Here is a 144179-nt window from a genome sequence, read left to right on the forward strand (position 1 = left end):
GTCAGTACGTTTACAGCGGTACCACATTTGTATCATTTTTCTATGTTTTGGCGCTTATACACAATAAAAGCTATTTTATAGAAAAAAATATTTTTTAGCATCGCTTTATTCTGAGAGCTATAACTTTTTTATTTTTCGGCTGATGGAGATGTATGGCGGCTTGTTTTTTGCGGGACGAGATGACGTTTTCAGCGGTATCATTTTTATTTATATGCGTCTTTTTGATTGCGTGTTATTCCACTTTTTGTTTGGCGGTATGGTAATAAAGCATTGTTTTTTGCTTCGTTTTTTTTTTTTTTTTTTACCGTGTTCACTGAAGGGGTTAACTAGTGGGACAGTTTTATAGGTCAGGTTGTTCCGGACGCGGCGATACCAAATATGTGTACTTTTATTTTTTTTTTTTTTTTTTTTATAATAATATTTATTGATGGGTACATTATATTTTTATTTTTGGTGTATTATTTTTTTTATTTTTTTATAATATTTTTGCACATTTTTTTTTTTTTTCCACTTTCACACAGTTTATACACTTTATTACTTTGTCCCACTCTGGGACTTTCACTTTTTTTTTTCTGATCGCCTGCATGGCACAGGAATGAAGCACCATCCCTATGCCATGAAGGCTGTCAGAAGTGCACAGTGTGAAGATTGCTTGGAGATGCACTGCGCATGCCCAAGCAATCTTCCTGCTCTCTGGTGACCCGGATGTTGTCATGACGACATCGGGTCGTCATGGCAACACCCGGGAAGCCTTTGCAGACTGCGCTGGAAGCCGGAAGAGGAGGTGAGTATCGCCGATCACCTCCTCTTGCCCCCGCAATGCCGCGATCGACTTCGATCGCAGCATCGCGGGGGTTAATGTGCTGGGAGCGGTGCAGGACCGCTCCCTGCACATAGTACCGGGTGTCAGCTGTGACAATCAGCTGACACCCGGCGGCGATCGCGCCCGCACAGCCTGTGTGCGCGCGCGATCGCCATGACGTACTAATACGGGTCTGGCTCTTAAGTCCCAGGGCACAGACGCGTATTAGTACGTCAGATGTTATTAAGGGGTTAAAAGTCTTCAGAAATTTACTTAGATAAAAATCATCATAAAAAAAGATACATAGAACAACGCGTTTCGGCTATATATTGGTACAGAATAGCCTTCCTCAGGTCTGTACCAATATATAGCCGAAACGCGTTGTTCTATGTATCTTTTTTTATAGTATCCAGACTATAGCTGCACACCAAGGAGTCAAGGCATCTCAGTCAGACCTAAGAGGTCGATACGCTATGCCACAAGCTACATCAAAGGTGAGCAAATTAGCTTCTGAAAAATAGCTGAACCTAATAATCTGCACTTAGATCTGCGCCTGTGTTTTCTGTCTTTTCCCCTCTCCTAGACCCTATAGCCTTGGGGTCATATACCTCTGACCACTTCCTATAATGTGTGAAGTTGAGAAGGGCACCTCATACCTCCTATACTGTGTTGAGCTGATTAGTATATATGTAGCTTACCACGGGCCTAGGTGGTCTGGAGTTGGGACCCGGTCCTATTTGTCTACCCTTTTATATGCATTACTTCAACTTTGATATACAGTAAGGTTTTTAATATAGGCAGTATAGGTACCGTCCCAATTTAGGGTCACCTTGCCGCTGGTGGGACGGCTTGTATACTTTTTTTGATCAAAAATAGTTCACTAAGTACCCTATATTTATTATGCAACTTTGCTTTACATTTATATATAATGATGGTAGGGTATGAGATATATTTTTGTCTTTTGTAGGTTTTGCTTCTTTTTGCTAGTGTGAACATGCTCCTATTTCTTGCATGTCTACCATCTTAGACCTCAGTTCACATTGCTTGGTTTTTTGTCTTGTTTGCATTCTGTGCAATTTAAGGGTGTGGCATCCCCTTTGTTGAGCTGATTAGTATATATGTAGCTTACCACGGGCCTAGGTGGTCTGGAGTTGGGACCCGGTCCTATTTGTCTACCCTTTTATATGCATTACTTCAACTTTGATATACAGTAAGGTTTTTAATATAGGCAGTATAGGTACCGTCCCAATTTAGGGTCACCTTGCTGCTGGTGGGACGGCTTGTATACTTTTTTTGATCAAAAATAGTTCACTAAGTACCCTATATTTATTATGCAACTTTGCTTTACATTTATATATAATGATGGTAGGGTATGAGATATATTTTTGTCTTTTGTAGGTTTTGCTCCTATACTGTGTGCAGTCAAGGAGGGCACCTCACACCTACTATACTGTGTGCAGGAGAGGCCGGCACCTCATACCTTCTGTACTGTGTGCAGGAGAGAAGGGCACCTCATACCTCCTATACTGTGTGCAGGAGAGAATGGCACCTTATACCTCCTATAGTGTGTGCAGGAGAGAAGGGCACCTCTAATACTGTGTGCAGGAAAGAAGGGCACCACATACCTCACACCTCCTATACTGTTCAGGAGGGAAAGGCACCTCTTACCTCCTATATTGTGTACAGGAAAGGAGGGCACCTCACACCTATACTGTGTGCAGGAGAGAAGGGCACCTCATACCTCCTATATTGTGTGCAGTAAAGCAGGGCACCTCATACCTCCTATACTGTGTGCAGGAGAGAAAGAAGGCTCATACCTCCTATATTGTGTGCAGGAAAAAAGGGCACCTCATACCTCCTATTCTGTGTGCAGGAGAGGCCGGCACCTCATACCTTCTGTACTGTGTGCAGGAGAGAAAGGAGCCTCACACCTCTTATACTGTGTGCAGGAAAGAAGGGCACCTCATACCTCACACCTCCTATACTGTGCAGGAGAGAAAGGCACCTCTTACCTCCTATATTGTGTGCAGGAAAGGAGGGCACTTCACACCTATACTGTGTGCAGGAGAGAAGGGCACCTCATACCTCCTATATTGTGTGCAGGAGAGCAGGGCACCTCATACCTCCTATACTGTGTGCAGGAGAGAAAGGATTCTCATACCTCCTATACTGTGTGCAGGAGATAAGGACACTTCATACCTCCTATACTGTGTGCAGGAGAGAAGGGCACCTCATACTTCCTATAATGTGTGAAGTTGAGAAGGGCACCTCATACCTCCTATACTGTGTGCAGTCAAGGAGGGCACCTCACACCTACTATACTGTGTGCAGGAAAGGAGAGCACCTCACACCTCCTATACTGTGAGCAGGAGAGAACGGAGCCTCACACTTCCTATACTGTGTGCAGGAGAGAAGGGCACCTCATACCTCCTATATTGTGTGCAGGAGAGCAGGGCACCTCACACCTCCAATACTGTGTGCAGGAGAGAAGGGCACCTCATACCTCCTATACTGTGTGCAGAAGAGAACGTCACCTCATACCTCCTGTATTGTGTGCAGGAGAGAAGGGCACCTCATACCTCCTATAATTTCTGCTGGAGAGAGGAGCACCTCATGCCTTCTACACTGTGTGCATGAGAGAGGGGCACCTCACACCTCCTATACTGTGTGCAGGAGAGTAGGGCACCTGACACCTCCTATACTGTGTGCAGGATAGGAGGGCACCTCATACCTCCTATACTGTGTGCAGGAAATGAGAGCACCTCACAGCTACTTTACTGTGAGCAGGAGAGAAGGGCACCTCATTCCTCCTATACTGTGTGCAGGAGAGAACGTCACCTCATACCTCCTATACTGTGTGCAGTAGAGAAGGGCACCTCACACCTCCAGTACTGTGTGCAGGAGAGAAGGGCACCTCATACCTCCTATACTATGCAGGATAGAAGGGCACCTCATACCTCCTATACTGTGTGAAGGAGAGAGGGGCACCTCATACCTCCTATACTGTGTGCAGGAGAGAAGGGCACCTAACACCTCCTATACTGTGTTCAGGAGAGAAGGGCACCTCATTCCTCCTATACTGTGTGCAGGAGAGAACGTCACCTCATACCTCCTATACTGTGTGCAGTAGAGAAGGGCATCTCACACCTCCAATACTGTGTGCAGGAGAGAAGGGCACCTCACACCTCCTATACTATGCAGGATAGAAGGGCACCTCACACCTCCTATACTGCGAGCAGGATAGAAGGGCACCTCATACCTCCTATACTGTCTGCAGGAGCGAAGGGCACCTCATACCTCCTATAATGTGTTCAGGAAAGGAGATCACCTCACAACTCCTATACTGTGTGCAGGAAAGGAGGGCACCTCACACCTCCTATACTGTGTGCAGTAAAGTACGGCACCTCACACCTCTAATACTGTGTGCAGGAGGGAAAGGCACCCCACACCTCCTATACTGTGAGCAGGAGAGAAAGGCATCTCACACCTCCTATACAGTGTGCAGGAGAGAAGGGCACATCAAACCTCCTATACCGTGTGCGGGAAAGAAATACACCTCACACCTCCTATACTGTGCAGGAAAGAAATGCTCCTCAGACCTGCCATACTGTATGCAGGAAAGAAGGGCACCTCATACCTCCTATACTGTGTGCAGGAGCACAGGGCACCTCATATCTCATGTACTGTGTGCAGGAGAGAAAGGAGCCTCATACCTCCTGTGCAGGAGAGAAGGGCACCTCACACCTCCTATACTGTGAGCAGGAGAGAAGGGCACCTCATACCTCCTATACTGTGTGCAGGAGAGAAGGGCACCTCATACCTCCTATACTGTGAGCAGGAGAGAAGGGCACCTTATACCTCCTATACTGTGTGCAGGAGAGAAGGGCACCTCTTATACTGTGTGCAGGAAAGAAGGGTACCAAATATCTCACACCTCCTATACTGTGCAGGAGGTAAAGGCACCTCTTACCTCCTATATTGTGTACAGGAAAGGAGGGCACCTCACACCTATACTGTGTGCAGGAGGGAAGGGCACCTCATACCTCCTATACTGTGTGCAGGAGAGAAAGGAGTCTCATACCTCCTTTATTGTGTGCAGGAAAAAAGGGCATTACATGCCTCAGATACTGTGTGCAGGAGAGGCCGGCACCTCATACCTTCTGTACTGTGTGCAGGAGAAAAGGGCACCTCATACATCCTATACTGTGTGCAGGAGAGAAGGGCACCTCATACCTCCTATAATGTGTGCAGGAGAGAAGGGAACCTCATACCTCCATACTGTGTGCAGGAAAGGAGGGTACCTCACACCCACTATACTGTGTGCAGGAGAGAAAGGAGTCTCATACCTCCTATACTGTGTGCAGGAGAGAAGGGCACCTCATACCTCACACCTCCTATACTGTGCAGGAGAGAAAGGCACCTCTTATCTCCTATATTGTGTGCAGGAAAGGAGGGCACCTCACACCTATACTGTGTGCAGGAGAGAAGGGCACCTCATACCTCCTATATTTTGTGCAGGAGAGCAGGGCACCTCATACCTCCTATACTGTGTGCAGGTGAGAAAGGAGTCTCATACCTCCTATACTGTGTGCAGGAGAGAAGGGCACCTCATACCTCCTATACTGTGTGCAGTAGAGAAGGGCACCTCATAATTCCTATAATGTGTGAAGGAGAGATGGGCACCTCATACCTCCTATACTGTGTGCAGTCAAGGAGGGCACCTCACACCTACTATACTGTGTGCAGGAAAGGAGAGCACCTCACACCTCCTATACTGTGAGCAGGAGAGAAAGGAGCCTCATACCTCCTATACTGTGCTGGAGAGAATGGCACCTCCACCTCCTGAAGTGTGCAGATGACAAGGGCAACTCCCACATCCTATACTGTGAGCAGGAGATAAAGGCACCTCATACCTCCTATACTGTGTGCAGGAGCGAAGGGCATCTCACACACCTATCCTGTGTGCAGGAGAGAAGGGCACCTCATACTTCCTGTATTGTGTGCAGGAGAGAAAGGCACCTCGAGCCTCATACCTTCTATAATGTGCAGGAGAGAATGGCACCTCACACCTCCTATACTGTGAGCAGGAGAGAAAGGCACCTCATACCTCCTATACTGTGCTGGAGAGAATGGCACCTCACACCTCCTGAAGTGTGCAGATGACAAGGGCAACTCACACATCCTATACTGTGAGCAGGAGATAAAGGCACCTCATGCCTCCTATACTGTGTGCAGGAGCGAAGGGCATCTCACACACCTATCCTGTGTGCAGGAGAGAAGGGCACCTCATACTTCCTGTATTGTGTGCAGGAGAGAAGGGCACCTCATACCTCCTATAATTTCTGCTGGAAAGAGGAGCACCTCATGCCTTCTACACTGTGTGCATGAGAGAGGGGCACCTCACACCTCCTATACTGTGTGCAGGAGAGTAGGGCACCTGACACCTCCTATACTGTGTGCAGGAGAGAAGGGCACCTCATACCTCCTATACTGTGTGCAGGATAGGAGGGCACCTCACACCTCCTATACTGTGTGCAGGAAATGAGAGCACCTCACAGCTCCTTTACTGTGAGCAGGAGAGAAGGGCACCTCATTCCTCCTATACTGTGTGCAGGAGAGAACGTCACCTCATACCTCATATACTGTGTGCAGTAGAGAAGGGCACCTCACACCTCCAGTACTGTGTGCAGGAGAGAAGGGCACCTCATACCTCCTATACTATGCAGGATAGAAGGGCACCTCATACCTCCTATACTGTGTGAAGGAGAGAGGGGCACCTCATACCTCCTATACTGTGTGCAGGAGAGAAGGGCACCTCATACCTCCTATACTGTGTGCAGTAGAGAAGGGCATCTCACACCTCCTATACTATGCAGGATAGAAGGGCACCTCACACCTCCTATACTGTGAGCAGGATAGAAGGGCACCTCATACCTCCTATACTGTCTGCAGGAGAGAATGGCACCTCATACCTCCTATAATGTGTTCAGGAAAGGAGATCACCTCACAACTCCTATACTGTGTGCAGGAAAGGAGGGCACCTCACACCTCCTATACTGTGTGCAGTAAAGTAGGGCACCTCACACCTCCAATACTGTGTGCAGGAGAGAAAGGCACCCCACACCTCCTATACTGTGTGCAGGAGAGAAGGGCACCTCATACCTCCTATAATGTGTGAAGGAGAGAAAGGGACCTCATACCTCCAATACTGTGCAGGAAAGGAGGGCACCTCACACTTCCTATACTGTGCAGGAAAGGAGGGCTCCTCACACCTCCTATTCAGTATGCAAGAAAGGAGGGCACCTCACACCTCCTATTCTGCATGCAGGAAAGGAGGGCACCTCACCTCCTATACTGTGTGCAGGAACGGATGGCACCTCATACCTCCAATACTGTGTGCTGGAGAGAAGGGCACCTCATACCTCACTTTTATACTGTGCAGGAAAGGAGAGCACCTCACACCTCCTACACTGTGTGCAGGAGAGTTCAATTCCTTTTACCTCCTATATTGGGTGCAGGAGAGAAGGGCACCTCACACTTACTATACTGTGTGCTAGAGAGGTCGGCGCCTCATACCTCACACCTCCTATACTGTGAGCAGGAGAGGAGGGAACCTCATCCCTCATGTACTGTGCAGGAGAGAAGGGCACCTCATACCTCCTATACTGCGCAGGAGAGAAGGGCACCTCATAACTCCTATACTGTGTGCAGGAAAGGAGCGCACCTCACACCTCCTATACTGTGTGCAGGAGAAAAGAGCACCTCACACCTCCTATACTGTGTGCAGGAGAAAAGAGCACCTCACGCCTCCTATACTGTGAGCAGGAGAGAAAGGCATCTCACACCTCCTATACAGTGTGCAGGAGAGAAGGGCACATCAAACCTCCTATACCGTGTGCGGGAAAGAAATACACCTCACACCTCCTATACTGTGAAGGAAAGAAATGCTCCTCAGACCTGCCATACTGTATGCAGGAAAGAAGGGCACCTCATACCTCCTATACTGTGTGCAGGAGCACAGGGCACCTCATATCTCCTGTACTGTGTGCAGGAGAGAAAGGAGCCTCATACCTCCTGTGCAGGAGAGAAGGGCACCTCATACCTCCTATACTGTGAGCAGGAGAGAAGGGCACCTTATACCTCCTATACTGTGTGCAGGAGAGAAGGGCACCTCTTATACTGTGTGCAGGAAAGAAGGGTACCAAATACCTCACACCTCCTATACTGTGCAGGAGGTAAAGGCACCTCTTACCTCCTATATTGTGTACAGGAAAGGAGGGCACCTCACACCTATACTGTGTGCAGGAGGGAAGGGCACCTCATACCTCCTATACTGTGTGCAGGAGAGAAAGGAGTCTCATACCTCCTATATTGTGTGCAGGAAAAAAGGGCACCACATGCCTCAGATACTGTGTGCAGGAGAGGCCGGCACCTCATACCTTCTGTACTGTGTGCAGGAGAAAAGGGCACCTCATACATCCTATACTGTGTGCAGGAGAGAAGGGCACCTCATACCTCCTATAATGTGTGCAGGAGAGAAGGGAACCTCATACCTCCATACTGTGTGCAGGAAAGGAGGGTACCTCACACCCACTATACTGTGTGCAGGAGAGAAAGGAGTCTCATACCTCCTATACTGTGTGCAGGAGAGAAGGGCACCTCATACCTCACAACTCCTATATTTTGTGCAGGAGAGCAGGGCACCTCATACCTCCTATACTGTGTGCAGGAGAGAAAGGAGTCTCATACCTCCTATACTGTGTGAAGGAGAGAAGGGCACCTCATACCTCCTATACTGTGTGCAGTAGAGAAGGGCACCTCATAATTCCTATAATGTGTGAAGGAGAGAAGGGCACCTCATACCTCCTATACTGTGTGCAGTCAAGGAGGGCACCTCACACCTACTATACTGTGTGCAGGAAAGGAGAGCACCTCACACCTCCTATACTGTGAGCAGGAGAGAAAGGAGCCTCATACCTCCTATACTGTGTGCAGGAGAGAAAGGCACCTCGAGCCTCATACCTCCTATAATGTGCAGGAGAGAATGGCACCTCACACCTCCTATACTGTGAGCAGGAGAGAAAGGCACCTCATACCTCCTATACTGTGCTGGAGAGAATGGCACCTCACACCTCCTGAAGTGTGCAGATGACAAGGGCAACTCACACATCCTATACTGTGAGCAGGAGATAAAGGCACCTCATACCTCCTATACTGTGTGCAGGAGCGAAGGGCATCTCACACACCTATCCTGTGTGCAGGAGAGAAGGGCACCTCATACTTCCTCTACTCTGTGCAGGAGAGTACGGCACCTCATACCTCCTATACTGTGTGCAGGAGAGAAAGGAGTCTCATACCTCCTATACTGTGTGCAGGAGAGAAGGGCACCTCATACCTCCTATACTGTGTGCTGGAGAGAAGGGCACCTCATACCTCCTATACTGTGTGCTGGAGAGAAAAGAGCCTTATACCTCCTATACTGTGCCGGAGAGAATGTCACCTCACACCTCCTACAGTGTGCAGGACAGAAGGGCACCTCACACCTCCTATCCTGTGTGCAGGAGAGATGGGCACCTCATACCTCCTATACTGTGTGCAGGAGAGCAGGGCACCTCATACCTCCTATAATGTGTGAAGGAGAGAAGGGCACCTCATACCTCCTATACTGTGTGCTGGAGAGGAGGGCACCTCATACCTCCTTTAATGTGAGCAGGAGAGAACGTCACCTCATACCTCCTATACTGTGTGCCGGAGAGAAGGGCACCTCATACCTCCTATACTGTGTGCAGGAGAGAAGGGCACCTCATACCTCCTATACTGTGCAGGAAAGCAGGTTTTTCACACCTTCTATACTGTGCAGGAAAGGAGGGCTCCTTACACCTCCTATACTGTATGCAGGAAAGGAGGGCACCTCACACCTCCTATACTGTGTCAGGAAAGAAGGGCACCTCACCTTCTATACTGTGTGCAGGAAAGGAGGGCATCTCATACCTCCTATACTGTGTGCAGGAGAGAAGGGCACCTCATACCTCACTCCTATACTGTGCAGGAAATTAGAGCACCCCACACCTCCTATACTGTGTGCAGGAAAGAAGGGCACCTCTCTCTTACTATACCGTGTGCAGGAAAGAAGGACACCTCACACCTCCTATACTGTGTGCAGGAAAGAAAGTCACCTCATACCTCCTATACTGTGTACAGGAAATAAAGTCACCTCACACCTCTTATGCTGTGTGAAGAAGAGGTCTGCGCCTCACACCTCACACCTCCTATACTGTGTGCAGGAGAGAAGGGCACCTCACACCTCCTATACTGTGTGCTGAAGGAGGGGCACCTCATACCTCCTATTCTGTGAACAGGAGAGAAGGGCAACTCATACCTCCTATACTGTGTGCAGGAGAGAAGGGCACCTCACACCTCCTATACTGTGTGCAGGAGAGAAGGGCACCTCATACCTCCTATACTGTGTGCAGGAGAGAACGTCACCTTATACCTCCTATACTGTGTGCAGGAGAGAAGGGCACCTCATACCTCCTATACTGTGTGCAGGAGAGAGGGGCACCTAATGCCTCCTATACTGTGTGCAGGAGACAGGGGCACCTCACACCTCCAATACTGTGTGCAGGAGAGAAGGGCACCTCATACCTCCTATATTGTGTGTAGGAAAGGAGGGCACCTCATACCTCCTATACTGTGTGCAGGAATGGCCGGCACCTCATACTTCCTATAGTGTGTGCAGGAGAGAAGGGCACCTCATACCTCCTATACTGTGTGCAGGAGAGAAGGGCACCTCATACCTCCTATAATATGTGAAGGAGAGAAGGGCATCTCATACCTCCTATACTGTGTGCAGGAAAGGAGGGCACCTCACACCTACTATACTGTGTGCAGGAAAGGAGAGCACCTCACACCTCCTATACTGTAAGCAGGAGAGAAGGGCACCTCATACCTCCTATACTGTGTACAGGAGAGAGGGGCACCTCATGCCTCCTATATTGCGTGCAGTAGAGAGGGGCACCTCACACCTCCAATACTGTGTGCAGGAGAGAAGGGCACCTCATACCTCCTATATTGTGTGCAGGAAAGGAGGGCACCTCATACCTCCTATACTGTGTGCAGGAGAGGCCGGCACCTCATACTTCCTATAGTGTGTGCAGGAGAGAAGGGCACCTCATACCTCCTATACTGTGTGCAGGAGAGAAGGGCACCTCATACCTCCTATAATGTGTGAAGGAGAGAAGGGCATCTCATACCTCCTATACTGTGTGCGAGAGTGAAGGGCACCTCATACCTCCTATACTGTGCAGGAAAGCAGGTTTTTCACACCTTCTATACTGTGCAGGAAAGGAGGGCTCCTTACACCTCCTATACTGTATGCAGGAAAGGAGGGCACCTCACACCTCCTATACTGTGTCAGGAAAGAAGGGCACCTCACCTTCTATACTGTGTGCAGGAAAGGAGGGCATCTCATACCTCCTATACTGTGTGCAGGAGAGAAGGGCACCTCATACCTCCCTCCTATACTGTGCAGGAAATTAGAGCACCCCACACCTCCTATACTGTGTGCAGGAAAGAAGGGCACCTCACTCTTACTATACCGTGTGCAGGAAAGAAGGACACCTCACACCTCCTATACTGTGTGCAGGAAAGAAAGTCACCTCATACCTCCTATACTGTGTACAGGAAATAAAGTCACCTCACACCTCTTATACTGTGTGAAGGAGAGGTCTGCGCCTCACACGCCACACCTCCTATACTGTGTGCAGGAGAGAAGGGCACCTCACACCTCCTATACTGTGTGCTGAAGGAGGGGCACCTCATACCTCCTATTCTGTGTACAGGAGAGAAGGGCAACTCATACCTCCTATACTGTGTGCAGGAGAGAAGGGCACCTCACACCTCCTATACTGTGTGCAGGAGAGAAGGGCACCTCATACCTCCTATACTGTGTGCAGGAGAGAACGTCACCTTATACCTCCTATACTGTGTGCAGGAGAGAAGGGCACCTCATACCTCCTATACTGTGTGCAGGAGAGAGGGGCACCTAATGCCTCCTATACTGTGAGCAGGAGAGAGGGGCACCTCACACCTCCAATACTGTGTGCAGGAGAGAAAGGCACCTCATACCTCCTATATTGTGTGTAGGAAAGGAGGGCACCTCATACCTCCTATACTGTGTGCAGGAGAGGCCGGCACCTCATACTTCCTATAGTGTGTGCAGGAGAGAAGGGCACCTCATACCTCCTATACTGTGTGCAGGAGAGAAGGGCACCTCATACCTCCTATAATGTGTGAAGGAGAGAAGGGCATCTCATACCTCCTATACTGTGTGCAGGAAAGGAGGGCACCTCACACCTACTATACTGTGTGCAGGAAAGGAGAGCACCTCACACCTCCTATACTGTAAGCAGGAGAGAAGGGCACCTCATACCTCTTATACTGTGTGCAGGAGTGAAGGGCACCTCACACCTCCTATACTGTGTGCTGGAAAAGAGGGCACCTCACACCTCATATATTGTATGAAGGAAAGGAGGGCACCTCATACCTCCTATTTTGTGTGCAGGAGAGAATGGCACCTCACACCTCCTTTACTGTGTGCAGGAGAGAAGGGCACCTCATACCTCATATACTGTGTGCAGGAGAGAATGTCACCTCATACCTCCTATGCTGTGTGCAGAAGAGAAGGGCATCTCATACCTCCTATACTGTGTGCAAGAGTGAAGGGCACCTCATACCTCCTATACTGTGCAGGAAAGCAGGGTTTTCACACCTTCTATACTGTGCAGTAAAGGAGGGCTCCTCACACCTTCTATACTGTATGCAGGAAAGGAGGGCACCTCACACCTCCTATACTGTGTGCAGGAAAGGAGGGCACCTCACCTTCTATACTGTGTGCAGGAAAGGAGGGCATCTCATACCTCCTATACTGTGTGCAGGAGAGAAGGGAACCTCATACCTCACTCCTATACTGTGCAGGAAATGATAGCACCCCACACCTCCTATACTGTGTGCAGCAGAGGTCGGTTCCTCATACCTCCTATATTGTGTGCAGGAGAGAAGGACACCTCACAAGTCCTATACTGTGTGCAGGAAAGAAGGGCACCTCACTCTTACTATACTGTGTGCAGGAAAGATGGGCACCTCACACCTCCTATACTGTGTGCAGGAAAGAAAGTCTCCTCACACCTCCTTTACTGTGTGCAGGAAAGAAAGTCACCTCACACCTCTTATACCGTGTGCAGGAGAGAAGGGCATATCACACCTCCTATTCTGTGTGAAGAAATGGAGGGCACCTCACATCTCCGATACTGTGTGCAGAAGAGAAGGGCACCTCGCACCTCCTATACTGTGGGCAGAAGAGAAGGGCACCTCACACCTCCTATACTGTGTGCTGGATAGGAGGGCACCTCACACCTCCTATACTGTGTGCAGGAAAGGAGGGCACCTCACACCTCCTATACTATGTGCAGGAGAGAAGCGCACCTCATATCTCCTATACTGTATGCAGGAAAAGAGGGCACCTCACACCATCTATACTGTGCAGAAGAGAAGGGCACCTCATACCTCCTACACTGTGTTCAGGAGAGGTCGGTGCCTCTTACCTTACACCTCCTATACTATGCAGGAGAGAAAGGCACCTCGTACCTCCTATACTGTGTGCAGGAAAGGAGAGCACCTCATGCCTCTTATACTGTGTGCAGGAAAGGAGGGCACCTCACACCTCCTATACCATGTGCAGGAGAGAAGGGCCCCTCACACCTCCTATACTGTGTGCAGGAAAGGAGCTTACCTTATACCTCCTATACTGTGTGCAGGAGAGAAGGGCATATTATACCTTCTATACTGTGTGCAAGAGAGATTGGCAGCTGATACCTCCTATACTGTGCAGGAAAGGAGGGCACCTCCCACCTCCTATACTGTGTGCACCTGATACATCACATACTGTGTGAATGAGAGGAAGGCACCTAATGCGTCCAAGATTATGTGCAAGGAGGTAGGATAAAAGGTACAGTGTGTAGGAGTTAGCAACATTAATGCTGCTATTTTTCTGCTGCATTTTTGTTTCACAGAAATTCTGCTGCATTTATCTGTCCATGCAAAGTGGATGTGACTTCATGAAATCTCCTAACCGCTGTGCATATAATGGCACTGTTAAACTGCAGTTTTGGTGTTTTTTTCTCTATAGGCGCCTATGGGGAGCCTTTAAAAAAATCATGTAAAAAAACAGTGACAAATTAATGCTTTTCTGTACTAAAAAAAAGTACATTATAAAGGCTGCTTCAAATGTACAACAAAGCACATCAAATAATGGCATTAAAAAATGCAGCAAGGCCTTACAGACACACAAAAAAGCAAGACCTTATATTGTGAAGCTTACGTAAAAATAAAAAAGTTATGGCTATTACAGCTATGAATGCATGAATTAACAAAAAAATAATCCATAGGTCCCAAGCATCCCAGATACAGTAGGATGGTATTGTCCCTGGCATCTGCTTAATGTCCCACATTGCCACCGCCTTTTCTGACATCTTTTGCTAAAGTAGAAAGAAATGGTATATGGCTGTGGCTTGGGGATGTGGCTACGGGTGTGTCCAAAAATTTGACAAGGCACACTGCACATTTTTCATAATTTATCCCTCATTCTATTCTGTAAAACTTTGGGAGGTTTGTTAACCCCTTTCCGGCGCGGGCAACTTCCGTGTTTTTGCTTTTTACTCCTTTTCTTTGAAGAGCCATAACTTTTTTATGTTTTCGTCCACCTAGCCGTATGAGGGCTTGTTTTTTTGTGGGACAAATTGTACTTTTTTTGTACCATTCATTTTATCATGAAAAAAAATTAAAGAAATGAACTGGAATATAAGTCAATGTGCATTTAGCATGTAAGTGCATGTTCACACTGGCCACTAAACAGAAAAAACAAAGATAGAAACATAATAAGCAAATGCCCTGCAGTAAATACATAAACAGCAATAGTGCATGAAAATAATACAGGATATTTAGTTAACATAATTGCAAGGGTTAATCATAGTTTACTGTATTGTTATAGATTTTGATGTAATATGCAGTATGATTTTGCCAGTAGAGGGCAGCGGCACGAGGTCTGAGTTAGAGCACAGGGTTTTTGGCAGTTTGTTGAGCGGTTGGAGTAAGGCATAGAAGAGACCTGATGGAAGTGAAGGTGGGAAAAGTCTTGATAGAGCGGTGCGACTCTGGATCTGTTGTTGATGACTTTGGGACGTGTTGTTTGGCTTGACATGAGCTGACTTGGTGAGGACAACCAAGTACACAGCATCTTGTGCAAGGCCATGTGAGGTCTCATCTTTAAGAATTTAGTGAGGCTCTGCGCTGGAGAGATCAGCATTCCATAAGAGATTCAAGATGGCGTTTCTGATTATTCGAGACTCAGCCCAGCAAGGACCCTTCTACTTCAGTCTCAGGACGTACTGAAACTATCTTACATCTGAATATATATGCGCATATATAATTAGTTATAGATGTCTAGTTAGTTAGGAGAAAAGGCCTCTTTTGTAAGAGACATTTCAAAAACTGCTCTGAATAGGCGATTACTAGAGTATTGGCACAACACTGTCGTTTTATTGATTTGTGCATAGAAAGTGTTAATCACAATCTTTGTGCATGTCTGCTGATTGCTACTGCACCACTTGTCCTGTGGTCATTCCTCATCCACGTTTCATAATTTTGATTTAAAAAAATGCAAAAGCCATCCCACCACTTCATGTTGACCCTAATAGGGATGGTCCTAACTGTAATATTAAAACCTTACTGTTTGTCAAGTGACATGCATGTGGATAATGGCTGAGAAGGACTGAACCCGGCTAGTAGACACACAGCCACCGGGAACCACATCAATTTGATGTCCAGCTCAAAGCAAAGTAGTAGTAAATAACCTCGGCACTCAAAATATATGAATAGATGTCAAAATTTATTACAATCATAGTCCAATCCCAAAAAGTAGTAGACGTTTTGGCCAATCTATGGCCTTCATCAATACAATCTATAATTATAGATGGACACAATAGATTATAATATGCAAGTACAAAGTGAAACAAAAGATAAAATTACATAACGATCTAGCGTCGGCATTGCAAATATATATCACATAGCATAATAACAAAGAGGAAAAACCTCAAAGGTGACACATACCAAGTGCGGATTGGAATAAGTCCAGGAGAATAAGCAAGTGTCTCTGGAAGTAGAGGTCAGTCCTATAGAGGAATGTGAGTCAGAAAGTGAGTAACAAGGATCACAGTAATGGTTAGGGGTGCGTGCCGCATATGGTCCTGTTGGGATGTACCTGTGCGTCCTGGAAATGGTCCTATGGTTCCAACGCGGAGTCCACCGCTAGTTGTGGAAGGAGTGACCTCATGGGTTCATAAATGCCGCTATTTGTATGACCTTATGGGGTTGGGGGGCGTGATCTATGTCGCTAGTGCGGTAATAAGTGTAAGTGGAACGCACCCAGCAGCGTTGCAGTATGTGTGTGCGTTCCACGAAGCACAGGGAGTGACGTTTCCGGAAGTGACGTCACCAGATACGCGCAAAACCGGAAGTCGAGTGCGTTCCACAAATAGGAAGGCATGCGTTCCACCAGGGAAAAGAACCGAGGAGAGTTCAGGAAGCCGTTTTTTTTGAAGAAGGAGGGCAGATCACATAGACAGGGTGCATCGTGCTTGTACAGTCCTATGTCCAGGTGGCAGATCATATAGACAGGGTGCGTCGTGCTTGTACAGTCCTATGTCCAGGTGTCAAAATGAGTCATGTGGAGGTGACACCAATAGAGATACAGTAGAAAAACTTATCTGAAACAAAATATCATTACAAAGTTGTTAGAAAAACATCAATAGTATATAGCATAGGATAAATGATATATTCAATTACCAAATTTCAAATAAAGGACAATAAATCATAGTCTCTATTGAGACCTCTGGGGGTAAGGGACTGTAACTCATGTATCCAGAATGCCTCCCTCTGCTTGAGGAGGCGTACACGATCTCAACCCCTACGTGGTGTCAAAACCTGCTATAATATCTGGAATTTAAGTTGTGCGATGCGATGACCTGCTGAATGAAAGTGGAATGGAATAGGTAATAACAAGTTCTTACAGTGAATGGTGGATTTATGTTTAGAGATACGATCTCTAATGGGTTGTGTGGTTTCCCCAACGTAAACGAGACCACAAGGACATTTAATTAGGTAGACCACGAAAGACGTGTCGCATGTAAAGTAATCTTTGATCTTATACCTCTTTCCAGAAAGTGGGTGATGAATAGTGTCGCCTCGTAACACATTGTTGCACTGTCTACATTGTAGGCAGGGAAAGGTGCCAGTTCTGGGATTTTGGAGGAACCTTTGCCTCGGACCTAAATTTTGGCTCCCTATGTCCTCCCGTATCAGACCGTCTCTCAAGTTTGGGGGTCGTTTGAAGCATGGTAAAAATGGTGTCTGGAAAGAGGAGATATCTGGATAGCCTGTACTCAAACTGCCCCAATATCTTCTGATAGCCTTATGGATCATATATGCATATGGATGATAAGTGTATATGAAAGGGATGCGGTCTCTCGTAGGTAGATTAGGACGCCTAGATCCTTGGTGGTTAGAATCCCAAATGGATGTAGGATACCCCCTTTGGGTGAACTTAACCTTCATCTCCTGTAATCTTGTCTGTCTGAGATGTTCGTCAGTGACGATTCTTTCGACCCTTCTGAATTGAGACTGAGGAATAGAGCGTTTCATAGCCATGGGGTGATTGCTAGTGAAATGCAATAGACTGTTACGGTTGGTAGATTTAGAAAACAGATCTGTAGTGAAGTTGCCGTGTTGATCTTTCATGATTTTGGTGTCCAGAAAACTTACATGGTCCGGGTTATTGGTCAATGTGAAGTGGAGGTTATTGTTCAACAATTTTCCATCTTTTGGAAAAGGTATATAGACGACATTTTTTGCATATGGGTGGGCCCACAAGACTCCCTAATGACATTTTTTTCAGACATTAACACAGCCTGGCCTAACTTCCACTTCACATTGACCAATGACCCGGACCATGTAAGTTACAATTATTACCGCACTAGCGACATAGATCACGCCCCCCCAACCCCATAAGGTCATACAAATAGCAGCATTTATGAACCCATGAGGTCACTCCTTCCACAACTAGCGGTGGACTATTTCCAGGACGCACAGGTACATCCCAACAGGACCATATGCGGCACCCCTAACCATTACTGTGATCCTTGTTACTCACTTTCTGACTCACATTCCTCTATAGGACTGACCTCTACTTCCAGAGACTCTTGCTTATTCTCCTGGACTTATTCCAATCCGCACTTGGTATGTGTCACCTTTGAGGTTTTTCCTCTTTGTTATTATGCTATGTGATATATATTTGCAATGCCGACGCTAGATCGTTATGTAATTTTATCTTTTGTTTCACTTTGTACTTGCATATCATAATCTATTGTGTCCATCTATAATTATAGATTGTATTGATGAAGGCCATAGATTGGCCAAAACGTCTATTACTTTTTGGGATTGGACTATGATTGTAATAAATTTTCACATCTATTCATATATTTTGAGTGCCGAGGTTATTTACTATATTTCGGGTTAGGCCCTTACTCGAGCACCTCCTTCTGGCGGTAGTGCGGTGATACATTCCTCAGCTCAAAGCAAAGGCAGGCCACACCTTTATATGCACAGCGTTTTTTCAGTTTGGTTGAGGGGAAGTGAGTAGAATCCTTTATTTCCTTTATGTGTGCAGCGTGATGGGGATGCAGGTGCCATGCATACCAGCATGAGGCTGGAGGTGCCATGCATACCAGGATGGGGATCGGGGTGCCATGCATACCAGGATGGGGGTGCCATGCATTTCAGGATGGGGACAGGGGTGTCATGCATACCGGGATGGGGATGGGAGTGCCATGCATACTAGGATGGGGGTGCCATGCATACCAGGATGGGGATGGGGGTGTCATGCGTACCAGGATGTGGATGGGGGTGCCATGCATACCAGGATGGGGATGGGGGTGGCATGCATACCAGGATGGGGATGGGGGTGTCATGCATACCAGGATGTGGATGGGGGTGCCATGCATACTAGAATGGGGGCGCCATGCATACCAGGATGGGGGTGTCATGCATACCAGGATGGGGGACCTTGTATACCAGGATGGGGGTGGGGGTGTCTTGCATACCAGGATGGGGATGGGAGTGCCATGCATACTAGGATGGGGATGCCATGCATACCAGGATGGGGGTTGGGGTGTCATGCATACCAGGATGGGGATGCTGGTGTCATGCATACCAGGATGGGGATGGGGGTGTCATGCATACCAGGATGGGGGACCATGTATACCAGGATGGGAATGGGGACCACGTACAGTACAAATCAAAAGTTTGGACACACCTTCTCATTTAAAGATTTTTCTGTATTTTCATGACTTTGAAAATTGTACATTCACACTGAAGGCATCAAAACTATGAATTAACACATGTGGAGTTATATACTTAACAAAAAAAGTGTGAAACAACTGAAAATATGTCTTATATTCTAGGTTCTTCAGAGTAGCCACCTTTTGCTTTGATGACTGCTTTGCACACACTTGGCATTCTCTTGATGAGCTTCACTAACACTTTCCACATGTCTACTTTACATAAGCATAATTTTTTAAACATATTTATTTTCTTAGAAATGTAGACGGGTTAAAAGTTTAGCAGCACTTTTTCATTTTACCTCCAAAATGTATGAAACCTATTTTATTAGGGACCATTTCACATTTACAGTGACTTTTAGGGGCTTATATGTTAGAAAACACCCAAAAGTTACTCCATGATAAAAACTGCACCCCTCAAATAATTCAACCACATTTAGAAAGTTTGTAACATAATATGTGCTTCACAGGAATTAAAATAAAGTGGAAGCAAATAATGAAAAATTCGTTATTTTTCACAAAAATGTTGCTGTAGCCCATGTTTATAATTTTCACAAGGGTAACGGGAGAACATTGACCATATAATTTGTTTTGCAATTTTTCCAGTGAACACCCATACCCCATATGAGGCCAGAAACTACTGTTTGGGCACACGGCAGGACTAGAAAAAGAAGGAAAGCTATTTGCATTTTGCAGCATAATTTTGGCTGGAATAGGTTGAAAATCTTGCTTTAGCCCCATATTTCTCATGTTTACAAGAATAAAAGGGAAAAATGGTCTCCACAATTTGTTATGCAATTTCTCCTGAGCATGTTGATAGCCCATATGTGGTCTGAATCTACTGTTTGGATACACAGCAGGGCTCTGAAGGGAAGGAGCAGTATTTGACTTTTGGAGCCCAATTTTTGCTAGAATAAATTGCCGACACTATTTCAAAATTGGAGAGCCTTTGAGATGCCGAAACAGAAGAAACCCTCCCATAAATGACCCCATTTCAGAAATTATATCTCTCGGCAAATGTATCTAGAGGTGTAATGAGCATTTTAAACCCACACGTGATTCACAGTATTGTATAACATTGGACTATGAAACTTAAATCTTACAATTTCTTTCACTAAAATGTTTTAGCCCCAATTTTTTTTCAAAAGGCTATTTGGAGAAAACGGACCACATAATTTATTGTGCAATTTTTTCCTAAGTACACTAGTACCCCATATATGGTCAGAAACTACTTTTCAGGCACAGTGGAAAACTCAGAAGGGAAGGAGCGCCATATTGGAGTGTAGATTTTGATGGAATGATTTACGGGTGTTATGTCAAATTAGCAGAGCCCCTGAGGTGCCAGAATTGCAGAACACCCCCTAAGTGACCTCATTTTACAAACTACACCCTTCAATGAATTCATCTAGGGGAGCAATGAGTATATTAATACCACAAGTGTGTCACAGAATTGTATATCATTGGGCGGTGAAGAAAAAATTATTACATTTTTACCACTAAAATGTAGTATTAGCTCCAGATTTTACAGTTTTACATTTTCACAAGGGTTAATAGGTAAGAATGGCCGCACAATTTGTCGCACAATTTTTCCTGTTTTTGACAATACCCCATATGTAGCTGTACAGTACTTTTTGGCCACACGGTGAGACTCAGGAGGGAAAGAATGCCATTTGACTTTTCAAGTCGCTTGTGGTCTCCATTTGCAGAGCCCCTAAGTGCCTGGATAAACTCCCATTAAGTGACCCAATTTTGAAAATTACACCCCTCTGGGAATTCATCTATGGGTGTAACAATGATTTTGACTTCATGGGTGTTTTCTATTAACAAGTGTAGGGGATGTTGCAGAGTGAAATTTGCAAATATGCCATTGTAGTGCCCAATACATTGTAGTGCTCAGTACAATGTATTGCCCATACATCGTGCCCAGATTGTGCCTCTGGAGACACGCACCCCATAAATTAGGTGGGCTCTCTTCGCTACACTAATGCCAAATATGTGGACACTATGTGCGGTTTACGCACGCTGTTGTTTTCAGAAAGGAGAGGGGCATTTGAATTTGGGAGCACAGATTTTGCTGGATTTCTTTTTGGGAAGAGCCATGATGCTTTTCCATAATCTTTGAGCTACTCGTAACGTGGAAACCCCTATATTTCCGTTAGTAGGTGACAGACCTGAGTCGACAATGTCTGTCTTTTCAGTGGTGCACAAAACTGTGGTCGACCGTGCTTTTGTACATGCCTAGAAAGATGGACTCCACCGGATCATGAGCCAGACAAAGTCGAGAGTAACTCTGCCTTCTTCAGTATGGTGAAAGGATCTGTCAGGGTTTTATCTGAATCACTTTTTTCAGAGATTTTCCATGGAAACCCCAGTGTAAGCGCTTAGCGTAGAGCGCAGGATAAATGCGAACCAAGCCTTACTACGATCTTTGGGAGGCAGAATGAACAAAGCAACAGCAGCTCAAGAATTGGTTGTATTTAATTCTTACACTGTTCACCATGTGGTATAAGTGATATGAATATTTTATTCCTCAAGTCGGTATGGTTACAGCTAAACCAGATTTAGTTTTTTTAGGCTATCACACACTAAAAAATGCTTTTTTTAATAAAAAAAAAAGTTTTTGCATCACCTTATTTTGAGAGCTATAATTTTTCTATTTTCTACAGAGTCAAGTGAGCGCTTATTTATTGTGGTATTAGTTGAAGTTTTTATTGGTAGCATTTTGGAGTACATGACATTTTTTGATCGCTTTCTGTTCTGAATTTTTGGAGGTAGAATGAACAAAAAAACAAATTCAGAAAATTTTTTTTTATGTCGTTCACAGTTTGGTAAAAGTGATAAGACAGCTCTACTCTTTGGGTCAGTACGATTACAGTGATACCACACTTATATTTTTTATGTTTTGCCACTTTTACATAATAAAAACAATTTTATAGAAAATAAAATAGTTTTTGTATCGCCATATTAAAGAGCTATAACTTTTTTATTTTTGCACTGACAGAGCTGAGTGAGGGCTTGTTTTTTTTTGTGGGACTAGTTAACATTTTCTGAGATACCAATTTTATGTACATATGACTTTTTGATCATGTTTTATTCCACTTTTTTATGTTCGGCAGTATGATGAAAAACAATAGTTTTTGCAATTTTTTTTTTTGCGGTCTTCATTGAAAGGGTTAAATAGTGTGACAGTTTTATAGATCAGGTTGTTTCAGACACAGCAATACCAAATATGTGTACTTTTTTGTTTATTTTTTTTATTATATAAATATGTGTATCGGCATAATATTTTTTGCAATTTTTTTGTTCTTTATTTTCTGTGGTTTTTTCCCAATATTTTTAATTTTTTTTTTACTTTTTTAAGAAATTTTATGGGACTTTAACCAGCATTTATTTGATCACTGGTCTAATGCATTGCAATGCCAGGCCTCAGGTGGCAATTGTGTGGGCACAGCTCCTGTGGCAACATAATCGCCATTTGCACAATGCACTACAAAATAGGACGTACTAGTACATCCAATGTCGGGATCGGTTAAAAAATATATTTTTTTAGTTGTCATATTGCAAGAGCCTTTTCTTTTTTCTGATTACAGAGCTGTATGAGTCTTGTTTTTTGCAAAAAAAAAGCTGCAATATTATTAGTGCCACTTTGGGATACATACAATTTTTTATCACTTTTTATTTAATGTTTTTGTGAGGCAGAGTTTTTCATTTTTTTTTTCATCATTTACCACAATAAATGGCTAGGTATTTTTATAGTGTGGGTTGTTACAAACATGTCTCTACCAAATTTGTGTTGTTTTTGTGGGAGCTTTTTTTTATTATTGAACCATTTTTTTTTTATTAAAACTGTTTTTTTTTTTAGATTTATATGTATTTTTTTCCACTTTTTTTTAACACTGCAGTTACAATTCACATGTGTGGCTTTACTGTAGTGGGGAGAACCCACTTAACAATTCATGGTGTGCATGTCTCTAGAAGCACAAGCTAGGCACAAGGGATTGGGTATCACGACATCTGCTGTACATGTATGGCACAAGTCGGAAGCGGGTGTATGGATCGGGCTCATGGGGTAAGTACGCCACATACTGTTTGTTACAGCCAAGACCTGCCTCTAACAATCGCAGGTGGAGTGAAACAAACTACTGTTCTGTGCATGCGCAGGGAAAGGCCAAAGAGCGCATGCGCATAGCAGTACTTAGCCCTTGGCAGGACAGAGAGAAGTATTCCTGCCCAGGAGCACAAACGGAAAAACTGTGTGGATGACATAGATGCATCATCCACACGAAGCAGAGAATGACGGTGGCATCGGAAGAAGAGAGGGGGCATAGGATGAAGATCAACTGCACCCTTTGGACCAGAACTACCCTTAGGTAAGTGGTTTTTTTTGCCTTACAGGGTGAATTGGAGTCATATATACAGCATTTTAGAATTCTGTCACATGGAGCTGAAAATTGGTGGCTGTAGGTTATATGGGAAAAACCTAGTGACAGTTATAAGGGTTAATCAGAGTTTACTGTATTGTGCGCGAGGCCTTATTTGGAGCATGGGGTTTTGGCAGTTGGTGAGCAATTGGGAGGAGGTAACGAAGAGACAAGGGGGAAGTGAAGGTGCTGATCCCTGGGGAAAGTCTGTATAGAGAGTTGTGACTCTGGATCTGTTGATGGTGACTTTGGGGTGCGTTGTTCGGCTTGACATGAGCCGACTTGATGAAGATTACCAAGTGCACAGCATCTTGGGCTAGGCCACGTGAGGCCTCATCTCTAAGGACTTAGGGAAGCCCTGCGTTGGAGAGATCGGCATTCCTTAAGAGATTCAAGATGGCGTTTCTGATTATTCGGGACTCAGCCCAGCAAGGAACCTTCTACTTCAGTCTCAGGACGTACCGGTACCATCTTACATCTGAATATATATGCACATACTGTATATAAATAGCCTTATAGAGGTCTAGTTAGTGCCTCTCCTGTAAGACATTTCGAAAACTGGTCCGAATAGGCTATTACTAACGTACTGGCACAACACTGTCGTTTTATTGATTTATGCTTAGAAAGGGTTAATCGCTTTGTATTTTACTCGCATATAACTCTTGTCAAAGATCACAGCCTGGGAGATCATGCAGATCCACCCGCTGATACCTTTTTGTCACAAACAGCTCTCTGCTGCCTCCTATCATCCAGACAATTATGCGATTGACCGACGATTACCGGAGGAGATCGCAAGCCGTTTCCTCTAGGCCGGTTATTGGGAAACTAAAAGTTAGCGTATGGTATGTACACCTCCAATTCCAACGCATGAAATATATATATACCCCCGGTACGGTCACTGCTAACTCCACAATAACCCAAGAAAGATTATTGGCTGTCACCACCAGTCATTTTTATATAGGCTGACTGAACGCCTGATTTCTGGTAGCATATGGCTTCGCAGTGCGGTTTACAGAACAAAAAGAACAGAACTAATAAATTTTATGTTTAATCCAGAACGATAGTCAGCGTTTATAAAAAAAATATACAAAAGATTTTACAAAGGGGACAAAACAATACCGCATGTACAATTACATAAAATAAAACAGGATTAACAAAAGAACTTACTACGCCGATCACAGAGATGATTCAGCTTAGCAAAGAGAGCACTTTGATTAGAGACGTTCAGCAAATGGGACAAATGCATACACCGATGTGTATCTCTCTACAGGAACACATATAATTCTCCCTGACCTTTTATCAGCACCTAAGTTACATCCACACATCTCCCCTTGATGATCTCACGTGGGCCGGGTTGTGGGATGTTCTCAGCCCTTCATGATTTTATGAAATTCCCAGCTTATGAGATATCTCCATTCCTGACGATCACAGAAGTTCGAGATCGCCGCCAGATTTTTATTGGGGTTTTACCTTTCCATAGATAGTAAACATAGCATGGCTATTGTCAGTTATCTGGTCACTATTAATTTGAGGCTTATAGGCAGGTGTCACAGTTATGAAAAAATATGCAGATTCTTCCCCTATTAGTGCTGAAGTTAAAAATGTATATCTCATCAATCAGAGGTATACAAACCCCAATATTCATAATTTTCCACCGGTGCCCTAGTGGCTACCAAAGATGTTTTGATGGAAAGAAGCTCATCCTGGAGACACAATAGCTATCTCTAATAGGTGTTAGATATTTGCTTCTCTTCCTTTTGAGACTCAAGAGGACTTTCCTGGGGACGACAAAGACTCTTCCACTTCTCTATCTATGCGTAAACACATGCCCCTTTTGTTATCTGAACTTGATAAAAGATCTTTCCAGTCTAATTACATGTCCAGTCTATAAATCTCAGTCTTTAACCTTAGACATCTTCTTTTAGTCACCTGGGCACTGCCAGGAGTCTGGGCTTCAAACTGAATTTTAATTAGATTTGTCACTTTCTATGTCCACTGCGCAATTCTACATCAAGGAGGCTTAGAATGTCAGCTGTTTTTCCTACTGCAATTCTGTGTGAGAGGAGGGGTCATTGTCTTGTTGGAAGTTGAACCTCTGTCTTAGTCTCAAATCACAAACAGACTGAAAGAGGTTTTGCTCAAGATTATCTCTGTATTTATCATAGACTTAACATGAGTCAACAGTGTGATGCAGCAGCAAAAAAGGCAAATACAATTCTGGGATGTATTAACAGCACTTTACTCCTCTTTGGTCAGACCTCATCTGGAATACTGTGTCCAGTTTTGGGCATCACATTTTAAAAAAAGACATTGACAAACTGGAGCAAGTTCAGAGAAGAGGGACCAGAATGGTGAACGGTCGTCAAACCATGTCCTATGAGGAACGGTTACAGGATTTGGGAATGTTTAGCTTGCAAAAAAGAAGACTGAGAGGAGACTTAATAGCTGTCTACAAATATCTCAAGGGCTGTCACATTGTAGAAGGATCATCTTTATTCTCATTTGCACAAGGAAAGACTAGAAGCAATGGGATGAAACTGAATGGGAGGAGACACAGATTAGATATTAGGAAAACTTTTTGACAGGGTGATCAATGAGTGGAACAGACTGCCACGAGAGGTGGTGTGTTCCCCATCAATGGGCATCTTCAAACAGAGGCTGGGCAGACATCTGTCTGAGATAATTTAGTGAATCCTACTTTGAGCAGGGGGTTGGACCAGATGACCCAGGAGGTCCCTTCCAACTCTACCATTCTATGATTCTATGATTTCACAGCATCCATCATCCCCTCGACTCAGACCATTTTCCCTGTCCCTGCTGCCGAAAAACATCCCCACCATGTTTCACTGTGGGGATAGTGTTCTTGGGGTGATGAGCTGTGTTGGGTTGGTGCCAGACATAGCGTTTACCTTGGTGGCCACAAAGTTATATTTTGGTGTCATCTGACCACAGCACCTTCCTCCATACATTTGGAGAGTCTCCCACATGTCGTTTGGCAAAATCAAAATGAGCCTTACTAATTTTGTGTGTAAATAAAGGCTTTTTTCTGCCTACTCTTCCATAAAGGCCACCTCTATGGAGTGTATGGCTTATTGTGGTCGTATGGACAGATACTCCAGTCTCTGCTTGGGAACTCTGCAGCTCCTTCAGGGTTACCTTTGGTTTCTGTGCTGACTATCTGAATAGTGCCCTCCTTGCCTGGGCTGAGAGTTTTGGTGGGTGGACCACTCTTGGCAGGTTTGTTGTGGTACCATGTTCTTTCCATTTGATGATATCAGATTTGATGGTGCTCCGGGGGATCATCAAAGAGTGGGATATTTTTTGATAACCCAACCCTGACTTGTACTGCTCAACAACTTTGCACCTGACTTGTTTGGCGATCTCCTTCGTCTTCATGGTGTTGTTTGGTTAGTGGAGACTCTGTATATACTGACAGACCATATGGCACTTAGATTGCACACAGGTGGACTTTCTTTCACTAAGCATGTGACTTATGAAGGTAATTGCTTGTACCAGACATTTTTGGGGGCTTCATAGCAAAAGGGGTGAATTCATATGCACATGCCAATTTTTAGTTATTTGATCCCATCAATTTAATTTATGTATTTTCTCACTTCATTTCACCAACTTAGACTATTTAGTGCTGATGCATCACACACAAATCGGATTGATAAAATATTTAAACACAGGTTGTAATGTAAGAAAATAGGTAAAAAGTCAAGGGAGTGAATACTTTCGCAAGCCACTGTGTATTGGTATTAAGACTCTTTGTTTTCCTGTGTACTGTCTACCTGCAGCTTCCAGTGCTTATAGTACCTGCTCCATACCTGTTTTCCGGGGTCCCATCTGCCTGTGGCCTCCAGTACTTCTAGTCCCTGTTTCCCAGGTGCCTTACTTGCCTGCCAAATTAATGCCTAAGATCCGTGTGCCCACCCAGACCTGGGCTTAGAGAATCCACCTCACAAGGTGAGCCCTTAACAAATAAATTTAGGACATCTGTTCTACTGCACATCTTTTTGAATCAAAAGGAGTATCCATATCTGAAGAAAGGAGCATCTGTATCCGAACTCACCCCTACTACCTATGCATCTGTTGCTAGGTGGTGTTGCACTTTCATTGCAGTTGACAGAAGGTGACACATACCTCAAGAGTAGTTCTGTTAAAGAAGCACTCCTATCAAAGTTTTTATCCTCTTAATATAAAACATAATATTATATAGCACTGTATAGTGTAGTTACAATTGCTCATTTTGCCCTTCCACCCAGGTAATTCTTCTCTTTTCCATTAGGTCTATGTCACGTCAAAACTGACTTGCTGAATCCTTCAAAGCCTTTTGTAGAAACAGGAGGACATTTTTCTTTGCAGAAGTCATGAGTCACTGCAAAAGTCTATGGTATGGGGAGGAGCGAAGCAGGTGGGTCTGGAGTTGAAGAGGGGGATGATAAATGCAGGAACTAGAGACTTCCTGTTTCTACATGCAGAAGAGAAAAGAGAAGAATTAGCTGGGTAGAAAGGCAAAATTAGCAATTATAAGTACACAGTGCTATATAATATGATGATTGCAATATACTAAGAAGATAAATACTTTGATGAGAGTGCTTTTTTAAGTGACTCGTGTAGTTGTCTAGGTAGCGAACCTATGGGTTATTGTAATACACACGCCCGGGCTGAGCGGCGTGTGCGTGTGATTCCACTGAACTGTGCCGGAGAGTGAATGCCTGGAGGGGCGTAACTAGGTATTCACCCGATCCGACCAGGGTCGCACGACGGCATACGACGCCAGTGCACCAAGGAGGAACCGAGCAGAGGGACCAGGTGCTACTCCAGGACAGACCCCGGACACGGCTGTTGACCCACACAGGGGAATACAGGAACAGACAGGTTAGGCTGGCACACAGACTGGTGGGTATAGGCAGGCACGACTGGTATGCAGGCAGGCGGGTATGCAGGCAGGGGGGTACAGGCAAGCACGGCTAGAGTGCAGACAGGGAGGCACTAGCAGGTAGGAACACAGGCGGGATAGGACCCAGTACACACTGGGACTCAGGAACAGAACCACAGATGTGTCGGACAAACACAGCAGAGTAAGGCCGCCCAGAGTGGTGAGCGAGAGCAGGGCAAGACGAGACCGCCTAGAGCGGTGAGCGAGAGTAGAGCAGGACGAGGCCGCCTGGAGCGGTGAGCGAGAGTAGAGCAGGACGAGGCCACCTGGAGCGGTGAGCAAGAGTGGAGCAGGACGAGGCCGCCTGGAGCGGTGAGCGAGAGTAGAGCAGGCCGAGGCCGTCTGGAGCAGTGAGCAAGAGTAGAGCAGGACGAGGCCGCCTGGAGCGGTGAGCAAGAGTAGAGCAGGATAAGGCCGCCTGGAGCGGTGAGCAAGAGTAGAGCAGGACGAGGCCGCCTGGAGCGGTGAGCAAAGGGTCAGAGCTGAGCGAGACTGCCGGAGCAGTGAGCAAGGAGTCAGAGCAGAGCGAGACTGCCGGAGCAGTGAGCACAGGAGTCAGAGCAGAGCGAGACTGCCGGAGCAGTGAGCAAGGGAGTCAGAGCAGAGTGAGACTGCCGGAGCAGTGAGCAAAGGAGTCAGAGCAGAGCGAGACTGCCGGAGCAGTGAGCAAAGGGTCAGAGCAGAGCGAGACTGCCGGAGCAGTGAGCAAAGGGTCAGAGCAGAGCGAGACTGCCGGAGCAGTGAGCAAAGGGTCAGAGCGGAGCGAGACTGCCGGAGCAGTGAGCAAAGGGTCAGAGCGGAGCGAGACTGCCGGAGCAGTGAGCAAAGGGTCAGAGCGGAGTGAGACTGCCGGAGCAGTGAGCAAAGGGTCAGAGCGGAGCGAGACTGCCGGAGCAGTGAGCAAAGGGTCAGAGCGGAGTGAGACTGCCAGAGCAGTGAGCAAAGGGTCAGAGCGGAGCGAGACTGCCGGAGCAGTGAGCAAAGGGTCAGAGCGGAGCGAGACTGCCGGAGCAGTGAGCAAAGGGTCAGAGCGGAGCGAGACTGCCGGAGCAGTGAGCAAAGGGTCAGAGCGGAGCGAGACTGCCGGAGCAGTGAGCAAAGGGTCAGAGTAGGCCAGAACCGCCGGAGCGGTCAGCAAAGGCAGAGCAGGCTAGAACCGCCGGAGCGGTGAGCAAGGCAGAGCAGGCTAGAACCGCCGGAGTGGTGAGCAAGGCAGAGCAGGCTTGAACCACCGGAGCGGTGAGCAAGGCAGAGCAGGCTAGAACCGCCGGAGCGGTGAGCAAGGCAGAGCAGGCTAGAACCGCCGGAGCGGTGAGCAAGGCAGAGCAGGCTAGAACCGCCGGAGCGGTGAGCAAGGCAGAGCAGGCTAGAACCGCCGGAGCGGTGAGCAAGGCAGAGCAGGGGCGACAGGGCTCTGTACACACGGAACAGGCAGGAAGGGAAAGGCAGAACCAGATACCCACAGGGTACTTGCAGTGAAGTAGCGAGTGGACCACTAACTCACAAACGGAAGTACAGTGACAACGAGCAGGAGTTAGGTACGAGTTCAGACTCTGCAGAAAAAGGAAAGGTACGGACGTAGAGAAACACAGGAAACAGGCTAGAAGAGTATACAGACAAGAACAGACACAGTAGCAAGATACAGGAGCGGGTCTAGGTATGCAGCCCCTAGAAGGCGGGAGGAACAGGCTAGGAGCGTGTTCAGACAGGGCAAACAAGATACAGGAGCGGGTCTAGGTATGCGGCCCCTAGAAGGCGGAACGAACAGGCAAGGAGCGTGTTCAGACAGGCCTGGAAATACAGCCTCCAGGAAGGGCAGGCAAGCAAACACTGAAGGGGACCTGGCACATTCAGAGTGAGAGAGCACACTGAATGAAACACAGTACTCAGGCAGGGATTCATTGGAGCAGCTGGGTTAAATACCAGGTGACAGACAGCAATAGGCTGAGGACGCACAAGGGGTGTGCCCGCAGCAGGTACAAGAAACAGGAAGTGATCGGGCGCCGCCCTTAAGCAGCAGAAGCAGAGGCCTGGAGCGGTGAGCGAGAGTAGAGCAGGACGAGGCCACCTGGAGCGGTGAGCAAGAGTGGAGCAGGACGAGGCCGCCTGGAGCGGTGAGCGAGAGTAGAGCAGGCCGAGGCCGTCTGGAGCAGTGAGCAAGAGTAGAGCAGGACGAGGCCGCCTGGAGCGGTGAGCAAGAGTAGAGCAGGATAAGGCCGCCTGGAGCGGTGAGCAAGAGTAGAGCAGGACGAGGCCGCCTGGAGCGGTGAGCAAAGGGTCAGAGCTGAGCGAGACTGCCGGAGCAGTGAGCAAGGAGTCAGAGCAGAGCGAGACTGCCGGAGCAGTGAGCACAGGAGTCAGAGCAGAGCGAGACTGCCGGAGCAGTGAGCAAAGGAGTCAGAGCAGAGTGAGACTGCCGGAGCAGTGAGCAAAGGAGTCAGAGCAGAGCGAGACTGCCGGAGCAGTGAGCAAAGGGTCAGAGCAGAGCGAGACTGCCGGAGCAGTGAGCAAAGGGTCAGAGCGGAGTGAGACTGCCGGAGCAGTGAGCAAAGGGTCAGAGCGGAGCGAGACTGCCGGAGCAGTGAGCAAAGGGTCAGAGCGGAGTGAGACTGCCAGAGCAGTGAGCAAAGGGTCAGAGCGGAGCGAGACTGCCGGAGCAGTGAGCAAAGGGTCAGAGCGGAGCGAGACTGCCGGAGCAGTGAGCAAAGGGTCAGAGCGGAGCGAGACTGCCGGAGCAGTGAGCAAAGGGTCAGAGCGGAGCGAGACTGCCGGAGCAGTGAGCAAAGGGTCAGAGTAGGCCAGAACCGCCGGAGCGGTCAGCAAAGGCAGAGCAGGCTAGAACCGCCGGAGCGGTGAGCAAGGCAGAGCAGGCTAGAACCGCCGGAGTGGTGAGCAAGGCAGAGCAGGCTTGAACCACCGGAGCGGTGAGCAAGGCAGAGCAGGCTAGAACCGCCGGAGCGGTGAGCAAGGCAGAGCAGGCTAGAACCGCCGGAGCGGTGAGCAAGGCAGAGCAGGCTAGAACCGCCGGAGCGGTGAGCAAGGCAGAGCAGGCTAGAACCGCCGGAGCGGTGAGCAAGGCAGAGCAGGGGCGACAGGGCTCTGTACACACGGAACAGGCAGGAAGGGAAAGGCAGAACCAGATACCCACAGGGTACTTGCAGTGAAGTAGCGAGTGGACCACTAACTCACAAACGGAAGTACAGTGACAATGAGCAGGAGTTAGGTACGAGTTCAGACTCTGCAGAAAAAGGAAAGGTACGGACGTAGAGAAACACAGGAAACAGGCTAGAAGAGTATACAGACAAGAACAGACACAGTAGCAAGATACAGGAGCGGGTCTAGGTATGCAGCCCCTAGAAGGCGGGAGGAACAGGCTAGGAGCGTGTTCAGACAGGGCAAACAAGATACAGGAGCGGGTCTAGGTATGCGGCCCCTAGAAGGCGGAACGAACAGGCAAGGAGCGTGTTCAGACAGGCCTGGAAATACAGCCTCCAGGAAGGGCAGGCAAGCAAACACCGAAGGGGACCTGGCACATTCAGAGTGAGAGAGCACACTGAATGAAACACAGTGCTCAGGCAGGGATTCATTGGAGCAGCTGGGTTAAATACCAGGTGACAGACAGCAATAGGCTGAGGACGCACAAGGGGTGTGCCCGCAGCAGGTACAAGAAACAGGAAGTGATCGGGCGCCGCCCTTAAGCAGCAGAAGCAGAGGCAAACAGACAGCATGGAGGGAAGCCAGGCTAGCAGACTGGACTGGAGATCAAGTGCGCGCTCTTGCACAGTGGGAGATGGACCACTATGCAAGGACGCCGCCAGGTATGTTACAGTTATTACCTTAACATTATATATCTTATTAGTTCCTGGCTGTGAGCTTTAGTTGGTGCCACATTCTAATTAAACCTCCTGCAGCCTAGCAGTGTTGCCAGTACTTCCTCTGGTCTACTGCTCGGTTTTGCTCTTGCTTCTTTGTACATTCAGGTTTTTGGTTCCTGACCTTGGTTTGTATTTTGACTACCCAGGTAAGGCAAAGGATGAAAAAATAATTGATGATGACCTTTTTAATTATCTTTTGGTTGAAAACTGTATCACCCCGGTAATATACATATTACTAGAGATCCATAAATCTTTAATAAATCCCCCAGGTCGTCCCATAATTTCAGGGTGTGACTCCATTTTTAGCAATATATTAAAGGGGTTGTCCACTACTTTAGACTACCCCCCCTCCCAATGTATCCCCCCGGGGCCCCTAAGACTTTTTGTAAATACCTTCCGTTGCAGATAATGCCTGTGAGCGGCGCTATCAGTGGCAGCCGATAGCGCCACTCACAGGCATTATCTGCAATGGAAGGTATTTACAAAAAGTTTTAGGGGCCCCGGGGGGATACATTGGGGGGTAGTCTAAAGTAGTGCACAACTTCTTTAATTTTCCTTGACAAAATTTTGGGTCTATTTGCTGGAAAAGCCTCTTCATACATAAGAGATGCAACAGATTTTGTATGTAAACTGCAAAATGTTAAAGTTAACAACAATATAATATTGGCATCTTTTGATGTAGTATCATTGCATTCTTCTATCCAAGTATACACAAACATACACAAAAAAGTATTGAGTTTATTGTTGAACTACTAGAGATGGTACTTAATAATAATTATTTTCTTTTTGGTGATGATTATTATGTTCAGTGTCGTGGAACAGCAATGTGTACCAATGTGGCACCTGTTTATGCAAGCCTGATGATGTATATATATGTTGGAGGAGGTCCTTATCTATGTGTCGCCCCACTATGCCCATGTGCTTAGGTGGTGGCGATACATAGATAACGTCTTCCTCCTCGGGACTTGCACAAGTCATCAATTAAATATTTTTCATTAATTTCTGAACCAAATTCACAATGATATAAAATTTAGTCTAGTTCAATCAGAGTGTGAAATTTAATTTCTGGATGTGTTGGTCAAATTTAGAGATGGGAAATTTTTAACTACTCTGTACACAAAACTGACAGATAAAAATAACGTACTAAAATATGAGAGTCATCACCCCAAAAATAATTATTGAATCTTTGCCATATAGTCAGTTCCTTCGAACAAAGAGGATAGTTAGTGATGAAGTATTGTTGAGCCAAAATTATGGTATCATGACTGAGAAATTTATCCAAAGAAACTACCCAAAAAAACTCCTCAAAAAATGGGAAGACAAGGTTGATAACCTTGATCGAGCTAATCTCTTGATGCCTACATCAGATAATAACAAAGCACAAATTAGGATACCTGTAGTTATAACTTATTGTGAAGAGAGCAGTTCAATTACTGGGATAATAAAAACAACATTGGCCAATGTTAGGCAGATGTATGCCTGAAATAATACAATATAGTAATCCTCCACAATTTTCTTACAAACATGCTAGGAACTTTAAACATAGACTGGTGCATGCGGATATAGGTTCCTTTAAAACCCACACGCAATCATCATTGACAAGAACTAAGAGGACGGGTGTTACCCATGTTTAAATTGTATAAACTGTACTAATCTGTGAAAAGGTAACTCCTTTTCACATCCATCAACCGGTGAAAAATTTACGATTAACCATTTACAATTATCATATGATTCTGAATTTGTTATATACCTTCTACAATGTCCCTACAATTTGTTGTATGTGGGGGAAACGACCTGGGATTCAAAAACAAGACTGAATCACCATAGATATACTATTATAAAGAAAAAAATGGATTTGCCTGTTCCTAAGCACTTTGTTGAGTATGGTCATAAAGGAAAAAAAAGTTTAGAATTATAGACCACATACCTCCTCTAAGGCGAGGTGTGGATTGTGTGAAATTATTAAAAAATTACAATGGATTCATAGACTTGATACACTTTGCACCCTAAGGGACTTAATGTTGAATATAAAATGAATTTAACTGTTTAATTATGTTGCTCATCTCTTGTTGTGCTTCGGAGTTCTCTCCTTATCTAATACAGTATAGTTTGTATTTTTTTAACCTGATTATTATTATTTTTTTTTTCGTTTTTTCTTCTTTTCTAGATATTGGAAATATGGACCTGCATTTGTGGCACATCTCATCTCAGTATCATCATTTAATGAAATATAAAGATGTTTATTAAAAATACACATGTCACTATAGTTATATTCTAATAATGTATTGGGGCTCTTTATCATTGATACAGAACCAGCACAAAAAGTGTCTATATATTGCAAGAATTTAAATATGGGGCTCCTGGTTGCATTATGGGCTTTGATTCCATTTGTGAGGTGGGTTTAATAGGGTGCCCTTAACGGGGCACACGGCTCCCCTATATCCCTATGGACATGGGTTTACCAAGCCCAGTTAATGGGGAGTGTTACCCAGTCCAAGTAGGATATGCCTTTCCAGGTGCCCTTTAAAAAACTAAATATAGCCTTATATTTGGGCTATTTTGAAATGGTGCTTTTCTTGAACGCTTTTGCTTTAAATATGAGGATGGCGCTGAGTGTATTTACTTACCAAAAGCATTGTGTTATATTAAGCACTTTGAGCATGCGCAATATCAACTGAGGCGCTGACCTCATCTAAGATGGCGCGAAGGATGTATGACGCGCTTGGAGTCTGCGCAATGGCGCAGATGACACAGAGATGCATAATGCGCTTGCCCAGCTTTTCTACTGTATTAACACTCTGACATGTGTAGTTTGATACTCTGAACGCCGTGTTTTGACGCTATTCTTTGATGATTTAAATGGGGTGAGTTGTGCCATATAAATATACACACCTATGATTTATGCCAATTAATATGTTTTTAACGCATTGTATGTACAGTGATCATGTCCTAACAATGATATGCACTTGATTGTATTATAGTTCGATAATTGTATAAATTATTAGCCATAATGGTTTTGCACAGCACTTATGCACTTTATTTTTATAATTAATTTGTAAATGATTATGCCTACAAAAAACTAGACTATTCACTCTTTTCACTACTTGAGAAAGGCTCACATTTGGAGCCGAAACGTCACATAAAAGCCCTTATGGGCTATTAGATAACTAATTATTTTTCTAAAGATGAGTGCCGTCTTCATTTTTTTTTTCATTTTACATAAAACAACAAATATACAGCAGTCAAAAAATACAGTAAATATAATTGATCAAAACATTCAGTTTGCCTTTTAGAGTGGGCAAAATATAGCAAAGATAAAAGTTATTACAATCTGAATTAGATATTAACTGGCTTCATTTATAACACTATTACGTTTTGACATTGAAAAACAAATGTGGCATTTTTTTCAGGTGATTGCATTAAAGAGGATTCAATAGATAAAAAATAATTCAATTTCATAAAATTTTTATGCTTCATGAGTTTAAAAATGACAAGAGAGCGTACACGGATATGGGCACATACTGGAACTAAGTGTATCTATTTTAGGATTTTTCTCACCCCTTGACTCTTTGCAAATTACTTCTTATGTTTCTGTGCTTATTATTTACTGACTTAGAATGAACATTACTCCAAAAAGTGTCTTAGGTTCAGACTGTTTTTAAGGGCATTTTTTTTTAGATAGTACTGTGTTACTGTCTGTCTGTCTAGCTTTTCTCTATAATAGTGGAGTTGAAAAGTCTGATCTCATATTGAAAATCTCAATAAAAGGGCTCCTTCAGCTTTCCGTTTTTCGCATATGAGTTCTATCCATGTTTTTCACAGATAGAACGCGTTCTTAGTATAGTCTATGGGGCAGTTCAGGTCACATATCTGATTTTTTTTTCCGCACAGAGTAGTCCACACAAAATCAAGGTGACATATCTGATATTGTTTCGAGAGTCGGATCAATATTGGCAATGCAAGTCTATGGATCCATGAAGAAAATTGGACAGCACTTGGATGCAGCATTAATAATAATAATCTTTATTTATATTGCGCCAACATATTCCGCAGCGCTTTACAGAGGTTCAAATACAACAGTCATAAGTAACATAGTTAATACAATAATTAAAGAGAAAATAATGACGACCCTGTTCGTAAAAGCTTACAATCTACAATGAAGTGGGGATGACACAAAGTACATGGCTTATTTACAATGATGGTCCAGCCATCTTGAGGAAATGGGAAATAGATAAATGCTGCATGAGCTAGTCACCAGCCAGTATTTGTAGTGCTTTTGGGTGCGGTGGAGTGAGATGGAGAATTATGTTCAGAGAAATAGTGAATGGGCTATATATAAAAAGGACTTTGATTAGGGAACGTGATAGGCCGCCCTAAACAGATGTGTTTTTAGGGAGCGCCTAAAACTGTGTAGGTTGTGGTTGGTCCTAATTTCTTGTGGTAGAGCATTCCAAAGAATTGGTGCAACTCGGGAGAAGTCTTGGAGCCGGGAGTGGGAGGTACGGATTAGTTTGGATATTAGTCAAAAGTAGCTTGTGGAGCATAGAGAATGGGTAAGCCAATAAACAGAAATGAGTGAGAAGATGTAGGGAGGTGCCGAACTGTGGACAGCTTTGTGGTTGAGAACAAGCAATTTAAATTGGATCCTATAATGTATGGGCAGCCAGTCCAATGACTGGCACAGAGCTGAAGTGTCCGAGTAACGATTAGCCAGATAGATGACCCTGGCTGCAGCATTAAGGATGGACTGGAAAGGGGAAAGTCGAGTGAGGGGGAGGCCAATTAATAGAGAGTTACAGTAGGCAAGGCAGGAGTGGATCACTGCAATAGTGAGGGTTTTTGTTGTTTCCATGGTGAGAAAGGGGCGGATTCTAGAGATGTTCTTCAGGTGCAAGCAACAAGAGTGGGCAAGAGATTGTATATGGGAGATGAAGGAAAGATTGGTGTCAAACATAACGCCCAGGCATCGCACCTGCTGCCTAGGCATTATTGTTGTGCCACACACGGAGAGGGAGATGTCAGATTTAGGGAGGTAAGTAGACGTGAGAGCAGAAGAAGTTCAGTTTTGAAAAGGTTGCTTTTCAGATAGAGAGTGTACATTATGTTGGAAACTGGGGACCGACAGTCACTGGTGTTCTGTAGTACAGCGGGGGTAAGGTCAGGGGATGAAGTGTATAGTTGTGTGTTATCGCATAAAGATGGTACTGAAAGCCAAATTTGCTGATGGACTGTCCAACTGATGCCGTGTATAGAGAGAAAACAAGAGGACCAAGGACTGAACTCTGAGGGACCCCAATAGTGAGAGGAAGAGGAGAAGTGGAGTGAGTGAACGATAACACTGAAGGAGCGGTCAGAAAGATAGGAAGAGAACCAAGAGAGAGCAGTGTCTTTTATGCCGATTGAGTGGAGCATAGAGAGTAGGAAATGGTGGTCAACAGTGTCGAAAGCTGCAGAGAGGTCAAGAAGAATGAGCAGAGAGTTGTCACCATTACATTTTGCTGTCAAAAGGTCATTGGTCACTTTGATGAGTGCAGTTTCTGTAGAATGTAGGGGGAGGAAACCAGGCTGTGATGAATCTAGCAGAGAGTGAGTGGAGGTGTAACGGGTAAGGTGGGAGTAGACCAGGCGCTCCAAGAGTTTAGACTTGAAGGGGAGATTGGAGACTGGTCTGTAGTTATTTGTGCAGGATGGGTGAAGGGAGGGTTTTTTTTAATAATGGAGTAATGATAGAGTGTTTGAAGGAGGAGGGGAAGATACCAGAAGAGAGGGAGAGAATGAAGATTTTAGTTAGGTGGGTAGTGACGACTGGAGAGAGGGAGACTGGAGTAGGTGTAAGGGAATGGGGTTAGTAGAGCATGTAGTAGGACAGGAAGATAGGAGCCTGGAGACTTCTTCTGTGACTAGGTCAAATGTGAAATTATAGTGCAAATCTTCCCATCAGACACATAGAGCCCAGCATTGATTTCTGAGATGGTGTTTAAGCTTTAAAGCGAACCGGTAAGCAGGATTTTGCAAATTAAACTACAGACACTATCAGGTTGGCGATGTTACACTGATTAAAATGATATTTTGGTTGATGAAATCCGCCCTGTGGTTCTTGTTTAATCTTTATTTGCAGTTTGGAGATAATGAGATTTTGGTGCTTCGGGGCAGCCTGTGGGGGGGCTTTATGTGGTGCTCTGCTTATATATTCATCTGTATGCACTTATGACAGACTCCTATTTTACATAATGCATATACTATTGTGGGATTAGAAAAAAAAAAGTACATCCAACAAAATGGGACCCGCACAGGCGCAGTAGCTTCTATCATTTGCTGACAGATGCTACTGCGCAAGCGCCGCGGCCATTTTGTTGGAGGAAAAAAAAATTGTCTCCAGCAAAGTGGCCACGGCGCGTGCGCAGTAGCATCTATTGGCAAGCAATGCTCTTATTCTGCGCAAGCCCCGCCCACTGGTGGGCAGCGCTTGCACAGATCAAGAGCATCGCTTGCCAGTAGATAGTACAGCGCATATGTGGCACCCCAGGGGTCCGGTTGCCACAGTGGCATTGCCTCCCTCACAAGAGGTGATACCATGCCTGGAAGCAAGCAGGGGTCCCCTAATCAGGTTTTGCTAAGCATGCAACACTGTGCTGGCTCCAGACCAGCAAGGGGAGCACCTCCCCTTGGCAACTAGGATCTGGGGGCGGGGTTAGTTAGACTTAGTGTGAGGAGTTGAAGTGAGGACGTCGACGAGAGAGGAGCTGGGGAGTGGAGCTGCGCGGCAGTTCACCCCAGAAGGAACCAACACAGAGTAACCAGACACGGGAGTCCGAGGCTGTGGGGCACTGAAGGCCCAGCAGCAGAAACCGGAGGGCAGGAGACTGCAGGTCTCCTGGCCCCATCAGACGCCCGGAGGCTCAGCAGCACCGCAGGGCCCAGCACCACCACGTGGGAGCGACGCATCAGCAAGGCCCGAGCTGCATGCCATACGGGTGAGCACAAAGACGATGCACTCAGGGACGAGGGCCACCGCACAGCTACAAGCAGCAGGGCCAAAGAGATTAGTGGAAAGGGAAGGCCTCCAACTTCAACTGGTGAGGAGGATTCCTTACTTGCTTCCAGGCTGCCCGGACTTCCACTTCTAGCCAGTACCCTAGTCCCTGTTTGCCTAATCACCACCAGTAAAGATAAGAGGAAACCGCCAATTATTATTGCTGTGCCATCAAACCCTGCACTACAATGCCCAGCATCACCTATAACATCTACACTGCTCTGGAGCTAAGCTCTACTTGTGGAGAGCCATACCAGCTTTGCTGCACTAACATCAGCTCCAGAGGACCTGCTCCGCAGCAGCGGCTCCCTTTAGCGGCATTCCACAGGTGGCGTCACTAACTTTGTACATAAAAACTATAAAATCCCCTTTTTACTGATCGCCCTGGGTCACGGGCCAGGTCACCGCCACTGTGACATCTCCCCTAGCAACGACCGGCCCGGCACCGAGTACCCCACGGCCCAGGGGGCGCGTCAACTTGGCGTCACGAACAGGATTCACGAAGCCCGATATAACCGGGTCTTGTGTGCCATAGACTTTACTAAACGGTGTTATCACGTGGTTTGCCGCCCTCTGAGGAAAAGCAAGAGACCCGATCCGGAACCGCCGGGTAAGAGATCCCTCCACCTGCAGAGCAGCATACTGGTACGTCAGCAGATGCCCAGGACCTGCCTGAGGTTCACTAGGGGGGGGGAAGATGCCCAACCAGGGGGAGGATCCAGCCGCAGGCGCGGCCGCCGCCACTGTAATGCCGTTATCAATGCCGTACATACCGGGGGCGGAGTGGTTGCCCGAGTACTCAGGGGAGTCGCACACCCTGAACGACTTTGAGGAGAGACTGCGCAGTTTGTTTAAAATGTACCCCCTGTCTGAGGAACAAAAAGTCAGCATCCTCATAGGCCAGCCAATCAATGCAGCCCAGAGAGAGGTGAAGTCCTGGCCGGGCAGAGACAAAGGCACTGTAAAAGAAATACTGGCCCGATTGAAGGATACCTTTGACACCCGCACAGCAGCAGAAATAAAGATGAAGTTCTACGGGTGCAAACAAAGGGTGCAGGACAGTGTACGGGACTATGCTCTAAACCTGCAGGAGGCACTGCGGGCCATTAAACAGGTAGACCCCGACAGTGTGCGAGATGAGGACAGATTGCTAACTGAGCAGTTTATTGAGGGGCTCCTGTCTGGCGCTCACAGTACACAGCTGCGCATTATGCCTCTGCAAAACCCTGATCTGGACTTTGCACAATTTAAAGACAGAGCCATCCGGGTGCTGCGAGAAGCAATCCCAAGTGGCACTGCATCCCTCCGGCGTCCAGCTATCACATACCACCAGGAAGTGGCGTCCTTTCCCCCAGCACCTGTGGAGGCTGACGCGCAGACCCTAGATAATGATTCATCTGCAGACCTACGCCTTCAGGTCCAGGAGCTGACCAAAATGTGGCTATACTAACTAAAACCGTGCAGGCCATGCAAGTGTCTTCAAAGGAAAAGATCCAGCTGGTTTCCAGTCCAGATGACGTCCCATGGCGACGACAGAGAATTCCACCGACCAGAGGTAGGAACAGCGATCGCTACGACCAGGACGGACAACCCATCTGCCGCCGCTGTCAAAAGGCGGGGCACTACGCAAGATTCTGTAATTTAAACGAGCAACCCCTGGGGCAGAGGGCCAACCCCCAGGAGTAAGACGACTAGGCCCACAAAGCTGGGGAGACAAGTACGTGGGAGGACGACCGGTCCTACCTGTCGTGCATGATGGCATCCCAATGAACGCGTTGCTGGACACTGGGTCCCAGGTGACCACGATGCCTTTATAAACAATACTGGACTGATTCAGACATTACCCACAGTCCAGATGAACATCTTAACATCTATGCCAGCAATGGTCAGCCCTTGCCTCAAGTGGGGTATAAAGAGGTGACCATAAAGTTGGCAAAGTAGAATTGCTATCACAAGGAATGATTATTGTTGATATTGATCGCCGAGAAAGTCATCCCATGATAACCTTAGGCACCAATGTGATAGAAAATTGTCTTGGAGAAATTATTGTTTTGTTGCAACAGGTCGCAGAGACTGCCAGTTCCAGTCAGCAGCGAGTTCTGCAAAAGGAGATCAGAGCCCTGATGAAAAGACAACAGGTAGAGCTGTCTGGAGGGGAAATTGGCAGTGTCAGGATGAGTGATCCATTCCCCACTGCAATGCCCCCTAGGAGCGAAATGTTAATATGGTGTCGGGCAGTAATTGGTCTCAGGGGTCAAGATTATCAGGCTCTGGTAGAACCCATATACTCTGACAGTACGCCTACCATCTTGACAGCCAGGGGGGTAGTCGATGTCCGCAAAGGGAGAGTACCGATGCGCATCCTGAATTATGGGAAGAAAGAGGTCCACTTACCCCGGTATGCTACCCTTGCTAAGCTGTTCACTGTCAGTAACAATGCAATAAAGGCAGTGGAACCCTTGCCTCCATCCAAACCGGCGGAGGATAACGGCACCAAGGGGCAGATGGAGGATTGGTGTCAGAAGCTACAAGTGAGCACTGACTTCACCCCTTTGCACCAAAAGCATGGAGTATACCGGGTGGTCCAAGAATATGAGTGAGTCTTCAACAAACACTCACTAGACTTTGGGCAGGTAAAAGGGGTCCAACATCATATCCCCACAGGAGATCATCCGCCCATTAAAGAGAGGTACCGGCCTGTACCCCCAGCTCACTATCAATGTACCAAAGGAATGCTATGGGAGATGAAGGAGGCTGCGGTGATCAGAGATAGTTGTAGCCCCTGGGCAGCTCCATTAGTTCTCGCTAGAATGAAAGATGGTACAATGAGGATGTGTGTTGATTACAGGCAGATTAACCGCATTACACATAAGGACGCCTACCCATTACCCAGAATTGAGGAATCATTAGCAGCACTGAGATCAGCTAACTATTTCTCCACTTTGGATCTCACCAGTGGGTACTGGCAGGTTCCTGTGGCAGAGGCGGACAAGGAAAAGACCGCGTTTACAACACCAATAGGCCTCAGCGAGTTCAACTGAATGCCATTTGGGCTCTGTAATGCCCCAGGAACCTTCCAGCGGTTAATGGAGTGCTGCCTAGGACACAAAAACGTTGAAACCGTCCTGCTGTACCGAGATGATGTAATTGACTACTCAAAGACATATGAAGACCACCTGGAGCACCTGGCCGAGGTGTTCGAAGCCCTATCTGGTTTTGGCCTGAAGGTAAAGCCGTCCAAGTGCTACCTGCTGAAGCCCAAGGTGCAGTACCTAGGTCATGTGGTAAGCGCCGAAGGTGTAGCACCAGACCCTGAAAAAGTCACCGTGATTAAAGACTGGCCAAGATTCTCCACTATTAAGGAAGTGCGGCAGTTCCTCGGGCTGGTAGGCTACTACAGGAGATTTATCAGGGGTTTCACCAAGATAGCGGCACCAATGCAGGACCTCCTAGTGGGCCAGTCCAAGAAGGCCAAGAACCAGAAACCTCCGTTCAAATTGGGTAAACCGGAAGACAAATCCTTCACTCGACTGAAAATGGCTCTCACCGGAGACGAAGTCCTGGCCTACCCCGACTATGGCCAACCCTTTATACTTCATACAGATGCCAGCAACGTGGGATTGGGAGTGGTGCTGTCCCGGGTACAGCAAGGCAGAGAGAGAGTGATTGCCTTCACCAGCAGGAAGCTCCGTCCTACGGAAAGGAACCCCGACAACTACAGTTCCTTCAAGTTGGAGTTTCTCGCCATAGTCTGGGCTGTAACAGAGCGCTTCAAACATTACCTCGCCTCCTCCAGATTTACAGTCTTCACAGATAACAACCCGCTGACTCACCTGGAGACTGCGAAGCTTGGTGCCCTAGAACAACCATGGATGGCCCGACTGTCTAACTATGAGTTTACCATCAAGTATTGGGCGGGGCATAAAAATGCAAATGCTGATGCGCTGTCCAGGATGCCCAACTTGCCAGATGGGGGAGAAGACACGGAAGAGCTGGAGGAGATAGAGCTACCCGCTTTCCATCGTTACGGGGTGACCCAGTGCTCCCACTGTGTGAGGAACAAGCGCTCCGCCAACAGAGAGGCCACGTTCAACCCATTGCCCCACCATGGATGGGCAGAGATGCAGGATAGCGACCCGGCTGTCCGCCTGGTAAAGGAGTTGCTGACGCAAACTGACTCGCACCCTGATCCAGATGCTCCACAGGAGACCCAACAGTTGTGGAAGGAGAAGGGCAAACTGTTCATCTACAAGGGAAAGCTGTGTCGAAGAAGTATCAACTCCCGGACACACGAACTGGTCTGGCAGTTGGTAGTCCCGAGGCGGGATGCGCCAATGGTCTTAGAAGTGTACCACGATGGAGCAGGACACTTCGGGTGGAAGAAGTTAGAAGTCTTGCTACGTGAGCGATTCTACTGGGTTGGCATGAGGAAGGCAATCGAGAGATGGTGTCGAGAATGTGGTCCATGCAACCTGAGACGGAAAGACCATGACAGGCAGATGGCTCCCCTGCAGCCCATCATCACCAAACAACCACTTGAACTGGTAGCCTTGGACCACGTGAAGCTAGCCCCAAGCCGGTCAGGCTATGTCTACGCTCTCACCATAGTAGACCACTACTCCAGGTTCTTGGTAGTAGTGCCAGTGAAAGACCAGACGGAACAGACGGCAGCCAAAGCGTTCTAACAGCACTTTTGTCGCCCGCACGGTTAACCTGAACGGGTGCTTACCGACCAAGGTCCAGCCTTTGAAACAGAGGTGTTCCAGGAATTCTGTAACTTGTACGGCTGCAAGAAAATAAGGATGACGCCGTATCATCCCCAGACCAACGGGTTGTGTGAGAAGATGAACCAGGTGGTAATAGACCTGTTGAAGACGTTGCCCCTTGAAGAACGTAGCCTGTGGCCAGAGTAGTTACCAGATTTGGTGGACCTATATAACCACATCCCGGTGAACTCCACCAACTGTACACCTGCTTACCTGATGAGAGCAAGACCTGGTAAGCTACCCATCGACTTAGACATGGGAGTTTTAACACCAGAGACGACATCACCAGATGCGGATTGGGATACAGAGCGGCAGCAACAATGCCGCAAGGTGCAAGAGTGTGTTGAGAAAAGTTTGTCCCAGGCGAGACAGAAGCAAGAGAAAACTTATAATCAGCACGCACCTGCCGTTCCCTTATCACCTGGAGAACAGGTACTTAAGAGGAAAAGACGAGTCCACAAGTTAGATGACCAGTGGGACGTTGAGCCATAAACCGTCCTACCCTCGAATTACGACAACACTAAAGTGTGCCTCATCAGCAAAGATGGAGGGGAAACTTCAGCGGCAGTCTCAAGAGACCACTTGAAGATATGTCCTGAACAGTTGAAACACACAGAAGAAGATCAAGACAGCCCTCGGCCCACAGAAAAAGTGGAGGAAACGGTACAGACAGTCCTCGGAGAATTTCGTCAGTCTTGGACGCAGGTGAGCAAAGCGATTGTGGTACCAGTCCTGACCTTTCTCTAAGTGGCCTCACCGGAAACTGCAGAGGCTCCAGAACATCTGGAAGACCAGCCGACCCCAGAGACAGATGTTTCATCAGCAGCAGATCAGGGGAATCTACCCTCTGCTACCAGTGAACCTGTCAGTCCCATGGTGGGTTTAGGAGTCCGGAGAAGGCAGTCCGGTATACCAGTACGGAGTAGGTCCAAGAGAAATGTAGAGGATAGTGAACCCACTACACCAGGGATAGACAATAGGGACCAGGGTAGGACAGTGACAACAAATGTACTACGTAGGTTGACCCGGAGTACAAAAGGTCAGCTTCCTGCCCGCTGGAAGAACTAAAGTATAGGAGAATTAAAGTGTATGTTATTTAGTTGTACCCATTAAATAGTCTTGGAAAAGTATATTTGTTAAATTTATGGACAATTGGGCCACAGGACTAGGTGTGGTCAGGACAATATTGAAAATAGTTACTTATCGGCCTAGAAAATAAACCGCAGGCGTGGCTGAAGACCAGGCCCAACGAAAGAGTGCCCTGAAGCCACGCCCAGGGACGATGCACAAAGTGGGTTGATGCTTTTCCCACCAGCCAAATTACAGTTACCCAAATTGTGGTGTACAGACTAAGCGCCGCAATGACTGTTTCCAATACTAGTTTGGTTTTTGTAATTTTTGACTTTGTAACCTGTTTGTAATGTGAATTGTTATTTGTTGATTTAAAAAAAGGTATCCTCAGTCCGGGAGTACTGAAGTTAACTAGGGGGGAATGTGGCACCCCAGGCGTCCGGTTGCCACAGTGGCATTGCCTCACTCACAAGAGGTGATGCCATGCCTGGAAGCAAGCAGGATGCCCTAATCAGGTTTTGCTAAGCATGCAACACTGTCCTGGCTCCAGACCATCAAGAGGAACACCTCCCCTTGGCAACTGGGATCTGGGGGCGGGGTTTGTTAGACTTAGTGTGAGGAATTGAAGTGAGGACGTCGACGAGAGAGGAGCTGGGGAGTGGAGTTGCGCGGCAGTTCACCCCAGAAGGAACCAACATAGAGGAACCGGACACGGGAGTCCGAGGCTGTGGGGCACTGAAGGCCCAGCAGCAGAAACCGGAGGGCAGGAGACTGCAGGTCTCCTGGCCCCATCAGACGCCCGGAGGCTCAGCTGCACCGCAGGGCCCAGCACCGCCACGTGGGAGCGACGCATCAGCAAGGCCCGAGCTGCCTGCCATACGGGTGAGCACAAAGACGTTGCACTCAGGGACGAGGGCCACCGCACAGCTACAAGCAGCAGGGCCAAAGAGATTAGTGGAAAGGGAAGGCCTCCAACTTCACCTGGTGAGGAGGATTCCTTACTTGCTTCCAGGCTGCCCGGACTTCCACTTCTAGCCAGTACCCTAGTCCCGGTTTGCCTAATCACCACCAGTAAAGATAAGAGGAAACCGCCATTAAGTTGTGGACTGATTATTGCTGCGCCATCAAACCCTGCACTACAACGCCCAGCATCACCTATAACATCTACACTGCCCTGGAGCTAAGCTTTACCTGTGGAGAGCCACACCAGCTTTGCTGCACTAAGATCAGCTCCAGAGGACCTGCTCTGCAGCGGCGGCTCCCTTTAGCGGCATACCACAGGTGGCGTCACGAACTTTGTGCATAAAAGCTATAAAATCCCCTTTTTACTGACCGCCCTGGGTCACGGACCAGGTCACCGCCACTGTGACATCTTCCCTAGCAATGACTGGCCCAGCACCGAGTACCCCACGGCCCAGGGGGCGTGTCACATGCGCCGTGGCCATTTTGTTGGAGCAAAAAAAATCTGGCCCCAGCAAAATGCCCGTGGCGTGTGCGCAGTTGCATAGATGCTACTGCGCACACGCCGCGGCCATTTGGCTGGAGACAAATGTTTTTTTTGCTCCAAGAAAATGGCAAGCGACAGATGCTACTGCGCCTGCACAGGTGCCGGCACCATTTTGCTGGATGTAATTTTTTTTTTCTAACCCCACATTAGTATATGCATTTGTAAAATAGGAATCAGGTCCCTGAAGGCACAGTAACCTGTCATAAGCGCATACAGATGAATATGTAAGCAGAGCACAATATAGAGCCCCACACGCCCCACAAGCACGAGCATATCATTATCTCCAAACTGCAAATAAAGATTACACAAGAACCACAGGATGGATTTCATCAACCAAGGTATCATATTAATCAGTGTAAAGGCGCCCACCTGACAGTGTATGTAGTTTACTTAGCACAGTCCTGATGACAGGTGCGCTTTAATGACTCCTAAATTGTAAAAACACTTATGTTAAGATCTATATTTGGTGTCAATGAGAAAAAGCATTCTTGAGAAACAGAACTCCAAAATGTTGTACATGATTCCTGTCAGCTCTTTCGGTTTTTCCCTTTTTGTTAAGCTGTACTTCACTAGGGTAGCATAGGAGACCTATCTTAGAGGTCTACCTAAGACCTCTCTAAGAATATGTTTATATGTTAGGCATATTCTGTGCACCAGAAAAATATGCCCAACATACACTCAACATTGAATTTACAACACCAAGAAAGAGAAGTGGTGGAATTATGGAAATTACAGTATTGATAGACTAGTTAATGATAATCAAATGATGAAAAAGTGAAAACAAAATTTTCAAAACATCTCGATTAACTCAGTATTGAGTATCAGCATCACATGGAGAAATACACGCACTTACACGCCTTGGCATGTTATCAATGAGGTTAGTAAAGAAGCACTCCTCTAATCAAAGTTTTTATCCTCTTAATATATTGCTGTCATCCTATTATATAGCACTGTGTACTTACAATTGCTCATTTTGCCTTTGTAATCAGCTAGTTCTTCTCTTTTCTCTGCTCTATGTAGAAACATGAAGTGCCTTGTCCCTGCAGGAATCATCCCCCTCATCAACTCCTGACCCAGCTGCTCTGCCCCTCCCATACCCCCAGCCCCCCCAAGACCCTCCCCCCCATTGATTTTTGCAGTGATTATGAGTCATACAGGGAAAATAGACTTCCTGTTTCTGCATAAATCTTAGAAGCTAGGCAGTTTTTAATCATGTGATGTCATAGACCTAAAGGAAAAGAGAAGAATTAGCTGGGTAGAAGGACAAAATGAGAAATTGTAAGTACACAGTGCAATATAATATGATGATTGCAATATATTAAGAGGATATACACTACCGTTCAAAAGTTTGGGGTCACTCAGACAATTTTGTGTTTTCCATGAAAGCTCATACTTTTATTTATCAAATGAGTTGCAAAATGAATAGAAAATATAGTCCAGACATTGACAAGGTTAGAAATAATGATTTTTATTTGAAAGAATAAATTTTTTCCTTCAAACTTTGCTTTCGTCAAAGAATGCTCCCTTTGCAGCAATTCCAGCATTGCAGACCTTTGGCTTCTAGCTGTTAATTTGCTGAGGTAATCTTGAGAAATTTCCCCCCATGCTTCGTGAAGCCCCTCCCACAAGTTGGATTGGCTTGATGGGCACTTTTTGCTTACCATACGGTCAAGCTTCTCCCACAACAGCTCAATGGGGTTGAGATCTGGTGACTGCGCTGGCCACTCCATTACAGATAGAATACCAGCTGCCTGCTTCTTCCCTAAATAGTTCATGCATAATTTGGAGGTGTGCTTTGGGTCCTGTTGTAGGATGAAATTGGCTCCAATCAAGCGCTGTCCACAGGAAAGGGAATGGCGTTGCAAAATGGAGTGATAGCCTTCCTTATTCAAAATCCCATTTACCTTGTACAAATCTCCCACTTTACCAGCACCAAAGCAACCCCAGACCATCACATTACCTCCACCATGCTTGACAGATGGCGTCAGGCACTCTTCCAGCATCTTTTCAATTGTTCTGCGTCTCACAAATGTTCTTCTGTGTGATCCAAACACCTCAAACTTTGATTCGTCTGTCCATAAAACTTTTTTCCAATCTTCCTCTGTCCAATGTCTGTGTTCTTTTGCCCATATTAATCTTTTCCTTTTATTAGCCAGTCTCAGATATGGCTTTTTCTTTGCCACTTTGCCCTGAAGGCCAGCATCCCAGAGTCGCCTCTTCACTGTAGACGTTGATATTGGCGTTTTGCGTGTACTATTTAATGAAGCTGCCAGTTGAGGAGCTGAGAGGCATCTGTTTCTCAAACTAGAGACTCTAATGTACTTGTCTTGTTGCTCAGTTGTGCAGCGGGGCCTCCCACTTCTCTTTCTACTCTGGTTAGAGCCTGTTTGTGCTCTCCTCTGAAGGGAGTAGTACACACCGTTGTAGGAAATCTTCAGTTTCTTGGCAATTTCTTGCATGGAATAGCCTTCATTTCTAAGAACAAGAATAGACTGTCGAGTTTCACATGAAAGTTCTCTTTTCTGGCCATTTTGAGAGTTTCATAGAACAAACAAATGTAATGCTCCAGATTCTCAACTAGCTCAAAGGAAGGTCAATTTTGCAGCGTATCAAATCAGCCAAACCGTTTTCAGCTGGGCTAACATACTTGTGCAAGGGTTTTCTAGGGTTTTCTAAACATCCATTAGCCTTCTTACACAGTTAGCAAACACAATGTACCCTTAAAACACTGGAGTGGTGGTTGTTGGAAATGGGCCTCTATACACCTATATAGATATTGCAATAAAAACAAGATGTTTGCAGCTAGAATAGTCATTTATCACATTAACAATATATATAGAGTGTATTTCTGATTCATTTAATGTTAGCTTCATTGAAAAAAAATTTGCTTTTCTTTCAAAAATAATGAAATTTCTAAATGACGCCAAACTTTTGAACGGTAGTGTACATTCTTTATGGGAGTGTTTCCTTAACTCCTTTATGACATAGTACGTAATAGCAACTCGTCATAACCCCCTGTCCAGCGCTGCCTCCGGCGCTGAGCCCGCGCTAAACCGGGCACTTGACAGCTGATCTATATAGCTGACATGTGCTCGCAACAGCCGCGGGTGGAATCGCAATCCACCCACGGCTGTTAACTAGTTAAATGCCGCTGTCACTCTCTGACAGCGGCATTTAACTCACACAAACCGGATGCACGTCACTTACCCCGCCCATCGGCGCCCATGTCACATGACCGTGGGTCACCGATGGGTTGGCATGACAACTCGGGGTCTGCAGGAGACCCCTGTGGTTGTCACTGCCAGATTGCTACGAGCGCCCAGTGGTCGGCGCTCATATCAAGTGAGCATTAAGCTGCATTCAGGCGATCTGCTCATCGCCTGTGTGTAACAGAGGCGATCGGATAAGTGCTTTTGTTTTTTTTTTTAAATATATATAAAAGTTTAAATCACCCCCCTTTCTCCCCATTCAAAATAAAACAATAAAAAAAAAAACACATACACATATTTGGTATTGCCGCGTTCAGAATCGCCCGATCTATCTATTTTTTTGGTCACTGCAACATTGCAATAATGGGCGATCAAAACATCGGATCTACCCCAAAATGGTATCAATGAAAACTTTAGCTTGGCGCGCAAAAAATAAGCCCTCACCCGGCCCCAGATTCCTAAAAATGGAGACGCTACGGGTCTCGGAAATGGCGCCATTTATTTATTTATTTTTTTAGCAAAATTTGGATTCTTTTTTTTCACCACTTAAATTAAAAGAACCTATACATGTTTGGTATCTACGAACTCGTAATGACCTGGAGAAAAATAATGGCAGGTCAGTTTTAGCATTCAGTGAACAGAGTTAAAAAAAAAAAAAAGAACTGTGGAATTGCACTTTTTTTGTAATTTCACCGCACTTGGAATTTTTTTCCAGTTTTCCAGTACACGATATGGTAAAACCAGAGATGTCATTCAAAAGTACAACTTGTTCCACAGAAAATAAGCCATCACATGGCCATATTGACTGAAAAATAAAAAAAGTTATGACTCTGGGAACAAGGGGAGCAAAAAACAAAAATGCAAAAACGGAAAATGCTCCCTCATGATGGGGTTAATGGTGGTCTAAGGAAAGTTTTGCCACTCTTAATTCACTTAATTCAGCGGCGGATCTGAAAATCATCAAGATCCGCCGCTGGCAACTCCCTTTGCAATTGACCAATGACGTCCCAGATGTGCACGATGGGAGACAATTCTGGATATGATGCAGGCCATGGTAGCACTTTTAGGCCACATAGACTGCTTACAGTAGCATGAGCAACATGCGACCTTATGCTGTCATGTTGAAAATTCTTTGGAAAAATGGCAGTAACACTGATTCCATGACCAAATCAACTAACAGCTGAGCTGTTAGTGTACCTGGAAAGAAGACTGGAGGGGTCCAACTACTGTACATTATGCCACACTACAACCCTGGGAGTAGGACAAGAGTGACGTTCCCTGAAGGTCTCTTTAGGGTGTTGCCTACATAGTATCCCGACCAATCTCTGGCTATTATGGCATCAAAGACAAAAGTGGGACTCATTGCTGAAAAGGATAGTCCTCTATTCCAGCCTCCATTGCCATCTTGCTTTGTGCTATAATAGCCTTTGAGAGCGGAGACGTGAACATTTGCAGAACTTTACAAAATGCATCAATCTTGGAACCAGTGGTATGGCCATTTCTCCAAAGTGTTACAGGAGCCGGTTTTCAACACAACATCACCAGCCCGCATGTTGTTTATGCTATTGTAAGTAGCTTGCATGTCTTAAACGTGCTACCATGGCCTGCGACATCTCCGGACCTGTCTCCAATCAAGCACATCGAGTCGGCAAATGTAAAGGGAGCTGCCAGCAGCAAATTTTGATGATTTACGTGCCCAAGTGCATTTAGAGTGGCAGAACATTCCTAAACCATTAATAACCTCATTGATAGCATGCAAAGGCATGTAAGTGTATGTATTTTTACGTGTGGCATTCATACTTAATGCTGAAAAAAATCAAGATGTTGTGAACATTTTGTTTCCATTTTTATATTAATTGCATATCATTAACATGTCTATGACATGCCTGTGATTGCCTGTGATTTTCATAATCATTGATCATTTTTCTTTCATTGATCACATGATATGCCTGTGATTTTCATAATCTACAACTTTTTTCTTTTTGATGTTGAAATTTCAATGTTGACGAGTGTACATACTAGAGATGATCAAATCTTTTGAAATACAAATTTTCCAGACTTGTTGAATTTTTTAAAAAATTTGATTTGCAGCAAATCGTTTTGCTGCAAATCTCAATACTTCAAAGCCTTTAATTTGCCCTGAGAAGACATGTGAAACACTCTACAGTCTGCTAGTACTGTATACAAACCCTTTAAAGCTCTGTTACACAAGCGCAGCCTTAGTAATGTTAAAGTGTCCTCACCATACAAATGTAAAGTAACCGGTAGTAACCATTTAATAAGCACACAAATTAAAAAATAGTCCAAAAATTATCCCTCCTAGTCATTTGTTTTCAGACAAACCGTTCTTTGCAGAACACTGACTCAAATTGACTGTATCGCTGTCAGAGGTATCATCATCTTGCTGTGACCGAGATGAGTCATGTGCCATATATTTCAAGTCTCATATCTAGACCTTGCTGTTTAAAAGGAAAAAAGCCACAAAAAATTGCAATGTTTGTGACACTGTAGGTAAGGGCACCCTCAAAGGGGTTTTGTTTTCAACATGTACACTGGGCCACAGCTGACCAGTAGACTTAACTGTCAGCAGCAAATGTGGCTCTTGCGGATACTGCAGCTCAGCCTTTTCAAGTGAGTGGGAACTAGCTTTGGTAAGTTTCAGTGCCAAGTGCATCCATATTCATAAGGACATTGCTATGCCAGGTACTACTGTAGAGGGGTCACATTACCCCAAAGCCATTTCTTGTTTGTTCTGTTGATTACAGGGATCCAGTAGATCTTGAAGCCTCACCAGTTACACATTACTGGCCAGCTATCGCATTTTTTATAATACCACCGAATAAAAATCCCAGTTAAAAAATACATCTGTATATTTTTTAAATAATGTATGTATGATATATAAAATCCATATACTAAAATGTAAGCAGAGACTCAACCAGACACAACAGGATATAGAAAGGAGAAGCAATTTATGTATATATTTCACAGTCCTATTAAGGTTGAGTGCTAGTCACAGCCAGGGTCTAGTTCTTTATATTTATGCAAGTGCCACGTGCCTGTGTAAAGAAGTCATCACTGAAGTGACCTATAATTATAGAATGAATTGACTTCAAAACGTCAGATTGCATAATACCCCATTCCATTTTTCCTCATGGATTCTTGTAATGCGTATATTGCTGGCTGCAAACTCTAGTAGAGGGGACATGAACCCCAACCTTAATTGTTCACAAAATATTCAGCGCTTCCTCCCATTTACAGGACAGTCACCAGAACAACATCCCTTGGCTCACAATTCAGGATGCAGGCACGCTATTGTTCTTCTTGTGAAATGTTTGACCCTATATTTTAGGTAAAGGCTGCTTGGCTTGTCACAGGAATTTTATGTAGTTAAAAAGGTGTTTTGAGACTATGAGTTTTAACCATTGAATTGCAAGAGGCAAACCATTTTTTATTGCCAGTTTATACTACATTCATACTGTAAATAATATTTTATTCTATTGATTATAATATATGTAATGCTGAATAATTAAAAATGTAAAAGTTAAGCAAAATTGTTTGCTTTTTGGACAATTTAGGCTGAGCTCACTCTTGCGTTCAGAGTACAATTTTTTTGTCCTATTATTGGAACAGAAAAATAATTCATGAAAGACACAGATCTGTCCAGTGTCAGACACAAACAGTGCCAGATGAACCCCATTGACTATAATGCTCACAGAAGGCTTAGTAACAAACTGCTGCAAATCAGGCACTACCCGAAGGAATATTGTCATGGAGGAGCATCTATACATACTAGGCAAAATTATAGACCATATAAAACAGCGCGTTTCAGAGCAGACTTTCCACCTTCATGGCCTTCTTGAAAAGGAACCTGATGAGGCACAAAGCTGCAGCGAAACGCATTGTTCTTTTCCTTCAATAAAGTCACCATTCATGTAAAGAGGCTCCTTTGTGACGATCTATCTTCTACCAGTGCCTTATTTCCAGCAGTTTCAAAGTTTGGATGTCTCCCCTACCTTAAACCAACAGCTTTTGTATGATTACTGCACAGTCTACACCAGCAGTGTTCATCTTTAGAGTTCTGCCTAGTCTATCACCACTCAACATGGTTAGCTGCCTTTTTAGGAACTTTTCATTTCTTAGTACAGACGTAATATGCAAGAGAGCGCCCCGTTGTGGTTTGCTTTTTAAATTGACTATAATGGATTCCGATTTGTTTCCATTAAGTTGTCCATCATTATAACAGGTATTAAAGGCAGCATGCTGAAATTATGCTTATAAAACCAAGAAAACTGCAACAAAACCATCAACTATGAAGGCAGTCTTGATCATTGACGATTCTTTTTCAGCTCAATACCTGATTATCATAGTCAGTAAGTTGTGTAAGTAGCTTAGTACTTTTCTTAACCCCTTTACAGCCTGTGATGTATTAGTACCGCCGAAGCCCTCACTGAACCGAGCACATGTCAGCTGATTATTACAGCTGACATGTGCCCGCAACAGCCGCGGGTGGAATCGCGATCCACCCGCGGCTGTTAACATGTTAAATGCCGCTGTCAATCTCCGGCAGCGGCATTTAACGCGCTCTTCTGGGAAGCGCGTCCTAAGACCCGCCCATCGGCGACCCCGTCACGTGATCGCGGGTCACCGATGGGTGGGCATGACAACCCAGGGTCTGCAGCAGACGCCTGCGGTTGTCATAAGCTGGTCGCTATGAGCGCCAACTAGTGGTCGGCGCTCATAGCACAGGACCATTTCTGCTGCATACAGGGGATCTGCTGATCCCCTGTATGTAGCAGAGGCGATCGGACAGTTGCTGCTTCTAGTCTCCTATGGAGACTATAGAAGCATGCAAAAAATGAAAAAAAAAAGTTTTTAAAAATATAAAAAAATTAAAAAAATATAAAAGTTTAAATCACCCCCCTTTCGCCCCATTCAAAAAAAAATAATAAAAAAAAACCCCTACATAGACATATTTGGTATCGCCGCGTTCAGAATCGCCCGATCTATCAATATAAAAAAAGAATTAATCCGATCTGTAAACGGCGTAATGAGAAAAAATTCTAAACGCCAGAATTACGTTTTTTGGCCTCCGCAAAATTGCAATAAAATGCAATAACGGGCGATCAAAACATCGGATCTACCCCAAAATGTTATCAATAAAAACGTCAGCCCGGCACACAAAAAATAAGCCCTCACCCAGCCCCAGATCCTGAAAAATGGAGACACTACAGGTCTCAGAAAATGGCGCTATTTTTTTTTTTTTTTAATCAAATTTTGGAATTTTTTTTCACCACTTAAATAAAAAATAACCTATACATGTTTGGTGTCTACGAACTCGTAATGACCTGGAGAATAAGAATAACAGGTCAGTTTTAGCATTCAGTGAATGTGGTAAAAAATAAAAATAAAAAACAACTGTGGTATTGCGCTTTTTTTGCAATTTCACCGCACTTGGAATTTTTTTCCCGTTTTCCCGTACACTATATGGTAAAACTAGTAATGGCGTTGAAAATTACAACTAGTCCCGCAAAAAATAAGCCCTCACATGGCCATATTGACCAAAAAATAAAAACGCTATGGCTCTGGGAACAAGGGAAGCAAAAAACGAAAATGCAAAAACGAAAAATCCCAAGGTTGCGAAAGGGTTAATGTCCTCACCACTTGCTTTGTCAACAGTTTGTTTCTGCCCGCCATCAGACAACATGCTCAGGCTGCATGCACAATGGTGCCATATGTAATGATTACAAAAGATTAATGCTTTTGTCACTCACCAGATGAACACATATTCTTTTTTTCATTCCAACATATAGAAAGTATAGTTGTATAGAAAGAACATGTGGTCCATTAGCAGTCTTCAGTCCCATGATGTTCCACAGATTTTACTTTTAAAAGAGGATTTTTTCTCATTAATCCACAGGAAATGTGACATGCAGCATTGGATGTTTTTATATAGAGGTTTTCTATGCAAGTAAAGCATCTGTATTGGGTACAGTTGTCTCCTCCGCCATGGTTAGTGCCTTCATACCTCTCTATATACTTTTGACTCAGATTGCTTCCCTTTTGTTGTGTAAATGTATCAACTAAATGTCCAGAGAAAAAAAACATTAATTATTTAATCTATTGCTCCAGAAGTGTGTCTTTCTGATTTCAAATGAAATATTAGACACCAAATGATATATCATGATTTGATGCAATTTGGACACTGATGATCTGTTTTTATTCCTATTGACTTCCGCTTGGTTAAAAAAGCCCTGCTCCAGCAACACAACTTCTCCGCTGGTTTGGTCTTTGTTGACAGGCTGCAGATGAATCATCAAGACCACAGCACAAGTAATCGATGAAGACAATCAGAGGCTTGTGACATCTACATCGGCTTCATAGCTGAATCCAGTGATCGGCTGCAGCAGTCAGATGTGTTGCCTGTCAACATAGATTAGAGCAGCAGTTGAGGCACATCGCTGGAGCAGGGGTGGGCGAGTAACAGTGCAAGACAATAGAAATAAAAAACTTTCCTCCAAAAGTCCTTCAAATGGGATGTCCAGCTGCAAGAAGAAAATAAAAATGTTATGCAAATTGCCAATATAGCTCCGGTCTGTAAGGTGCCGCGAACTGGCAGATAATCTTCCACTTTACAGTGCTGTGTGTAAGGGGGTCTGTCTGGCAGCTCATTTCAGTAGCTAAGTTTTTCATCTATAGTGTAGTACTTCTGCTGGAGTTGCTGTTGCTGGAACTACACTGGCAGACATTCTGCGTGTCCCGTCCTATTGCTCTACCATGCGGCTTCTGCCACTGTCACTACAACTGCACAGCCACTCCAGCCACACATTTATTGTCTTCCTGCCTACTGTTTTATAGTGCAAGACTGTATTGGTGCTGCTGTTGCTGGCCCTGCACTGCCAAACATCTCTGTGATTGCCTCATCCTAATTCTCTACCATGTGGCTTCTACAACTACCACTGCATAACCACACATCTCTTAGCTGCCCTCTGTGTTTTATAGTGATAGACTATGCTGCTGATGCTCATAAAATAGGGTTCATTTTTTAAAAGACTTGTTGACAACAAGCCATTGTATCTTCACTTTCAAAACAGCTTGCCTGTTCCTTAAAAAAGTATCATTTTTGGAAGGCTTGATGAAAAGCCTTTGTGATTGTTTACTTGTTTTGGGAATAGCAAACCTGTTGTGGATCCCAAAAAAGGATAATTTTTTCACCTGTTCTTTGCTCTCTAAATAAAAGGATAATTTTAGAAGCCTCGTGAAAAAGCGTTTGCTTTTTCATTTAGCAAGAAAAATGCTCTCAAAACACTCCAAACTAAGATAATTTTTGCACTACCCTGTTGGAAAAAGCCATAGCTTCTTCTATTTGCACCACCTGTGTTTAAACACCAACAAGGCAAGCATCTGTCTGCAAAAAAGGATAATCTTTTGACCACTTCTACAATGTAAGTAGCCTAACAAGTCTAATACTGCTGTACCTTGTTAAATTACTTGTTGTGTACTACCAATTACCATTTGTATTCACGTAGCCATATAAGTTGAGGTTGGACATTAATAAAGCTGTGCTTGTATTAAAAAGCTCAAAAGGGGTTCAATACACTCCTAAGAGACATCCAAATTTTTTATAGCAATTGAGAAGGGGTTGTCTGAGTAGTGGACAATCCCTTTAAAGTCTTTTGATATTTCTTACTAAAGTATAAAGTAGATGAAAAGAAAAGAAAAACATAAAATGTCTAGGTTTCTTTCAATTAGAGAGAGTAAATGCGGCTGCTAAAAGATTTTAGTGTTTGAGACTTTTCTGTTTGATGCCAATGGCTAGTCACAGTAGCCAACCCACACATTTTATTTCATTGGTCATTTGCTCTCAGATATTAGCAGTATAGTATTACTAAAATAGAATAACTTTATATATCAAATACATAACATAACCAACTATGGATGTTATTGATCATGAGTCAGCTGGTCAGTACTTTACTTGTAGATGTGCTGTGATATAAACCTTATAACTAGAGTAAGGGCAAATAGGTTTGAACGTCCCATTCCAACAGCCAAGTGGTCTGTAGCGAAGCACAGGACCGGGAGTACCAGCTTTTACCTGCTCACTCTTCTACTGATTAGCTGCGTTGGCATGATCTCACATGTGCGACACGCCAACAATGGCCTCAAGCCAGCTAATCAAAATAAGAGCAGCGGATGCTGGCAGATAAAAGGTGGGACTCCCTTGCACATGCAGCAGTCATAGACCACTGTTGTGGCCAATGGAATGGGACATGCGAATAGATTTGCACCAACTCTACTTACAACTCATGCCAATGAATTCCTCTGGACTGAAACCATTTTTTATGGCAGCGACATTTGGCTCTTCCAGGCTTAAAGACCACAAGGTTTGTCCAGTGCAGACAGACTGGAAGATTGATTAGGTAAAAGTGAGTTATGCTTAGGACATGTGTGAAAAGAAATTACTTAAAGTTCTTTTCAAGTCTAAGTGAATAACAGTGGGGATTGCCAAGTGCTGACATTCGGGAAGAGCCAACGACCTAGATGTTCCCAGCTGTTGGCAGCCACCATTACTTCATGATTTAGAATTCATTTTGCCCAGGTACTGTACATTCTTGTGTAACTGACATAAAATACTCATTAATTTTTACAGTCTCGAAGACTTGGTTTCCCCCAGTTGTGCCATGGCTCAGATTCAGGTTTTATTATAATACTTTTTAAACATTATTTTTTCCTAATTATTTATTATTTTTTTTTATTTTGAAGCACAATTCCTTCCTAGACACTGTAGTTCTGAAAAGGATTTAGGCGCATAAGATAAAATATAGCATGTCCTGACACAGTGAATGACAGCCGTCTCTGCACAGATGTGCTGCAGAGATGGCTGTCAGTCAATGTACCAGGGTGTGCTTACAGTCGCCATTGACTGTATACTAAACAGATAAAATCCAAGCCAAAAACAAAATGAGCATATAAATGAAAACCTACATAGAAAAGAAATAGCAAAAATGTAAACATTTTATGACAGCCTAGAAATACCATTAATAATATAAATCCTACAAAAAATGTATTCAAAACAGGGCAATATAATATAATAACTTTATTAATGAAAAAATCAATAACATGATAATGATTAAAAAACCTATATTACACAACAGACAAGATAAAAGAAATAAGAATAAAAATGAGGAGGAAGGATGTGCCAGAATATATAAATATGTTAATACATCATATGTAAACCCATGAAAAAATATTAATTTTATAAAGTGTACATCATCAGTAAACCCTATATATAAAGAGGACTGTGCAAGGAATATACAAGGTATCCAATGAAAATTAATAACATGAATATATAAATATATAATGACCAAAGTAAATAGTACTTCATCAGTGAACCATATACAGTATATGAAGCGCACTGTGCATGACACATACAAAATGTCCAATATAAATAAATATATACAGTCATGGCCAAAAGTATTGAGAATGAGACAAATAGTAATTTTTCCAAAGTTTACTGCTTCATTTTTTGTAATGGCAATTTGCATATACTCCTGAATGTCAAAGAGTGATCAGCTTAACAGCAATTACTGTACTTGCAAAGTCAATATTTGCCCAGAAAATGAACTTTAACCCCCAAAACACATTTCAACATCATTGCAGTCCTGCCTTAAAAGGAGCAGCTAACATCGTTTTAGTGATTGATCCATTAATACAGGTGTGGGTGTTGATGAGGACAGGGCTGGCGATCAATCAGTCATGATTAAGTAAGAATGACATCACTGGACACTTTAAAAGGAGGCTGGTTCTTGGTATCATTGTTTCTCTTCAGTTAACCATGGTTATCTCTAAAGAAACACGTGCAGCCATCATTGCACTGCACAAAAATGGCCTAACAGGGAAGAGTATCGCAGCTACAAAGATTGCACCTCAGTCAACAATCTATCGCATCATCAAGAACTTAAAGGAGAGAGCTTCCATTGTTGTCAAAAAGGCTCCAGGGCGCCCAAGAAAGACCAGCAAGCGCCAGAACCGTATCTTAAAACTGTTTCAGCTGCGGGATCGGACTACCAGCAGTGCCGAGCTTGCTCAAGAATGGCAGCAGGCTGGTGTGAGTGCTTCTGCACGCACTGTGAGGCGGAGACTCTTTGAGCAAGGGCTGGTTTCAAGGAGGCTCCAGGGCGCCCAAGAAAGACCAGCAAGCGCCAGAACCGTATCTTAAAACTGTTTCAGCTGCGGGATCGGACTACCAGCAGTGCCGAGCTTGCTCAAGAATGGCAGCAGGCTGGTGTGAGTGCTTCTGCATGCAGTGTGAGACGGAGACTCTTTGAGCAAGGGCTGGTTTCAAGGAGGGCAGCAAAGAAGCCACTTCTCTACAGAAAAAAACATCAGGGACCGACTGATATTCTGCAAAAGGTACAGGGAGTGGACTGCTGAGGACTGGGGCAAAGTCATTTTCTCTGATGAATCCCCTTTTCGATTGTTTGGGACATCTGGAAAACAGCTTATTCGGAGAAGAAGAGGTGAGCGCTACCACCAGTCTTGTCTCAAGCCAACTGTAAAGCATCCTGAAACCATTCATGTGTGGGGTTGCTTCTCAGCCAAGGGAATCGGCTCACTCACAGTCTTGCCTAAAAGCACAGCCATGAATAAAGAATGGTTCCAGAATGTCCTCCAAGAGCAACTTCTCCCAACCGTCCAAGAGCAGTTTGGCGCCCAACAATGCCTTTTCCAGCATGATGGAGCACCTTGCCATAAAGCAAAGGTGATAACTAAATGGCTCATGGAACAAAACATAGAGATTTTGGGTCCATGGCCTGGAAACTCCCCAGATCTTAATCCCATTGAGAACTTGTGGTCAATCATCAAGAGACGGGTGGACAAACAAAAAACAACAAATTCTGGCAAAATGCAAGCATTGATTATGCAAGAATGGACTGCTATCAGTCAGGATTTGGTCCAAAAGTTGATTGAGAGCATGCCAGGCAGAATTACAGAGGTCTTGAAGAAGAAGGGGCAACACTGCAAATATTGACTTGCTGCATTAACTCATTCTAACTGTCAATATAACCGATTGGTACTCATAATATGATTGCAATTATATTTTTGTATGTGATATAAACATCAGACAAACACTAATAAAAACCAGAGGCCAGCAGATCATGTGAAAATATAATTTTGGTGTCATTCTCAAAACTTTTGGCCATGACTGTAATGTCTAGTGACCAAAGAAACAACGATAATGAATCCTTGAGGATATAATGTTATTTAAACAGTGCAAACCAAATCACTAGTGTTGAGCGAGCATGCTCGACACTGCTCGGTACTCGCCCGAGCATCTCACTACTCGGGATGTTCGGCGAGCACCGAGCATATTCGGGTGACTCGGGCGGGAGCTCGGGTCTCCGCCCTGCTCGTTTGGCGCTCTCTACAGAGCCAATGAACATGCAGGGATTGCCAGCCAGTCACTGTAATGCCGCAGTCATGTTGGTTGTGGGCATTGCAGTGATTGGCTGGCCACACAGCATCACCTCGAGTATTTAAAACTGGGCGCCGCCATCTTGGACACAGTCGCTCAGGATCAGACGGTGTAGGGAGAGTGCTGCTGAGCTAGGGAGAGATTTATACTGCGAAATAGGTAGTGTAGGGTCTCTAAAGCCTGCAAAATCAAACAAACAGTCCTTCTAAGGACTAATATCTATCCCAGATATCAGGCAGGCAGGCAGGCTGTATAGGAGACGCAGTGGTTATACCAACAAACACTGCATTACAGTCCTGTGTACTGCTTCTCACATTGCTAGACTTAGCCCCAGGTCTCAGGGGCCAGGAAAAATTCTTTTTTTTTTCATCTAAATCCTCTTTTTTTTTCCTCAGTCAGAATGTACAAATACCCGTCTTATTAACCTTCCACCCCCCCCCCAAAAAAAAATTTAGTGTGTCTGTGAGTGTTCAGACACAAATATATCTGTTTAAAAGAGTCTGGTGTAGGCCAGAGAAATAGAACTGTGGTTTTGCAGTTCCATGGTTCAAATCTCTGTATTATCCACTTTTTTTGCCTTTTTTCCATAAAAAAAAAACTGTTTGAGTGTCTCACTGACTGTTCAGACACAAATATATCTGTTTAAAAGATTCTGGTGTAGGCCAGAGAACTAGAACTGTGGTTTTCCTCTTCCACGGTTCAAATCTGGGTGTAATCCACCTTTTTGCATGAAAAAAAAAAATTTCAGTGTCTCGCTGACTGTTCAGACACAAATATATCTGTTTAAAAGATTCTGGTGTAGGCCAGAGAACTAGAACTGTGGTTTTCCTCTTCCACGGTTCAAATCTGGGTGTAATCCACCTGTTTGCCTTTTTCACATAAAAAAAAACAGTTTGAGTGTCTCGCTGACTGTTCAGACACAAATATATCTGTTTAAAAGATTCTGGTGTAGGCCAGAGAAATAGAACTGTGATTTTCCTCTTCCACTGTTCTAATCTCCTTTTTATTACCCTTTTGCCATTGATAGTGCGAGTGTCAGCTATTTTACTTTATTTACAATGGGCAAAGCGCGTGGCAAGGGACGTGGAACTGGACGTTCTGGTGATGGTGCGTGCAGAGGATGGGGCCGTGGCCAAGGTGAAAATGTGCCACAACCAACAGCCACATCTTCTCGCTCCCAGTTCTTGACCGAATTACTAGAGAAGCACACAACACTACTATTGCAAACTGATCAGTGTGAACAGGTTATTATTTGATAGAAGATAATACTTCCAGTCACCTGGGCACCACCACCTCCGGTCTGTCTTCCACATGGTCAAGGGTTAGTAGCCATGAGTCTCGACTGCATACTCCTCCTCACCCTGATGCTCCTTCCTCCCACCATGCCGAGTGTCGTCAGACAGCAACTGATCCCACAGTTGGACACTCTGAAGAGCTGTTCACTGGTCAATTTCCATATTTGGGCCCCTCATCTGTTCCGCTTGAAGCGGTGGAAGAGGAGATCCCATGTAGCGATGGCCAAATATTTGAACAGCCACGGTCACAGGAAGGCAACGCTGGCAATTTGTCACAAGAGGTGGACGATGACGAGACACAATTACCAGGAAGTGAGGAGGAGGATCGTGGTGCGTAAGTGGAAGAGGAGGAGGTGGTGGATGATCTAGTAACTGACCCAACGTGGCAGGAGGACACGCAGAGCGAGGCCAGCAGCACACAGGGGGAGGGAGGCAGAGTATCCCAACAGGCAGGAAGATGCAGTGTGGTGGCCGCAGACAGAAGGCGGGCAACCGTTCCCTGTAACACCAACACGAGGGACGTTGCCAGTACAACCGGTAGGTCTTCCAGAGTCTGGAATTTTTTTAAGACTCTGCTGATAACCCCAAAAAGGCCATTTGTACCACCTGCCAGGCCAGCATCAGCAAGGGTGACAAAACTACCAGCCTGACCACCACCAGCATTATCAGACACATGTCAGCAAAGCACCCGACTTTGTGGGGTGAACCCCAGGGTCCACGACCAGTGTCAGCGGCTGTCACCATTGCTTCTTCTGCTGTTGTGCGTGTAAGAGAACCCCCTGTTGTGCGTGCAAGGCAGTCCCCTGTCCATACTGCATGCAAAGATGCCCCCTCCTCTCAGTCTTCACTTGTTATGGCAGTTTCTCAAGAAACAGCATCAACGTCCACGTCCCACCGCAGCGTTCAATTGTCCATATGCCAGACCTTTGAATGAAAGCGCAAATTCGCAGCCAATGCTCCACAGGCCACAGTCCTAAATTCGCACATTTCACGACTTCTTGCATTGGAAATGCTGCCTTTTAGGCTGGTGGAGACAGAATCCTTCCGCAACCTTATGGCGGTGACTGTCCCTCGGTACTCGGTCCCCAGCCGACACTATTTTGCCCGGTGTGCCATCCCCGCACTACACAAGCACGTGTCCCAAAACATCTGCCGTGCCCTCAACAACGCAGTTACTGGGAGAGTCCACCTGACAACGGACACGTGGACAAGTGCTTGTGGCCAGGGACAGTACATCTCCCTGACGGCACACTGGGTAAACATAGTGGAAGAGGGGGACCCAGTCGTACCTTGGGACGGAACACATCCTCCCCACTCTGAGGATTGCGGGCCCTATGTCAGTCAGAGTTGCCCCCACAGTGTACAGCTCCTGCGCATCATTCTCCTCCTCCTCCTCATGTTCAGCCTCCATCTCAGATATCACCACATCAGTTACAAGCTGGAAGCACTGCAGTACTGCCTCAGCCAAGCGGCAACAGGCTGTGCTGAAACTCATAACCTTAGGTGATAAACCTCACACTGCTTGCGAGTTGTGGACAGCTGTGAAAGAGCAGGCAGATCTGTGGCTGAGACCACTAAACCTACATCCAGGCATGGTCGTGTGTGACGATGGCCGTAACCTGGTGGCGGCTCTGAGGCAAGGCGAGATCACACACATACCATGCCTGGCTCATGTGCTTAACCTCGTAGTTCAGCGGTTTCTTAAATCGTTCCCCGAGTTGCCAGATCTGCTCATCAAAGTACGCCGCCTGTCAGCTCATTTTCCGAAGTCGGCTACAGTTTCCGCCGCCCTTGCTGTGTTGCAGCAGCGTTTGCAGCTTTCGGCACACCGACTGGTGTGTGATGTCCCCACTAGTGTTGAGCGATACCTTCCGATATCAGGAAATATCGTATCGGATTGGATCGGACCGATACTCAAAAAGTATCGGATATCGCCGATTCCGATACCGGAAACCAATGCAAGTCAATGGGACACTAATATCGGAATGAAAATAAACCCTTTCTTTCCTTGTAGGTTAATTCTACATGAAGTAAAACAACTAAGAATAATGTAGAATGTATGCGAAAAGCCGGCAATTCATCAGCGCATACACCGGTACCCGACAATTTACAACAGAAAGAATAGAGCTTCACACATAGATTAGATAGATAGAAACATGTCAGTCACATATATAATAAGTACAGTGACAGTGTTGCTTACTGTACTTGTCATTTAGTGTAAAGGATTTATTTAAAAAAATAATAGTGTTTTCATGCACCGTCTCTTTAAAAAAGCCGGCCGGCAATTCATCAGCGGTACCCGACAATTTATAACAGAAAGAATAGAGCATCACACATAGATTAGATAGATAGAAACATGTCAGTCACATATATAATAAGTACAGTGACAGTGTTTCTTACTGTACTTGTCATTTAGTGTAAAGGATTTATTTAAAAAAATAATAGTGTTTTCATGCACCGTCTCTTTAAAAAAGCCGGCCGGCAATTCAGCAGCGGTACCCGACAATTTATAACAGACAGAATAGAGAATCACACATAGATTAGATAGATAGAAACATGTCAGTCACATATATATGAAGTACAGTGACAGTGTTGGTTACTGTACTTGTCATTTAGTGTAAAGGATTTATATAAAAAAATAATAGTGTTTTCATGCACCGTCTCTTTAAGAAAGCCGGCCGGCAATTCAGCCGCGGTACCCGACAATTTAGAATAGAAGGAATAGAGAATCATACATAGATTAGATAGATAGAAACATGTCAGTCACATATATATGAAGTACAGTGATAGTGTTGATTACTGTACTTGTCATTTAGTGTTAAAATAAAGGATTTATTTTTAAAAAAATTGGCGTGGGGTTCCCCTTAATTTTAGTCTCTAGCGGAGGTTAAGCAGACAGCTGGGGCAGATGTTTGAAGCCTGGGAAGGGGGTAATACCCACGGAGCTTCCCAGGCTACTAATATCAGCCCCCAGCTGAATACCTAGCCTTTACTAGCTATTAAAAGGGGGGACCCCCACAAAAAAATGACTTGGGGTCCCCCCTATTTTAATAGCTAGCAAAGGCTAGGCAGACATCTGGGGGCTGATATTAATAGCCCAGGAAGGGAGCCATGAATATTGGCCCCCTCCCAGGCTAGAAACACCAGCCGTCAGCCGCCCCAGAAATGGCGCATCCATAGGATGCGCCAATTCTGGCACTTAGCCTCGCTCTTCCCACTGCCCTGTAGCGGTGGCAGTGGGGTAATAGGGTTGGGGTTGATGTCAGCTTATAATGCCAGCTGACATCAAGCCCAGGTTAGTAATGGAGAGGCGTCTATAAGACACCCCCATTACTAACCCCATAGTGAAAGTTAAAAAAAAAACACAAACACCCAGAATAAAGTCCTTTAATTGAAATAAACACACAATTCTTTATTGTTCTAAATTAAACCATACTTACCATCACGCCCACTCCAGCTGAAGCCAACGATCTCCTGCAATAAAAGAAAAATAATAAAGCAACCTCATCCTTACCTTTCCATGGTTCCCACGACGGCTCCAGCTCTGCTACATCGAGATGACAGGCTGGACCGCAGCAGAACGCTGCCATCCAGCCTGTCATCCCGCAGACACTGAGAAGCGCAGGCTTGCTTGCGCTCCTCAGTGTCTCTCTGTGACGGCATCCAGATCAGCCGACAATGAACTCGGCTCACCTCATGCACGTCACTGACAGCGTGGGAGAATTCTCACGCTGAAGCGCTGAGTGCAGGAGAATTTTCCCACGCTGTCAGTGACGTGCATGAGGTGAGCTCAGTTCATTGGACATGAACTCGGCTCATCTTTATGCCGTCACAGAGAGACACTGAGGAGCGCAAGCATGCCTGCGCTTCTCAGTGTCTGCGGGATGACAGGCTGGATGGCAGCGTTCTGCTGCGGTCCAGCCTGTCATCTCGATGTAGCAGAGCTGAAGCTGTCGTGGGATCCATGGGAAGGTAAGGATGAGGTTGGTTTATTATTTTTCTTTTATTGCAGGAGATCATTGGCTTCAGCTGGAATGGGCGTGATGGTAAGTATGGTTTAATTTAGAACAATAAAGAATTGTGTCTTTATTTCAATTAAAGGACTTTATTCTGGGTGTTGTGTTTTTTTTAAATACTTTACTAGAAATTCATGGTGGTCATGTCTAATATTGGCATGACCCCATGAATTTCAGGCTTAGGGCCAGCTGATAATGCCAAGCTGGCCTTAACCCCTTTATTACCCAGTGAGCCACCGCACCAGGGCCCTGGATGAGTTGGGTACAGCGCCAGAAGATGGCGCTTCTATGAACGCGCCATTTTCCGGGGCGGCTGCGGACTGCAATTTGCAGCGGGTGGGGCCCAGAAAGCTTGGGCCTCCCTGCGCTGCAGATTCCAGCCCCCAGCTGCCTAGTTGTACCTGGCTGGACACAAAAATAGGGCGAAGCCCCACGTATTTTTTTTTTTAATTATTTCATGAAATTCATGAAATAATTAAGAAAAAAAGGGCTTCCCTATATTGTTGTGTCTGCCTGCTGTACCTGGCTGGACCCAAATATAGTGCGAAGCGCCACGTCAATTTTTTTTAAATTATTTCATGAAATTATTTTTTAAAAAAAGGGCTTCCCTATATTGTTGTGTCCGGCCAGGTACAAATAGGCAGCTGGTGGTTGGGGGCAGCCCGTTCCTGCCTGCTGTACCTGACTGGACACAAATATAGGACGCAGCCCCACATCAATTTTTTTTTAATTATTTCATGAATTTCATGAAATAATAAAAAAAAAAAAAATACGTGGAGCTTCACCCTATTTTTGTGTCCAGCCAGGTACAACTAGGCAGCTGGGGGCTGGGATCTGCAGCGCAGGGAGACCCAAGCTTTCTGGGCCCCCCCCCCGCTGCAAATTGCAGTCCGCAGCCACCCCGGAAAATGGCGCGTTCATAGAAGCTGGATGCTGTACCTGGCTGGCTTACAAAAATATAGCAAAGCCCACGTCAAAATTTTGGGGAAAAATTAATTAAAAAATAAATAATAATTTAGGGACTGCATCTTTATTAACTCCTCAAATGTCATTTAGTGTTAAAATAAAGGATTTATTTAAAAAAAAAATTGGCGTGGGATCCCTCATAATTTTAGTCTCTAGCGGAGGTTAAGCAGACGGCTGGGGAAGATGTTTGAAGCCTGGGAAGGGGGTAATACCCACGGAGCTTCCCAGGCTACTAATATCAGCCCCCAGCTGAATACCTAGCCTTTACTAGCTATTAAAATGGGGAACCCCCCCAAAAAAATGAAGTGGGGTCCCCCCTATTTTAATAGCTAGCAAAGGCTAGGCAGACAGCTGGGGGCTGATATTAATAGCCCAGGAAGGGTGCCATGAATATTGGCCCCCTCCCAGGCTAGAAACACCAGCCGTCAGCCGCCCCAGAAATGGCGCATCCATAGGATACGCCAATTCTGGCACTTAGCCTCGCTCTTCCACGCTGCCCTGGTGCGGTGGCAGGGGGTAATAGGGCCGGGGTTCATGTCAGCGCCAGCTGCCATGAAGCCCAGGTTAGTAATGATGGGCGTCTATAAGACACCCCCATTACTAACCTACAAAGTGTTAAAAAGAAAAAACACACTACACCCAGAAAAAAATAATTTATTTGAAATAAAACACACAATTTTATTAAATTCTTAGTTTACTAAAAAAAATAGTTACCTGTCCACGTTCCTGCGCTGATCTCCCATTCACAGCTGTCACATCTGGAAATGGTGACAGCTGTGCATGGCTGCTGTAAGCTCACACTGCCGGGAACACGTCCGCTCCCGGCAGCGGGAGCCACTGACTGAGGTCACCGGAGTGCATTCAGTCAGCGCAGCTCCGGAGACCTCCTTTACGGCACTGCTGTACCGTGGGAATTTCTCACGATACAGCAGGGCCGTAAAGGAGTTGACCGGAGCAGCGCTGCCTGAACTCCGGTGAACCCGCTTATGCAATGACGGGGCTGCTTTATGGCCCCATCATTCTAGCGGCGGCAGCGGTTCAGAGCGGTCACATTCTATGTGGCTGCTCTGAACTGGAGATCTTCGTGGGACACTCGTGGACTACTACGGAGGGGTAAGGATAAGGTTGTGGTTTATTATTTTATATTTTATTACAGGAGATTGATGGCTTCGGGGAATTGGGTGTCTAGGTGAGTATAGGTGTAGTTTTTTATTTTTTACTTTATTTTAGGTGGCGATCGGCGGGGACAGGTAATGTATGAACTAATTTATTGTAGGTAACCACTGGCCACCAATGACATGTATTTAACATTTATTGGGGACACAGTAGGGCAATTTAAATAGCAGGATCAGGCTGATGGGAACTACTGCTCCCATCAAGCTGATCCTGCTGGCACGAGTGGACGGGGGACAGACATAGGCCGATGGGAGTAGTAGTGTCACATCAGCCTATGTCTGCCTGCACGCACACACCCGCACACATCACACAGACACCGTGCACATCGCACAGACACCGCACACACTCGCAGACATCGCACAGACACCGCACACACCCGCACACATCGCACAGACACCGCACACACCCGCACACATCACACAGACACCGTGCACATCGCACAGACACCGCACACACTCGCAGACATCGCACAGACACCGCGCACACCCGCACACATCGCACAGACACCGCACACACCCGCAGACATCGCACAGACACCGCGCACACCCGCACACATCGCACAGACACCGCGCACACCCGCACACATCGCACAGACACCCACACACACCAATCATGACGGGTCTGGGAGGTGAGGCTGACCTGTGCGACCGTGGGAAAGTTCATGTGAGTTCATGCAATGCAGTCAAGCATGAACTCACATGAACCCTCTGAGGGCACCGCGGCGACTTCAAATGAACAGCTGATCAGCATCACCTGATACCGCAGCTGTTCATTTGAAATAACCGGCGGGAAAGTGCAGCACAGAACGGGAAAGCCGGCTGTGAAGTCTTTTCACTGCCGGCTTCCCCGCCCGGGTCCTTCGCTCCCCGCTCCTTGGTGCTGCGCTCCCCGCCCGGTCCTAACTTACGATCGGGATGGGAGGTGGCGAGGGGACCGGAGGATCGGGGTGGGAGGCTGCGGGGAAGCAGTATGGGGCAGTGTGATTGTTTAAAAGCCGGCGGCTTTTTACCGCGCGCCGGCTTTTAAACAATCAGGAGAATTCTCTCACACTGGGATGGCATTCTGATGACAGGCTGGATCTCAGCTGAGCGCTGCCATCCAGCTTGTCATACTTCAGAGACACTGCAGAGCGCAGGCATTATGGGAACTTCCGATTCCGGTATTCGATATTGTAAAAGTATCGGAATTAAGTATCGGAATTCCGATACCGCGAATATCAGCCGATACCCGATATTTCAGTATCGGAATGCTCAACACTAGTCCCCACACGTTGGAACTCTACCCTCCACATGTTGCAAAGGATTTGTGAGCAGAAGAGAGCAGTTGTGGAGTACCAGCTGCAACAAGGCCGTCAATATTCAGGTCAGACTCCACACATAAGACCTCAGGAGTGGACTTGGATGTCTGACATATGTACCATCCTGACAAACTTTGAGGAGTCCACCAAGATGGTGAGTGGCGATGACTCCATCATTAGCGTCAGCATCCCACTTGTCTGTCTTTTGCAACGCTCTCTGCAGAGAATTAAAGAGGAGGCATTGCAGCCAGAGTATGATGAGATGGATCAACAAGCCGTAGCGGGCAATTACACACAGCCCAGCCTTATCTCATCCCTACGTGCATTGGGGGACAATGAGGGAGAGGAGGAGGAGGAGGAGGAAGAAGAGGAGCTGGTATCATGCGCTGTGCAATCACAGGTAACGAATTGTTCTAATTATATGGGCTTATATAGTAACATAGTTTTTAAGGTTGAAGGAAGACTAAGTCCATCTAGTTCAACCCATAGCCTAACATGTTGATCCAGAGGAAGGCAAAAAAAAACATGTGGCAAACACTAACTCCACATTGGGGAAAAAAATTCCTTCCCGACTCCATACGACAATCAGACTAGTTCCCTGGATCAACGCCCTATCAAGGAATCTAGTATATATATAACCTGTAATATTATACTTTTCAAGAAAGGCATCCATGCCCTTCTTAAATTTTAATAGTGAATCACTCATTGCAACATCATGCGGCAGAGAGTTCCATAGTCTCACTGCTCTTACAGTAAAGAATCCCCGTCTGTGATTATGATTAAACCTTCTTTCCTCCAGACGTAGAAGGTGCCCCCTTGTCCCCGTCTTTGGCCTCAGAGTAAAAAGATCAGTAGAAAGGTCTTTGTACTGTCCCCTCATATACTCGTACATAGTAATAAGATCACCCCTAAGCCTTCTTTTTTCCACACTAAATAACCCCAAGTGTAATAACCTGTCTTGGTATGGCAGACCCCCCAGTCCTCTAATAACCTTGGTCGCTCTTCTCTGCACCCTCTCTAGTTCAGCTATGTCTTTCTTATACACCGGAGACCAAAACTGTACACAGTATTCTAAGTGTGGTCGCACTAATGACTTGTATAGAGGTAAAATTATGTTCTCCTCATGAGTAGCTATGCCTCTTTTAATGCATCCCATTATTTTATTTGCCTTTGCAGCAGCTGCCTGACACTGGCCACTAAACGTGAGCTTGTCGTCCACCAATACACCCAAGTCTTTTTCAGTTACAGTTTTGCCCAGTGTTTTACAATTAAGCATATAATTATACATTTTATTTCCTCTGACCAAGTGCATTACCTTACATTTATCCCCATTAAAGCTCATTTGCCATTTATCAGCCCAAGCTTCTAGTTTACATAGATCCTCCTGTAATATAAAATTGTCCTCCTCTGTATTGATTACCCTGCAGAGTTTAGTGTCATCTGCAAATATTGAAATACTACTCTGTATGCCCCCTACAAGGTCATTAATAAATATGTTAAAAAGAAGCGGGCCCAATACTGACTCCAGTGGTACCCCACTGTTAACTGTGACCCAGTCTGAGTGTTTTCCATTAATAACCACCCTTTGTTTCCTACCACTGAGCCAGTTTTTAACCCACTTACATATATTTTCCCCTATCCCCATTGTTCTCATTTTATGTATCAACCTTTGTGTGGAACCGTATCAAAAGCTTTTGAAAAGTCCATATACACAACATCCACTGCGTTTCCTTGGTCCAGTCCAGAACTTACCTCCTCATAAAAACTGATTAGATTAGTTTGACAGGAACGGTCCCTCATAAACCCATGTTGATATTGGGTCATGAGGTTATTCTTCTTCAGATGCTATACTAAATTATTTCTTAGGAAACCCTCCAGGATTTTACCCACAGTAGAGGTTAAGCTTACTGGCCTATAATTTCTAAGTTCAGTTTTTGTCCCCTTTTTGAATATTGGCACCACATTTGCTATACGCCAGTCCTGTGGTACAGACCCTGTTATTATGGAATCTTTAAAGATTAAAAATAATGGTCTATCTATGACGTTACTTAATTCCTGTAGTACTCGCGGGCCCGGGGATTTGTCAACTTTAGTGATTTTTAGACGCCGCCATACTTCCTGCTTGGTTAAGCAAGTGACATTTAATGGAAAATTTTTGTTATCACTAATCATGTTTTCTGTCATACGATTTTCTTGTGTAAATACGGTTGAAAAAAAATCATTTAGCATATTGGCTTTTTCCTCATCCTCATCCACCATTTCACCCAGACTATTTTTAAGGGGGCCAACACTATCATTTTTTAGTTTTTTACTATTTATGTAGTTAAAGAATATTTTGGGATTATTTTTACTTTCTCTGGCAATGATTCTCTCTGCCTCAATCTTTGCTGCCTTGATTTGTTTTTTACATAATTTATTTAATTTTCTATATTTATTTAATGCCTCATCACTACCTACTTGCTTTAGTTCTCTAAATGCTTTCTTTTTGTCACTTATTGCGCCCCTTACAGCTCTATTTAGCCATAGTAGTTTCTATTTCTAGCATGTTTATTCCCAAAGGGTATATATTGTGGACAGGTCCTATTCAGGATATTAATAAATGTCTCCCATTTGCTTTGTGTAGCTTTATGTCTCAGGATATCGTCCCAGTTTATTGCACTAAGATCATCTCTCAACCGTTGGAAATTTGCCTTCCTGAAGTTTAGTGTCCTTGTAACCCCTCTACTACACATCTTATTAAAGGATACATGAAAACTTATTATTTTGTGATCAATATTACCCAAGTGACCCCCAACTCGTATATTTGATATGCGGTCTGGCCTATTGGTTAATATTAGGTCTAGCTGTGCCCCCCTTCTTGTTGGGTCCTGAACCAGTTGTGAAAGGTAATTGTCTCTCATAGTTGTCAAAAACCTATTACCTTTGCTGGAACTACAGGTTTCTGTTCCCAATGTATTTCAGGGTAGTTGAAGTCCCCCATAGTAATGACTTCTCCTTGAGTCGCTGCTTCATCTATTTGCTTTATGAGGATATTCTCCGCTGCTTCCATTATTTTTGGAGACTTATAACAAACCCCTATCAGTAATTTATTATTTTTCCCCCCTCCCCTTATCTCCACCCACAGGGACTCTACATTTTCATTAGATTCACCTATATCCTCCCGCAAGACGGGTTTTAAGGATGATTTTACATATAAACACCCCCCCCCCCCTCGCTTGTTTGTACGGTCATTTCTGAACAGACTATAGCCCTGTAAATTAACTGCCCAGTCATGACTCTCATCCAGCCATGTCTCAGATATCCACACCATGTCATAATTATTTTCCAACAAAATTAATTCTAATTCCTCCATTTTGTTGGTGAGGCTTCTGGCATTAGTGTACATGCATTTTATATATCTCTCTGTACCTCTATTCCTTCTTACTATATTGACTGTTCTAACACCACCCCCAATTTCTTTATTTGTGCCCAGGTCACTATCTGCACTATCTTCCCCACCTATAAAATGAATACCCTCACCCCCAATCCCTACTGCATTTAGTGGCTCACACATAACCTCCCTGGTTATTGGGCAGTGATATAATTATTTATATGCATTTGATTTGATTGTGGTATTGTTTATTTGGATTATGCTTAAGGGACACAAATTCATACAATTGCTATATGCAAGGTGGTCCACGGTTTGGGTTGACATATAATGAGGGCTTGCAAAAACAATTTTTTTACAGTTTATATTGAGTATTATGGGAGTACTGTGATATGAAATGTGAAGCTCTGAACTGAATACTGGCATTGAGGATAGATGATATTTATTATTATTGTGAATTTTTATATATTTTCCTCGCAATCAATTGTATATGATTATTATACGGATTTAAATTATTTACTATATCTATATCCTGTATACGGCCAATCATGCATTGTGGTATTTGGGTGTTGATAATCATGTGTGTTGTGTTTTAGTGTTTTTTAAAAGTGTATAATAAAGCTTGTATTTTTTTACTTAATATGTATTGAGGTGTGCACATTTTTACATATGTACCTTCCTGTTTCTCTTGTCTTTGGTATCATGCGCTGTAGACGGTAGTACCTGTACAACTGTCATACCGTCGGTTCAGCGTGGGTGGCCTGAGGACAGGGGGGAGGAGGAGGAGAGCATGTTCAGTCGTCATCTTGTGAGAAAGAAAATGACGGCACTTCCACTACAAAAACTAGGTGTGAACAGTTGCTTACTAAGAGCAGCTACCTCCATATATAATGAACAAATAAAGTAGCACACTGTAACACTGAGTATATAGATATGTAATATGAATAGCATAACTGCTGTAGAAAATAGAAATAAATGAAAAAAATTTTTGAAAAATTTTTTAGCGCATGTAAATATGAAGTATGGAAAATGAATAGCATTACTGCTGTAAATAAATGAGAAATGTTAGCGCATAAATTGGCCAATTCATGTGTACCTGACAGCCGCGGTAAGGCGTTTCTCGATGTCAGGACCTATCAATGTGAATACCTCTCTAAGAGACCTCCGTCTGCTTATGTATGGGAAAGACAGATCCTGATGCATTTAAAACCACCTGCGGCATGGGGGTGGGGGTGGAGTGCTCAGTCAACGCTGAATCTAGTAACAAAGAAAATGACGGCACTTCCACTACAAAAACTAGGTGTGAACAGGTGCTTACTAAGAGCAGCTACCTCCATATATAATGAACAAATAAAGTAGCACACTGTAACACTGAGTATATAGATATGTAATATGAATAGCATAACTGCTGTAGAAAATAGAAATAAATGAAAAAAATTTTTGAAAAATTTTTTAGCGCATGTAAATATGAAGTATGGAAAATGAATAGCATTACTGCTGTAAATAAATGAGAAATCTTAGCGCATAAATTGGCCAATTCATGTGTACCTGACAGCCGCGGTAAGGCGTTTCTCGATGTCAGGACCTATCAATGTGAATACCTCTCTAAGAGACCTCCGTCTGCTTATGTATGGGAAAGACAGCTGTCAGGTACACATGAATTGGCCAATTTATTTTTCTACAGCAGTTATGCTATTCATATTACATATCTATATACTCAGTGTTACAGTGTGCTACTTTATTTGTTCGTCATCTTGGTGAGGACACGAAAGTCTTGCCTGTTACCAGTCTGGCACGCATGGCTGACTTTATGTTACGCTGCCTTAACCGTGACCCTCGCGTTGTCAAAATGTTGGGTGACAGTCATTACTGGTTGGTGACACTTTTAGACCCCCCGCTACAAGGAGAACTTTCACTCTCTTATTCCTGATGTGGAGAGGTCTACCAGGGGCAGTACCAGAAAAGCCTTGCTGCAGAACTGTTAAAGACATTCCCATCTGAACACACTAGCGGCAGAGGTCACAGTTCGTTGCCCAACCAAGGTGTACAGGCAAGGGAGATGCAACTCCAATCCAGCAAAGGCAGGGGAACACTGTCAACGTTCTGAGACAGTTTTCTGAGACCCGCCCAGCTTACAGGCCCTGAGGGGCGGGATACTCTCACAAGGAGTGGAAAGTTTCAAAAGATGGTGAGGGAGTACCTTGCCGACCGTATCAGCGTCCTCCGTGATTCTTCTGTAGCTATAAATTATTGGGTATCCAAGCTGGACACTTGGAATGAACTCACTCTGTACGCCTTGGAGGTCCTGGCCTGCCCTGCCGCTAGCGTATCATCGGAGCGTGTTTTTAGTGCCGCTGGGGGAATTATAACTGATAAGCACATTCGCCTGTCAACTGACAATGCTGACAAGCTGACCCTTATCAAAATGAACAAGGGCTGGATTGGGCCAGACTTCTCATCACCACCAAATGACAGCAGAGTAACATAAAGTCAAATCCACTGTGTTATTTCGGGAGTAGTGTTGAGCCACCCCCGTAGTGTTCGAGTTCGGTTCGGTTCGTCGAACAACCGTATGTTCGCCGAACTGTTCGTCGAACTGTTCGTCGAACACCTTCGAACACCGTTAAAACCAATGGCAGGCAAACAAAAACACATAGAAACACAAAGAAAACACCTTCAAAGGTGTCCAAAAGCTGACTAACTGATCAGAAGACACAGCTAACACATGGAAAAGTGACAAGTACATATAGTCATGCGAAAAGAAAAGAGGTGGAGGAGTAAAAGGAGGGGGAGACACAGATATAGGCATGTCATGCCCTTCTAAAACCAAAAAAGTGCGAAGCCGACACGGCCAGTCCGTTCCTGCCCGTGCGACCTCCGTGTCGCCGGGTTTGTGCCAGAGCCGCGGAGGACCCTGACTGCCAGCCCCCCTCTCCCAATACTGGTGCCTGTCCGCTGGTGGGTCGAGCAAGCCCCCCTGCAGTGGAGGCAGGTCTAATCTTTTTAATTTAAATTGTCTCTCTAATTTGAATGAGTACACTTTTCAGTATGCCTTAGTGCATATAAAAGGGTGTGGCCGCCCTTTGTCTGAGCTGAGACGCTCATTCTGCCTCAGGCTTATGCTTGCACTAGGGATCCAGTCTCTCTGCCCTTGTCCATATGTATGTCACTTGACAAATGGTGAGGTTTTTAATACTAGAGTTAGGACTGTCCCATAAGGGTTGCCGTGACGTGGTGGGATGGCTTTTACATTATTTTGCTCAAAATTATGTTAACTAAATACCCTTTATTATTTATTATTATTTTTGCACTGTGTGATCTATCCATTTACTTCCAGTTATTTGGGTATTTTTCTTGTTTTTGGTTTCTCTCTGTTTAATGGCCTTGTGTGAACATGCATTTGTGGCACCCCAGGGGTCTGGTTGCCACAGTGATAGAAATATTACGTCTGAGAGCAAGTGGGAGGTTTCCTGGTCAGGAGCCCTTAAACATGCAACACCTCCTGCCCAGTCCTGGGAGGGGAGGAATCTGCCCTTATAAACTGGGTCTGGGGCGGGGTTAGAGGAGAACAAGCTGACACAGGGAAAGTAACAGCAAGGAGCTCTGTAGGAGCAGGAGCTGAAGACCAGGGGCTGGAGCTGAGCAGAGCTTGCCCTGGCAGAAGAATCTAAGTACCGGACACCGGAGTCCGAGGCTGTAAGGATCTCTAAGTCTAACAGCAGAACCCAGCCGGCAGGGGATTCCAGGTCCTCTGGCCATAGAAGCCCAGAGGCTCAGTCACAAGCAAGGGACCAGCACCACCATCGAGGAGCGGAGGCTAACAGAAGGCCCCAAGTCACCAGCCATACGGGTGAGCACTACACAGTACACTCAGGGACGTGGGCTACTATCACCCGCTTATAGCAAGGTAGCCAGGAAGAGTGCAGACAGACGGGGAGGCCTACAACTCCACCTGGCCACGGGAGCTCCCGCTTGCTCACAGACTGACCAGGCCTCTTATGCTAACCAGTACTCCTGGGAGGGTCTGCCTTATTATCATCAGTAAAGACCCTGAACTGCACTGAAAAGACTCTGAATCGTTCCTGTTGCGCTCGTGCACCATCACTTCCATCATCCACACTCATTGTCCTGAGGCTATACTCCTCCCGTGGGGAGTCATCCCATTCTCTGCTGCGCATACAACACCAGCCTCAGCGGTCTGCCTCGCAGCGGTGGTACACCCTGACCGCAATCCACGGGTGGCGTAGTCGGACAATTGACCTAAAACCTATAAAAGACTGCCACTGGTTTGACCACCCTGAGCCACGGGACCGGGTCGCCGCCACGGAGACTACAACCCCCAGAAACCCGGCTCCGGGTATCCCACACACGTGCACACTCGGCCCAGGGGGCGCGTCACATTTACATTTTGCATGCACATCAATTTACGTTTCAGTTCAGACCTCCAGGTTTTTTCTTTGCAGTTCAGTATGCCTTAGTGCATATAAAAGGGTGTGGCCGCCCTTTGTCTGAGCTGAGACGCTCATTCTGCCTCAGGCTTATGCTTACACTAGGGATCCAGTCTCTCTGCCCTTGTCCATATGTATGTCACTTGACAAATGGTAAGGTTTTTAATACTAGAGTTGGGACTGTCCCATAAGGGTTGCCGTGATGTGGCGGAATGGCTTTTACATTATTTTGATGAAAATTATGTTAACTAAATACTCTTTATTATTTATTATTATTTTTGCACTGTGCGATCTATCCATTTACTTCCAGTTATTTGGGTATTTTTCTTGTTTTTGGTTTCTCTATGATTAGTAATTTGAAAGCTTAAAACGGTTGGTGAGGTGATTTTAACAAATCATCAAGCTTTTACTCTCCCCAGGATGACACAGGGGTAGAAAAGTCCTTTCGGATCCATGATTTGTTCATCTTTATGAACGTGAGTCTGTCTACATTATCAGTGGAGAACCGCATGCGCTTATCTGTCAGCACACCACCAGCAGCGCTGAACACACGTTCAGACAGAACACTGGCTGCGGGGCATGACAAGATCTCCAAGGCGTAAGTGGCGAGCTCCGGCCATTTATCCAGATTGGAAGCCCAAAAAGAGCAAGGGTCCAGTGACACAGTCATGGCTTCAATGTTTACTTGGAGATACTCCTGTACCATCGTCTCTAGGCGTTGACTATGTGTCAGACTTCTTGTCTCCTGAGGCCTTGCAAAGGATGGGCTAAAAAAGTGGTGAAATGATTCCGCAAAATTGATGTTACCAGCAGATACTGTGTTTCTGTTACGGTTTGAGTGCTGAACACTCGACGGTCCCACGGTTGGCAAGTTGGAACTGTGAGATTCACTACGTGCACCACTAGTGTTTTGTGGAAAAGCACATGTAAGATTCTGAAACAGTCTCTGCTGATACTCCTGCATGCGTGCATCCCTTTCTATGGCAGGAATAATTTCTGCAAATTTACTTTTGTACCGGGGACCTAACAGTGTGGCAACCCAGTAGTCAGGATTATTTCTAATTCTCACAATTCGAGGGTCATGTTGCTGGTAGTGCAGCAAGAAGGCACTCATATGTCTTGCGCATCCAGGAGCACCAAGTTCCTGTTGTGTTGGTGGCGAGGTAACAATCATGCTTTCTCCCCCCAACCTCGCACAACAGAAATGTGATCAAGGTCTCCCTCATCTGATCAGTCTTCCATCAGTTCGTCCTCCACTTCTTCCTGGGCTCCTGCACCTTCCTCACTAGTTTGGCTGCTACCATGCGCACTGGTAAAACCATCTCCCCCACCCTCACATGCCTGCCGCCTTGGTGCTGCCGACCGTCTGGACCTTGCAGATGTTAGCCCTTCCGCATACAACTCCTCCTCCTCTACTTCCTCCACCTCCTCTTGTACCACCACCTGACTCCGAATTCTGTTTAACATGTGCTCCAGCATGTAAATCACCGGAATAGTCATGCTGATAATGGCATCATCAGCACTAAACATCTTCGTCGCCATTTCAAAACTGTGCAGAAGGGTGCATAGGACCCTGATCTGAGACCACTCCTCCAGCGTGATTTGCCCCACCTCTGGATCTCTTTGGCCCAGGCTATACGTCAGAACGTATTGCACCAGGGCTTGTCGGTGCTGCCAGAGTCGCTGCAACATGTGCAGAGTTGAATTCCACCGGGTAGGCACATCGCATTTTAGCCGGTGAAGTGGCAGGCCCAACGACTTCTGTAGAGATGTAAGTCGCTGAGCTGCAGGATGCGAACGGCGGAAGTGAGCACACAGTGACCGTGCCCTCTGCAGAAGGCCATCTAGTCCGGGATAGTGGGCTAAAAATTGCTGGACAACCAGGTTCTACACGTGAGCCATACAAGGCACGTGTGTGACATTGCCCCGGCGAAGGGCCGCACCCAAGTTTGCAGCATTGTCGCACACGGCCTTCCCTGGTTTCAGGTCCAGTGGAGACAACCATTCATGAAACTGGTTTTCCAGAGGTGACCACAGCTCCTCAGCTGTGTGACTCACATTTCCCAGACATTTCTAAGTAAAAACCGCCTGATGACGTTGAGCCCTGCTGCCAGCATAGTAAGGAGGTGTGCAGGATCCCTTCTGCGCAGTTAGAAAGCTTGTGGCATGACCAGACAGGCTTTGGGTGCAGGTGGAGGACCGAGAGGAGGTTGAGGAGGCAGAAGCAGTGGAGGAACTTCGAGATAAAGAGGATTGACGCACAACTCGTGGGGACGGCAAGACTTGGACAGCAGCCCCTTGTCCTGCTGTCACCATAGTTACCCAGTGCCCAGTCAGCGACATGTAACGCCCCTGTCCATGCCTACTCGTCCAAGTGTCTGTGGTGAAATGCACCCTGTCACACACAGAGTTTCTCAAAGAAGCGGTGATGTTGTGTGCGACATGCTGGTGGAGCGCAGGCACACCTTTCTTTGAGAAGTAGTGCCGACTGGGCATCTGGTACTGGGGCACTGCGACGGACATAAGGTCTCGAAAATCCACGAGGCGGAAAGGCAGCATTTCTGTAGCCAAGAGCTTGCAGATGGTGAAATTCAACCTCTTAGCTTTCTCATGGCTAGGAGGAAGTGGTCTTTTACTTGTCCACATCTGAGGGACCGAGGGCTGGCTGTTGTGCTTAGATGGGGTTGAGAAGGGTGTCCCCAGCAAACTGCCGGTCTGTGAGGAAGATGCAGGCAGACATGTTAGGTTGCCTTGATCCAAAGGTGGTGCTATCGATGTCGGACAGCGCTGAACACCAGCTGGTGTTTCCACCTCCAAAGAAAATGATGACCTGCCAATCACGCTGGCTGATGCGGGTAAAGAGGTGGCAGGTCTGCGTCCCAAAACAGGTGTGACTGCTGTCCCCCAAGTCACAGAGGATGAAGAGGCCGCGCATGCACAAGATGTGACAAACGGTTGTTGGCCTGGCCGGCTAGGCCACATTGTAGCACAGTGAGCTTCCCACTGCAACTTATGCTTCTTATCCATGCGCCGGTTCATGCATGAAGTACTCAAACTATGTATTTTTTGGCCTCTACTTAGCTTTTGCTGACAAATGTTACAGATAACACGAGTTGGGTCATCCTTATGTTTGAGGATGCAGTTGTTGACGTGCTTCCAGTACTACGTCTCTGTCCAGGAAGGCGCAACCTGACCTCGTCGTCACTAGCATCCTCCTCCACCTCCTCTGCTGACCTCATCGACTGGCTGACTGTGGGTTGACAGTAAGTGGGATCTCCAACCTCGTCATCATCACCCTGTGTGTTATCACACCCATCGTCCTCAGAGCCAACCTCTTCCTGCCCTGACAAAAAACTCAAGTTGTCGCTCCAATCAGGTATTTGAGTCTCATCATCGTCTTCCTCATTGTCTCCACCAACAGGAGTTCCAGTTTGGGAACGAGGGTCTACATTATGGTCAGAACCTTCTGCGTCTGGTCCTGGATCCGACTCATAAAGATTCTGGGCATAAGTGCAGATCATTTCCTCGTCTGGATTCACAGAAGCTCTGGAGCCGACCTCTGATTCCCAGGCTATAGTATGAGTAAACAGCTCTGCAGACTCAACCATCTGTTCTACCCCATACTCAGACGGGCAGCTGGAGACTTGGGAGCTGTGAGGAAGCAAGTGCGATTGGGGTGACCCCTCTGAGGACTGGAGTATTTGTGATGTTGAAGTTGAGGTGGAGGAGAGCCAACTTAAAGGAGCACTTGATATCCGTTGAAGCACCTGCTGTTTTTGTGCCTCATCTGGAATTTGTAGCGATTGGCATGGCCGTAAGAAAGGGATCTTATCTCATTGTCCGCTAAAAGAAGTAGACATCTTAGTTTGGCTGGAAGATGGTCTTTCTTCTGTAGATGTTACTGTTGCTTTAACACCTACCCCACGGACACAACCTTTTTTTCCCTTCCCAACATGCCTATTCCCCTTTCCACCAGCAGCAGGTTTTTTTCCACTCATTTTGGTGGTTAACAAATTGACAACTCTGGAGTTGTTTGCACAAAAAACAATGGATGGGAAAAGAGCAGAGCTGAGTTGCCAAACTGTGGTATTAGCCCAAAAGTATTGGCTGGGTTAGATGCAGATAAAAATTATTTTGAATTTGCAACCTGGTGGAGGTTAGTATAGATGGACTAATAGAACAAGTCCCACACACTGCTACAAGCCAAACTATTTTTTCATAGCTAGATGCAGATAAAAATTATATTGAATTTGCAACCTGGTGGAGGTTAGTATAGATGAACTAATAGAACAAGTCCCACACACTGCTACAAGCTGAAATATTTTTTCAGAGCTAGATGCAGATAAAAATTATATTGAATTTGCAACCTGGTGGAGGTTAGTATAGATGGACTAATAGAACAAGTCCCACACACTGCTACAAGCCGAAATATTTTTTCAGAGCTAGATGCAGATAAAAATTATATTGAATTTGCAACCTGGTGGAGGTTAGTATAGATGGACTAATAGAACAAGTCCCACACACTGCTACAAGCCGAAGCCAAAATATTTTTTCAGAGCTAGATGCAGATAAAAATTATTTTGAATTTGCAACCTGGTGGAGGTTAGTATAGATGGACTAATAGAACAAGTCCCACACACTGCTACAAGCCGAAGCCTAAATATTTTTTCAGAGCTAGATGCAGATAAAAATTATTTTGAATTTGCAACCTGGTGGAGGTTAGTATACATGGACTAATAGAACAAGTCCCACACACTGCTACAAGCCGAAGCCAAAATATTTTTTCAGAGCTAGATGCAGATAAAACTTATTTTGAATTTGCAACCTGGTGGAAGTTAGTATAGATGGACTAATAGAACAAGTCCCACACACTGCTACCAGCCGAAGCCAAAATATTTTTTCAGGGCTAGATGCAGATAAAAATTATTTTGAATTTGCAACCTGGTGGAGGTTAGTATAGATGGACTAATAGAACAAGACCCACACACTGCTACAAGCCGAAATAGTTTTTCAGAGCTAGATGCAGATAAAAATTATATTGAATTTGCAACCTGGTGGAGGTTAGTATAGATGGACTAATAGAACAAGTCCCACACACTGCTACAAGCCGAAGCCAAAATATTTTTTCAGAGCTAGATGCAGATAAAAATTATTTTGAATTTGCAACCTGGTGGAGGTTAGTATAGATGGACTAATAGAACAAGTCCCACACACGGCTACAATCCGAAGCCAAAATATTTTTTCAGAGCTAGATGCAGATAAAAATTATTTTGAATTTGCAACCTGGTGGAGGTTAGTATAGATGGACTAATAGAACAAGTCCCACACACTGCTACAAGCCGAAGCCAAAATATTTTTTCAGAGCTAGATGCAGATAAAAATTATTTTGAATTTGCAACCTGGTGGAGGTTAGTATAGATGGACTAATAGAACAAGTCCCACACACTGCTACAAGCCGAAGCCAAAATATTTTTTCAGAGCTAGATGCAGATAACAATTATTTTGAATTTGCAACCTGGTGGAGGTTAGTGTAGATGGACTAATAGAACAAGTCCCACACACTGCTACAAGCCGAAATATTTTTTCAGAGCTAGATGCAGATAAAAATTATATTGAATTTGCAACCTGGTGGAGGTTAGTATAGTTGGACTAATAGAACAAGTCCCACACACTGCTACAAGCCGAAATATTTTTTCAGAGCTAGATGCAGATAAAAATTATTTTGAATTTGCAACCTGGTGGAGGGTAGTATAGATGGACTAATAGAACAAGTCCCACACACTGCTACAAGCCGAAGCCAAAATATTTTTTCAGAGCTAGATGCAGATAAAAATTATTTTGAATTTGCAACCTGGTGGAGGTTAGTATAGATGGACTAATAGAATGATGCTATGCCCAAAAGGTTTTACTTCACTAGGTGCAGTAAAAAAATTTGTATTCTATACACAGATGGTGTAGCTTGCAACACAGATAGGCTACTCCACTGACTAACACACACTGCAAGAGGCCAAAAGGGACTTGCTTTGCTAGATTTTGCCAAATGCTGTGAAAAAAACTTGCACAGCACTGGCACAGACCTGCCTGGCAAAAAGTGATAGGAACTGATGTAACCTAGCCCTCAAAAGGACTGCAATTACAATTAGTCTTTACTCCCAACTTATCTATTTAAGAGCACAGACCTGCCTGATAAAAGTGATAGGAACTGATGTAACCTAGCCCTCAAAAGCACTGCAATTACAATTAGTCTTTACTCCCAACCTATCTATTTAAGAGCACAGACCTGCCTGATAAAAGTCGTAGGAAATGATCTAACCTAGTCCTCAAATGGACTGCAATCACAACTATTCCCTACTCCCAAGCTATCTGTAGATTTGTGCGAAAATTGGCTTTAAATTAACACTGAAAGTATAGCGCACACAGCAACAGCGGTGCCGTCTAACACGCAGCTGCAGCAGTGAGAAAATGGTGGCGATGGGGAAAATGGCTGGGTCTTATAGGGCAAGGACATGTGACATACACTGCCAATGACACATGCCCTTGCTTGTGTGAAAAAAAGCAGTTCGCTCCGTGTGTGCGCTGCTGATAGGCTGACAGATTGCACCTCCCCACTGTAAATGCGGGAAAGAGAAAAAAAAATGGAGATCTTCATTATTTCTGCAGAGATCCATCCCCTGCCCCTCCCCCTGCCCTGCTGTACACTCAAACTGCGTATTAACATTAATTTTCAGCATTACTGAGAAATAATCCAGTTATGATTTTGGTGCACGAACAGTTATCGAACATAACCTCGAACAGCCGAATTTTTTTCAAATCGTTCGTGTTCGCCGAACGGCTCGAACACCGCCCAAAACAGCTCAAATTTGAGATTGGCGCACAGTTCGAGTCGAACACCGCTCATCTTTATTCGGGAGGTGTATTCCCATGCACCGCTTCACACCCATACATGGGTATACGCTTCCTCATTTTGGCTGTTTTTTTGCTCTTCTCCTTATCCTCAGCCTCCACCACCACTATACCACCAGGGTGACCGTGGTCCGTGTTGCCAGCATTGCAAGTTCCTCCGTCCTAATATTTGGCAGCTTTTGCTTGGAAGGCATAGGCAAAGACTATGGGAGACCCACTCCCCACTAATGGGAATAATGTTTTTAATATGCTGTACTGCATGGCTCTTGTAAGGGGCGTTGCATGTTCCTCCGTCCTAATTTTTGGCAGCTTTTGCTTGGAAGGCATAGGCAAAGACTATGGGAGACCCACTCCCCAATAATTGGAATAATGTTTTTAATATGCTGCACTGCATGGCTCTTGTAAGGGGCATTGCAAGTTCCTCCGTCCTAATTTTTGGCAGCTTTTGCTTGGAAAGCATAGGCAAAGACTATGGGAGACCCACTCCCCAATAATGGGAATAATGTTTTTAATATGCTGTACTGCATGGCTCTTGTAAGGGGCGTTGCAAGTTCCTCCGTCCTAATTTTTGGCAGCTTTTGCTTGGAAGGCATAGGCAAAGACTATGGGAGACCCACTCCCCAATAATTGGAATAATGTTTTTAATATGCTGCACTGCATGGCTCTTGTAAGGGGCATTGCAAGTTCCTCCGTCCTAATTTTTGGCAGCTTTTGCTTGGAAAGCATAGGCAAAGACTATGGGAGACCCACTCCCCAATAATGGGAATAATGTTTTTAATATGCTGTACTGCATGGCTCTTGTAAGGGCCATTAAAATCGTCTTGTTAAGCTACTGTGACCTCCACGTCTCTTCCAAGGGTCATTGATATTGTCTTTTTATTCCACTGGGACCTCCACCACTCTTCCAAGGGGCATTGATATTGTCTTTTAATTCCACTGCGACCTCCACCACTCTTCCAATGGGCATTGATATTGTCTTTTTATTCCACTGCGACCTCCACCACTCTGACAAGGGGCATTAAAACCGTCTTGTTAAACCACTCTGAACTGCACGTCTCTTCCCGAGGGGCATTAAAACCGTCTTGTTAAGCTACTGTGACCTCCACGTCTCTTCCAAGGGGCATTAAAACCATCTTGTTAAACCACTCTGACAAGGGGCATTAAAACCGTCTTGTTAAGCTACTGTGACCTCCACGTCTCTACCAAGGGGCATTAAAACCGTCTTGTTAATCCACTCTGAACTCCACGTCTCTTCCAAGGGGCATTAAAACCATCTTGTTAAGCTACTGTGACCTCGACGTCTCTTCCAAGGGGCATTAAAACCGTCTTGTTAAACCAATCTGAACTCCACGTCTCTTCCAAGGGGCATTAAAACCGTCTTGTTAAACCACTCTGAACTCCACATCTCTTCCAAGGGGCATTAAAACCGTCTTGTTAAGCTACTGTGACCTCCACGTCTCCTCCAAGGGGCATTAAAACCGTCTTGTTAAACCACTCTGAACTCCACAGCTTTTCCAAGGGGCTTTGAAATGTTGTTTTTAATTACCTCTAACCTCCACGACTCTTCCAACGGGCATTGCATTTCCTCCTAATTTTAGTCAGCTTTTACTTTTCAATGCATAGGCGCTCACTAAGGGAGACCCACTCCCCAATAATGGGTAGAAGGTTTTTAGTATGCTATAATCCACGTCTGTTTCAAGGGGCATTGCAGTTCCTCATAATTTTTGGAAAGCCTTCCATTCACTGCTCAGGCCTATAGTGTACCGGAGACCCAGTTGCTATAAATGGAAAAAATGGTTTAGTTAAGGCCCTCTGACCTCCATGTCACTTCCAAGGGACATTGGAGTGCCTCAAAATTTTTGGTAGGCATTGTATTCACTCTATGCCCTATAACTGTGTAGCCGAACCGCTCCTATTGGTACAGAAACATATCCTACAAGACATGTGTGGTTGATTGGCCTGATATTGATGTGAATGGTCCTTGTTCCTCCTGCTCTTTCTCCTTTGCCGCCACCTCATCCATCATTCATCATCTGAAGCTTTGCTTTAACGGGAGTCATAGAACTGGGATAGTAGCAGGAAAACATCCAGCAACCCTCGGAGGAGGTAGGATATGCGCCAAAACGCTGACCACCTCAGGCCTAGCCGCTACTACATACATGCGCTTGCATTCCAAGGAACAGAAAGCTAAGGAGATGGATGGCCTCATGATCATGAATAATTTACTCGGTGTGTAGGAGGCCGACCACTGCTGCTGTCTACCTTCTGAACTTTGTGTTGAAGCCTGATTGACCCAGGACCCGCAATCCTCTATGTCTGGAGGAAGTGTTGCATCCCATTGTCCAACTGTGTCCCGGCTTCCACAATATTAACCCAGTGTGAAGGCGTCAGTGAGATGGATCACCCATGGCCAAATTCACTTGTCCACGTGTTTGTGGTTAGGCTGTCCTTCCCAATAAATGCACTGGGGAGGGCACAGGTAATGTATTGGTATGTGCGCTTGTGTATAAGGCGCACCGGGACAAATAAGGGCGGCTGGGGACCGTTTATGGACACCTGGCCGCCCCCAGGCGGCTGGGGACCGTGTGTGGGCACCCGGCCGCGAGGCGGCTGGGGACCGAGTATGGACACCTGGCCGCCCCCTGGCGGCAGGGGACCAAGCGTGGGCACCCGGCCGCCGGGCGGCTGGGGACTGAGTATGGATACCAGGCTGCTGACGCAGCCATGACGTGGTGGCCAGATTCCGCCTCCACATGCCTAAAAGGCCCAATTACAAGTGCAAGCAAGCAGTATGGTATTGCAGCCTGGGGGTGGATGGGTGGCAGGCTGCATACTTGAAATTGCACTGCAAGGAATGGGGGAGGTACAATTGAACACTGCCCTGGGACAAGAACTTGCACGGGGATAGTTGCAAGTCTGCATCTTCTGATGCGGCAAGGATCACTTCTGATGGGCACACTTTTAGGCAGTGACCTGGGTGTCAGAGATGCTTCCAGGGGTCTTCCCCATGCTGTTCCCATGTCTTTTCAGCACTGTATGTATGTGTCACACAGCACATGGCCAGATAAGATTGTAAAATGTTAAAATGACATTTCCCGGTGAATGCATTTGTCACGGTTGAAAGCAATACAAAAGTGCAAAAACGCATAAAACATGCTACTTGTGAACATAGCCCAAGGTGTTGAGGAGCATTTTTGTTTTTGGTTATTTATTTTACCTTATACACAAGTCTTTACCATGGAAAGGATGTTCCTTAACATATTTCACAGGAAAGCAGTTTCAGTTTAGTTTTTGAACGTTTTATTGTGACCCCGTAAAAGTGGCTTAATACCTCTGACCACGTTGTTGACAGCAGTGACCTGGGGGTCAGAAATGCTTCCTGGGGCGATCCCCATGCTGTCCTCATGTCATTTGAGCACTTTCACTATCGTTTTGGGCACAGACTGCCGGGGGTGCTGCCGCAAAAATGCTCGGGTCTCCCATAGACTAACATTGAGCTCGTTGCCAGGGTCGAGCACCCGAGTATCACAGTGAGCTCGGCCCGAGCTTCGAGCACCCAAGCATTTTAGTGCTCGATCAACACTACAAATCACCTATTAATGGGTATAGTAAAAAAACTCCATTAGTCCATGACCAATAATAAAGTTATTATACATTGAGCAGAATAGCACATCACAAGCCCCCAAGTACCTACCGACATTCTTTTATGTATTGTATGTAAGAATAGATTGGAAAACAAAAATAAGGCTCATAATAATGATACTATAACGCCAAAGTTCATCGTAACATACTTTTAATTGGGTACACGCATATATATATAATTTATTCTAATTTATAAACATTATTAATATTTAATATTCATGTATTTAGTTTTAACATCGTATCTTTCAGTACATTGTCCTCTAGTGATGTGAGTAAAACTTTCAGCACTTTGACTATTGTTGTAGGTTTACCAAGACTTTGAACGTCATGTGCTACATATGTACAGAGATTGTGAAGCTCATGCGCCATAAGCTTGGGATTCTCTGCAGAAGGCAACAAAGCCTTAGCATTAGGAACAGCCTGTCACTAACACATTGTTGATTTGTAGTGATTTATCTATTCATTTGGGACATAAAAATGTTGCAAATCTCACAGCATCTGTCTTAACGTTACACTAGTTTGATGGCCTCTGGGAATAAGCTAAATTATGTCCCAGGGACATTGTTACTTGAAGTATATATGTTTATTTCAAAATTACCTAGTTATATTTATAAGGTGTACAGACATCTGCTTCCATTGTCTGGCGTGGCTGTTTACATATTTTCTCAGAATTTCCAACTACTATAGCAAATACTTAGGTTTAATTGGTAAATATCTATATTCTTATTTTTGCTCTGAAATGATATTCCCTGCCCACGGAGGCACAATACCATGTTATACATGCCTGATAGTAAAGCTTGGAATAAATATCAATTCTTTTGCAAACTTTTGTAACAAGTTTTTACAGCACAAATCATGAAATATTAAAGGGGTATTCCCATCTCCAAGATCCCATCCCAATATGTAGTAGGTGTAATAATAATAATGTTAGCAAATACCCACTATTAGAAATGTAGTCTAGCATTTTTGATTCGCTGTCTCTTTCCTCATGTGCAGGCATTGCGGGACCTTAGGTATCCATGGTTACGTCCACTAATAAAGTGACAGTTAGTTAGCTAGCGGCTAGTGGTCGTAACCGTGGATACCTAAGGTCCTGTAATGCCTGCACATGAGGTAAGTGGCATAGCGAATCAGAAGAACTATACTACATTTCGAATTGGAGGTGTTTGCTAATATTATTATTATTACACCTACTACATATTGGGATAGGATCTTGAAGATGGGAATACCCCTTTAAGTCTCAAAATTCAGGTTTTGATTGCAGCTACCTTGATTCCTGATACTTCCCGTAAGTTGTATTCATATTGTGCCAGGAAAGTGACACTTTTACTACCTAGTGCAGGATCCTTATGGATCTCTTATCTATAGAGTCTAGAATTGCAGCTCAGCAACATTCACTTGAAGTTAAAATGATTATCCAGGATATATACAGTATATATACAGTACAGACCAAAAGTTTGGACACACCTTCTCATTTAAAGATTTTTCTGTATTTTCATGACTGTGAAAATTGTACATTCACACTGAAGGCATCAAAACTATGAATTAACACATGTGGAATTATATATTAACAAAAAAGTGTGAAACAACTGAAAATATGTCTTATATTCTAGGTTCTTCAAAGTAGCCACCTTTTGCTTTAATGACTGCTTTGCACACTCTTGGCAATCTCTTGATGAGCTTCAAGAGGTAGTCACCGGAAATGGTTTTCACTTCACAGGTGTGCCCTGTCAGGTTTAATAAGTGGGATTTCTTGCCTTATAAATGGGGTTGGGACCATCAGTTGTGTTGTGCAGAAGTCAGGTGGATACACAGCTGATAGTCCTACTGAATAGACTGTTAGAATTTGTATTATGGCAAGAAAAAAGCAGCTAAGTAAAGAAAAACGAGTGGCCATCATTACTTTAAGAAATGAAGGTCAGTCAGTGCGAAAAATTGGGCAAACTTTGAAAGTGTCCCCAAGTGCAGTTGCAAAAACCATCAAGCGCTACAAAGAAACTGGCTCACATGAGGACCGCCCCAGGAAAGGAAGACCAAGAGTCACCTCTGCTTCTGAGGATAAGTTTATCCGAGTCACCAGCCTCAGAAATCACAGGTTAACAGCAGCTCAGATTAGAGACCAGGTCAATGCCGCACAGATTTCTAGCAGCAGACACATCTCTACAACAACTGTTAAGATGAGACTTTGTGCAGCAGGCCTTCATGGTAAAATAGCTGCTAGGAAACCACTGCTAAGGACAGGCAACAAGCAGAAGAGACTTATTTGGGCTAAAGAACACAAGGAATGGACATTAGACCAGTGGAAATCTGTGCTTTGGTCTGATGAGTCCAAATTTGAGATCTTTGGTTCCAACCACCGTGTCTTTGTGTAACGCAGAAAAGGTGAACGGATGGACTCTACATGCCTGGTTCCCACCGTGAAGCATGGAGGAGGAGGTGTGATGGTGTGGGGGTGCTTTGCTGGTGACACTGTTGGGGATTTATTCAAAATTGAAGGCATACTGAACCAGCATGGCTACCACAGCATCTTGCAGCGGCATGCTATTCCATCCGGTTTGCGTTTAGTTGGACCATCATTAATTTTTCAACAGGACAATGACCCCAAACACACTTCAAGGCTGTGTAAGGGCTATTTGACCAAGATGGAGAGTGATGGGGTGCCACGCCAGATGACCTGGCCTCCACAGTCACCAGACCTGAATCCAAATCGAGATGGTTTGGGGTGAGCTGGACCGCAGAGTGAAGGCAAAAGGGCCAACAAGTGCTAAGCATCTCTGGGAACTCCTTCAAGATTGTTGGAAGACCATTTCTGGTGACTACCTCTTGAAGCTCATCAAGAGAATGCCAAGAGTGTGCAAAGCAGTCATCACAGCAAAAGGTGGCTACTTTGAAGAACCTAGAATATAAGACATATTTTCAGTTGTTTCACACTTTTTTGTTAAGTATATAATTCCACATGCGTTAATTCATAGTTTTGATGCCTTCAGTGTGAATGTACAATTTTCATAGTCATGAAAATACAGAAAAAGCTTTAAATGAGAAGGTGTGTCCAAACTTTTGGTCTGTACTATATATATATATATATATATATATATATATATATATATTAGTAAGATGGGCACCGGACAGGTCAGGTTGATAGCTTCGGTGATGTAAACCCAGGAAAGCATGCTCCGGCACATGTAGTGCTGAGAGGGTTAATAGGGCATATCTGGACCGTTTTTTACGAGCAGTCACAAGAGATGGAAGGGAATAGCTGCTCATATATCCACCCCCCCCAGGGCGTGGTTTTGGTAAATAAAATGGAGACCGAGTGTGTCACTCAGTGTCTGTGGCTGGAGGTGTGGAGACCTCCAGTGTGTTCGTGCTAAAGGACACTGACCGTGAGCGGGCGAATCCGCCATATTGTATGGACTGTTTATTCTCTGTTTGTTACTCTGTGCCGGACAAGGCTGTGTTTCGTTTACTTCTTAGAGTGCGGTTTATGAAGTTATAATAAACCTGCCTTGGACATTTTAAAGAAACCGCTTCCTGTGCCTACCTCAAAAGCAGCTGAGTGAGTAAAACCCTACAATTAATGCTAGAAGCATGGGCAAGAATCCCAAGGGTCAGTGTGACTGCTACAGGAAACCGTATATGTCCTGGGTGAAGGCCACCAGCCAGCAAGGGACGTCCAGCAGCATAGAGGAGCTGATAAAGCAATTTGTGCAGGCTAATCTCCAGCAGCATCAACAGTAGCAGCAGCAGCAATGGCAACAGCAGCAGCAGGCGCAGCAGCAGCATCAACAACAGCAGCAGCAGTGGCAACAGATGCAGCAGCACAAGCAGCAGATGGAGCTCCTAGCCCAGGTGATCCATGGCAGGGCAACTGCCTTACCCTCAAGTCCAGGTGATGACTCACACATCAGGAAGACGGTAAGAAGAGCCTTACAAAAGATGACCCCAGGGAATGACGTCGAGGCGTTCCTGACTGTATTTGAAAGGGTGGCGGAATGGGGGAAATTGTCTCTGGAGCAGTGATCGGAGGTTCTGGTGCCATATTTAATAAGGGAGCCGCCGAAGGCCTATTATGACTTGGCCTTGCATCACACAAAGGAGTACGCCAAAGTGAAAACGGAGATCTTGGTGCGCTTGGGAGTGACTCTGACTGTCAGGGGGCAAAGGGTGCAGCACTGGGCCTATTGCAATGACAAACCTCCCTGGTCCCAGATGTTCTACCTACACCTGGTCCAAAAGTGGTTGCAACCTGAATCTTCCTCCCCAGCACAGATGGTGGATAAAGTTGTCATGGACAGGTTCATACACTCTCTTCCGAGGTCAGTGCAATCCTAGGTTGTCCAGGGAGATCCTCGTAATGCTGATGACCTGGTGGGGTTGGTAGAAAGGTACCAGGAGGTAGAAAGTTCCTTGTGGAAGCAAAGGGTCATAGCACCTCCATACTGGGGTTCCCAAAGGAAGGCGGACACCCAAAAGAAGGGCACTAGAGCCACAGGGGTGTCCTAGAGCCCTGGAGGGGTCTGAGTTGCTGCCAAAGGCCCCATCCAATGTCGTGGTTTGTTGGAGGTGTCCAGGGCGGCGCTGCTCGTATTTTGCATATCCTGCCTGCAGTGCTATTCTTCAACCAGGCGAACACAGATGGTGGAGAAAGTTGTCATGGACAGATTTGTGCTAAAGGACACTGACCGTGAGCGGGTGAACCCGCCATATTGTATGGACTGTTTATTTTCTGTTTGTTACTCTGTGCCGAACAAGGCTGTGTTTCCTTTACTTCTAAGAGTGCGGTTTATGAAGTTATAATAAACCTGCCTTGGACATTTTAAAGAAACCGCTTCCTGTGCCTACCTCAAAAACAGCTTAGTGAGTAAAACCTTACTATATATATATATATATATATATATATATATATATATATATACACACTGCTCAAAGAAATAAAGGGACCACTTAAATAACACATCCTTGATCTGAATGAATGAAATAGTCTCATTGAATACTTTGTTCTGTACAAAGTTGAATGTGCTGACAACAGAATCACTTAAAAGTCATCAATGGAAATCAAATTTATTAACCAATGAAGGCCTGGATTTGGAGTCACCCCCAAAATTAAAGTGGAAAAACACACTACAGGCTGATCCAACTTTGATGTAATGTCCTTAAAACAAGTCAAAATCAGGCTCAGTATTGTGTGTGGCCTCCACGTGCCTGTATTACCTCCCTACAATGTCTGGGCATGCTCCTGATAAGGTTGCGGATGGTCTCCTGTGGAATCTCCTCCCAGACCTGGACTAAAGCATCCGCCAACTCCTGGACAATCTGTGGTGCAACGTGACGTTGGTGGATGGAGCGAGACATGATGTCCCAGATGTGCTCAATCGGATTCAGGTCTGGGGAACGGGCGGGCCAGTCCATAGCTTCAATGCCTTCATCTTGCAGGAACTGCTGACACACTCCAGCCACATGAGGTCTGGCATTGTCCTGCATTAGGAGGAACCCAGGGCCAAGAGCAGCAGCATATGGTCTCACAAGGGGTCTGAGGATCTCATCTCGGTACCTAATGGCAGTCAGGCTACCTCTGGCGAGCACATGGAGTGCTGTGCGGCCCTCCGAAGAAATACCACCCCGCACCATTACTGACCCACTGCCAAACCGGTCATGCTGAAGGATGTTGCAGGCAGCAGATCGCTCTCCACGGCGTCTCCAGACTTTGTCACGACTGTCACATGTGTTCAGTGTGAACCTGCTTTCATCTGTGAAGAGCACAGGGCGCCAGTGGTGACTTTGCCAATCCTGGTGTTCTGTGGCAAATGCGAAGCGTCCTGCACGGTATTGGGCTGTGAGCACAACCCCCATCTGTGGACTTCGGGCCCTCATACCACCCTCATGGAGTCGGTTTCTAACTATTCGTGCAGACACATGCACATTTGTGGCCTACTGGAGGTCATTTTGCATGGCTCTGGCAGTGCTCCTCCTGTTCCTCCTTGCACAAAGGCGGAGGTAGCGGTCCTGCTGCTGGGTTGTTGCCCTCCTATGGCTCCCTCCACGTCTCCTGGTGTACTGGCCTGTCTCCTGGTAGCACCTCCAGCCTCTGGACACTATGCTGACAGACACAGAAAACCTTCTTGCCACAGCTCGCATTGATGTGCCATCCTGGATGAGCTGCACTACCTGAGCAACTTCTGTGGTTGTGCTTTCACGAGTGTGAAAGCACAACCAACATTCAAAAGTGACCAAAACATCAGCCAGAAAGCATTGGTACTGAGATATGGTCTGTGGTCCCCACCTGCAGAACCACTCCTTTATTGAGTGTGTCTTGATAATTGCCAATAATTTCCATCTATTGTCTATTCCATTTGCACAACACCATGTGAAATTGATTGTCAATCAGTGTTGCTTCCTAACTGGACAGTTTGATTCCACAGAAGTTTGATGTACTTGGAGTTAGATTCTGTTGTTTAAGTGAGTGTTCCCCTTATATTTTTGAGCAGTATATATATATATACAGTCATATGAAAAAGTTTGGGCACCCCTATTAATCTTAAGCTTAATGTTTTATAAAAATTGGTGTTTTTGCAACAGCTATTTCAGTTTGATATATGTAATAACTGTTGGACACAGTAATGTTTCTGCCTTGAAATGAGGTTTATTGTGCTAACAGAAAATGTGCAATCTGCATTCAAACAAAATTTGACCGGTGCATAAGTATGGGCACCCTTATCATTTTCTTGTTTTAAATACTCCTGCCTACTTTTTACTGACTTACTAAAGCACTTTTTTTGGTTTTGTAACCTCATTGAGCTTTGAACTTTATAGCCAGGTGTATGCAATCATGAGAAAAGCTACTTAAAGTGGCCACTTGCAAGTTGTTCTCCTGTTTGAATCTCCTCTGAAGAGTGGCATCATGGGCTCCTCAAAACAACTGTCAAATGATCTGAAAACAAAGATTATTCAACATAGTTGTTCAGGGGAAGGATACAAAAAGCTGTCTCAGAGATTTAACCTGTCAGTTTCCACTGTGAGGAACATAGTAAGGAAATGGAAGAACATAGGGACAGTTCTTGTTAAGGCCAGAAGTGTCAGGACAAGAAAAACATCAGAAAGGCAGAGAAGAAGAATGGTGAGATCAGTCAAGGACAATCCTCAGACCACCTCCAGAGAGCTGCAGCATCAACTTGCTGCAGATGGTGTCACTGTGCATCGGTCAACTATACAACGCACTTTGCACAAGGAGAAGCTGTATGGGAGAGTGATGCGAAAGAAGCCGTTTCTGCAAGTACGCACAAACAGAGTCGGCTGAGGTATTGGAAGAAGCCTATTTCTTTTTGGAAGAAGGTTCTGTGGACTGATGAAACCAAGATTGAGTTGTTTGGTCATACAAAAAGGCGTTATGCATGGTGGCAAAAAAACACAGCATTCCAAGAAAAACACTTGCTACCCACAGTAAAATTTGGTGGAGGTTCCATCATGCTTTGGGGCTGTGTGGTCAATGCCGGCACTGGGAATCTTGTTAAAGTTGAGGGACGCATGGATTCCACTCAGTATCAGCAGATTCTTGGCAATAGTGTTCAAGAATCAGTGATAAAGTTGAAGTTACGCAGTGGATGGATCTTTCAGCAAGACAATGATCCAAAACACCGCTCCAAATCTACTCAGGCATTCATGCAGAGGAACAATTACAATGTTCTGGAATGGCCATCCCAGTCCCCAGACCTGAATATCATTGAACATCTGTGGGATCATTTGAAGAGGGCTGTCCATGCTCGGCGACCATCAAACTTAACTGAACTGGAATTGTTTTGTAAAGAGGAATGGTCAAAAATACCTTCATCCAGGATCCAGGAACTCATTAAAAGCTACAGGAAGCGACTAGAGGCTGTTATTTTTGCAAACGGAGGATCTACTAAATATTAATGTCACTTTTCTGGTGAGGTGCCCATACTTATGCACCTGTCAAATTTTGTTTGAATGCAGATTGCACATTTTCTGTTAGTACAATAAACCTCATTTCAAGGCAGAAACATTACTGTATCCAACAGTTATTACATATATCAAACTGAAATAGCTGTTGCAAAAACACCAATTTTTATAAAACATTAAGCTTAAGATTAATAGGGGTGCCCAAACTTTTTCATATGACTGTATATATATATATAGTTATATAGTGGAAGAACATAAGTATTTGATGCACTGCCAATTTTCCAAGTTTACCCACCTACAAAGAATGGAGAGGTCTGTAATTTTTATCATAGGTACATTTCATCTGTGAGTGACAGAATGTTAAAAAAATCCAGAAAATCACATTGTATGATTTTTACATAATTAATTTGCATTTAATTGCATGAAACAAGTATTTAATACAATAGAAGAACAGAACTTAATATTTGGTACAGAAACCTTTGTTTGCAATTACAGGTGTCAGATGTTTCCTGTAATTCTTAACCAAGTTTGCACACACTGCAGCAGGGATTTTGGCCCACTACTCCATGCAGATTTTCTCCAGATCTTTCATGTTTCGGGGCTGTCGCTGGGCAACATTGAGTTTCAGCTCCCTCCAAAGATTTTCTATTTGGTTCAGGTCTGGAGACTGGCTAGGCCACTCCAGGACCTTGAAATACTTCTTACGGAGCCACTCCTTAGTTGCCCTGGTTGTGTGTTTCGGAAGCAGGTTGTTGACCAAAATCTCGCAATATATGACCCTTCAATACGATGCAGTCACCCTGTCCCCTTTGCAGAAAAGCACCCACAAAGTATGATGTTTCCCCCACCATGCTTCGCAGCTGGGACGATGTTCTTGGGGTTGTACTCATCATTCTCCTACCTCCAAACACGGCGAGTGGAGTTGATACCAAAAAGTTATATTTTGGTCTCATCTGACCACATGACCTTCTCCCATGCCTCATCTGGATCATCTAGATGGTCAATGGCAAACTTCAACAAACCTGGACATGTTCTGGCACGAGCAGGGGTACCTTGCGTGCCCTCCAGGATTTTAATCCATGACGACATAGTGTGTTACTAACGGTAATGTTTGATATTGTGGTCCCAGCTTTCTTCAGGTCATTGACCAGGTCTTTCCATGTAGTTTTCAACTGATTCCTGACCTTTCTCAGAATCATCCTTACCTCATGAGGCGAAAACTTGCATGGAGCCCCGGACCGAGGAAAATTGACAGTCATCTTCCATTTTCTAATAATTGTGCCAACACAATGTGATCTTTGACACATTGGGAAATTTTAATTGGACGGAAGCGCCCCCGGATTTTCATTTTTTTCTATCACTCTCCACGTGGAGTGACTTGTTAAACAAGGAAAAACATACCTCCACGGCCCTCGGATGAGCTGCACACTGCAGATAAAGATCCCAATCACCTATGAGCATCCATATACAAGTGCTTCTCACTAATTTATTATTATTTATTATTATAGCGCCATTTATTCCATGGCGCTTTACATGTTAAAATGGGGGTATACTGTCACGGGTGTGTTGCCACGAAGATCGTCACGAGTACACAGCCTGACTTCTCGCAGCTGACTTGTTGGTGCTTTGTGTTTTTTCGGCAGTGAAGGAGTTAATTCTCTCTCTCTCTGGGCTAGCTGAGGTCCAGCCTTGCCCAGCTGCAATCAATGCTTCTTTAGTGAGACTCCTTCATATCCCTGCAGGTCTGTTTGGGAGGTGTCGGTGAAAGCATTTCATTCAGACTGACAGAGCGGATCGTGGTGTTTGGAGTTGCTGAGATAAGTGTAGTTGGAAGTGTTTTTTCCCTTTCCTCGCTTTATCATTTATCTCCTTTTCCGTTGGTGTTCCCTCTGTTGTAGTTGTGTAGAAGTTGTATGCAAGGTGGTTTTGGTTTTTCCCTTGTACTGTCTCGTTCGTCTAAATACTGTGTGTGGGCATATTATTTCTGGTTCCCAATTGTTGTGATCGGGGTCCTTCTCAGGACTAGATTACTGAGGTGCAGGGATCCTCAGGAGGTAGGGGTTACGCTGGCGGCCTGGACCTCTGTACCTTTAACAGTACCTCCAGGTTGAGGGATTAGTCAGGGCCCCAGCTTAGGGTCAGCTTAGGCCCCCTACCTCCAGTATTCTGTGACAGTGTGACATTTTCACCGACCAACTTAGTTTTTCTCCAGCTACCATGGATCCAGTAGCCGGTCTAGCTCGGCAGTTGCAGAGTTTGTCCATGGGGCTGGCGGACGTTAGGTCCAAGGTTTTGCATCCTCTGGAGCAAGCCGGACCAGAACCTAAAGTAGCTCTCCCTGACAGGTTCACTGGGGGGCGGGACAAGTTTTTTGTTTTCCGGGAGGCATGCAAATTGTACTTTCGGCTGCGGCCTCGGTTATCGGGCAGCGAAGAACAAAGGGTGGGAATTGTCATCTCGCTCCTACAAGGGGACCCACAATCTTGGGCGTTCTCTCTTCCCACAAGCTCCCCGGTTCTCCAGTCAGTGGATAGGTTTTTCGCTGCTCTGGGACTCGTATATGATGACCCAGATCGGATCTCCCTTGCTGAGTCTAAGTTACGTAGGATTCAGCAGGGAGATCGTCCGGCGGAGGAATTCTGTTCGGAGTTCCGTAGGTGGGCCACGGACACCCAGTGGAATGACCCGGCTCTTAGGAGCCAGTTTTGTCATGGTTTATCCGACAAATTACAGGATGTGTTGGCACAGTATGACTCTCCCGCGTCACTGGAAGCCGCTATGGCCCTTGCCATTCGCGTTGACAGACGGCTTCGGGAGAGGTGCGGGATAACTCTACCCCCTGTAATGTCTCCACCTCCTACAAGGTCCCATCATATGGTGGTTCCCCTGGTCAGTCCGGAGGAGCCTATGCAATTAGGAGGGACATCATTTCGGGGAAGGGGACCGGTGGAGCGCCATAAGACAGGAAGGTGTTTCCTCTGCGGGAAAAAGGGACATTTTATTGGGGGGTGTCCATCCCGTCCCTTGCAGAGTAAAGAGTCGTCGAAAAAACTGTTGATCCCAGGTTGTGTGGTGGACGGCAATCTGGGAGTAGGTATTTCGTCCCTAGGTTCGTCTCAGTTTCTCGTACCGGCGGAGGTGGTGGTGGGTGCGAGAACTGAGAGGATATCTGTTCTTCTGGATAGTGGGGCCGGGGCTAATCTGGTTGATGCTCGGTTTGCCCGGGTTCAAGGTATGCGATTGAGTGAGTTGGCTAAACCCATCCCCATATTCTCGATCGATGCCAGGCCTCTCGGTCAGGGAAGTTTTTTGCAAGCTGTGCATGGCGTAAAACTTCAAGTGGGGGCAATACATAAAGAACTGTTGTCTTGCTACGTGTTGGAGGGTCTTCCCACTCCTATAGTGTTGGGCCTTCCTTGGTTAGCTAAGCATAACCCGGTTATTAATTGGCAAACCAGAGAGATAAGCCAATGGAGTAAATTCTGTAATAAAAACTGCATGAACACGGTCATCGGTGCGGTTACTCCTTGGGTCTTACCTCCATTTCTGGCGGACTTTGAGGATGTATTCTCGGAGAATGGGTGTCAGGAACTACCTCCTCATCGCGAGTATGACTGTTCTGTAAAACTGCTCCCTGAGGCCAAGTTACCTAAAGCTAGGTTGTATAACCTTTCTGGTCCTGAGAGGCAGGCCATGAAGGATTATATTTCTGAAAGTCTGGCTAAGGGGCATATTAGAACTTCATCTTCACCGGTGGCCGCGGGGTTCTTCTTTGTTAAGAAGAAAGATGGAGGCCTACGCCCTTGCCTGGATTTCCGTGAACTTAATCGGATTACGGTCCGAGATCCGTATCCGCTCCCACTTATTCCCGATCTCTTTAATCAGATCGTGGGCGCCAAATGGTTCTCTAAGTTGGATCTCAGGGGGGCGTACAATCTGATTAGGATGAAGGAGGGGGATGAGTGGAAGACGGCTTTTAACACTCCGGAGGGGCATTATGAGAACCTTGTCATGCCATTCGGTCTGACTAATGCCCCGGCGGTGTTTCAACACTTTGTTAATGATATTTTTCGCCACCTGGTGGGACAGTTTGTTGTCATATATCTGGATGATATCTTAATTTACTCGCCGGATCTGGTGTCTCATCAGGAGCACGTTAGACAGGTGTTACAGATCTTGCGGGATAATAAACTGTATGCCAAGTGGGAAAAGTGTGTGTTCGCCGTACAGGAACTCCAGTTTTTAGGCTTCCTGGTTTCAGCGTCCGGTTTTCGTATGGACCCTGGGAAAGTGCGGGCAGTTCTTGAGTGGGATCGGCCGGAGAATCTTAAGGCACTACAACGTTTCCTGGGGTTTGCTAACTATTACCGGAAGTTCATTCGTAATTTCTCGTCCATGGTTAAGCCTCTCACAGACATGACTAAAAAGGGGACGGATTTTTCTAGGTGGTCTGACAAGGCTTGTCAAGCATTCTCCTCCTTGAAAAAATGTTTTGCCTCGGCACCCATACTCATTCAACCTGATGCGTCTCAGCCATTCTTTGTAGAGGTAGACGCTTCCGAGGTAGGGGTGGGAGCAGTATTGTCACAGGGTTCGTCCCCTGGTAAGTGGCATCCGTGCGCCTTTTTCTCTAAAAAATTGTCGTCCGCTGAGAGGAATTACGATGTCGGCAATAGGGAACTCTTGGCCATTAAGTTAGCTTTTGAGGAGTGGCGCCATTTTTTGGAGGGGGCAGTTCATCCGGTCACCGTCATCACCGATCACAAGAACCTGCTATATCTGGAGTCCGCTAAACGTCTGAATCCCAGACAAGCTAGGTGGTCATTGTTTTTTACCAGGTTTAATTTCGTCGTTACATATCGTCCTGGGTCTAAAAATGTAAAGGCGGATGCCTTATCTCGTAGTTTCCCTGGGGCCGGGAATACGGACGACCCGATTCCTATTCTTCAGGAGGGGGTGGTGGTTTCGGCAGTATGCTCTGAGCTGGAGGAGGAGATATTGGAGGCTCAGGGGGACGCCCCTGTTGGACACCCGGGGAGTAAAGCAACTGTGGATCTCCTCTCGCGTCGGTTTTGGTGGCCTAACTTACATAAAGAGGTGGTAACTTTTGTCGCGTCCTGTGGGGTTTGTGCGCGCTCTAAGACCTCACATACCCGTCCGTCTGGGGCCCTTTTACCTTTGAAGATCCCGGAGCGTCCTTGGACTCATCTGTCTATGGACTTTATTACGGACCTCCCTCCGTCTTCGGGTAAAACGGTCATACTCGTTGTAGTGGACAGGTTCAGCAAGATGGCACATTTTATCGCTCTTCCGGCTCTCCCTAATGCTAAAACTCTTGCGCAGGTGTTCATTGGGGAGATTGTGAGGCTTCACGGGGTACCCTCCGAGGTGGTGTCTGATCGGGGGTCTCAGTTTGTGTCCAAGTTCTGGAAGGCGTTTTGTGCACGGCGGGGGATGCATTTGTCATTCTCGTCGGCTTTTCATCCTCAGACCAATGGTCAGACGGAACGTATGAACCAGAGCTTGGAGACATATCTTCGGTGTTTTGTGTCAGAGAACCAGGAGGACTGGGCTTCTTTCCTACCTCTGGCAGAGTTTGCTCTCAATAATAGGCGGAGCGAGTCCACTGGTAAGTCCCCGTTTTTTGGGGCATATGGTTTTCACCCCCAGTTTTGTACTTTCAGTAGGGGGGGCTCTTCGGGGGTTCCGGAGGAGGAACGATTTTCCTCATCTCTCGCTTCAGTATGGAGAGGGGTGCTGAAGAATCTGAATACTATGGGGAACCGATACAAACGTATGGCTGATAGGAGGAGAGTGTCTGGTCCGGACCTAAGTGTGAACGATCAGGTATGGTTGTCTACCAGGAATATTAAACTTAAGGTTCCCTCCTGGAAACTGGGTCCCAGGTTCATCGGGCCATACAGAATCAGTTCTGTTATTAATCCGGTGGCATTCCGTCTTGACCTCCCCCCTACGTTTAAAATTCACAACGTGTTTCACAGATCATTGCTTAAGAGGTATGTGGCGCCGGTGGTACCGTCACCTTTACCTCCCCCTCCTGTGGTTGTCAATGGTAACTTGGAGTTCCAGGTATCGAGGGTCATTGATTCACGCTTTAATCGCCGGTCCCTTCAGTACTTGGTTCATTGGAAGGGGTATGGTCCTGAGGAGAGGATGTGGGTTCCTGCGTCGGATATTAACGCAGACCGATTAGTTCGGGCCTTCCACACGACTCACCCGAATAAACCTGGCCCTGAGGGTCCGGAGGCCCCTCGTAGAAGGGGGGGTACTGTCACGGGTGTGTTGCCACGAAGATCGTCACGAGTACACAGCCTGACTTCTCGCAGCTGACTTGTTGGTGCTTTGTGTTTTTTCGGCAGTGAAGGAGTTAATTCTCTCTCTCTCTGGGCTAGCTGAGGTCCAGCCTCGCCCAGCTGCAATCAATGCTTCTTTAGTGAGACTCCTTCATATCCCTGCAGGTCTGTTTGGGAGGTGTCGGTGAAAGCATTTCATTCAGACTGACAGAGCGGATCGTGGTGTTTGGAGTTGCTGAGATAAGTGTAGTTGGAAGTGTTTTTTCCCTTTCCTCGCTTTATCATTTATCTCCTTTTCCGTTGGTGTTCCCTCTGTTGTAGTTGTGTAGAAGTTGTATGCAAGGTGGTTTTGGTTTTTCCCTTGTACTGTCTCGTTCGTCTAAATACTGTGTGTGGGCATATTATTTCTGGTTCCCAATTGTTGTGATCGGGGTCCTTCTCAGGACTAGATTACTGAGGTGCAGGGATCCTCAGGAGGTAGGGGTTACGCTGGCGGCCTGGACCTCTGTACCTTTAACAGTACCTCCAGGTTGAGGGATTAGTCAGGGCCCCAGCTTAGGGTCAGCTTAGGCCCCCTACCTCCAGTATTCTGTGACAGTGTGACATATACATAGCAAATATATTTACAATAATCTTGACCAAAACGAGTCAGCGACTGGTACAGGAGGAGAGAGGACCCTTCCCATGAGGGCTTACAATCTACAAGGGATGGGTGAGGATACAGTAGGTGGGGGTAGAGCTGGTCGTGCAGCGGTATGGTGAAGCGGTGGTTATTGCAGGTTGTACGCTTGTCGGAAGAGGTGGGTCTTCAGGTTCCTTTTGAAGGTTTCCACGGTAGGCGAGAGTTTAATATATTGGGGGACTGAGTTCCAGAGTAGGGGGGATGCACGGGAGAAATCTTGTATGCGATTATGGGAAGAGGAGATAAGAGGTGAGCAGAGAAGGAGATCTTGTGAGGATCGGAGGTTGCGTGTTGGTACAGTGGTGAAAAAAAGTATTTAGTCAGCCACCAATTGTGCAATTGTCCCACTTAAAAAGATGAGAGAGGCCTGTAATTGTCATCATAGGTAGACCTCATCTATGAGAGACAAAATGAGAAAACAAATCCTGAAAATCACATTGTCTGATTTGGAAAGATTTTTTTTTCAAATTTTGGTGGAAAATAAGTATTTGGTCAACTACAAACAAGCAAGATTTCTGGCTCTCACAGACCTGTAACTTCTTCTTTAACATGCTCTTGTTATCAGTATAAAAGACACCTATCCGCAACCTTAAACAGTCACACTCCAAACTCCACTATGGTGAAGACCAAAGAGCTGTCGAAGGACACCAGAAACTAAACTGTAGCCCTGTACTAGGCTAGGAAGACTGAATCTGCAATAGGCAAGCAGCTTGGTGTGAAGAAATCAACTGTGGGAGCAATAATTAGAAAATGGAAGACATATAAGACCACTGATAATCTCCCTCGATCTGGGGCTCCACACAAGATCTCACCCCGTGCGGTCAAAATGATGTCAAGAACGGTGAGCCAAAATCCCAGAACCACACGGGGGGACCTAGTGAATGACCTGCAGAGAGTTGGGACCAACGTTACACAGGCTACCATCAGTAACACACTTCGCCGCAAGGGACTCAGATCCTGCAGTGCCAGATGTGTCCCCCTGCTTAAGCATTTGGATGATCCAAAAGAGTATTGAGAGAATGTCATAGGGTCAGATGAAACCAAAGTAGAACTGTTTGGTAGAAACACAACTCGTCGTGTTTGGAGGAGAAAGGATGCTGAGTTGCATCCAAAGAACACCATACCTACTGTGAATCATGGGGGTGGCAACATCATGCTTTGGGGCTGTTTCTCTGCCAAGGGACCAGGACGACTGATCCATGTACATGAAAGAATGAATGGGGCCATGTATCGTGAGATTTTGAGTGCAAACCTCCTTCCATCAGCAAGAGCATTGAAAATGAAACGTGGCTGGGTCTTTCAGCATGACAATGATCCCAAGCACACCGCCAGTGCAATGAAGGAGTGGCTTCGTAAGAAGCATTTCAAGGTACTGGAGTGGCCTAGCCAGAATCCAGATCTAAACCCTATAGAAAACCTTTGGAGGGAGTTAAAAGTCCATGTTGCCCAGCGACAGCCCCAAAACATCACTGCTCTAGAGGAGATCTGCATGGAGGAATGGGCCAACATTACAGCAACAGTGTGTGCTAACCTTCTGAAAACTTACAGAAAATGTTTGACCTCTGTCATTCCCAACAAAGGATATATAACAAAGTATTGAGATGAACTTTTGTAATTGACCAAATACTTATTTTCCACCAAAATTTGAAAACAATTTCTTTCCAAATCAGACAATGTGATTTCCAGGATTTGTTTTCTCATTTTCTCCCTCATAGTTGAGGTCTACCTAAGATGTCAATTACAGGCCTCTCTCATCTTTTTAAGAGGGAGAACTTGCACAATTGGTGGCTGACCAAATACCTTTTTTCCCCACTGTAAGTACCGGGAGACTAGGTCACAGATATATGGAGGAGACTGGTTGTGAATGGCTTTGTATGCCATGGTTAGAGTTTTGAACTTGAGTCTCTGGGTATTGGGGAGCCAGTGAAAGGATTGACAGAGGAGGGAGGCTGGGAAGTAGCTGGGGGACAGGTTGATTAGTCGGGAGGCAGAGTTTAGGATAGATTGGAGGGGTGCGAGAGTGTTAGAAGGCCACAGAGCAGAAGGTTGCAGTAGTCGAGGTGGGAGATGATGAGGGCATGCACTAGTGTTTCTGCAGAGTCTTTGCTGAGGAATATGCGGATCCTGGAGATATTTTTGAGTTGGAGTCGGCAGGAAGTGGAGAGGGTTTAGTTATGTGGTTTGAAGGAGAGATCAGAGTACAGGGTTGCACTGAGGCAGTGAGCTTGTGTTACTGGGGAGAGTGGGCAGTCATTAACTTTGATGGGTAGGTCAGATGGGGAGTTGAGTGAGGTGAGGGAAAGATGATGAATTCAGTTTTATCCATGGTAAGTTTTAGAAATCTAGCAGAGAAGGATGAGATAGCAGACTGACATTGTGGGATTCTGGTTAATAAGGATTTGATATCGGGTCCAGACAAGTAGATCTGTGTGTCATCAGCATAGGGATGATGCTGAAAGTGTGAGACTCTATGAGCTGTCCCAGGCCAAAGGTGTAGATGGAGAAGAGCAGGGGCCCTAGAACTGAACCTTGGGGACACCGACAGGTAGGGGGCGAGATGAGGAGATGGTGTGTGAGTGGGAGAATGTTCGATCTGTTAGGTATGAGGAAATATAAGATAGGGCCAAGTCTGTGATGCCAAGAGAAGAGAGAGTCTGTAGTAAGAGGGAATGGTCGACTGTGTCGAAGGCAGATGACAAGTCCAGGAGGAGGAGGACAGTGTAGTGTCGCCTGGATTTGGTGGTTAGTAGGTCATTGGTGACTTTAGTCAGGGCAGTTTTAGTGGAGTGATGCAGTCGGAAGCCTGATTTTAAGCAGTCGAAGAGGGAGCAGGAGGAGAGGTGGGAGGACAGTTCAAGGTGGGCATGTTGTTCCAATAGTTTTGAGGCATAGGGGCGAAGTGATATGATGCTAGTCAGAGAGTATGGGTCAAGGGAGGGCTTTTTGAGGATATGTGTTATTGAGGCACGTTTGAAACATGAGAGGAAGACGCCAGTTGTTAGTGACAGGTTGAAGAGGTGGGTTAGGTTGGGATGAAGACTGTGGTAAGGTTAGGGATGAGGTGGGATGGGATTGGATCGAGTTCACAGGTGGTGAGGTGTGATTTGGAGAGTAAAGAGGAAACTTGATCTTCTGTGATGGTGGAGAAGTTGGTTTTGGAGGAGGAAGATTGAGTAGATATGAGGAGGGGTGTGGGGACTTAAGGCAAAAGTTTTGTCTGATGTTGTCAATCTTCTGCTTGAAGAATGAGGCAAAGTCTTCGGCTGAGATAAGAGGAGAGGGAGGAGGGGCTGGGGGATGGAGGAGAGAATTTAAAGTGTTGAATAGCTGTTTAGAGTTCTGAGACAGGGAGGATATGAGAGATAAGAAGTAGGTTTGTTTTGCTGCAATGAGTGTAGACTTGAAAATAGTGAGAGATTGTTTGAATGTGATGATGTACTCATTGGAGTTGGATCTTTTCCATCTCCGTTCAGCAACCCTGGAGGCCAGTCACAGTTCTTTAGTCAGGTTGGTGTGCCAGGGTTGCCTATTGATTGTGCAAGCTTTGGTATGTGTGAGAGGGGCGACTGAATCGAGAGCTACAGCTGTTGTGGTATTGTATAAAGCAGCAGCAACATCTGCATTGTGTAAGGAACTTATGCTTGTAAGAGTGAGGAGGGATTCAGAGAGTGAGTGTAGGTCAAGGTGTTTGAGGTTTCTGCGAGGGTGTGCAAGTTTGTGGAGTGGGGATTGTGGACCTTAAGAGGAGAGAGCAGAGAATGTAAGTAGGTTGTGGTCAGAAAGAGGAAAAGATGAGTTGGAGAGGTTAGTTAGGGAACAGAGGTGGGTGAAGATGAGGTCCATTGTGTGGCCATCTTTGTGAGTGGCTGCGGAAGACCATTGAGCAAGGCCGAAGGAGGAAGTGAGAGATAGAAGCTTAGAGACAGATGAGTGGGAAATGTCAGTGGGGATGTTGAAGTCGCCCATGATGATAGTGGGGATGTCAGCGGAAAGGAAGTGAAGTAGCCAGGTGGTGAAGTGGTCGAAGAAAATTGTGGCTGGCCCTGGGGGACGGTAAATGACAGCCAGTTGGAGGGGGAGTAGATGCGCACACAGTGCAGTTGAAAACAGGGAAGAGTAACGGAGGGCGGCAGTGGAATTTGGATGAAGGTGCAGGTATCTGTCAGGAGAAAACGTACTCCTCCACCATGTTTGCTGCTGGGGCGGGAGGTGTGGGAAAGGTGGAATCCGCTGTACGAAAGTGCAGCTTGAGAAGCTGTGTCAGAGGGGATGAGCCAGGTTTCGGTGATGGCAAGGAAAGTTTGTTAGCGATGAAAAGATTATGAATGTAGGAAAGTTTGTTGCAGACGGAGCGAGCATTCCATAGAGCTCCTGTTAGTGCAACTGGGGAAGCAGAGACTGGGTGAATGGACATGAGGTTAGAAAGGTTGCGAGAGTTTGTGGTAGATCGTGGGTAGGAGGTAAAAGTGACTGTGGGGATGTGGTGAGGAGGACCAGGATTTGGAGAGATGTCGCCGGCAGTGAGGAGGAGCAGAGAAAGTGTTAGCAGGTGGGAGCAGGAAAGGGCATGAGGCGGCTGTCTGTGTTTTGAGACACAGGATTGTATGTTGAGGAATAGTTCTGAGGAGGAGGTGAGATAGATGGGGAGGCTGGAGGGAGAGATCACCAGTTCCTTGCTAGGTGTAGGGATTAGGGGGGTTAGTAGAAAGTGAAGGACTATAGGGAAGAGAGTGAAAACTAACAAAAACATAGTTAAAAAAGAGTAAGCAGTCAAAGTGTAAGTTACCTGACTTCTGTCCTGACTAACTGCCTTTGATGTAACTGCCCACACTTGGCGCCGAAGACGCACTTTGCGTAAGAAGATGCGTGCATACACCCCACCTGTTTGCACCCCTTTTGCAGCTTCTAAATTTATAGTGCAGACTAAACCATCAGGTGAGCGGCATTGTGGGAGCTGCTTGTGGATAAATTAGCAGCTGGTCTGCACACCAGGAGATGGGTGGGTGATCAAAGACAAAATTAAGACTATGTGGGCTATGCAGTTTAACACCTTTAAACATGAGATAAAGTCTACAGTGGGGAAAGGACAGACATATCAGTGAATATTGAATGGAATGTAACAGATAACAAAGCAGAAATATATCAAGCAGAGATATTGTACCATTAGAATTGTTTCAAGGGGGAAATAGCAGCAGATGACAGACAGCAAGCAGAGATATTGTACCATTCGATTGTTTCAAGGGGAAAATAGCAGCAGATGACAGTCAGCAAGCAGAGATATTGTACCTGTGTGAAGCGAGAAGAAGACGGGTGTTCATCTATGGCCTCTGATGTAACTGGCCACACTTAGTGCCGAAGACACACTTTGCGCAAGAAGACGCATGCATACACCCCACACGCATGCACCCCTTTTGCAGCTTATAAATTTATAGTGCAGACTATATTAGACTACCGTAACTAATTTACTAAAATTAAAATATCATCAAAAAGTTAATTTATTTCAGTTCTTCAATACAGACAGTGAATGCTTCTGGCGTTGTCTATTGGTCATGAGTGGCTTGACACAAGGAATGCGACACTTGAAGCCCATGTCCTAGATACTTGTGTGTGGTGGCTCTTGAAGCAATGACTCCAGCAGCAGTCCACTCCTTGTGAATCTCCCCCAAATTTTTGAATGGCCTTTTCTTAACAATCCTTTCAAGGCTGCGGTTATCCTGCTTGCTTGTGCACCTTTTTCTGACACACTTTTTCCTTCCACTCAACTTTCCATTAATATGCTGGGATACTGCACTCTGTGAACAGCCAGCTTCTTTAGCAATGACCTTTTGTGGCTTACCCTCCTTGTGGAGTGTGTCAATGACTGCCTTCTGGACATCTGTCAAGTCAGCAGTCTTCCACATGATTGTGGAGCCTACTGAAACAGACAAAGGGACATTTTTACTTTCACTTTGGAAGCCTTTGCAGGTGTTTTTTGTTAAGTATTCTAATTTACTGAGATAATGACTTTTGTATTTTCATTGGCTGTAAGCCATAATCATCAACATTAACAGAAATAAACACTTGAAATAGATCACTCTGTTTGTAATGACTCACTTTTTGTATTGAAGAACTGAAATAAATTAACTTTTTGATGATATTCTAATTTAGTGAGAAGCACTTATAGAGTGGTGCCAATCTTGCACAAACAGCTCAGGTGAGCATATACAATTTACACATATTGTTGATTTGACCCTACTAACTACGCTCAGGTAGCTCTCTCTTTCTCTTTCCCCTTCTGCCCAGGATCGACACAGTTCATAGCTTTTCTCATATTGGTGACTTCCACAGAACTTGGAACGGCTTGTTGTTCCCCAGTCTAAGAGCATTGTGGGGAAAGCTTACCTACCTTTTATTGGGCTCCTAATGAGCTTCACTGGTAAGCTCAAAATATAAATGGGTTATGGGTAAAATGGGTGCTTCTCTTTAAATCCCTCAACTCTTACAACCAGATCTTATTTCAGGTTTTAGACTTAACCAGAATTTCAAAAATGCTTCTTCCTTTGCTGCTCACATCCTGATTGCCTGAACTATGACACTTCAGTGCCATAAATATACAACTTCAGGAGCTGCACGGCTGTAATCATAATATGCTACAACACAATCAATTTACAGCATACTGTCAGGAAACTTGACATGTGATAGTGACATGTCAGAAGTTTTAATCAGTGATTCTCTGGGGTTGAAATCCCATCAATAACTGAATGAAAGGGACTGAATCACTTAACTGAGCCATGAACCCTTTTGGATGTGTAGTCCCTGTTTGAGCTCCTCAGACAGGCAGGGTTAGTCGTGTATATGTGGCACCCCAGGGGTCTGGTTTCCACAGTAATGTAATGTTATGTCTGAGAGCAGGTGGGAGGTCCTTTGGTCAGGGATCCTGTGCATGCCACACCTCCTGCCCAGTCTTGGGAGGGGAAGAACTTCCCCTATATAAACCCAGGGCTGAGGCAGGGTTAGGAGTCAAGGAGAGTAGAGACGAGAAACAGTGATAGGAAGAAACAACAGGAGCTCTGTGGGAGCAATACTACTACGAGTCAGGGGCTGGCAGCTGCAGAGCTCGCCCTGACTGAGAAGCTTTCTTACCGGACCCGGCGTCCGAGGCTGTGGGGACTAACTCTTACCCAGCAGCAGAAGCCGACCGGCAGGGGATTTCAGGTCTTCAGGCCCAGAAACCCGAAGGCAAGGTCACACGCGTGGGACCAGCACCGCCATCGTGGAGCGGAAGCCATTAGAAGGCCCCGAGTCACCGGCCATACGGGTGAGCACCACACGGCACACTCAGGGACGTGGGCTACTTATATCCGCTTCTAGCAAGGTAGCCAGAAGAGTACAGTCAGTTTGGGAGGCCTACAACTCCGCCTGGCCAGGGGAGATCCCATCTGCTCAAGGACTGACCAGGCCCCGTTCGCTAGCAAGTACTCCGGGAGGGTCTATCGTTGTTACCAGTAAAGACCCTGAATTACACCGCACCGTCTCTGAGTGGTTCCTGCTACCCCCATCTTCCACGTCGGCTGCCCTGAGGCCATACCCCTCCCGTTGGGGGTTATACTATCACGCTGCACAATTCCACACCGGCCTCAGCGGTCTGCCCTGCAGCGGCAGCTCCATAGCTGCAAATCAACGGGTGGCGTAGTCGACACTCAAATAACACCTATCAAGACTGCCACACACTGAGTTTGACTCCCTGGGCACGGACCGGGTCCCCGCCACTCGGAGACTACAACCCTCATCTGATCCGGTTCCGGGTAAGCCCCCGTGCGCGAGACGCTGCGCGACACAGCAGGCCCAGGGGCGCGTCAACTTTGGCGTAGTCGGCAGGATTTCGTGCCCGCAACCACCGGGTACTGCGTGCCTGAAAAGCAAGGACTGTTCAAACTTACCAGTGGTGAGGTTTCCCGCCATCCGGCGCCATCTTCTGCCTTCTTCCCGCCATCCGCGAAGTTTTCCCGCCATCCGGCGCCATCTTCGGCCTTCTTCCCGCCATCCGTGGAGTTTTCCCGCCATTGGACACCATCTTGAGGACGCCGCGCGGGAAGAAGAGGGGCGTGGACTCCGAAAGCGCGCGAGAACTGAAGCCCCGCCTCACGTCCGGACGTTGCGTAAGGTCCTGGAAGGAGCCCAGCAGACGCCGACGTCACCGGAGCGCGACGGAAGGTCCTCAACCCTGACGATCTACTGCGGAGCCGCGGCCTACGGAACAGGATCATCGCAAGGTAGGCCACGGTCCACTAGGGGGGAGGAAGATGTCGGATGCGGAGGAGAGCTTCACTGCCTCAACCCCCGCCAGCGCCACCGCTGCTGCAGTTATGCCCTTCACCATGCCCTATATCCCGGGAGCAGCTTGGCTACCCCAGTACTCAGGGGAGTCACATACCCTGCATGACTTTAGAGAAAAGCTGGATAGCCTCTTCCAGGTGTACCCCCTCACAGAAGAGCAAAAAGTGAGCATCCTGGTGGCCCAACTAACCGGGGCAGCCAAAAGGGAAGTAAAATCCTGGCCACCTGGGAGGAAGACTGTCGCAGGGATACTAACCCGGCTGAAGGATACCTTTGATACCCGCACCTCAGCCGAGATTAAGCTTAGATTCTACGGGTGCAAGCAGCGAGCGCATGAGAGTATAAGGGACTATGCACTAAACCTACAAGAGGCCCTGAGGGCCATTAAGCAGACCGACCCTGATGGAGTGGGAAACGAGGACAGGCTGTTGACCGAACAATTTATAGAGGGACTATATTGTAATGCCCACCGAACCCAGTTGCGGGCGATGGCCTTACAGGATCCCCATCTGGGCTTTGCACAGTTCAAGGACAGAGCCATCCGGGTGCTCCGAGAACCGGCACCGGGTGGCGTTGTGACCCACAGGCGCCCAGCTATCACTTACCACCAGGAGGCGGCGCCCTTGTCGGCAGGGCCTGTGGGAGCTGATGCGCAGGCTTTGGACAATGACCCGGCTCCAGACCTACACCATCAGGTCCAAGAGCTAGCTAAGAGCGTTGCTGCGCTAACCCGAACTGTGCAGTCTTTACAGGTTTCCACCCCAGGGAAGATCCAGCTGGCATCCGGACCGGAGGACATCCCGTGGCGTCGACCAAGGAGGACCCCACCGGCCAGAGGAAGACCCAGTGACCGATACAGCGAAGACGGACGACCCATCTGCCGCCGCTGCAATCAACCCGGACATATGGCAAGGTACTGTTCTTTAAACGGGCACAACCTGGGGTAGAGGGCCAACCCCCAGGAAAAAGATCACCAGGCCCATCGAACTGGCGCGACAGATATGTGGGAGGACGTCCAGTCTTGCCTGTGGTACTGGATGGCATTCCCATGAGTGCCCTACTGGACACCGGGTCACAGGTCACCACCATCCCGTACGTGCTCTTTAAGCAGTACTGGAATGACTCGGATATTACCCGCTACCCTGACGACGACTTGAGTATCATCGCCAGCAATGGTCAGCCCGTGCCACAGATCGGATTTAAAGAGGTGACCATGAAAATCGGTAGAGTCGAACTGGCAGCACAGGGACTGATCATTGTAGATATTGACAAAAATGAGAGTCACCCAAAGATAACTCTAGGAACTAATGTAATTGAAAATTGTCTTGCAGAGGTGATTTTCCTTTTACAGCAGGTTGCCAAGAACGCCAGCTCCGGCGAGCAGCGGGTGCTCCAGAAAGAGATCCGGGCACTGATGCGACGGCAACAGGTGGAACTCTCCGGCGGTGAGATTGGTAGCGTAAGAATGTGTGACCCTTTTCCTATTGCCATGCCCCCAAAAAGTGAAATGATGATTTGGTGCGGGGCAGCTATTGGTCTGAGAGGTAGGGATTACCAGGCAATGGTAGAACCAGTTTACTCGGACAGTAGGCCCACCATTTTGACAGCACGGGGGGTGGTTGATGTACGCCATGGGAGGGTGCCCGTTCGCATAATAAATATCGGGGAGAGGGAAGTGTACCTGCCCCGGTATGCCACGCTAGCCAAATTATATACCATTAACCAAAATTCTATACAATCTGTGGAACCCTTGCCTCCATCTCACCCGGAGGAAGGTAACGGCTCTAAGAAAAACATGGAGGACTGGTGTCAGCAACTACATCTGGGTACTGACTCCACTCCCGCACACCAGAAACAAGGAGTCTATCGGGTGGTTCAAGAGTACGAGAGAGTGTTCAGTAAACACCCGTTAGACTTCGGGCGAGTCAAGGGGGTAGAACACCACATCCCCACGGGAGACCATCCTCCTATAAAAGAGAGGTATCGACCCGTACCCCCTGCCCACTACCAACACGCCAAGGGGATGCTTAGAGACATGAAGGAGGCTGGGGTGATCAGGGATAGCTGTAGCCCCTGGGCAGCTCCACTAGTCTTAGTCAGAAAAAAAGACAACACCATGAGGATGTGTGTAGATTACCGGAAAATCAACCGTATCACACACAAGGATGCGTACCCCTTACCAAGGATAGAGGAGTCATTGGCTGTTTTAAGATCTGCTAACTTCTTCTCTACCTTGGATCTCACTAGCGGGTACTGGCAGGTTCCTGTAGCAGAGGCGGACCGGGAGAAGACCGCATTCACCACCCCGATGGGACTTAGCGAGTTCACCTGCATGCCGTTCGGCATCTGCAACGCACCAGGAACCTTCCAACGACTAATGGAGTGTTGTCTGGGCCACAGAAACTTCGAGACGGTCCTGTTGTACCTGGACGATGTCATCGTATATTCCAAGACGTATGAGGACCACCTGAAACACCTGGCGGAAGTGTTCGAAGCTCTGGCGAGTTACGGCCTAAAGGTGAAACCCTCCAAGTGTCACCTCCTGAAACCAAAGGTGCAGTACCTGGGACACGTGGTGAGCGCTGACGGAGTGGCTCCCGACCCTGATAAGATCACCGCAATTAAGGAATGGCCAAGCCCCTCCAGCGTAAAAGAAGTGCGGCAGTTCCTCGGGTTGGTAGGCTACTGCCGAAGGTTTATTCCCGGTTTCACCAAAAAGGCAGCACCTATGCAGGACCTCCTGATAGGCCAGTCCCGGAAGGCCAAGAACCAGAAGCCGCCCTTCAAATGGGAGGAGCTGGAAGAAGAGTCCTTCCGCCAGCTGAAGATGGCCCTCACGGGGGACGAAATCCTGGCGTACCCGGATTATAGCCAGCCCTTTATCCTCTACACCGACGCCAGTAACATCGGGCTAGGAGCCGTACTGTCCCAGATCCAGCAGGGGAAGGAACGAGTAATCGCCTACGCCAGCCGAAAGCTGCGACCCACCGAAAGGAACCCCGAGAATTACAGCTCATTTAAGCTAGAGTTCCTGGCCGTAGTATGGGCAGTCACCGAGCGCTTTAAGCATTACCTCGCTTCTTCCCGGTTCACCGTGTACACGGATAACAACCCGTTGACACACCTGGACACGGCAAGACTCGGTGCCCTGGAACAGAGGTGGATGGCCCGTCTGTCCAACTACGAGTTCACAATCAAATACCGGGCCGGACGCTCCAATACCAACGCGGACGCCCTGTCCCGGATGCCCAACCTGCCGGACGAAGGAGAAGATCCGGAGGGACTGGAAGAAGTTGAACTCCCTGCGTTCCACCGTCATGGGACTATCCAGTATTCCCACCGGGTAAGGAGTAAGCAGGCTGCTACGTTGAACCCCTTACCTCACTACAACTGGGCGGAAACGCAAGACAGCGACCCTGCCGTCCGACTGGTGAAGGAGATGCTGACTCGCCCGGAGGCTTGCCTCGAACCAGACGCTACGGAGGAAGCCAAACAACTATGGGCAGAGAGGAGTCGACTGTTCCTTTACAAGGGGAAGTTGTGCCGCAGAATGGTTAACTCCCGGACGCATGAACTACTCTGGCAAATAGTGGTGCCACGAAGAGACGCAGCCATGGTGATGGAGGCATACCACGACGGAGCTGGACACTTCGGGTGGAAGAAGCTGGAGTTCCTGCTGCGCGAGCGATTCCACTGGGTAGGCATGAGGGGAACCATTGAGAAGTGGTGCAGAGACTGTGGCCCGTGCAACCTGAGAAGGAAGGACCGTGCCAGCCAGAAGACTCCCCTGCAGTCCATCGTCACCCGGCAACCGTTGGAACTGGTAGCCTTGGATCATGTAAAACTGACCCCAAGCAGAAGTGGCTACGTCTACGCGTTAACCATCGTGGATCATTACTCCCGGTTCTTGGTTGTCGTCCCCGTCAAGGACTTAACGGCTCAAACAGCAGCTAGAGCCTTCCAGCAGCACTTCTGCCGTCCACACGGGTACCCGGACCAAGTGCTGACAGACCAGGGACCTGCCTTTGAAGCGGAGGTCTTCCAGGAATTCTGCAATCTGTATGGCTGCCGGAAGATAAGGACGACACCCTACCATCCGCAAACTAATGGACTTTGTGAGAAAATGAACCAGGTGGTAATGGATCTTCTAAAAACGTTGCCCCTGGAAGAACGCAGTCTGTGGCCTGAGAAGTTGCCCGATCTGGTGGACCTATACAACCACATCCCGGTAGGTTCCACCAACTGTACCCCGGCTTACCTAATGAGGGCAAGACCTGGTAAGTTACCTGTTGACCTGGAAATGGGAGTCCTGACACCCGAGGACACTTCACCAGAAGCAGACTGGGACACAGAGAGGCAGCAGCAGTACCGGAGAGTACAGGAGACCGTGGAGCGAAGTCTCTGTCAGGCTAGGGAAAGACAAGAGAAAACTTACAACCAGTATGCTCCCGCTGTTCCCCTGGTACCCGGAGAGCAGGTCTTGAAGAGGAAGAGACGGCTCCACGAGTTGGACGACCAGTGGGAGAAGGACCCGTACACCGTACTGCCCTCAAGCCACGAGAACCCGAAGGTTTGTACCATCAGTAAAGACGGAGGGGAAACCACAGCCATTGTATCCCGGGACCACCTGAAGAAGTGTCCCGAACAACTGAGGAACCCTGAAGAGGAACAAGAAGACCATCGACCCGTAGAGGAAAGGGAAGATATGGTTAGTACTGTGCTCGGGGACTTCCCTCGGTCTTGGACTCAAGTCAATGGTGCAGTTGTGGTACCCGTACTCACCTTCCTCCAACCAGCATCCCAAGCACCTACGGAGCAACAGGTAGAGCTGGAAGAACAGCCAGTCCAGGAGGCAGAAGACCCCACACCCGCAGACCAGGAGGATCAACCCTCTGCTTGCAGTGAGCCTGCCATATCCCTAGTGAGCCAAAGAGCCGGTAGACAGCTGCCCAGTTTACCCTTGACAGCTCCTACACCCTGTAGTTCAGGGCTAGACAGTCAGCTCCGTAGGTCCACTAGGGCCACTAGAGGCCAGTTACCCGCACGTTGGAGGATTTGAAGTGTATAAATTGTTTTATTTATGTTTACCTGTGTATTGTTGCTTGTGTATAATTTTGTGTTTCTAGTTATTTGTAGGAGTCCTTGGTGGATTTACCGGGAATCCTTTGTACATAGTTGGAGCGTAACCCAGGACGGACTAAAGACTGTTAAGGACTCGGGGCAGGACAAACCCCTACCTGGTTACGTCTCCCTGTTTTGGTGAAATGGACACCTTGCTTTTCTTCAAAGACTGCACCCGGTTACGGACATGCCGTGACCACCTTTATGTGTTTCTTCTTATTGTATTATTATTGTTGTTATATCTTGTTATGTTTTTCTAAAATATGTTTAGTCCCGGAGTACTAAATTTCACTAGGGGGGAATGTGGCACCCCAGGGGTCTGGTTTCCACAGTAATGTAATGTTATGTCTGAGAGCAGGTGGGAGGTCCTTTGGTCAGGGATCCTGTGCATGCCACACCTCCTGCCCAGTCTTGGGAGGGGAAGAACTTCCCCTATATAAACCCAGGGCTGAGGCAGGGTTAGGAGTCAAGGAGAGTAGAGACGAGAAACAGTGATAGGAAGAAACAACAGGAGCTCTGTGGGAGCAATACTACTACGAGTCAGGGGCTGGCAGCTGCAGAGCTCGCCCTGACTGAGAAGCTTTCTTACCGGACCCGGCGTCCGAGGCTGTGGGGACTAACTCTTACCCAGCAGCAGAAGCCGACCGGCAGGGGATTTCAGGTTTTCAGGCCCAGAAACCCGAAGGCAAGGTCACACGCGTGGGACCAGCACCGCCATCGTGGAGCGGAAGCCATTAGAAGGCCCCGAGTCACCGGCCATACGGGTGAGCACCACACGGCACACTCAGGGACGTGGGCTACTTATATCCGCTTCTAGCAAGGTAGCCAGAAGAGTACAGTCAGTTTGGGAGGCCTACAACTCCGCCTGGCCAGGGGAGATCCCATCTGCTCAAGGACTGACCAGGCCCCGTTCGCTAGCAAGTACTCCGGGAGGGTCTATCGTTGTTACCAGTAAAGACCCTGAATTACACCGCACCGTCTCTGAGTGGTTCCTGCTACCCCCATCTTCCACGTCGGCTGCCCTGAGGCCATACCCCTCCCGTTGGGGGTTATACTATCACGCTGCACAATTCCACACCGGCCTCAGCGGTCTGCCCTGCAGCGGCAGCTCCATAGCTGCAAATCAACGGGTGGCGTAGTCGACACTCAAATAACACCTATCAAGACTGCCACACACTGAGTTTGACTCCCTGGGCACGGACCGGGTCCCCGCCACTCGGAGACTACAACCCTCATCTGATCCGGTTCCGGGTAAGCCCCCGTGCGCGAGACGCTGCGCGACACAGCAGGCCCAGGGGCGCGTCATATAGAACTGAGTCGAGCGTAACATAGCTAAGGGGGCAGACCACTTAGCTAAGCGCATTTACCCCTCTTTTCTGCTATTAGTGGCATAGTCTCACACTCACATCCGCTCTAACTCTCTATGACATGTCAAAACTTTCCTAAAACTGGAATTACACTGTAACATTTTACTCATTTGTTGCATTCTGTCTTCAAAGCAAAAGTAACAAAATGATTAAATAGAATTTTTGACATTTTTTTAGTTATTTCATTGGAAAAAAAAAGAGAGCAACTATAAAACACAACGTATTACAGCTATTTAGACTGAAAAACAAAAAGGTTATGAGCACTGGTGTGAAAAAAAAGAGAAAATAGTGCAGCCCTGAAACGAAACTTGAAATTAGATGCATCCTTACGGGCTAGAACTTTCAGTGCACAGCAGAAGCTACAGAACCACTGCAGGAAAATATGTTCTTATGGAGAAATATTTTCTGGCCATGTGTTTCATTGAAGAGTCGTGAATAGCTTTACTTTTCTTCAGGTGTCTTTTTCTCATTGCATTAAACCTGGAGGCAAATGTTCATGCCGTTCTACTGAGCCAGGAAGTCAGAAAATAAGCTGATTATTGTATTTCACCAGAAACATGACTCACAGGAAAGAATGAAAAAAGAAAAGTTTGAAATGTCAACTAATAGTCATGCAAGTACCAATGAGTAATAGGATTTTAAGAAATGAAGGTAGATATCTTCAACATTAATTGTATACAAGTTTTGGCAATAGGAACTTAAAACTTGTAATAATCATTTCAATATCAACTCCCTACAGACATGTCCACCTATATCCATTCTTAAAGGGGTTGTACACTACTATTTAAAATATGCCAAAGCATTTTTATGATGAAAAGCAACTTCTTTAAAATTACCTCCGTCTTCCTTTTCTGCCTGTGAGCGGCGCTATCACTGGCTGCTCACACGCAGCATGTGACCCCCCGCTAATGTCCCGTCTATTGAGGCATGACTCAGCGCTGGAGTCCCCGCGGTGGCTGCTGGGTTGTGGGCATGGTTACCCCACCGCGTCACACCCAGCATCCACCGGGTGCTTTTCCAATGAATGGGGAGAGGGAGAGCGCGCGGTGGATGCTGGATATCACACGCCCAACCCAACAGCCACCATGGAACGCGGAAGAGAGAGACCCCCGGCTGCTGCCTGGACTTGTTGTGATGTCAGCGGAATCAGCGCTGGCTGCAGCCAGGGGTCACGTGATGCCTGTGAGCGGCCAGTAATAGCGCCGCTCACAGGCAGAAAAGGCAAAGGGAGGTAACTACAAAGAAGCTGCTTTTCATCATAAAAACTCTTTGGCATATTTTAAATAGTAGTGGACTACCCCTTTAAATCAGACTCGGACTGGCCTACATGGGAACAGGTAAGTTCTCTGGTGGGCCCGCCACCCTCCTATCTGAGCAGTAATTTTTACAATACATTGATTTACTCTGTACAGACAAGGGCCGCGTGTCATCATTCATTTAACAAACTACCCAGTTCAGTTCATTATTATATAAATTTATGAATGAGAGTAATGTAATATTTGCATGTAGCTGACAAGTGGGCCCCCGAGAAACACCCCAGTCCATCACTGGCTAAGAGACATCGGTTTCACCTCTAGTGCTCATTCAGATGTCCAATTTTCACATACGAGTGCTATCTGTGTTTTTGATGGACAAATCACATTTCCATGTATTTTTACAGACCGAAAGGTCAGTGGAAAATCATGGAGACATATCTGATTTTGATGTAAGGGTCAAAATCTACAATGCAAGTGAATGTGTCTGTGAAAAAAATCAGGATTTTCACGGACTGTCAGAATGGAGAAGGTGATAGAAGAAATTCTGATGACACTCAGACCACACTCTGATCAATTAACTACCACCAAACCAAATAATTAAAGTACAAGGCAAAAAAAATTCAAAATATATCAAACCTTCATTATAAACATTCAATTATACACAAAAGCAAAAACCCATTAAAAAAAAAACATAAAACCCACTTAAAAGGAAAAATTGGACAGTGTGGACAAAATGGTAAGTAGCATAATTACATTTACGTATATCTGGAACGTAGAGGCATAGGAAAATATATAATAATAATAATAATAATAATAAACAGTACACAAAGACATGATTTTATATGTCCTATATATACAATATCATTATAACAAGTTTGATATCATAGAGAGTGCTAAAGCCAAAAGTAACTGATTATATGACCATTATATTGCCAGTTAGACCAATGGAAACCTATCAAATCCCCTGCAATAACACTACTATCAGCCAAATAAAAAAAAGCCTGTACCAAGCATATGCCCCCTGACGAAGCTGCATGCGAAACGCGCGTCAGGGTACCGGGCAGTGTGGTCTGACTCACATTGGCATATTCCAGACATATGGAAATGTAATTATGCTAATGACCATTTTGTCCACACTGCCCAATTTTTCCTTTGTTTTTATGTTTTTTTATAGTTTTTTCCTTTTGTGTAGAATTGAATGTTTATAACAAAACTTTGATATATTTTGTCATTTTTTTATCTTGTACTTTAATTATTTGGTTTAGTGGTAGTTATATGAATATGTATTTAACTCCGTAAACTAACTTTCCCCTGTTCCCTCCTTCTAAATATTATTCAGAATCTGCTCCCTCCTATTCTTCTGTCTCCATACCCTCCATGCACACTATAACTGCACTCGATACTTGATTATTGCACTTAAGCATACTGGCTGATGACCGGATCATGCAGCCTTATATGAAAATCCCTATTTATTATAATTGCTAGACTTGAAATAACAAGCACTTTTCACCTATTGTGTCCCCCCATTTCCTTGTAGATTGTAAGCTTGCGAGCCGGACCCTCACTCCTAATGTAACTGTTTAAACTGTCTCATCTTGTATTGAATTTATTGTCTGTACATGTCCCCGCTTAATTGTAAAGTGCTGTGGAATATGTTGGCGCTATATAAATAAAAATTATTATTATCATTATTGGGTTTTTTTTGGTACCTCCAAAAACTAATTTAATAGAATTTAGTCTTACTTTATTATGGGCTTATTTTTCCAGTTTTTGGTTATAAATTTTGATCAAAGTCTGATCGGCCTAATTGGTCCGTTTTTCTCATACATGGAAAAATCGGATATGTGAATGAGGCCTTACTTTGCAATGGGTCAAGCCTGTGGACCCATTCATTTGCGTTTTACAGTGGGCAAAGTAATCCAGCCTAAGTGGGTTATTATTAAAGAGTCATTTTCAGCCTATTCATACTGTCATATTAGACCAACTGGTAATGTCTGCTCTCTATGGGCACCATTCCTGGCCTTTGCTGTTTCATGAATGTTTGCATAAACTTTCTGAATTCCTCTTATACATTTTTTTGTTTCATGGATCCCTGCAGCGCTAGTTGCTAATCATGTCCAGACTCGGCCAGATATAAACAGAGCCAAGAAGGACGTTCGGTTGTTCTGCAGATTTGGAGGTATGGAACATGCTGGAGTTATATTTTGGCTGTGTGCTAGACATAATGATAAAATTCACATTTTCCTGGAGTATTCTTACAGTTATGTAACTGGCCTCCAGTCTCACAGTTTCAGATTATAACCTCCTTCAGACAAGATTCATTCCTTTCTGTCAGGCACACTGCAGTTGAGCTGGATAAAAAAAAATAACAAGAAATAATTGTTCGGCATTGACTTTTTTCTAACATGTCGCTGAGGATAATTCTGAACGAAGCGCAGTAATTATGGAAAAGGTTATTGCTCAGAGCGTTGCTTTTCAATCTCCCATGCTTAGTGATACCCTTAGATGATTTTTTTTTAAATACATTCAACACTCTCATGCCTAAATGCCATGCAATTTAATATCAGTCCTGTCTTAATTAGAGACTGCACAGGATTTTATGTTTATTTAACTGTTGAAAAACTGCAAATAAGAAGCATATTGTGCTATATGCTTTTATATTGTATGTTTCATATTTAATAAATAAAGAAATATATCAATAGTTTATTCATTACTATTAAACAGTAATTCATGCTGTATTCTATACTCTTTTTTACAATTCTCACCAGTCTGATATGCCACCAGAATTGTCTAAATTTTAATATGAGGTTGTATCATAGACTAAAATATATTTTATAGGCACCAATGATCATTTTGGTCACAAATTCCAGAAATCGTTAGTATTCAAGAACAGGGGCATCCAGGATGAGAAGTGTGAAAAGGAAGAGGATATAATAATGGAACTAAACATAGGGAATGCCAGAGGAACAGATGAGACATGAAGCGGTGGGGGGGAGCTGTAGAGTAGACCACCTATCAAGTTATGGAGGACCTCTGTGTCTGTAAAATAAGTTTTAAGCAAGAAAAATAGCTGGTGAAGAAAACCTGTCCCCTTGAAAATATGGAGATATTAGAATATGGAATGAAGTGGCAAATAAAAGTCTCATTCAGAATGAACCTGAAATCACATCCTGAATATATAAGGAGGTCACATCTGCTGACTAACAAGGAGGCACCATGAGACCCCAAAAATAACACATTAAAACCTAAAGCCAGCGTTCGTTTTTTTTATTTCTGGCCACCAGAAACTGGAAACGCGGACCAGTATTGTGCCGTAGCGGTCAAAGATTGTTTGTGATTTGAGTTTTCAGCCAATTTTGACAGTTTTGTGATTTAAGTTTTTAGCCACGTTGAAAAAGAAACCATATTAAAAATTTCAGGCACATTCAGAAATGTGTCATCCTATGTGATAGCCGATCGCAGACTGTAGTGGACAGAACTCTGGAGTAGGAGCCTGGTATGAAATAGGCCCAGGGAGTCACGGGGTATCTTCCTTTTTTTTTTCAAATATGCTGCTAGTCCGCACGGAAATTGACAACAAGACCAATTTTGCATGGATCTGCCACTTACAGATCAGCTAATCCGCAATGTGTAAACTTGCTCATAAGGCAGGTGCTGACGGCCGTATGTTCTCCATCTGAGAAAAACGGTCTGATGATGCTAATCACACTCTGATCAGGGTTTGAGCAGAGTAGGATCCTATTTTCTTGGATGTGGAGAAGAAAACAAAAATTTTCTCCATCTTCTCCATTCTGTCAATCTGTAAAAATTGGACTGCACTTGGATGTTATCTGTGTGATTTTTTTCCACGGACCCATAGACATGAAAAGCCGACTATGATCCGGATACAACTCGGGGAAGCTGCGTTTTTTTTTCTCCTCGGACCAAATCAGTCCAAAGAAAAAATCGGACAAGTGTACGGCAAATCGGACAAGTGTACGGTCCCATAGAATAACATGGGGACGAGTACTATCTGTAAAAATCGGACAAGTGCTATCCGTCGTTTTGACAGTCATGTGCACGAGCCCGTAGTCCACTATTAACACATGATAGAACTACAAATAAATGTCCAATTTGTAATGAAATAATGCCCAGTAGCAATTACAAAAATTTTAGATTGGAAGCTCTTACGAGAGACTCCACTATACTTTTATCCCCTTTGTTGATGTTCATTTATTTTCATTAATTGTCATTTTATATATTTGATTCTGCCTCTGATTGTAAAGCAATACAGAAATTTTGGGGCTGTATTTATTATTATTATTATTATTATTATAATTATTATTATTGTAATAAACCTGATACATTGTAAAAGATCATTTGCATACCAATAAATTGATCTGAAAATGTATGACTCCTCTTTGAAGAAATAACAAAAATAAATAATTAAATCTTCCATTGAAGGTGTTATCTTGAAATGTCACTGTTGTGTATTTCTGCCTAGTAAGATGCATGTGTATTGGCAACTGATGGGCAGGCAAACTCTAATTTCCCGACATTTACTTTAATTATTATTTTGGTAGATCCCCCTCATTTAACACTGACTGCCTGGAGAAATGGAAATTGATTTCGTCATGTTGGCAGGTGAAGATCTAGTAGATGCCAATCTCGCTCTTGGAAGCAGCATTTTCTAGTGGTGTCAGAAACATTATGAAGCGCATGCTGTATTATGACAATCAACCCACAGCATTGTATAGTGTGTTGCCAACCTCCTCCTGGCACTTTTCTGTTGGTGGAGGCTGTCGAATGTCACATTTTCCATCAAGCTGGTATTATTAAATGGCACCAATTCATGTGTGTCTAAAGGAGAGATTAATTCTAATTGTTCTTTAATTAAGAGGTAGTGCAGAAATAGTTAACTTCACACCTTTTTGTACCTTTAAGTTAGGAAATATTAGCTATTATTGTAATAGTAACTAGAGATGAGCGTTGTTCTACTCGAACTGTTCGCCAATCTCAAATTCGAGCTGTTTTGGGCGGTGTTCGAGCCGGTCGGCGAACACGAACAATTTGAGAAAAATTCGGCTGTTCGAGGTTATGTTCGATAACTGTTCGTGCATCAAAATCATAACTGGATTTTTTCTCAGTAATGATGAAAATTAATGTTAATACGCAGTTTGAGTGTACAGCGGGGTGGGGGGAGGGGCAGGGGATGGATCTCTGCAGGAACAATGAAGATCTCCATTTTTTTTTCTCTTTCCCGCATTTACAGTGGGGAGGTGCAATCTGTCAGCCTATCAGCAGCGCACACACGGAGCGAAGTGCTTTTTTTCACACAAGCAAGGGCATGTGTCATTGGCAGTGTATGTCACATGTCCTTGCCCTATAAGACCAAGCCATTTTCCCCGTCGCCACCATTTTCTCACTGCTGCAGCTGCGTGTTAGACGGCACCGCTGTTGCTGTGTGCGCTATACCTTGTTAATTTCAAGCCAATTTTCGCACAAATCTACAGATAGCTTGGGAGTAGGGAATAGTTGTGATTGCAGTCCTTTTAAGGACTAGGTTACAGCATTTTCTATGACTTTTATCAGGCAGGTCTGTGCTCTTAAATAGATAGGTTGTGGGAGTAAAGACTAATTGTAATTGGAGTCCTTTTCAGGACTAGGTTACATCAGTTCCTATCAGTTTTTGCCAGGCAGGTCTGTGCCACTGCTGTGCAAGTTTTTTTCACAGCATTTGGCTGAATCTAGCAAAGCTAATCCTTTTTGGCCTATTGCAGAGTGTGTTAGTCAGTGGAGTAGCCTATCTGTGTTGCAAGATATACCACCTGTGTATAGAATACCAATTTTTTTACTGCACCTAGTGAAGTAAAATCTTTTGGGCATAGCATCATTCTATTAGTCCATCTATACTGACCTCCATCAGGTTGCAAATTGAATATAATTTTTTTCTGCATCTAACTCTGAAAAAATATTTGGCCTTCTAGCTGTGTGTGGGACTTGTTGCATTAGTCCATCTATACTGACCTCCATCAGGTTGCATACTGAATATATTTTTTTCTGCATCTACCTCTGAAAAAATATTGGGCTTCTAGCTGTGTGTGGGACTTGTTCTATTAATCCATCTATACAGACCTCCATCAGGTTGCAAACTGAATATATTTTTTCTGCATCTACCTCTGAAAAAATATTGGGCTTCTAGCTGTGTGTGGGACTTGTTGTATTAGTCCATCTATACTGACCTCCATCAGGTTGCAAACTGAATATATTTTTTTCTGCATCTACCTCTGAAAAAATATTGGGCTTCTAGCTGTGTGTGGGACTTGTTCTATTAATCCATCTATACAGACCTCCATCAGGTTGCAAACTGAATATATTTTTTTCTGCATCTACCTCTGAAAAAATATTGGGCTTCTAGCTGTGTGTGGGACTTGTTGTATTAGTCCATCTATACTGACCTCCATCAGGTTGCAAACTGAATATATTTTTTTCTGCATCTACCTCTGAAAAAATATTGGGCTTCTAGCTGTGTGTGGGACTTGTTCTATTAATCCATCTATACAGACCTCCATCACGTTGCAAACTGAATATATTTTTTTCTGCATCTACCTCTGAAAAAATATGTGGCCTTCTAGCAGTGTGTGGGACTTTCTCTATTAGTCCATCTATACTGACCTCCATCAGGTTGCAAACTGAATATAATTTTTTTCTGCATCTAGCTCTGAAAAAATATTTGGCCTTCTAGCAGTGTGTGGGACTTTCTCTATTAGTCCATCTATACTGACCTCCATCAGGTTGCAAATTAAAAATAATTTTTATCTGCATCTACAGTACCTCTGAAAAAATATTTGGGCTTCTAGCTGTGTGTGGGACTTGTTCTATTAGTCCATCTATACTGACCTCCATCAGGTTGCAAATTGAATATAATTTTTATCTTCATCTAGCTCTGAAAAAATATTTGGCCTTCTAGCAGTGTGTGGGACTTTCTCTATTAGTCCATCTATACTGACCTCCATCAGGTTGCAAATTGAATATAATTTTTATCTGCATCTAGCTCTGAAAAAATATTTGGCCTTCTAGCAGTGTGTGAGACTTTCTCTATTAGTCCATCTATACTGACCTCCATCAGGTTGCAAATTAAAAATAATTTTTATCTGCATCTACAGTACCTCTGAAAAAATATTTGGGCTTCTAGCTGTGTGTGGGACTTGTTCTATTAGTCCATCTATACTGACCTCCATCAGGTTGCAAATTAAAAATAATTTTTATCTGCATCTAGCTCTGAAAAAATATTTGGCCTTCTAGCAGTGTGTGGGACTTTCTCTATTAGTCCATCTATACTGACCTCCATCAGGTTGCAAATTAAAAATAATTTTTATCTGCATCTACCTCTGAAAAAATATTTGGGCTTCTAGCTGTGTGTGGGACTTGTTCTATTAATCAATCTATGCAGACCTCCATCAGGTTGCAAACTGAATATATTTTTTTCTGCATCTACCTCTGAAAAAATATGTGGCCTTCTAGCAGTGTGTGGGACTTTCTCTATTAGTCCATCTATACTGACCTCCATCAGGTTGCAAACTGAATATAATTTTTTTCTGCATCTAGCTCTGAAAAAATATTTGGCCTTCTAGCAGTGTGTGGGACTTTCTCTATTAGTCCATCTATACTGACCTCCATCAGGTTGCAAATTAAAAATAATTTTTATCTGCATCTACAGTACCTCTGAAAAAATATTTGGGCTTCTAGCTGTGTGTGGGACTTGTTCTATTAGTCCATCTATACTGACCTCCATCAGGTTGCAAATTGAATATAATTTTTATCTGCATCTAGCTCTGAAAAAATATTTGGCCTTCTAGCAGTGTGTGGGACTTTCTCTATTAGTCCATCTATACTGACCTCCATCAGGTTGCAAATTGAATATAATTTTTATCTGCATCTAGCTCTGAAAAAATATTTGGCCTTCTAGCAGTGTGTGGGACTTTCTCTATTAGTCCATCTATACTGACCTCCATCAGGTTGCAAATTAAAAATAATTTTTATCTGCATCTACAGTACCTCTGAAAAAATATTTGGGCTTCTAGCTGTGTGTGGGACTTGTTCTATTAGTCCATCTATACTGACCTCTATCAGGTTGCAAATTAAAAATAATTTTTATCTGCATCTAGCTCTGAAAAAATATTTGGCCTTCTAGCAGTGTGTGGGACTTTCTCTATTAGTCCATCTATACTGACCTCCATCAGGTTGCAAATTAAAATAATTTTTATCTCCATCTACCTCTGAAAAAATATTTGGGCTTCTAGCTGTGAGTGGGAATTGTTCTATTAATCCATCTATACAGACCTCCATCAGGTTGTAAACTGAATATAATTTTTTTCTGCATCTAGCTCTGAAAAAATATTTGGCCTTCTAGCAGTGTGTGGGACTTGTTCTATTAGTCCACCTATACTGACCTCCATCAGGTTGCAAATTCAAAATAATTTTTTGTCTGCATCTAGCTCTGAAAAAATATTTGGCCTTCTAGCAGTGTGTGGGACTTTCTCTATTAGTCCATCTATACTGACCTCCATCAGGTTGCAAACTGAATATATTTTTTTTCTGCATCTACCTCTGAAAAAATATTGGGCTTGTAGCTGTGTGTGGGACTTGTTCTATTAATCCATCTATACAGACCTCCATCAGGTTGCAAACTGAATAAAAAATTTTTCTGCATCTACCTCTGAAAAAATATTTGGGCTTCTAGCTGTGTGTGGGACTTGTTCTATTAGTCCATCTATACTGACCTCCATCAGGTTGCAAATTGAATATAATTTTTATCTGCATCTAGCTCTGAAAAAATATTTGGCCTTCTAGCAGTGTGTGGGACTTTCTCTATTAGTCCATCTATACTGACCTCCATCAGGTTGCAAATTAAAAATAATTTTTATCTGCATCTACAGTACCTCTGAAAAAATATTTGGGCTTCTAGCTGTGTGTGGGACTTGTTCTAGTAATCCATCTATACAGACCTCCATCAGGTTGCAAACTGAATATATTTTTTTCTGCATCTACCTCTGAAAAAATATTGGGCTTCTAGCTGTGTGTGGGACTTGTTCTATTAATCCATCTATACTGACCTCCATCAGGTTGCATACTGAATATATTTTTTTCTGCATCTACCTCTGAAAAAATATTGGGCTTCTAGCTGTGTGTGGGACTTGTTCTATTAATCCATCTATACAGACCTCCATCAGGTTGCAAACTGAATATATTTTTTCTGCATCTACCTCTGAAAAAATATTGGGCTTCTAGCTGTGTGTGGGACTTGTTGTATTAGTCCATCTATACTGACCTCCATCAGGTTGCAAACTGAATATATTTTTTTCTGCATCTACCTCTGAAAAAATATTGGGCTTCTAGCTGTGTGTGGGACTTGTTCTATTAATCCATCTATACAGACCTCCATCAGGTTGCAAACTGAATATATTTTTTTCTGCATCTACCTCTGAAAAAATATTGGGCTTCTAGCTGTGTGTGGGACTTGTTGTATTAGTCCATCTATACTGACCTCCATCAGGTTGCAAACTGAATATATTTTTTTCTGCATCTACCTCTGAAAAAATATTGGGCTTCTAGCTGTGTGTGGGACTTGTTCTATTAATCCATCTATACAGACCTCCATCAGGTTGCAAATTGAATATAATTTTTTTCTGCATCTAACCCAGCCAATAGTTTTGGCCTAATACCACAGTTTGGCCACTCAGCTCTGCTCGGTTCCCATCCATTGTTTTTTTGTGCAAACAACTCCAGAGTTGTGAATTAGTTAACCACCAAAATGAGTGGAAAAAGGCCTGCTGCTGGTGGAAAGGGGAATAGGCGTGTTGGGAAGGGGAAAAAAGGTTGTGTCCGTGGGGTAGGTGTTAAAGCAACAGTAACATCTGCAGAAGAAAGACCATCTTCCAGCCAAACTAAAATGTCTACTTCTTTTAGCGGACAATGTGATAAGATCCCTTTCTTACGGCCACGCCAATCGCTGCAAATTCCAGATGAGGCACAAAAACAGCAGGTGCTTCAACGGATATCAAGTGCTCCTTTAAGTGGGCTCTCCTCCACATCAACTTCAACATCACAAATACTCCAGTCCTCAAAGGTGTCACCCCAATCGCACTTGCTTCCTCACAGCTCCCAAATCTCCAGCTGCCCGTCTGAGTATGAGGTAGAACAGATGGTTGAGTCTGCAGAGCTGTTTACTCATACTATAGCCTGGGAATCAGAGGTCGACTCCAGCGCTTCTGTGAATCCAGACGAGGAAATGATCTGCACTGATGCCCAGAATCTTTATGAGTCGGATCCAGGACCAGACGCAGAAGGTTCTGACCATAATGTAGACCCTCATTCCCAAACTGTAACTCATGTTGGTGGAGACAATGAGGAAGACGATGATAAGACTCAAATACCTGATTGGAGCGACAACTTTAGTTTTTTGTCAGGGCAGGAACAGGTTGGCTCTGAGGACGACGGGTGTGATAACGCACAGGGTGATGATGATGAGGTTGGAGATCCCACTTACTGTCAACCCACAGTCAGCCAAGAGATGAGGTCAGCAGAGGAGGTGGAGGAAGATGCTAGTGACGACGAGGTCAGGTTGCGCCTTCCTGGACAGAGACGTAGTACTGGAAGCACGTCAACAACTGCATCCTCAAACACAACTCTGCCTCTCACCACAAGTCGTGGTGGCTCTTCAGGTCGCATGGGTGCTAAGCCTTGCATAGCCTGGGCATTTTTTCAGATCGATAAAGATGACCCAACTCGTGTTATCTGTAACATTTGTCAGCAAAAGCTAAGTAGAGGCCAAAAAATACATAGTTTGAGTACTTCATGCATGAACCGGCACATGGACATGAAGCATAAGTTGCAGTGGGAAGCTCAGTGTGCTACAATGCGGCCTAGCCGGCCGGGCCAACCACCGTCTGCCATATCTTGTGCATCCGCGGCCTCTTCATCCTCTGTGACTGGGGGGACAGCAGTCACACCTGTTTTGGGGCGCAGACCTGCCACCTCTTTACCCGCAACAGCCAGCGTGATTGGCAGGTCATCATTTTCTTTGGAGGTGGTAACACCAGCTGGTGTTGAGCGCTGTCCGACATCGATAGCACCACCTTTGGATCAAGGCAACCTAACATGTCCGCCTGCATCTTCCTCACAGACCGGCAGTTTGCCGGGGACACCGTTATCAACCCCGTCTAAGCACAATAGCCAGCCCTTGGTCCCTCAGATGTGGACAAGTAAAAGACCATTTCCTCCTAGCCATGAGAAAGCTAAGAGGTTGAATTTCACCATCTGCAAGCTCTTGGCTACAGAAATGCTGCCTTTCCGCCTGGTGGACACAGAGGATTTTCGAGACCTTATGTCCGTCGCAGTGCCCCAGTACCAGATGCCCAGTCGGCACTACTTCTCAAAGAAAGGTGTGCCTGCGCTCCACCAGCATGTCGCACACAACATCACCGCTTCTTTGAGAAACTCTGTGTGTGACAGGGTGCATTTCACCACAGACACTTGGACGAGTAGGCATGGACAGGGGCGTTACATGTCGCTGACTGGGCACTGGGTAACTATGGTGACAGCAGGACAAGGGGCTGCTGTCCAAGTCTTGCCGTCCCCACGAGTTGTGCGTCAATCCTCTTTATGTCAAAGTTCCTCCACTGCTTCTGCCTCCTCAACCTCCTCTCGGTCTTCCACCTGCACCCAAAGCCTGTCTGGTCATGCCACAAGCTTTCTAACTGCGCAGAAGGGATCCTGCACACCTCCTTACTATGCTGGCAGTAGGGCTCAACGTCATCAGGCGGTTTTTACATTGAAATGTCTGGGAAATGTGAGTCACACAGCTGACGAGTTGTGGTCAGCTCTGGAGAACCAATTTCATGAATGGTTGTCTCCACTGGACCTGAAACCAGGGAAGGCCGTGTGCGACAATGCTGCAAACCTGGGTGCAGCCCTTCGCCGGGGCAATGTCACACACGTGCCTTGTATGGCTCACGTGTTGAACCTGGTTGTCCAGCAATTTTTAGCCCACTATCCCAGACTATATGGCCTTCTGCAGAGGGCACGGTCGCTGTGTGCTCACTTCCGCCGTTCGCATCCGCAGCTCAGCGACTTACATCTCTACAGAAGTCGTTGGGCCTGCCACTTCACCGGCTAAAATGCGATGTGCCTACCCGGTGGAATTCAACTCTGCACATGTTGCAGCGACTGTGGCAGCACCGATAAGCCCTGGTGCAATACGTTCTGACGTATAGCCTGGGCCAACGAGATCCAGAGGTGGGGCAAATCCAGAGATCCAGAGGAGTGGTCTCAGATCAGGGACCTATGCACCCTTCTGCACAGTTTTGAAATGGCGACGAAGATGTTTAGTGCTGACGATGCCATTATCAGCATGACTATTCCGGTGATTAACATGCTGGAGCACATGTTAAACAGAATTCGGAGTCAGGTGGTGGCACAAGAGGAGGTGGAGGAAGTAGAGGAGGAGGAGTTGTATGCGGAAGGGCTAACATCTGCAAGGTCCAGACGGTCGGCAGCACCAAGGCGGCAGGCATGTGAGGGTGGGGGAGATGGTTTTACCAGGGCGCATGGTAGCAGCCAAACTAGTGAGGAAGGTGCAGGAGCCCAGGAAGAAGTGGAGGACGAACTGATGAAAGACTCATCAGATGAGGGAGACCTTGATCACATTTCTGTTGTGCGAGGTTGGGGGGAGAGGACAGAGGAAGGAAGCATGATTGTTACCTCGCCACCAACACAACAGGGACTTGGTGCTCCTGGATGCGCAACACACATGAGTGCCTTCTTGCTGCACTACCTGCAACATGACCCTCGAATTGTGAGAATTAGAAATAATCCTGACTACTGGGTTGCCACACTGTTAGATCCCCGGTACAAAAGTAAATTTGCAGAAATTATTCCTGCCATAGAAAGGGATGCACGCATGCAGGAGTATCAGCAGAGACTGTTGCAGAATCTTACATGTGCTTTTCCACAAAATACCAGTGGTGCACGTAGTGAATCTCACAGTTCCAACTTGCCAACCGTGGGACCGTCAAGTGTTCAGCACTCAAACCGTAACAGAACCACAGTATCTGCTGGTAACATCAATTTTGCGGAATCATTTCACCACTTTTTTAGCCCACACTTTGCAAGGCCACAGGAGACAAGAAGTCTGACACATAGTCAACGCCTAGAGACGATGGTACAGGAGTATCTCCAAGTAAACATTGAAGCCATGACTGTGTCACTGGACCCTTGCTCTTTTTGGGCTTCCAATCTGGATAAATGGCCGGAGCTAGCCACTTACGCCTTGGAGATCTTGTCATGCCCCGCAGCCAGCGTTCTGTCTGAACGTGTGTTCAGCGCTGCTGGTGGTGTGCTGACAGATAAGCGCACGCGGCTCTCCACTGATAATGTAGACAGACTCACGTTCATAAAGATGAACAAATCATGGATCCGAAACGACTTTTCTACCCCTGTGTCATCCTGGGGAGAGTAAAAGCTTGATGATTGGTTAAAATCACCCTACCAACCGTTTTAAGCTTTCAAATTACTAATCATGTTTATCTGTATCTTGGCTGGAAAATAATTTGGGCTTTGTAGCAGTGTGCAGCACTGATTCTGTTAGGCCATCTATAATAAGCTTCACCAGATTTAAAATTACTAATCATGTTTATCTGTATCTTGACTGGAAAATAATTTGGGCTTTGTAGCAGTGTGCAGCACTGATCCTATTAGGCCATCTATACTAAAGCTTCACCAGATTTAAAATTAATAATAATTTTTAGCTGCATCTAGCCCGGAAAATAATTTTGGGGCTCCGAGATGCGCAAGACACATAAGTGCCTTCTTGCTGCACTACCTGCAGCATGACCATCATATTGTCAGAATTCGAAGTAATCATGACTACTGGGTTGCCACACTCTTAGATCCCCCAAACTTTTCGATCAACCTTTTCATTTTAATAAAGACCAAAAAAATGGTCATTTTTGAAATTATAAGCATTAGCAGGTTGTTAGAAACTGAAATCAAACAGTTTTCAACTCAAAACTTTATTCTAGGTGATGTTACATTTTCACATAGGACCCCTTGTTCGAAAGGAGCTTCTGAACTCTCTCGTCCATTGAATTTGTCAGGTTTTGGATGGTTTCTGCTTCAATTGTTTTGCATGAGGACAGAATACCCTCCCAGAGCTGTTGCTTAGATGTGAACTGCCTCCCGCCATCATAGACACTCCTTTTAATGATGCTCCAAAGGTTCTGAATGGGGTAGAGGTCAGGGGAGCATGGGGGTCACACCATAAGTTTGTCCCCTTTTATGCCCATATCAGCCAGAGATGCAGATGTTTTATGTGCAGCATGAGATGGTGCATTATCATGCAAAAAAATGATCTTGCTGTGAAATACATGGTTCTTCTTCTTGAACCATGGCAGGAAGTGCTGTTTGAGAAAATCCACATACATTATGGAGTTCATCTTTAGCGCCTTCAGGGATCCTAAAGGGGCCGACAATCTCTCTCCCCATGATTCCAGCCCAAAACATTACTCCACCTCCTCCTTGTTGGCGCTGTAGCCGTGTTTGCGTGGGGTGTCCATCAACCAGCCATCCTCCACTCCATCCATCTGGATCATCGAGCGCTGCACGGCACTCATCCGTGAACAAAACAGTTTTGAAATCAGTCTTCATGTAATGTTTGGCCCACTGGAGCCGTTTCTGCTTGTGTGAAGTGGATAGAGGAGGTCGACAGGATGGCGTATGCACAGCTGCAAACCTCTGAAGGACCCTGCATCTTGTTCTTCGGGGGACGTTGGAGGCACCAGCAGCTTCAAAAACTTGTCTGCTGCTATGACAAGGCTTTTTTGCCGCTGCTCTTTCAACCTGACGTAATTGCCTGTAGGAAAGAGTCCTCAATTTGCCCTTATCAGCACGCACACGTGTGTACTGTGAATCAGCTACATACTTCTTGATTGCCAAGACACTTCATCCTGATCATCACACAATGTTGATTGTAGTCATGCCTTGACCTAAACACTCCACAATTTGTTGCTTCTCAGCAGCCGACACATCCTTTTTCTTTCCCATTTTGGCAGAAAATGTAGGCTGCTTAATAATGTGAGACAGCCTTCTTAAGTAGTCTTGACTTTCATTGGACACACCTGCCAAACTAATTAGCACAGGTGTCTGCAATTGCTTACAGTGATATAAAGAGCCCTGACACACATCACCATCAATGAGTTTAACTGACAAACAAACAAATTCTTCCCTTATCACTCCTAAACACTTTTTGCATAATAATTTGGAACACAGTGTACATGTGCTTTTCCACAAAACACCAGTGGTTCACGTAGTGAATCTTACAGTTCTAACTTGCCAACCGTGGTCTGTATGGAGTTGTTCAATAAAGGGCCCAAAATTAAGATAACATAGATGGGAGAGGTCTCTATGAATAGGAATTCCTAAGTATTTGATACCCTGTGAGGGCCAGGCAAAGGGAAAGTTGGACTGGATGGAATCCTATATGGATTTGGGGAGGGAGACATCGAGGGCCTCAGACTTCGCTGCATTGATTTTAAAATTTGACCATGTAACAAAGTGATCTATTTCAGCCATAACAGCATGGATGGATATATGTGATTGAGTGATATATACTAGGACATCATCAGCAAATAGAGAGCACTTGTACTCGGTGCCTCCCACCTCAATCCACCTAATATTGGGGTTATGGCGAATTGATGAGAGCAGGTGCTCCGTCACTAGGATGTATAAGAGAGGGGACAGAGAACATCCCTGCCTTGTCCCATTGGTGATTGTGAAAGGTGATGAAAATGTTCTGACGCGCCCCCTGGGCCTTGGGACACCCGGAGCCGGACCCTTTTTGGTGGATGCTGGTGGTTGTAGTCTCCGTGGCGGCGACCCGGTTCCGTGGCTCAGGGCGGTCAAACCAGTGGTGGAACTATTTATGTGGTTTTGATGTTTAAATGTCCGACTACGCCACCCGTGGATTGCGGTCAGAGTGAACCGCCGCTCCAGGGCAGACCGCTGAGGCTGGTGTTGTGGGTGCAGCAGAGCGTAGCATAACTCCCCACGGGAGGAGTATAGCCTCAGGGCAGTGTATGCGGAGGATGGGGGTGATGGTGCAGGGCAGCAGCAGTAACGACACGGAGTCAGTGATGCAGTCCAGGACCTTTACTCACAGTTCTTATTATCCAGACCACGTCTGCAGGTAACGGCTGCCCACGTCGTACTGTGCTCACCAGGTGAGGGGCTCAGACAACTCCCAGATAACTTTGGAGCGCTTCACAGGACCCCCTTTGTGTGTCCTTTGTCTGGCCTTTCTTACCAACCCTTCTGTCCGGCTGCCTCGGGCCTCCTCTTGGTAAACTTGGCGCCAGTTTCCCTGACCCTATGTGGTGCCTTCCTAGCGGGTGTAGCGAGGGGCTGCGCCACATAAAATGTCACAGCCTCCTGTTTCTAGCTGAGGGTCGTTTCCTGCCTTCACTAGTTTCGGGGACCGGTCTCCCCCTTTGGCCTGACCCCTCCACGCAGGTGGATTCGGGCGTGCGGTGGCGACTCGCCCGTCCGCACCCCTGGGATCCCTTCGTTCCTCGTTCCTGGAGCCTTCTCCGCTCCTCTTCCTTCCTTCTCCCTCTTCCAGGCCTGGGCCTCTGTTACTAGGCCCGCCTCCGGAGCAGAGCTCATGCAGAGCCCCTGCTCCCTGCCACTTCTGCTCAGACTTCTCTGCACTGAACTAAGATGGTGCCCACCTTTTATACTCCCTTCTCAATGCACCCAGGAACTGCTTCCTCCCTGCTCCTGCACTACAGGGTTCCCCTTCCTCAGTGTTCCCTCCCCCCACTCCAGCCAGGGACAGGGACTGTCGTGCCCATCTCAGGGGCATATTGGTCGCCCTGCCCCACGGCAATGTGGTGTAATGCATGATGGTGTCGGGTCCTGATCCACACTACATCCTTACCTGAGAGTGAGATATCACACCTCTGGGTGAGGTGCAATACCTCTGTAGCAACCGAGCCCTCAGGGTGCTACAGTTCCATTTATCTGCAGCCTAGGTGACGTATTGTGATACAGGGCCGTGATTTTGGCTATAAAAGGGTCCCCTAGACCCCTACCCCAAGCTTTTTAAGAGAATCATATATGGTGTGCCAGGAGACTCTATGGAATGCTTTCTCAGCATCCAACGAGAGTATCTAATTACAAATTTTTAACTGCATCTAGCCCAGGAAATACTTTGTGCCTAGTAGCAGTGTCTGCTAGTCAGCGGATTATCCCGGCTGTTAAGCAAGCTACACCACCTGTAGTTTGGACACTTAATTTTTTCAAAGGAAATGCTTCGGGACCACGGGATACTCAGTGAAGAGCATCAGGAGGCACCCCAAGGCATAGGGGCTGGGACTGGCAGTAGGATGCCTTGCGGTGGACAGCCGAGCTCGATCCTTATAAAAGCTTTTTAACTGCAGCAGCTTTAGTGGACGCTACTGGAGCTGGAATTACGCGGCTGCTGGCATGAGACTTGCCCTCCAATAGATCCTTGTAAATGGATTTAAAGTGTATTCATTCAAATTAGAGAGACAATTTAAATTAAAAAGCTTAGAGCTGCCTCCACCACAGGGGGGCTCGCTCGACCCACCAGCGGACAGGCACCAGTATTGGGAGAGGGGGGCTGGCCGTCAGGGTTCACCGCGGCTCTGGCACAAACCCGGCGACGCGGAGGTGGCACGGGCAGGAGCGGACTGAACGTGTCGGCTTCTCACTTTTTGGATTTTAGAAGGGCATGACATGCCTATATCTGTGTCTCCCCCTCCTTTTACTCCTCCACCTCTTTTCTTTTCGCATGACTATATGTACTTGTCACTTTTCCATGTGTTAGTTGTGTCTTCTGAGCAGTTTGTCAGCTTTTGGACACCTTTGAAGGTGTTTTCTATGTGTTTCTATGTGTTTTTGTTTGCCTGCCATTGGTTTTAACGGTGTTCGAAGGTGTTCGACGAACAGTTCGACGAACACACGGGTGTTCGACGAACCGAACCGAACTCGAACACTACGGGGGTGGCTCAACACTAATATTAACTCTTATTGTTACATTATATTCTTGTTTGTGTTCACAAAAATTCTATTAGAGTTTTCATGTTACAAAATGTCACAGAGGTATTTTATTGAGTGTTAAATAAATTAGTCTTGCTTATATACATTAGCATTTAATCCCACACATTTCTAATGAATACTGTTATGAATTGTGAAGGTGTCTCAGCGTGTGTAACTGGAACACATAATAATGTACATAGTTTGTTATGTAGAGGGATTCTGTTAAATGATAAGTGCTACGGATAATCAACTATGTGGTAGGATTTAGTAGGAAAAGGCTAAATTGTGTAGATCGTACATCTGGTTAAAATATATCAGGTTAAAACATAAACACGATATTATAGGATTTTATGAAGTCTTGACCTGGTGTGCTAACCTTTTCTGTTCTGAAGACCACACTGTTAGGTCACACCACTCCCAAGAATCATATTTAACCATTGGGTATTCCCACCAAGACATTCATGAAATATAATATATACAACCAGAGGATGCTAAGATGTATCTTCCAGAGACCTGCACTGTTATCTAGGGCCGGCTCCAGGTTTTTGTGGCCCCGGGCGAAAGAGTCTCAGTGGGCCCCTTTAACACATACTACGATTCATGATGCACAGATACCGCAGAGAAATATATATTTCCCCTACAAAAACAACACCTTGAGTCATACGGAACCAAAGAATAACTCAAATGTGTCTAATCAAGTCATCATTTTATTGAATAACAAACATACATTAATAGACAGAACATTTAAAAAACACCATCATGCACATTAGCATAAGTGTATAAGGAAAATTCCTTTTAATTTATATAGAGGTATCAGCAATAGTTCACAACAAGAAAGAAAGGGACATGGAAAGATGATGTAAAGCACCTAAAGTGATTTCTACGGCGTTGATCAGGTGCAGCATATAAAGATTCAACATTCAATCACTGTGTAATTTGTCATAGGTCAAACAATCAAAATAATGTGACTAAAAATCTTATCCTGGACGCAATGTGAAAAATGATTCATTGGTCAGCTAGTCATAGCTAATATTTATTCGCTGTACCAAAATTACTAGTACCTATATAATGAATCCCACAGAGCGTATCAAGATTCAATGCACAAGTCCCTGCATCCGCATGTATTAGGTCATTTACTCATAGTGTTTGGAACAAACAGTGTCCTATTATAGAAAATGAGGATGCTTAAGGTATAACTCAGGGACTGGTGCAATAATCACATGATCAGAATTCACAGCATTATAACTAGTACTATCAACACAATATGAGTTCAAAGATTAATTGTCTGCTGCACCAAATTAGTACAATGGTTACCTTAACGGCGCACTTTCCTGTCCACTTCAGTGCCCCTACGCACGTTTCGGTGCCTCCTGCACCTTTTTCAAGGGGAAAATGTCTTGTCTGCTGTCTGTCAGATACCGCAGAGAAATATATATATAGTACAATGCAAAGATTTCACTTCTTACATTACATGACAGATATCTATTGTAAATTCCACAATAGGTCAGAAACCGGCGAATCGCTCCATACAGAATACTGGCCTCCATATAATGCTCCATACAGGATACTGGCCCCCATATAACACTCCATATAGGATACTGGCCCCCATATAACACTCCATACAGAATACTGGCCCCTATATAACGCTCCATTCAGGATACTGGCCCCCATATAACGCTCCAAACAGGATACTGGCCCCCATATAACGTTCCATACAGGATACTGGTACCCATATAATGCTCCATACAGGATACTGGCCCCCTTATAATGCTCCATACAGGATACTGGCCCCCATATAACGCTCCATGCAGGATACTGGCCCCCATATAATGCTCCATGCAGGCTGTGCCCCCACATAATGCTCCATGCAGGCTGTTCCCCCTACATAATACCTCATGCAGGCTGTTCCCCCCTTATAATGCCCCATTCATGCTGTTCCCCCCATATAATGCCCCATGCAGGATTTCACCCCCCTTATAATACCCCATGCAGGATGTCACCTCCCCCTTATAATGCCCCATGTAGGATGTCACTTCTCCCCCCCATATAATGCCCCATGCAGGATGTCACTCCCCCCCCTTTTAATGCCCCATGCAGGATGTCACCTCTCCACCCCTTCCTTATAATGCCCCATGCAAGATATCACCCCCCCTCTTTTAATGCCCCATGCAGGATGTCACACCCCCCCTCCCTAATAATGCCCCATGCAGTATGTCACTCCCCCTCCTCCCTTTTGATGCCCCATGCAGGATGTCACTCCCCCCCCTTATAATGCCCCATGCAGGATGTCACCCCCCCTTATAATGCCCCATGCAGGATGTCATCCCCCCTCCCTTATAATGCCCCATGCAGGATTTCACCCCCCCTCCCTTATAATACCCCATGCAATATGTCACTCCCCCTTCCTTATAATGCCCCATGCAGTATGTCACACACCCCTCCCTTATAATGCCCCATGCCTCCATACATAAGAAAAAAAAAATCAAATACTCACCTCACTTCTCACCTGCTGCCGCTGCACTGGACTCCTCAGCATCGCCGGCGTCTTCCCGCTCTGTGCTGTGACACCTCAGCAGAGAGCACGGTGTAAAGACGTCACCGCACCCTCTGACCTGAGACGTCACAGTCAGAGGACGCGGAAGAGACCGGAGCTGCTGCGGAGGAACAGGGAGAGGTAAGTATTGTACCGGATGCCGGGGCCCTGAGCAAGCGGGGGGGGGAGCGGGCGCTGGTACCGCTCTCCTCCACTCTCCTCCACTCACGGGTCCCATAACGCGGCGGGGTGCCCGACGGCGAGTGGGCCCCCCGCCTGGTCAGGGCCCCCCCGCACTTGCCCAGGTGCGCCGGGTGCTGGCGCCGGCCCTGCTGTTATCTATAGTCATTGCCCATGCGAGAAGCCGTTCTGTTTATCAGGTCCCAGGGGAACCCTGACCTTCACTCTATAATCTCTATATAGGGATCTAGACTCAGGAAGGGCCTACTGGGGTATGTCCACAGAGTGGCTGCTGGCCAGTGGAGTGGGCTGGCAGTGAAAAGGGTTGTCAGGCTGGGTCGTTTCCAGGAGGAGGCAGATCTCCCAGCCTGGATGGTACCAAAGTCCTCAAAATCACTTAACAGAACTGTTCTTGTGTTGCCACACGTCATTTCCAGTGAAAATGCGGCACCATCTAGCAACAGAAGCAGAGGTAGTAGGGGCGAGTTTAGATATGGAAGTTACAGATTGTGCAGAGAATGACATGGCGGGCCTGCAGGTTGTGTACTCTTAATCTAGATTGAGGATGTACAATCGTTGTCATGGCCAAATTGTTGGATTGTACCACTTACTAGGACAACAATGAAACTGGTATTTCAGCCTGATAGTATATACCTTGAATATCTGATGAGGGGGTTCATTTCTAGAACTTTCACCTATCCAGAGAATGGGAGTTACTTGCTTAGTGGGCACTAAAGAGAAAAGGCTTTTAGTTGGAGGTATTTTAACATATAAAAGTTTTGAACTAGCCATACATTTCAATTCACTCATAAATTACAATGTAGAGAGCCAAATTCATGAACAATCATCTTTTCCTGTCTTAAGTACTGAACAGAGAGATGCTCCAAATAAGAGGGTGTCACAGATGTCTGGGGGTCTCACAGAATGTATTGCAGGTTGAATATGGCCCCCGGACCTTAGATTGTGGCCCCTGAGCTGAGTAGAACGTCTCATCAGCCACGGGTCCTAAAAACATTGCGAAACGGCATTCCTCAGCATGGTATGACAGCTTAAATTTTGTGTCAAAATTGTGCACTTAAATACTGTATGCTACAGATTGGGGCACTTAAATACTGGCTATACCCATTATAAAACTAAGATAATATATAGTTATATAATAACTAGTGTTGAGCCACCCCCGTAGTGTTTGAGTTCGGTTCGGTTCGTCGAACACCCGTGTGTTCGTCGAACTGTTCGTCGAACATCTTCGAACACCGTTAAAACCAATGGCAGGCAAACAAAAACACATAGAAAACACCTTCAAAGGTGTCCAAAAGCTGAAAAACTGCTCAGAAGACATAACTAACACATGGAAAAGTGACAAGTACATATAGTCATGCGAAAATAAAAGAGGTGGAGGAGTAAAAGGAGGGGGAGACACAGATATAGGCATGTCATGCCCTTCTAAAATCCAAAAAGTGAGAAGCCGACACGGCCAGTCCGCTCCTGCCCGTGCCACCTCCGTGTCGCCGGGTTTGTGCCAGAGCCGCGGTGAACCCTGATGGCCAGCCCCCCTCTCCCAATACTGGTGCCTGTCCGCTGGTGGGTCGAGCGAGCCCCCCTGTGGTGGAGGCAGCTCTAAGCTTTTTAATTTAAATTGTCTCTCTAATTTGAATGAATACACTTTAAATCCATTTACAAGGATCTATTGGAGGGCAAGTCTCATGCCAGCAGCCGCGTAATTCCAGCTCCAGTAGCGTCCACTAAAGCTGCTGCAGTGAAAAAGCTTTTATAAGGATCGAGCTCGGCTGTCCACCGCAAGGCATCCTACTGCCAGTCCCAGCCCCTATGCCTTGGGGTGCCTCCTGATGCTCTTCACTGAGTATCCCATGGTCCCGAAGCATTTCCTTTGAAAAAATTAAGTGTCTAAACTACAGGTGGTGTAGCTTGCTTAACAGCCGGGATAATCCGCTGACTAGCAGACACTGCTACTAGGCACAAAGTATTTCCTGGGCTAGATGCAGTTAAAAATTTGTAATTAGATACTCTCGTTGGATGCTGAGAAAGCATTCCATAGAGTCTCCTGGCACGCCATATATGATTCTCTTAAAAAGCTTGGGGTAGGGGTCTAGGGGACCCTTTTATAGCCAAAATCGCGGCCCTGTATCACAATACGTCACCTAGGCTGAAGATAAATGGAACTGTAGCACCCTGAGGGCTCGGTTGCTACAGAGGTATTGCACCTCACCCAGAGGTGTGATATCTCACTCTCAGGTAAGGATGGAGTGTGGATCAGGACCCGACACCATCATGCATTACACCACATTGCCATGGGGCAGGGCGACCAATATGCCTCTGAGATGGGCATGACAGTCCCTGTCCCTGGCTGGAGTGGGGGGAGGGAACACTGAGGAAGGGGAACCCTGTAGTGCAGGAGCAGGGAGGAAGCAGTTCCTGGGTGCATTGAGAAGGGAGTATAAAAGGTGGGCACCATCTTAGTTCAGTGCAGAGAAGTCTGAGCAGAAGTGGCAGGGAGCAGGGGCTCTGCATGAGCTCTGCTCCGGAGGCGGGCCTAGTAACAGAGGCCCAGGCCTGGAAGAGGGAGAAGGAAGGAAGAGGAGCGGAGAAGGCTCCAGGAACGAGGAATGAAGGGATCCCAGGGGTGCGGACGGGCGAGTCGCCACCGCACGCCCGAATCCACCTGCGTGGAGGGGTCAGGCCAAAGGGGGAGACCGGTCCCCGAAACTAGTGGAGGCAGGAAACGACCCTCAGCTAGAAACCGGAGGCTGTGACATTTTATGTGGCGCAGCCCCTCGCTACACCCGCTAGGAAGGCACCACATAGGGTCAGGGAAACTGGCGCCAAGTTTACCAAGAGGAGGCCCGAGGCAGCCGGACAGAAGGGTTGGTAAGAAAGGCCAGACAAAGGACACACAAAGGGGGTCCTGTGAAGCGCTCCAAAGTTATCTGGGAGTTGTCTGAGCCCCTCACCTGGTGAGCACAGTACGACGTGGGCAGCCGTTACCTGCAGACGTGGTCTGGATAATAAGAACTGTGAGTAAAGGCCCTGGACTGCATCACTGACTCCGTGTCGTTACTGCTGCTGCCCTGCACCATCACCCCCATCCTCCGCATACACTGCCCTGAGGCTATACTCCTCCCGTGGGGAGTTATGCTACGCTCTGCTGCACCCACAACACCAGCCTCAGCGGTCTGCCCTGCAGCGGCGGTTCACTCTGACCGCAATCCACGGGTGGCGTAGTCGGACATTTAAACATCAAAACCACATAAATAGTTCCGCCACTGGTTTGACCACCCTGAGCCACGGAACCGGGTCGCCGCCACGAAGACTACAACCACCAGCATCCACCAAAAAGGGTCCGGCTCCGGGTGTCCCAAGGCCCAGGGGGTGCATCAGAACATTTTCATCACCTTTCACAATCACCAATGGGACAAGGCAGGGATGTCCTCTGTCCCCTCTCTTATACATCCTAGTGACGGAGCACCTGCTCTCATCAATTCGCCATAACCCCAATATTAGGTGGATTGAGGTGGGAGGCACCGAGTACAAGTGCTCTCTATTTGCTGATGATGTCCTAGTATATATCACTCAATCACATATATCCATCCATGCTGTTATGGCTGAAATAGATCACTTTGTTACATGGTCAAATTTTAAAATCAATGCAGCGAAGTCTGAGGCCCTCGATGTCTCCCTCCCCAAATCCATATAGGATTCCATCCAGTCCAACTTTCCCTTTGCC

This window comes from Phyllobates terribilis, unplaced genomic scaffold (assembly GCF_046119375.1).
Source record: "Phyllobates terribilis strain yellow unplaced genomic scaffold, ASM4611937v1 Scaffold_1__5_contigs__length_1240528914, whole genome shotgun sequence".
Taxonomy (NCBI): domain Eukaryota; kingdom Metazoa; phylum Chordata; class Amphibia; order Anura; family Dendrobatidae; genus Phyllobates; species Phyllobates terribilis.